Genomic DNA, 144179 nt, shown 5'->3' on the forward strand with positions numbered 1-144179 from the left:
ATACCCATGTTAAATGAGGAGAATATGTTTATTTAGGCAACTGGTTATTTTTCATAATCTCTGGAAATGATGCGTTCACAGTGGGAGGCACCATAATGCAGTACCAGACAGACTTGGGTGGAATCCTCTCTTGCCCCAGAACCACCCACGTGAGTTTAAGGAGTGACTTAACTTCTTAATGTCTCAGTTTCCTGTTTGTAGAGAAGAGAGTATTTACCCCATGAGGTTGCTGTGAGAATTAAGTCAGAATGGTGCCTGACATACAGCAACCACTCAATGAATGCCAGCCAAAAAAATTCACTGGCTATACTCCTTAAATATAGAAAAGTAAACCCAAGTAGGCAAACTTTCCAGGTCATGGCTTGCAAAACCAGAGGGAAGAACTCAGAAGGATATGTAAAAAATGTTAACTTTCTCCTTTGGTTTCACACATGCATGATCTATACTACCTTTTGAAAATGTCTAGTTAACTTGCTTTCATAATGTGCACTATAGAGAATAGTACACCTTGTAAAAACATGTTTATTCTCTGCTTTTGGAGCTCAGAAAAATGGATAAAACCTCTATTCGCCATTCAGTGAACTTCAGGAATAGCTTGGTTTTTGTTGTTATAAATTTATTTATTTATTTGTTTTTATTTTTGGCTGTATTGGGTCTTCATTGTTGCCTGCAGGCTTTCTCTAGTTGCTGTGAGCGGGAGCTACTCTTCGTTGTGGTGCATGGGCTTCTCATTGTCGTGGCTTCCCTTGTTGCACAGCACGGGCTCTAGGTGTGCAGGCTTCAGTAGTTGTGGCACGCGGGCTCAGTAGTTGTGGTGCACGAACTTAAGCAACTGTGGTTGCTCTATGGCATGTGGGATCTTCCCAGGTCAGGGATGGAACCCGTATCCCCTGCATTGGCAGGCAGATTCTTAATCACCGCACCACCATGGAAGCCCAGGAATAGCTTGTTTTTAAACTTGATATCTGGAATGAATTCGACACATTGCTTATCTGTTTGCTTTTGTTTAGAGAGTCTTTAAAAGCTTAATGATGGAAATATCCATCTAAATCTTAAAAATCAAAAAAGCTGTTTTTTAATAATGAAACCTTCTCCAAACCCTCCTTGCCCTCTACCACAAGTATCAGTTTGTGAGCCTGAGAACAGTTCCTTGATCTAAATCAAGGGTGTCTTTTAGAAAATTATTATACTCCATGTCAGTTCATTCAATAAATGTTTGTAGTAGGTGCAGTGCTAAAGATGGTGGTACCCAATAGCCAATGAGGATCGTCTCCTTAAGGAGAGGGGAAGCTGACATGTGCGTAAGCAGAGATGAAGCAAAATAAGGAGATCGTATCAGAGAGGTGGAGCAAAGTACTCTGCAATTGCAGAGAGGGTCTCACTCACTTCAGCAAGCGATGGCAAGTGAGGGGGGCACAGATGGGAGCATAGAATTTCGTCAGGGGGAAGGTCAAGGTGGTAGGACCTATAATAAAGACGCATAAAGGCACATGATGAGTTTTATAGGATTATAGTTAATAAAGATTGAAATCATTATAAAATCATAAATACATGTGTAAAATTTATTTTGAGGCATTTGACCAACACTAAAATGCTTTGTTCCTTCCCCAAATACTTTATCTTATCTTGCTTGGGTATGTAAAATGATCGTACATCCAAAACCTTTATGTTGTAAAAAATAATATTAATCAGATAGTGTTCCTCAGTCTTTATAACTTTCCTTGTTTCCTATTATCCATAAAAATTTCACAGATAAATAATATATTGGTCATAATAAAAACCATCAGGTATATATCTTCTTCATATATTAACATGCAGATATTCATGAGAAAGAAACAGAGAAAGCAATTATTTTCTTAGACAAAGTGAAGCTACTTTGTTATATGCAGGGAAACAATATAGGTTAAATTTACTAAACTTTTAAAGGAGATTTGTTTATTTGAAACTTTTTTTTTTATTTAATGAAGTCAATTATCTCCTACAAATTCATTAGAAATTTGGAATTTTACAATTACTTTACGTCTTAAATATAAAAAAATTTGTATGATATTTTAACATCTCTAAGAAAGAAATAATCTATTGTAATAAAATTACCTAATATATAAAATTAAGCATGCTGTCATCTTTAGAGTCTATTTCAAAAACCAAATTTTATGGATGTAATATAACATTCATGAGTGATGAATACACTGCTTTAGAAACTATTGTTTTTAGGAATATTCCAGGAAAACTATTTCAGGAAAAATGTCTCTTTCAGATACGAAAGCTGTTTAACATGCTTCATTGTATACGTAAGCCTTCAAGCAGTAAGTGTTTTTACAGAAAATGCTTAGAATTGACCACTAATCAAGGCACACTACATTAACTGCTGGTCACTCCAAGTTGAGCAGTGCTTTTTCTTTCCTGTACGATGCTGACTCAGGTAGACAATTTCTTCCTCTCTTATTTCTATAAGGTGCTTTGAAATATAAATTTAGGAAGTCTTTGCTGGTCATAATTTATAAAGGCAAATATTTCCCCATTTAATTTAACTTTTAGATACTGTGAAAAGCAAGACTGTCACTGACTTAACGTTTCGGGGAATCATCAGTGGTTGTAAGACCATATGTGAATCAAGCAGCCATTTTGTTGCTTTCACCTGAAACTGGAACAAAATGGTGGGAGGGGATATAAATGTTTTAGGTACAAATACATAACATAGATAATTGTAACACTTTTGGGGTGCCTGTCTTAAATTTAATTTTTCTTTTAAATTATTTTCATTTAATATAACAATAGGAAACATTTATCAAGTAATGACAAATAGAGGAGACTTGTTTATCTGAAACATTGCAAACTGACTGTAGTCAGAATGGTGCTTCCCAGGCTCTGATGTTGGTCAGCGTTGTCCAAACCAGGCTCTATTCTCACTTGCTGTGTGAGAAGCGGCAAGCCACTTACTTGCTCCCAGTTTTCTCTTGTAAAATGGGTAACAATAGATCTCACTTCATAGGGATTGTGTAATAATTAAAATAAGATAACACATGTAAAGAACTTACCACAGTGGTGTTTGGTAAACATCCAGAAATGTTTTAATTAATATTGATATGAATAATAAAATAAAGAAATAAAAATAGATGATAGAAAGTAATATGAATAAACTAGTATGAAAAATAAAGCCAGTTTTAGAGTAGTGTAAAGGTTAAATAGACTGGGTCACATTCCTGTTGTAGATATAATAATCTCTGAATACATTATTATTCAATAAACACACAATTTAAATATAATTTATCATAATATAGGAAAAAAAATTTCAAGCTGAAAAAAATTCCACAACTAGGCTCTGAAATCAAAAGCCTTTTTAGAGGATGTTTGACACTAATTCTATATATGTTATGTTTTTAGTTATATATGGTTATATATATGCATATGTGTATATATACACATATGCTTATACATATTTTTACTTGTGAGTAAACAATTCATCCTTAAAAATAGACCAACTGTTGAAAAGAAAAACATTTATAGCACAATAAAAATGAAAGTTTTATTAATACTGGGTTGTATATCTGGAATAAGATTGCCTTATCTGTAAGAATTCTTTGCTTCCAGTAGGGCGTTCTTGTGAGATTAGAATTGGCCTATTAATAATCAGTATGGTGGGCTCTTCATTACCGTAGAGGTAGAATTTCAGTCTTTACATGTGTAAGTAGTAGTACTGGCTACTGTGTGTACAGAAATTTAAAAAGCGGGCACATGCCATTTTTAAAGAATAACCTAGCTCTATTTCTTTGTATCTATAGCTCTAGATCTTAAAGAATATCTGGATCATTATATATGGAATATGTAGATCTTAATATATATCATATATCTGTATATCTATATCTATTCTTTAAAATCCAGATCTATAGATATCTAGATCTCTATATATGATCCAGAAATATACCTACATCTATATCTATTTACATAGATAGATATCCAGATATATAGCCATATCTATCTATCTATTATTTATCAATATAGAGATATGTAGATCTGGATCATATCACCATAGACATCTATATCTATATATTCTTTAAAATCCATGTAGATATATAGCCATACACTTTTACAGAATCAAGTAGTATATGTGTGTGTACAGACACACAGTTAAAAAAAAAAAATTATTTATTTATTTGGTTGTACCAGGCCTTAGTTACAGCAGGCAGCCTCCTTCATTGTGGCACATGGGCTCCTTAGTTGCGGCTCACGGGCTCCTTAGTTGCGGCTCGCGGGCTCCTTAGTTGTGGCATGCAAATTCTTAGTTGTGGCATGCCTGTGGGATCTAATTCCCTGACCAGGGATCGAACACCGGGCCCCCTGCATTGGGAGTGCGGAGTCTTAACCACCGCGCCACCAGGGAAGTCCCACGCACACAGTTTTATTTCAGCCTTCCTTCACCCTCTCTCCACCGTGTTGCTGACAGTAATTCTTCTGCCTCGTGACCAACATGTGGCCTCTGTGACCTGTGCCTTCACTCAGCTGGGGAGAGTGGCCAGACAGCATGAACTCAAGGGATGCTTCCTGCTTCCTCCTCTTTGTGCTTTTTCCTCCTTTTCCCTTTCCATGACCTCTCCATTGCTTTCCTCCTATCCTTTCACTTTGGCCACCCCATTTTTTGGCAAGGGAGTGTTCAATTCTGCATGTTTCCTGCTTCCAATCATTTTCAACTGTGTTATTAGTAAGTCAATTGTTAGGAGGGTAGCACATAACATAACAAACAAGGGCGTGACTCCTCCAGATCTACCTCTGTTCACTCCCTTCCCAGGCTGTACGGGATGAGGATTTGGTTAGTAACAGCCCTGCCTACACTCTGTGTAGTGTGACTGTTGTGTGGGAAGAGTAGAGCCTCATCAACTGTGTGGCTTTCTGTGCTGTGTAACATGCTGAACACTTTATACCTTTAGCTCTATTTATGCACCTAACTCCACACGTAAATATTATTCTCTTCTTTTTAGAGATGAGAAATCTGACGTTTACAGAAATTGATAACTTAGTGGTGGTGTTGGGAGGGGTACTCGGATTTGACCCCATGTCTGTCTAATTCCAAAGTCCGTGGCTGTAACCACTAAGCTTATTGCTGCAATTTTGTTTTATTTAAAAGTCTGTATTTTTCCTACATAATAACTTAATGGCATCAGGATAGGTGAAATATGCAACTTTAGCTTATGAGAAACAGATGTTTGAGGTACATGACCAAATGTCAACTGGAAGACTTATTTCCCTCCACATTTTTCTTCAGTGAGATATCATTTGGGAAAAAAACCCCCCAACTTTCTCACTTTGTTTCAGTTGAGAATATTTTAAAGATTTAAACGACAGAACATGCTTGTGACAAAGGATTTACAATAGAGAAAGAAGCTAGTTTTCAGAAAATTTAGGTTACAAATTAATAATAATAATAATAATATTCCAGTGCCTTTCCTCTGAGCAGACCCAGATGATTTATAAAATGTGAGGGTAAACATCATTTCGCTCCCACCCCAACCAGAGCAAACAGTCAAAGCAACAGTGTACAGCTTGCTGGAGCCGTGCTCTCTACAGAGCCCCGGAATATTTGAGAGCTTTGTGTTGCAGATGTCAAAACTGATTTAGTAATTAATCATTTAGGGAATAAAAATCTAGGTTCTTGTTCTGCATTTAGAAAAATACTAAATCAATAAATAACCATTTTTATTTTTATTTTCACTTACTTGGTCTCTACAGAAATTAAAATCTAGTGTTCTATTTGTTAAAAGTTGTAGAAGTGCATGTACACACCAGTTTAATTTGAATTAATATGGGTGTAATATTATGTGCATGATTTGAGGGTAGGAATTTTTATTACAGGAATAAATCTGTTAGTTTTTAGACAAAAAGAGTTTTGTTTCAGGAACTGTTTAAATTTGGTTTCTTTCCCAGTGCTTTCTGACTGGTGCTTCTGAATAAGAATAATGACTAATTAGGGTGAAATCCTGTTTGAATGATAAGATTTCTGGGAAAAGAATTACCAGATTATTTTACATATCCTAGTCATTTGTAAATTGTTGTGTATGATTCCCTCAGGGGGATTCATTTGCTCAGCAATTCATTATAAAAATTTGGACAAGGTTTTACTCTTAATCTTTGAGATGACCTCTAGGCCTATCGTGGCTTTTGCCATAAGTCAGGATGTGCATATGAGAACTTCTTAAAGGACCATGGGAAGACAGGATCCCACCCTGGGGTGGAGAGACCTTTGAAGCCACATCTGCATACAGGTGACTCCAGGCTACACAGGAAATTCCTAGGGAGCTGACAGTGTTACAGAAGCAGCCCAAACTATAGCAGGGCCGTCTCTTTACTGCCACCCTATATTTATATTCTTTCCTATTCATTCTCAGCTCTTGAAATCTTTTCTGTAAATAGGATTTATGGAAACACTTGTGTACTGTTCAAACCCTAATCCAACACCCAGATTTTTCTACTCCTTAAGGAGGCTGAGTTAGCTTTCCTTGTAGCTGCAAGAAAAATACTGCCAGTTTCACCATACTGGAATCATATCACTTCATGTGTAAAATAAGAGGCAGTAGGTGAGTTGGAAAAAGCAAAAGCCTGGACTTCAGAAGAACTAAGTTTTAGTATTGGCTATGCTCTTAGCTAGTCCTAGCCTGGTGACCTCGAACAAGTCATTGAACTTGGTTCAGTGATGCCTCCATTCTCTCTTTGTGAAATAGAATTTCAGAGCTGGAAGAAATCTTGGATTAGAGCAAGGATCACAGACTCAAGTGTCTAGACTGGGGAGCCATAGGTAACATATGTATTGGTCTGGATGTAAGATAATAAAAGCGATGAGGAGTGTGGTCCACTAGCGATCCAATGCCCAGTTTAGGAGAGGCAGCAGCTCATGGCTGATTGTTGCCATGGGAGAGCCTGCCCAAACTTGACCTTTATATGTTTTAGGAGAAGACCATAAATCCAGATTTGCTGTGAAATCCTTTGATTTCTAAGTGTTCGTAAATATTTGAAAAACAAAACCAAAAACAAACCCACACATCTACCAGGGGGCTTTGATGTGCAGGTGGTCAGTTAGTGACCCCTACTAAGGGAGGTAGGGGGTCCCCACAACCACCTTCAGCTGCCAGATGAGTCCCCTTGAGATTGGCGCTCAGTGAAGACCACTCTGTGGCTGTGGAGGGGGCTGCTGAGGCTATATGTTGCTTTTCTTCACCTAGTTTGTAGGAGATTTGAAATTTGAGTCATGGTTCCACTAGACCTAGAGTAGTTGTGCCAGCAGAGGAGAATTTCCAGGACCATATTTTTCTACTGAAATTCCATACAACTCTTTCTGGTTTAGTAACATATCCAACAAGTGAACCTACAGCACAGGCAGCGTGCCAGATGACTGGTGTTCAAATCGTACCGTTGCCCGGAGCAGCTGTATTGATAAGAACACTGTCTTGGTAGCAGGCACCTGGAGATTGATTCCCCTGCACATTAGCTGGTAAAAATCTCTTCAAAAAATCAATCTAAAGAGATTTCAAGGTAGTCCTTTGGAAAATCTCTGTTTTACACGCAGAGAGGCAGTATAGCAGTGTCTTGAAGAGTTCTGCTTTGGGATGTTAACTTCTCTTAGCCTCAGTTTCTTTAGTTGTAAAATGGACATTATAATGGCACTTTTAAAAATTGAAGTGTAGTTAATTTGCAGTGTTGTGTTAGTTTCAAGTGTACATCAAAGTGATTCAGTTATACATATATATATATACATTCTTTTCAGATTCTTTTATAAGTTATTACAAGATAATTGAATATAGGTCCCTGTGCTATACAGTAGGTCTCATTTGTTTACCTATTTTATATATAGTAGTGTGTATATATTAATCCCGGACTCCTAATTTATCCCTCCCCCCACCTGCAACCGCTATCCCCTTTGGTAACCAGAGTTTGTTTTCTATGTCTATTTCTGTTTTGTAAATAAGTTTATTTGTATCATTTTTTTAGATTCCACATATAAGTGATATTCTATGATATTTGTCTGGCTTACTTCACTTAGTATGATCATCTCTAGGTCCATCCATGTTGCATCCATGTTGCTGCAAATGGCATTATTTCACTCTTTTTTATGGCTGAGTAATAGTCCATTGTATATATGTAGCACATCTTCTTTATCCATTCATCTGTTAGTGCACATCTGGGTTGCTTTCATGTCTTGGCTATTGTAAATAGTGCTGCAATGAACAGTGTGGTGCATGTATCCTTTTGAATTATAGTTTTCTCTAGATATATGCCCAGGAGTGGGATCGCAGGATCATACGGTAGCTGTATTTTTAGTTTTCTAAGGAACCTCCATAATGTTCTCCATAGTGGCTATGCAAATTTCCATTCCCACCAACTGTGTATATATAATACATACATGGCAATATTAACACCTACATTACTAGAGTTGTCATGAGGATATGATAAATGAGATAGCGCATGAAAAGTGCTTAGAAAAGTGCCTGCTTCCTGAGCACTGAATAAATCTGAGCTACTATTTTACCTGCTCCCTACACCATCTCAGACTTAGCTCTACTTGTCCAGCCTGAGGTAGTATTAAGTATTGCTCTGTGTAGATTGTTCAAAAATATAATGAAACCATAGACATGTATATGCATTATGACTAATATAAACTGATTAATATCTATAAACGATTAGCAAATTAGTGAGTTGGGCTTGTGTTAACATTGTTGTTTCCTACCTGGTGCTTTGTGGGTTTAAACTGAGGATTGTATTATTGAATGTCTGCATATCAAAATAGTGCTGATTATAATATATTAATATTTTCCCTAACTAGATAATATACTGACATTTTAAAAATATTTAATGTTACAAGTGCCCATAATTAGTAGAGCAAAGTTCAGTTAAATAGTGAAATCATTAGGTTCAAATCTTAAATGTCAGCAGAGGCACAATCTCCTAATTTGGGGCAATTATCTGGTTCACTGCTTTTGCTCTGACATACATGTCATGATATATATACAAGGTAGGGCTTAGAGAAGACAATTTAATTAGTTTTTTTTTTTAATTTACTCTTTATTGTAACTCCCAGTAGTGAAAAATTAGGCTGATGAACCAATTGCTCTGCATCTGAATTACCAAAACGTAAAAACATGATGAAATGTTTGCGCAAAACATGGTATTTGTTTTAGAAAAGCAAATGAAGACTATTCTTTTCCTAGAAGACATACCAACATTGTTCATTTTAACATTCAGAAATGTAGTAATCACATTGAAGTGTTTAACCTGGTACATTAAAGTCAGATGTCCTAAATTCTATTGACTCCTATTTTGAATTTTTAATAGTATGAATATCCTTCTATGAATGGAAATACTATAGAGTAGTTTGTAAATAAGTTTAGTGGTTTCTGCAAATGCGGATTCAATTACTCCTAAATTAGCCTTACATCAAGAATTTAGAATACAGTTCAGTTTGTAATCAACTTTTCAGTTATAGAAACTATTTCATTATCCTTTGAAAGCACAAAAACTAAACAGTAACCCATTTTTTCCTCTTAATTAATTTATGTTTTTGTTTAAAAATAAGCAGTTCTTAAACCAAGTTAGGAACATAACTGAGTACTAAGAAGCAGATATAATTACACACATGCCATTCTTTATTTATTTATTTATTTTTATTTTTGGTTGTGTTGGGTCTTCGTTTCTGTGCGAGGGCTTTGTCCAGTTGCGGCAAGCGGGGGCCACTCTTCATCGCGGTGCGCGGGCCTCTCACTGTCGCGGCCTCTCTTGTTGCGGAGCACAGGCTCCAGACGCGCAGGCTCAGTAGTTGTGGCTCACGGGCCTAGTTGCTCTGCGGCATGTGGGATCTTCCCAGACCAGGGCTCGAACCCGTGTCCCCTGCATTGGCAGGCGGATTCCCAACCACTGCGCCACCAGGGAAGCCCCACACATGCCATTCTAACTCTTCTTATTTTAGTTTAATACCGAGAGGGAGGATTTTCCACAACTGATTGCTTCTCTTCATCAGCATCTTTCTGTAAATTTGGTGGGTACTCATTTCACTCAATTATCCAAGTACATATGAATAACTCTATTTTTGAAATAACATTATTAGGCAATTATTAGTTGAGCATAATTTAATTTGTATTTCACATTTTATCATTTTTCCATCAATTATGTTTTTTCACTAAGATAATTTATAGTTCAGGAGAAGAGTAAATTAGAAGGGAAAGGGACTCTATATGAACTGGAAATGAGACCACATCTATTTTACATATAGGGATAAACATATGTGTGTTTGGCAAACAAGATTGGCTTGGAAATCAAGTCCTTTGGAAATGTTGTCAATGTTTCAGATTGCTGATCTGTGCCAAAAAGAGACTTAGACTATGTTTGTAATGGAATATTTTGAGAAATTGATCTCTGCTATAAACTAGTTTATCCACTGCCACCTATAAAATATGTGGTTGTCAAGAATTCAGCGCTTTTGCTGGACTGCAATCTCCGTGAAGGCAGGGATCACCTGGCTCCTTACCTTGGCCCACCAGCCCTGCAGGCCCCGGGGTCTTGCCTCCCTCACCAGCCTCACCTTCTGCCCTTCCGCTTGCTAACTGCACATGAGCCGCGATGACCTTCTTCAGCTCCTGGAACTCGCTCTGTTCCTTTCTGTGTCAGAGCCTTAGCTAACACTTGTGTGTCCTAATCTGACCCCAGCTTAAGATTCATTTCCCTTGCATGTGGATCTCATCATAATTGTCTACTTCCCTTGTAGGAATGTGAGCATGGTGAAGACGGGATGCACATTTTCCTTATTCATGGCTATATCCCACTGCAGGGCATAGTATCCTGCACGCAGCAGGAGAACGGTGCACACTTGCTGAATGAATGAAACCACTGGCAATGAATTCTTGGAAAATCATACACCAAAGTTGTTATTAAGCCAATATATTGTTTCCAACAATTTTTCCAGCTCTGAAATTCAAACTATTTTATATAATGTGTACTCAGCTACAAATGTAATTATATTTATTTATATTGACATGCTTACTCTGAGCTCTTAGAGGGCACAGTTAAATGTTCAGGTGCAAATGCTAGCTTTGTTATATTTGCTGGCTGCATAGATTTGAGCAAATTACTTGAACTTTTGTTTTTATTTATTTCTTTATTTATTGGCCGTGACCCTGCAGCCTGCGGGGATCTTAGTTCCCTGACCAGAGATCAAACCTGTGCCCCTTGCAGTAAGAAGCATGGAGTCTTAATCACCGGACCACGGGGGAAGTCCCAAATTACTTGAACTTTTAAAGTCATCTTCTGTAAAATGGAGATCATAATGCTCCCCTTCTAGTGTTGTGCAGCCTAAATGGGATAGTGTATATAAGGTAGTTCTGGCGTGTGATAAGTACGGAATATATGTTAGCCTTTTTTGTTTTTTTTATAAAGAATACTACTAACAGTAGAATCCCTAGCACCTATGTAAGCAGCTGCAGTCATCGTGGCCAGATTTGCTTCTTCTGTAGTATTAGACTTTCTTCAGAAATGGTATTTGTATCTTGTTGTAAATCCTAAGAAGGAAGACCTCATGTTGTTGGAAGTGCAGCATGAGACTGGGCTTGTGTGACCTGAGTTACTAGGCAGTTGTGTGACTTTGGCAGAGTTATATAACACTTCTGGGGTTCTAGTTGGCTGTAAAAAATGCTTGGACAAAATAATCTCAGAGTGGAAATTCTCTGATCGAAGCTCAAAGACCTACATCATTGTCTGGAGGTTCAGCCCCTCTTTCAGACTTTAAGACCTGTGGGTGTAGTGACTGGCTTGCTTTCAACAGTTGGGGGAAGGAAGGAGATACAGAGGGATTGGCTATAACACTACCAATATTTTACCCAGTGAAGTGTGGGATAAATAGAGCTTGTGGCAATCTGAAGTCTAAAACACCTCACATCTATGGGGGAGTTCCCTGGTGGGCTAGTGGTTAGGTTTCTGGGCTTTCACCCCACAAGCCCTGTAGTGCAGTCAACAAAAAGAAAACCAAAAAAAAAAAAAATTTAAACACCCCATTTGAGATATATATATTTATTCATTTTGTATATATATCGCCAAAGCTCATTGTTATGGATAGAAATTCGGAATACAATCCTGTAGTGAACTGATCACACCACCTATGTTTTTCTTTCTCTCTCTTAGTCTATAAATAACCTGAACTTTAGAAAACAATTTTAAATGCTAAAGACATCTTTGATATAACATAAAGTTAGTTCCCAGTGAGGGTTGCTTGTTCCCCCCATAACAAGAAACAGCCCCCCTCAGCCACTTCATTTCCTATTCATTGTATGAATGTGTATATGTATACATGAAGAACAATGGCACATTTAGTCTAGAAGCAAAAGGAGATGTTCACAACCAGAAAGTAGCATTTGATACAGAAAGGGAGGGTGTACCCACACACATAAGCAAAGGAAGGCAACTAATGAATAAAACATCTTTTCAGAAGTGCAGAAAAGTCAGTTGCACCATGTTAAAGCCGTTGCCAGGCAACATATCTTTTCACAATAAACACTTGTGAGTCAGATAACTCAAGGAGACATTGAATTGGCAAATGTAACTGTTCTCAGGCAACTTCTGCAGGGTAGAGAATGTTCACAATCCTTTGCACAACATCAGGAATGCATCTCTCCTTGTAACAACTTCTCCTTTGAACCACATCATTTGTTTTCGTCTCTTCATGGGAATTCCCAGTCTTTACGCCCAATCCCTCTTTATCTTGCAGGCATCAGGATGCACATGCAGATCAGGAACACATTCTTCACGGTCGAGGGCTGGGAGAATGCAGGCATCCCACCTCAGGTGTGGAATGTGCAACTTTTGCAGAGGAGTTTAGAAATAGGGAAAGCCAGGGCTATGAAGAATCTCTATTGGCTCAAGAGAAAATGAAAACAAAACAGAACAAACACCACGCATGTTTCTTTATTAAATCCATTCAGTGAGAGAAAGAAAATACCCCCAAACTTGGTCACTGGGCAAGATGCAGGACACATCCGGAATAGTGATTGTCTTTCAGAGGATGGAATGAGCTGACCTCAGGACCACCCACCCTTGTATTAGCAGAGCAGACGGAGAAAGCAGATTTTCAAACAGTAACTTGCTATCTGATATTCCTGGCAGAAATACAAAAACATACTTCCATCTCAAATTTATGGCACCGTAATGTATTCCCTCTCAGCTTTCCAGATCGTTCCCATTGCCAAATGTCACCAAAACATAATCACAGCGACTAAACAAATTAAATGTTCGGTTAAAGACAAGCCCGAAAAAAAAAAATGAGTAAGGGAAAGAAAAGCCCCCAGATTGGTAATAAATTAATGCCATGTCAGGCTTTTTAGTCAGTGAGTTTAGAGCCAGGATTTTACAGTGCTGCTATGGTGCCGTGTGATCAACGTAGGGAGAGTTCCTTTCCTGCCGGATGGGTTACACTGCACAAACCAGGGCTCCTTAGGTTCTGCTTTGTTTAAGTATTGCAGCAACAATGGCCATCTTTTAAAAAATAATTTTAGATTATTCTCACATCATGCTTCAAAGTATATCTCATTTTTTTTGTGATAGCAAGATAAGTAACAAATACCTTTTGTTACTTTAAGAGAAATATGAGTTCAATATTTCCCATGTTTATTGAATGAGAGATTAAACATTTTATTGCGGAAATTCCCTCCCCCACGTGCTAAAGGTTAACATTTGTACACATCCTTCCAAATACTTTACTATCCTCCCATTATCCATTTTTTGGTGTGTACAAAATTTCAACATTTGATTGTGTTGAATAATATGACAGTTTCCTTTTGGGGGAAAAATGAATTAAGCTAACAAAGATCGAAATGCAGCAATTCTGGGAAAAAAAAATGTAAGGCTCTTTTGTATATTTGTAGAAATTTTGGAGCTGGGTATGGTCTTCAGAATTTACATATTCCAATTATTTTGTGATATAGTTGTAGAAATCAAGAACCTGGAGTCTGAAATGACTTGCTTAAGTTCATCAGTCTAGTTTGTTAGCTGACTCTAAAACTCAGAAAGTGGGCTCTTAGAGTTAGCAATACTTTCTTACACATTATTTCTGCCTCGTCCTTATAATGAAATATGATATGACTTCAAAACACAAGTGAAGGAGTATTGTCTCCAAAATTTAGAAAGGAAACGAGTAAAACCACAATGCCATTTTGAAATAGTTATCTATATTTCATAATATGTTTCTTCACTTTCTTTTAAGATCAAAATTTATTGAGGAGAGAACTCTGTCTAAACATGTGTCTTGAATATATTGGTCAACCAATGTCAAGCACTTGTGTTGTGTAGCAATTTATGTGGCTATTAATCACTTTAATAAGAATGCCCATGCCTACTCGTTAATTTTTTTCTTTTAGAAATATAAAAACAAGCAAATCATAGGTCATTTAAGAAAGACTTGAAATACTGTTAGTGTATTAAAATTGATTGTCCAGTTCTATAGTTGGTATTGTAGACTTAATTGATTGTCCAATTCTACAAGTCCATATGTGTTTTTCCTAGAACTAAATATTGTCACTTTATTACATACGTCAAAAATTATACTGTGCACCTGCCATATATGTTAGTCATCTTAATGCATTAGTCTTGGACAAGATACTAAGCTTATTCACCCATGAGACAGAGATAGTAATACTTGCTGTAAACATTCACACAGGGACAAAATGAAATCACAAATAGGAACTTATTATCAATTGTAAAGCACCATACAAACATAACAAAGTACATATTTTATTCCTTATATACGAATATCAGGAACGAAAGTACAATATTGAAATTTCCTTGTATTGTCTCAAAGGGCAAATAATTAGCAGGAAATTAGTGTAGCAAAGAGATACTCTAAGTAGGTTAACATGCAAGTGTCTTTGGCCTTTATGACCACCTGGGCGCTTGAAGGTATGCGAAAAATATGTTTGGCCAATGGGTTCTTCTTATTATATGTCCATGAAGGTTTTCCATACATTTGTCAAAGTTTTAAAAATAATAAGACTTAAAATGTTTATTCTGAATAGACAAATTTTTACTACAAATTATGTTACAATTGAAATAATAATTAATTTTGTTAGAGAAATTCATATCAAGTTATAATAATTTCAGCCTATCTTTTGTAACTGCATGTTTCTCCTATCGCTTTAAAGCTAATTTAGGCCACATTATATACAAAATTAAATCTTACTTTCATAGCTACACCCTTGGGGTTCAATGAAAAGGCTTTATGAGCTAGAAATTAAAAGTACTGGTTGAAATACTATTACATTATACCAGCTATTATTAAGGCAATTTACAAAGTTGGTGCTAAAACTATGCACATTTTTCATTGTCAGCCCTCATATATTTAATAAGCCCATGGGACTGTTTGGTATATAATTTGGCAAATAAAATCAATTGAGAAGTAAATAGCAAATCAATGGCATTTATCACAAAAGAAAATTACACTATACCAACAGCAGCATTTATTTAACCCAATATTGTTATGAATTAACACATTTATACTAAGTGATTCCAGGAAGATATTTGGGTGCTGCATTCCTTGGCTATGAATGAATATGGTTTCATCCCGGCAATTTCCTCTTTGAACATGGGAAAAATAATGAAATTTATGAGAGTATACTTTCAATAAAATATACTTCTGACTTTTTAAGACTCTCATATTTTCTCTACAACAGTATGCTGTGACGTGTACATATGATTATGTTGTATGAAATTTCAATGGTCCTCAGAAAATTTAAAATATATTTCATAATTTGAAAGAATTATTGTATATATAAGTTTAAGCTAGATAATAGACAGCTATAAATTATTCCTTTCAAAGACTTGAAAAGATTAGTAATATTTAAATCACTATAACATAAGCAATCATATGCAAAGGTGTGATTTTTATCATCTTTAATCTTGTATGTTAAAGTGGTTTACAGTTATTCCATATGACTATAAGTTCTTATGAAAAATATAAAAACCAAAAGACACTTCGAGACATTTCTGAACTTATTTTTTAAGTACATCATGAAATTTTTGGTATGTGTTATGGTATTTCATAATGAAAGATCTTCTCTATCAAGAGAACAGTATTTGACGGCTTCCAGTACAAACACAAAATGGCTATTAGTGTTTTCCGTTGAAGGAAAAACAATTTAATGTTCCATTTGATAAACAACTGACATATAACACATCTTTTAATGTTAATGTTTCATTTTAATGTTTAATTTTTGTATTCTTTTGCAGTAATAAGTGATATTTCCACTTGGCGGTGTATCTTTTTGTTTCTTCTATTCAGTATGGCTGATACTTTTGAACAGGTTGCGGTAACTACATTGTAGATTAATAAAAGTAATGTTGTCTTCATACTGTGTCAACCATCAGGGTTAGGAAGAAGCAGGGGATAATTTTAGGATCTAAAAGAAGTGACTAGAAAGGTTAGAGTGAAAACAATGGAACGTTTTCTATTCAGGAGAATCCAATCTTATTTTGAGAACATGATACTTGTCAGGCCAAAGCAGGGGTAACAAATCCAAATATCTACATGCACCTGTCACTGTGTGAATTGTGCCAATATATGACCACAGAGAATGGTGGTCTTGGGATGAACTAACCCACAAGGGCATGCCTGCTTAGATGCAAGCAAACTGAGAAATTTAAAAACCACTATGAGGCCAAAGTAAAGACTTCTGAAGGCTGAATTTGCCCAATAGTGTTATCATTTAGTAATCCCTGAAAATTTAACATTACTATGTGTGTGTGTGTGTGTGTGTGTGTATGTGTGTTTTCTCAGTTTTTAGTCATGAAGTCCCTAAGGAGGTGGAGAGTGGGAAGGGGTACAGTAAATGGTTGAAACCGTTCCACAAGGAAAATTCCACTAGATTTCAGAGAGACTAATATGTTGCAAATAGTCTAGAAATATGCCACATATATTGCAGACACTTGAGTAGATTTTGGCTGACTAATAGGTAACTCCTGGTGAGGGCAAAATAAAGCATATGAATGATATATGTTAAATTAGTAAATTATCTAAAATTTATACTACTTATTAGGACAATTTCCATTTTGTCCAAAACACGAGGAAAATGGATTCATAATTGTTTACTTGGAAAAGCTGAAAAATGTTTCTTTTCTGAATTTCCATATTCATAACTCCAGCAAATAATTAACGTAACTAATTTGATTGCATGGAAAGTAATTTGATTTTATGATGTCTACAACAATTAAATTTATCAAGACCCATAAATTATGAAAATAGAAAAAGGCATAATTGTAAAATTTCAACTATTGAAAATGTTTCTATAAGAGGAGTTTTTTACATATTAATGCTTAGATTATTTTATAATTTTATAATAAAACACTATTGATTTTTAGTTTAAGAATTGAAATTTGGATTTAACCTTTGGATAGTTCTACATTGATGTTAATAATATATATTATTTATTTAAAATATTCTGACTGTTCCTATTTTTGGAACCATTCATTTGGGGCCATTAATCCAGAAATTTATTTTCTCTCAATAAGTAAGATTAAAGGTCAAAGCTCTACATTTATGATGAAAAAGAAGATAGCCATAGAATTAACATTTAATTCCCTAAACAATTAGTTCACATGCTTTTCTGGTATCTCTAAATGAATGATTTTAAATATGACTAATAAGTAAATGGGGGGAAAAGACTACATTACTTAGGAATTTTATTAGGCTGTCAATTTAAATACTCATTCCTCAGGCAAAGTGCAACTTCACATTTAAATAAATGTATATTAAACACTTTAAATTGATAGCACCAACTCTTCCCTTGGGTATGAATCATTTAGACTTTTCTAGTACACTCTTGTAAAGCACAACATTATACTACATTAATCTAGTATATTAATATCTTTGATTATAAATTCACCATTAAGAGGTAAAAGTATGTCTGATGATTTTAATGAAGTTCAAAACTACTACACAAAGTAGCAAAATTATTATTGTTTATGTTACATCCAGAAAAAAATATCATTATGTTCCAACTGTATCAATTATTTTAAAGCCAATTATTAAAACAACAAAACCTCCAAATTTGCTCCATTGAATGGTCTTTAATTCATTAGCCAATTAAATTTGATTATTTATTCACACAAGAATTCACAATCAAAATGCATGTGATTTTTGTTCCCTATCTTTAGTGTTGTTATGATATAAATTATGTTATTGTTACAGCAGATCATTTTTAGATACATCAGAGAATCAAATTATGAGAGAAAGTTGAAATGACATATTCAATTTGACATACTGTTCTTTTCTCTTGAAAGCCCAGATTTTAAAATTTCAGATTATACTGAACTGATTTGTTGGTTTCAAAGCTTGTCTGACACTAACATGTTTTAAGCTGATAGGAATAGTACAGCACCAAACCATTCCTGGTGTGCAGGAATACATTTTATAAATCTAACAACAGTGAACTCTTTACTGTACAGATAGATAATGTATATATTGTTAACTGATAAGAACAAATATGAAAAAATCATTTAAAGATGAACTAATGCTCTAACTGAAAGCAAATTATTTAATTTTAACTTACTGCATTTGAAGATTGAGGAAAATTGTATTGTTTGTTTAAAATGTTAATGTATCATTTTCTGCTTGACCTTTTAAAAATCTGGGTAGAGTGAATACTTAAAATGATTTTGGAGATTGTTTATCTACTAATTTACCTAGATTATTTGTAATCAATAACATATTAATATGTTAAGTAAAAGGATTGCAAGTAAAGAAATTACAGATGAAATGTTCACAAATATTTTTAGTGAGTTGAGTTCCACCAACTTTATTTTTGTAAACCCTTTCATGTTCATAAATATGTAATGGCTCACCACATCTACTAAGTGTTTACTTCGATTCTGACAGTTAGCCAATCCTTCATTAATTAAATATATCTATCCAAGTTGGTTTTTTAAAGACATACCAATGAATTCAAATTAGTTTGTGAAATGTTAGGCAAATCAAATTTCGATTCCCCCTACTTTGAATATCCACTTGTCTAGATTCTTCCCACCTGCTGTCATGTGTTAATTTTTTTTTTAAAGCTTCATCTATTTGCAAGAAAAGAAAGAAATTGGTATTGTCTTGTGTTGTTTCATCCTTAAAGCGAAGCCATTTGCAAGAAAATTATAGGTCCCTCGTGTTGAGCTTCTTTGCATATTAATTTTGTTAGCCTTACCTCCTGTGGTCTTTAGTTCTGGAAGGTCTATTAGATAATACACAAGATAAATTTTTCCCTTGTATCTTTGAGCTAGTAGAAAATACATCCATTTTCTCTTAAAACTGAAATTTGCAGTACTAGTCACGCATATTTTCCCCTATTTTACAAATAGAGATTTATTTAATTAAGCATGTTAAGCACTGTAATAGTCAATATTAGTTATATTCCTGTAACCCAAGTTCCTAACAATACATATTAATGTTAAGTAAATATAAGTATTGCACAGTGTTCCAAACTAGTCAATGTAATATCATGAAATGTGAACTTTGAATAAAAGCCTGAAATCATAAGGATTACGTTTTTACTATAAATAAGTATAGTTCAAACAAGTGTCGAAAGCAAATCATTCATGCACATTGGAAATATAATGATACAAAAATAATCTATTTTAGATGGAAATCATCCATTGCTAGTGACACAAGTATATGAGGATTTTATGAAAGAAGGACATGTACTTATCACTTTTTAAAATTCCAGATATTATTTCTTCATTTCTCTCTTTGTAACATTTCACTAGGATCTAAAATAAGCTTGCACTGTTTAGGTTGATCCTATTCGAAAGCTAGTATTTTGAACATTCCTAAATTTGACGTAGAAGTATTGAAACCAATTTAAGAGATTAAATATGACAATGCAAAGAGAATATAAGAGAGTGAAATAGTTATCTAGAAGTTAGACTAATTAAGAATAAATAATGAAGAGTGAGTTTGAGAAAGCTTTCCCTTTAAAAATAATTGGCACTACGTTTTTAGTCAGAGCATCGAAACTGTGCTGGCTGATAAAGGCAAGTGGTGGAATGAACTGGGAGATTGGGATTGACATTATATACAGTAATATGTATAAAATGGATAACTAATAAGAACCTGCTGTATAAAAAAATAAATAAAATTAAATTAAAAAGAAAAAGGCAAGATGAACATTGTTTGCTGTTGAGAAGAGGCTCAGGGACTTACAGTCTGAGAATTTTATAAAATTTCTGAACAGTTTTACTTTTTGGAATTGTCTTCCTATCATAGAAAGGAAGCAATAAACATGTTACCAAAATCAAAAAAGTAATTCTTCTGTATGTTATTTAAAACAAATCAATGATAATTTGTACAAATGGAAAAAAGTCTTAACAAGAGATTCACTAGATTTTTACATTTGTATATTTTTTAACGTAATGAATTTATAGATATATATGAGGGGCTACCACTAGGGAGGAATCAAAGTGCTTCAATATTTAAAGTGATATATCCAATATTGACAATTTAAAAAATGGGGTTTATTATTAATAAAACTTTCTTCAAACTCTTAGAACTGTTGAAGAGTTGACACTCTTTGTAGTCTAAACAGATAAAAGTGAAGAGAAAATAGAAATGATTGGTGACCTAACCTCTTCATCTGAATCTAGCATCATGTTACTATTACCCTTTGAATATATTTAAAAATATTATATGATACTGAAGTAGAAATTAAAATGGATTTTACAATATATGAAATCACCTTTCAAAAATCCAACAAAATATTTTGATGGGAACCAGGAAACCCTTACTTTTATATCTAAAACATATATTTTTTAAAATCTGTCTTGAGTAGAAAAATCACAGAATATATATATTTCAGAGGTAAACAAAAATGTAGAATACAGTAATATGTTTAAATGAAGTTCTTATTTTAATTAGGTATTAGAATTAAGTTTTAAGGCAAATATGAGCCAAACACTTGAGGAATGAAAATTATACCATTTGTGTGTAAACTTTTAATGTTTTGTTTTCTTACTATCAGAATGTTTTGTTTTCTATTACGAAGCTCAAGGATATTAAAATTATAATAACAGTTTAATAATATGTTCTTCTATGCTTCCTAATTTTATTGCTTTGTTTATATAACTACTGAGGAAAACATTATCCAGAAAAATGATTTTAACCTTTAGGTATCTGATCAAAGTATAGAAGTCTGAAAGTAAGGCCATCTTATTAGAAATAGTCTTAAGAATGTTGGATAGGCTTACTTAGCTTCCTGGCTGGTGTCTTATAACGACAAAAATGTTGGAGCAGTAAGATAGAGAGTGACGTATGGTGATGTATTCTCCTAGAGAAAAATGGTGACCCCAGTCCTCACTACTTTGACTTCTTTCACTGCAGTTATGCTTCAAAGCAGCGAACACTTTTGCAATTCTAAATTAGTTTAGGTTCCTTAATTCATTTGCTTTCTCAATGATTCTAACACTGGGGAAAATGCACAAAATGTGTGATATGGTCCCTTGTTTTTTGTTAATAAGGAATATGTATATTTTTGAAACACAGAAAGATAACCTTGTCAAATAAATCTTTTTTTATTTTTAATTTAAATATTTGTTTTATTTAAATTTTAAAACTGCACATTTTAATTCAGTTATTTGCTGCACTAAAGCATATGCTTCTTAATTCTTTATCCTAAGAAACCTAAAATTCTGCATCTATCAAGTTTCCTCAGATTTTACAATGACTGTGATATTCTGATTCTCTTCTGAGCTACTCCTTATAAGTCATGCTCATTCCTAACTCTTTTCATTAGGCTCAGTGTGTTTGAAAATTTCTCTCATTTTCTCTAAGACTAAGTCGTTGCTTTCCTCAATGCCCAGCTCAAGCCAGTCAGTGTTCACTAACTACTAACCATAGTATCATAACATCTGTATGCACCAAAGATACATACAGATGTTATGACTATATGTATGCTGCTTCATGGGGCTGGGTAGCTGTTTTATCTAGTCATACCTTACCTCCTCAATTTAAATATATGTTTCTTGACAATAGGGACCTAGTCATAAAATCTTTAGTTAACAGGACTTAAAATCAAAATGAAACCTCATATTTCCTATTTTTATTGTCCAGTGTTTTTTTTCACTTTATCATGATCTATAATATTACGGTGGCAACAAAAAGGGTTTTTTTTTTTTGAGCACCCATTGCTAATTCACTCAATGTTTAATTGTTATTGCGTGAATTGCTAATTCACTCAATGTTTAATTGTTAAACATCCAACCAAAATTATAATGTGACAGCATGCGTATATGTCAAGGAAGATGAGTTCCTTTACGTATGTATGTGGCAGCTACTAGAAGTCTACAAAGTGTCTTGAATGAAGAGTTCAAGAAACTTGAATAAATCTTCTATTTATTATTGCCACAATGCTTGACAGAAGTCTGGACCTAAAAAATAAATGTTAAAAAATTATTAACAACAATGTAGTTATTAATTCACTTATGGATTCTTATTACCTTATATTTCACTTGTTTTAAAAAAGTAAAAAATACTAGATTACTTATCTCAACAATTATGTATCTATACTTGATTTACTTTTATAGAAGCATATTTATGTCCTTCAGGTATATTTAAAAATCATTAGGTATGTATTGACTTGAAATATTAGCACTGTATTAAAAATAAATTATCAGCTAAGTTTATAATTCAGATTATAGAAAAATATAAGATAATGTTAACATTTCTACCCTTGAAATTAATATAATTAAAATCCTGTTTTACTGAATATATTTACATTATACATTTTTTCTCTTAAAATGTAAATGAATACATTTAAACAGTTTTTTTAACAATAATGCATTAGAAAGCTATTTTTTATTCTATACTGTGTAGATACTATAATTTTAAGTGAGAAAAGTCTTCAAGAAAAAGCTATATTAGCTTTCTCTTCCTTAGTGAGGTTCAGTTTTGATGACTCTTGGATTTTAAAAGGTATATTTCAAGAAATTTTCTTTCCTTCTCTTATAACCATCTCAAAATATAATTACTTTCCATAGAGTATAGAAAAGCTGTCAGGGCTCTTTATATTTTATAAACAAAGAGATCCCATTCTCTTTCTAACATAGGAAAGCAAGGAAAATAGATGCTGAAATCAGGAAATAGAAAAATGCAGGAAATGAGGTAGATGCCATGCAGAAAAAGAAAAAAGGAACCCAGATGTAGTTCAATAAAACAGCCGCTCAGGAGTATCCACAGGAATCTCCTCTCTCCCCCAAACAATCTACTTCCACTAGAAACACATTTGGCTGATACACGTTGCTCTCAATCCTCACTTGATCAATTTGTTCTTGGGTTTTTAAGTGACTTGAATGTGTTTTTTAAGTTGCTTTCAGTGTTTGACTCAAACACATTCATATATTGAACAATTAAAATTTCCAGTGATAAAATATTTTCTGTTGATATGTGATGTTTTATTTTAAATTTACTAGATGTATATATTTAAAATAAGTACTGAAAAACGATGTCAAATGTTAATTTTGTGAGCTTTAAAATGGTAAAAAGGGTTTTATCATCACATATATTCTTGGCCACATTTACAAACAAAAATTGTTTTAAATATGCGACAGAAAAAAAATTCATTTGTTGGCCTGAACAAGTAAAGGGTCTTTCACATGTAATTTGTAACATTATGTTTTATGCAGGGGCTGGTGCACAAATTCCATTGCGGGTAGTCAGGATTAGGGAGAAAGAACTGTTTCCTCTCTAGATTTAATAGCTGGAAGCATAAGAAAGTGTAACAGAATCTTTCCCCTCTAATTTTTCACTTCCTTCCCCAGGGAATTTGTTTTATGGGTAATGTAGAATGGCATATACCTTTTCCCCACCATCCTAAAATATCTCAAATATTAGAAAAGCATGCTTTCCCAAATTCCATGCTTTAATAAGCCATTTATGGAACAGAAGGCTCTTTGTAATCCACATTACACACATGAACAAATGTTTGATATGAAGACTTCATACTATGCCTGGGAAACCCCAGCTGACCTTTGTTTGCCAAAAAACTTTCACTTCATCATGTGCAAAAGCCAAAAGTGTCCAGTTTTTAAACAAGTCATTTGACAACATGGGACTCTGATGTAACAATCCAAAAATAAACTCTGAAACTCAGCAGCTTGGGGTAATAAAAAGGTGAAGGGCTAGGAAAGCTATTACACAGAGCTAGGTGTGTGTAGAAGGGAGACATCCAGAGAAAAGATGTTTCTGGAACCCATTTCAGAGCACACAAGACCTACTGCTCGCTTCTCAGCAGGACTGGTCCTGAATATGACATCCAGGAGATGCCAGCTCTTGGTTTCCCATGGAAGTCTATCACATCACACCAGTGCTTGCAATTTGGAGAAGAAGGTAGAATTCCTGGATTGCATGAATACAGGAATTTATTACTTAGGTTTTAATAACTAGGGAATGAGAAAGGTGCAGGGCTGTAAACATTCATATGCAGAAATAACTAAAGCATGAAATTAGCTACATGTTAGTCTGAGTTTGACATCTGTCCTTGAAGGTATACGGACCCTGTAACCTGAAAAAGCTCTGGAAACTACAGGAACTGTCAGGCCCTTAGAGGTCTGAGGGTAATACTAAAGGCCCAAGAGGCGCCTCTCTGTTTCTGTTGCTTGGATGACCTGAGGGAGCTAGATGAGTTGAACTTTGAAGAGTGCAATAGGTTTGGAGTACTCCCGAGGTTGGAAAAAAGCGAATTGTGGCCCAAGCACTAAAAGGTCACATATTCCAGAATGAAACTGATATAACCCCTATCTGTATCCTTTGAAGCATTCTCAGGAACATGAATGAAAGAAACCTATTATTTGAGGTCAACTGACCATAATATTTGCGGCAATTTCATTTTCTTTTGCTTATTATTTCATCAAATATGGGTTATTTGATACTTCAGCACTGTTTTTGAAAACCTACTATGTGCCAAGGTCTGAGGTATTTGCAGAGAGAGATAAAGATATACATGCCATAAACTTCGCTCCATTTAATATCTAGTTGGGAAGATAAAGCCAAAATATAAGAAAAGTTTTACAACAATACAAACAATTCACAGTAAAAAAAAAAAAAAAAAAAAAACCAACAAAAAAACACAGAAAGTGAAAGACAACACATGATAAGTTTGGAAATCAATGAACACTCTTTATGGTTTGCATGGCACCCTGACCACTAACAGAAAAAAATGTGTGTTTATTCTATGTGTTAACAAAAGAAAATACTAGATTTTAGACTGGTATTCAGAGACTGGACCCAGGATCACTTCTAGGTTTTGATTGCCTGTTGTTCCTGGTTAGTCATTTGTAACAATACAACGAACTTTCTCAGCTGTATAGTTTGTCTTCACAATCGTTTATTTACTCACTCAACAAATATTCTTTGAGTGTTTACAATGCAAATGGAAATGGAACTAAATAAGACATATATGGTTCCTCCTTCCTGGAACTTGAAGTCTAGTAGAGAAGACAGATGTGGAAGAGTTAATTTCAAATGTAATCAGTGTTACAAAAAGAGATGTACACAGTACTATGTAAATATATGCCAAGATCTAATCTAGTTTGAAGGCATTAGAGAAGAGAAATGCCTTTTAAATCAAGATCAAATAGTAGGAAACTTTTAGTTAAGAACATGGAGGCAGAAAGAAGTAAATGGATTTTAGGGATACTGAAGAGACATAAATGGCAAAGCTTAACTAGTCTCATGCTTGAAGTGTGACACCCACTTCTCTGCTTAAATGATTAAAGGGATGATAGTTTTGCATTTACAAATAAGGAGCCTAGAGTTTGGAGTAATGTGGGGGTCAAGAAAGAAGGAAAAATGCATTCCCTACCTGCGATGTGAAACTTCCAAGTAGTAATACCAAGTAGGTGGTTAACTATTTGGATTTTGAGGTCACAAAGTGGTTTGCTCTGGCTATATGTGCTTGGGGGTCACTGTTATATATTATGGAGCCCCAAGGAATGACAATATTAATAAAGAAGGGAAAGGCAGCAAGAGAGCAAGAAAAGGACAGAGGAAAAGAAAGGGAAAGAAGTTTTGAAGGAGGAAATGCTCAGCCGGAATAAATACCCAGAAAGGTCCAATACATGAGGATTGAAAAGATTCTGTGTTACTTAATGTACCGTACTCTTCTAGTTATCTGTTGTAACAAATCACACCAAAACTTAGTGGCTTAAAGCAGTCATTTATTATCATTTTTCATGGTTTGGGGGTGAATTGGGCTCAGCTGCTCTATCAGATAGCTGCTGCTGTGGATATGTCTGAAGACTCGATCAGATAGGACAGTGAACATAGCTTTCTCCCTCACCTGCCCAGTACCTCTCTCCAGCAGAGGAGTTTACACTTTGCAGAAACTGCCAGGAGATATAAGAACTACACCTAGATATGATACAGTGTCCCTTTTTTTCTAATTCAATTTTTAGTTCATGTTGGAGTATAGTTGATTTACAATGTTGTGTTAGTTTTGCGTGTACAGCAAAGTGATTCAGTTATACGCATGCATACGTCCGTTCTTTTTCAGATTCTTTTCCCATATAAGTTATTACAGAATATTGAGTAGAGTTCCCTGTGCTATACAGTAGGTCCTTGTTGATTATCTATTTTATATATAGTAGTGTGTATATGTTAATCCCAAACTCCTAATTTATCCCTCTCCCCTACGTTTCCCCTTTGGTAACCGTAAGTTTGTTTTCAAAGTCCGTGAGTCTGTTTCCATACGGTGTTACTTTTGATGTTTTAGGGCTGCTTAGATTCATGAGTTGTGGGGGTGTGAAAAAATATAATTCTCCTGATGGAGGAGTAACAGGGACTTATGGCAGAAGAATGTGTGTGATTGGAGATACTGTTATGGTGATCTTTTGAAAGTACATTCTGCTCTAAGTAAATGATTACAGTTATCATTTATTGTGTATTCTGTACAATGCGATGTAGTAGAAACTTTATATACACGATCTCCACAGTTTACAGCAAAACTTTTAAGGTGGATTTTGTTATCCTCGTATTACTACGTGAGAAAATTAGCTCAATGTGGTTAAAACACTTGTTCAAGGTGTCATAGCTAAGAAAATAGCAAATACCCACTTATGGTCATGACGTCTTACATTTAGTAAACGACTGAACTTATAGTGCTTTTCTATAATTTTTTTGAGGTACAGATGATTTACAGTGTTGTGTTAGTTTCAGGTATATGGCAAAGTGATTCAGTTATACATACATGTATGTCTGTATCGCTTCTTTTTCAGATTCTTTTCTATTATAGGTTATTACAAGATATTGACTATAGTTCCCTGCACTATAGGGTAGGCCCTTGTTGTTTATAACTATTTTTAAGTTGTAATTACTAAGCAATAATTGTCTTGTTGGCAGTGGACAATATTTATTTAAGAGGGAGGAGAAGGAAAAGAAGGAGGAGGAAGTGGTGGCGAAGGAGGAAGATGTGGGGAAGGAGGAGAGAGTGCTAAAAGAAAGAAATGAAAGCTCTATGGAGATGGCCAGATGCAGGCTGTGTTTCCTCCTATACCTCTAGTGCCTTGACTAGTGCTTAATACATACATGCTAAATGATTTAAAAAGTATTTAGCTATTCCCATTTTTTGAAAATTATAATTAACACTCCAAATAATCCCTCTACATATGGCACTTTCCCTTGAAATAATGCATATTGACAATTTTTGTGAGCATATTGCTAAGTAATGTCGACTTCATACTTGCCATCACCAGCATCATCATCATCACAGGGCATTAAGTCACTAGTTTCTGGTATTAATGAGATGCAGATTTTGTCCTCAGAGCACTCCTTGTGTCAAAGAAAGGAGAAAAATATAAAGACATTAAAAAAAATCCCCCTAAATGTACATGCCGATCTATAATACAGAGATTACAAATCAAAGTTAAATGTATATATGAAAAGATAAGGAGTGTATCATGAGTCTTATGTTTCCAAAGAAGTTTGGGAAAATCTTTTGGTTAGTATGAGAACATTTCATAGGATTTCACTGGTTCTTTGAATAAGGAAGACTTATTTGAATAAGGAAGAATCAGTGGTCATCCACAGGACTATGCCCTGTGCTCCATTATTTCTGAGATTCCAGGAAGGCAAGCATCAAGAGAGAAGACCGCAGGGGCAAGGAATTGGTAGGAGAATGCTGAGCATTTGTGAGCTAAACTTCTCTTTCTAGCTTCAGTGCCAGCAGGTAGGACCTTTTGAATGCTGCCCTTTTCCTTTTTCAGTTTTGTCTCTTTTGCTCTTCTGTTTGATCTCTTACCTCCTGAACTTGACAATCACTGTGCAGGCACCCTGCCCTGCACCTGAAGTGCTAGCTAAGCTCAGTGAAAAGTATTTAGGGACTGGTTGTAGAATCTTTGGTGTTTTAGGGACTGCCAAACCTTCCACTGTCTCTAAGAGGACAAATGGCTTTGAACAAGCATAATTCAGCTATACGGAATGGCCTTAGATGAACTCATGTCTGGCACTTCTCCACAATGATGGTTAATATCTTGACCACTGATAATATGTAAAATACTTTAATAGTTAGAAATGATAAGGCTGAGTTTTAAAAATCATAGAGGTCAATGTAAAACCTATAATTTGGATCCTAATAAAGTCATCAGTGTATTTTTATATTGATCAGATCTGGTCAAAGGAATTTAGTTGACTTCAGTTTCAATATAAACTAACACATAATCCTTTCACCACCACCAATAAGACTGGCATAACTTGAAGATTTCTTTTATTAAATGTTAAAAGTACAATGTCTGGCATAAGGAAAGAAATAGAATCACTATACCCGTTCTAATTAAACCACAGCTGTGTTACTGAATTTAGTTCTGAGCATTGTATTTTATAAGAAGAAGGCACTTGGTATAATAAGTGTCCGAAAGTTATTTCAAAGGATACATATTAGAAGTTACTAGAGGAAAGACAGGAAAGGAAAATGTTAAATGGAAAATACATAATATCCAAACTTGCGTAGAGTCAGCTGGTGGGGAAATCAAGGTTCAGCAAAGTAGATTAATTTCCTTATCTGAAAAAAAAAAAAAAAAAAAAAATTTCCTTATCTGCACGTAAGGAACCTATATTCATTCATTCTTTGAATAGTTATTGAGCTCCGCTATGTGCCAAGCATTGTACTGGGTGCTGCTGATATGGAAGGGAACAAAACATACAAAAATTTCTGTCTTCATGGAGCTCCCATTGCTTTTCTTCATCTTGAAATGTAAAAGTTCAGAGTAGATTGCTATCTTTAATTCTAACTTTAGAGCTAAAAATCTTAGCAATATGTTGGTTAATACCATTACTGGCAACAAAAATGCTGCAGAAACTCTTTATGTGGGGCTTTAGATCCCTGCTATGTGGACACTTCAGCTGCCTTTAAAATTAAAGACAACATAGAACACATGATTCCATCATGTGTTCATGGATAAGTAACTAAAGAAAAAAAACCCACAGTGTGAACTTACTCAACAAGGGCTAACATAAATATTGAGTCTGTAGAGGTTCATCTGAAATCAGACAACTCACCTTTCTCAAACTTTGATTTCAACTTTCACATGTGCATTCACGCCATGTATTGTACGGGTCAGTGGGCTGAAACCACATGGTTTTTAAGGCAGTTAACATTATCAAAGGAGCATCTGGAGGATGTTCAAGGTTAATGAGAATTCCATCCATGAACATTTCATTGAACTTTGGGAGTTCCTTCTAAGATGTCTAGATTCAGTGTTATCATTTTTATCAATATGAGCTAAAATTTTGCTTATATTAACATTCTCTTTTCACAAATAAAATGTCAGAAATGAATAAACAGCACTCTCAAAATTTCCCCATTTAATATATGAAAGGATGTAGACTTATAAGCAACCAGCCATATATATATATTATATATATATACACACATATATATACACACACACATAACACAAAAGCAAGTAATGCAAATATGGTCTCAAAGTAGCTTTCTATAAAACACAGATATTTGATTGTATTGCAGCACATTTAAAATATTCTATTTTTATTTTGAGGTACGTTTCTTATGCCCAGAGTTGTTTTTTCCTTTTGTTTTCTAAAATAGTTCACTCGGTAGCCTGTTGCCGGTGAGGGCACTGGGGCTGAGAAGGGTGAAGTGACTTCTCTAAAATTACACAGCTAGTAAAGGGATGAGTCAAGATTGGTTGAAATGGGTGATCCTCTGACTAGACGGCCCACGTGTCTCACTTACTCTTTGATTCTGGCTTTCCTGGTTGTCCTGACCTAATTTGATTTTTTTAAGTGTTTTTTTCTGTTTTCTGTGCATTAACGTTAAGTTAGATAATAGAACAAAGAGAAAATTTTCAGGAGTGGAACTCTGATTCTAATGTGTGCGCACACACACACACGCACACACACACACACACACAGGTACTGACTGTTCTCCAGAGGAAAAGTAATTTCAAAGAGTTAGGTCTTAAAAAAAAAATCAAAAGCCTGCCTGCAAAACTTATTTGATCAATTTTTTGATTTGATCTTACTCTTTTCACTATTTTCCAAAGGAGGTGTGATGATATTTAATATGGTTCAGACATTTTTATTTATTTTTATTTAACTATAGTTGATTTATAATATTGTGTTAGTTTCAGGTATACAGCTTCAGATTCTTTTCCATTATAGGTTATTACAAGATATTGAATATAGTTCCCTGTGCTATACAGTAGGTCCTTGTTGGTTATCTATTTTATATATATTGCTGTGTATCTCTTAATCCCATATTCCTAATTTATCCATCCACTCCCCCTTTTCCCTTTGGTAACTGTAAGTTTGTTTTCTATGTCTGTGAATCTGTTTCTGTTTTGTAAATAAGTCGATTTGTATTATTTTTTTAGATTCCACATATAAGTGATATATATAATATTTGCCTTTCTCTGTCTCCCTTGCTTTGCTTAGTATGATAATCTCTAGGTCCATCCATGTTGCTGTAAATGGTAGTATTTCATTATTTTTTATGGCTGAGTAATATTCCATTATATATATGTACCACATCTTCTTTATCCATTCACCTGTTGATGGGCACTTAGGTTGCTTCCATGTCTTGGCTATTGTAAATAGTGCTGCTATAAACATTGGGGTGCATGTATCTTTTTGAATTAGAGTTTTCATCTTTTCTGGATATATGCCTAGGAGTGGGATTGCTGGACATATGGTAACTCTAATTTTAGTTTTTTAAGAAATCTCCAGATTGTTTTCCATAGTGGCTGCACCGTGATCCAGACATTTTTGAAGGGGAAATCACAATCCATATATAAATGCAGTAGTGATACTTCCTCACTCAAAATGACAGTAGTTCTTAGTTGAGTTGTTGAGACCTTTATTGAAACATAACATACATACAGGAAAAAATACACAAATTACAACTGTGAAACTTGACTTTTTATGAACTGAACACACCCATGTGAGCAGGACCCAAATCAAAAAAGAGTATATCATCAACATCCAAGAAGACCCTGCTGTGTCTTCCATTCTCATGTCTCTCCAGTGATAATCACTATCTTGACACCATAGATTAGTTTTGCCAGGTTTCTAATTTCATATTAAATGAAATCTGCAGTATATATATGTACAGTGTTTTCACTCAACGTTTTGTTTCTAAGATTTTTCCATCTGTGTTACGTGATTGCAGTTTGTTCATTTTCATTGCTCTATAATATTCAGTGAGTAGATCACAACTTATTTATGTATTCTACTCTTGATGGACATTTTGGTAGTTTCCAGTTTGGGGTTATTACGTATGTTATTGCTATTAACATTCTTTTGCATATATTTTGATGTATGTATATATATATATATATACATACATACATACATATACACATGTATATATACATTTCTGTTGGGCAAATACCTAAATGTGGCATTGTCCAATACATTTGGAAAGGTCACTCTAATTTTGGTATGTACAAAATAAAGGTCTATGTAAAGAGACATTTCTCTATCTCTACATGTATTTAAATTATTGCTCCATGTGCATATAAAAATGACCTTTATTTAGTTGTGTTCACAAATCTTGAAATATAAGGAAAAAAATATGATTGCTCATATTATTCATCTCCTAGAGGTAATAATCACATTTAATGTTTTTTAGAGTCTTTAATGATGTGATATGCATCTATATTTATATAGCTAAAATTATAAATACTCAGCTTACTTCCATTTAGCAATATATTATTAGAATGTTCTCATGCCGTAAAAAGAAGGATTGTTTGGAATGGTGGGGTAAAGGTAGCCAGTGGTGTTATAGAGGCAAAGGTTGAATGTTTTAAGATAAAGTAGTCAAACACTGGAGTGAGGCCAAGAAACATTTAAAAAGAGTCTAGTAGATTTAGCAACTTGGAGATTATTGGTGACCTTGGTGTAATGACTTAAGTGGAATAATGGAGTAGAAGTCAGATTGCAGTGGCCTGACTGGTGAATGAGAGGCGAGGAAGGGGAGACTGAGTGCTCACTAAATTTGGGGGAAATTTACTTTTCCTTGGAAGGAGTTACATGGGGACACATTTTACAAAGGTCTTTTCTTCATTTGCTTTGCTTTTAAAATTTTTTTTTCTTTCCCTTCCATTTTCTTCCCTTCCCTTCTCCCTTTCCTTTCTTTTCCTTTCCTTTTCATCTGTTTGTTGCTTTTATGGGCAATAATATTACAGTAGTCCCTCCTTATTCACAGGGGATACATTTCAAGACCCCTACTGGATGCCTGAAGCCACAATAGTACCAAACCCTATGTATAATATGTTTTTTCCTAGACATACACACTTATGATAAAGTTTAATTTATAAATTAGGCATGGTAAGATTAATACCAATAACAATTATAAACTAGAGTAATCATAATAATACACTATAATAAAAATTACCATAGATCTTAGCAACCTTAGCATATAATTGTTTTTCTTTCCTTATTAAGTTGAGAACTTTCACCTTTTCACTTAAAGGAGACACTTTACCACGTCTCTTTGGCATATCTGAACTGCCAGCATCACTATTCTCATGCCTTGGAGACTTTATTAAGTAAAATAGAGTGACTTAAACACAAGAACTGTGATACCATGACAATTGATCTGATAACAGAGATGGCTACTAAGTGCCTAAGAGGTGTGATTTGCTGGACAAAGGATGACTGCTGTTCCAGGTGGGATGAAGCTGGAGGATGAGAGATTTCATCACAATACTCAGAACAGAGTGCATTTAAAACTTATGAATTGTTTATTTCTGAAATTTTCCATTTAATATTTTCAGACCGTAGTTGATCTTGGGTAACTGAAACCGAGGAAATCGAAACCTCGGATAATGGGGGGACTACTGTAATTCTTATCGCCCCTCATGACCTTTTTGACACTTCAGCCAGAGCAAGGTGAACAGAGAAAAGAATTATGTAAGGTTAAGAGATATGTGAAATTTGCTGGACTCGGGGATGTCAGTGGAGTTTGGTTGTAAAATGATTCTAATATAGATGTGGCAGGTTCAGACCACGTTAGCTGGCTGATCCTCCAGAGCTGTAAACTCCTTTGGTCGTATTAGCTTCTTACCCACTCTACAAACAGGATGTTGGTGAAAAGTTGTCATGGCACCTCTGCAGAAATCTCTCCCCAGGGTTTGGAGGGAATGATGTTGGTCCAGAGCAGCTTTGAGGAAACGGTCTCTTAAATTCAGCATGTGTATTTTATTTACGATTTTTATTCTTTAAAAAAAGTAGTACATATGCATAATAGAAAAATTTTTTTTTATTAGTAAGTATACCATTTCATTGGATGGTCTGATCAATAAAATAATTTTCATAATTTGGATCCTTGAGGGAATTTGGGGAGTTTAATTATTATTTAGAGATGCCAAGGAGGTCAGGGGGTGTCTAATAGGGGTGGGTGATGAGTTGCAAATAGAACGCACATATTTCAGAGATTTGTCCTGCCGCAAACTGACAAGTATATCTCTGATCCTCATCTCTCAGCAGTAAGTGAATAAGGTTAAAAGGCAGAATTTACTGTGTTTTCCTAGTTCATATTTATCTGGAATTCTATGATCTCTCTTCTTGAAGTTGCTGGGTTTTGTTAGATGTAAGGACAATGATAAATTTGCTTAATAATAAACACTATAATTTTCAGAGGAATTTGACGTATTCAAGTCACTTCTCAGGGAGGATTTAATGATGAGTATACTGAGGGCCTTTCATGCTTTTAAAGCTAACATCCTTTCGAAAACTAGGAACCAGCTTATTCTGAAGCATTATAACGAATGACAAATTACCCTTGTCAAAACAGTTGAAAGTGTAAACATGTATTGATTTGCTAGTCCTTGGCTATGTATATATTTGTGTGTGTGTTTTCCGTTCTGACCCTCAAGGGTTAATGCATATTTATAAAGGGATATTTTTGCTACTAGAAATTAAAAGGTTTTATTAAAGAAAGAGAAAAATTAAAGGATGGTGTATAAGTTTCTTGTTGCTTGCCTAACAAATTACCACAACCTCAGTGGTTAAAACAACAAAAACTTATTCCCTCACAGTTCTGGAGGCCAGAAGTCTGATTTCCAGGTGTCGTCAGGGCCACGCTCCCTCCAGAAGCTCTAGGGAATATTCTTTTCCTTGCCTCTTCCAGGTTCTTTTAGCTCCAGGCGTTCCTTGGTATTTCTTGGCTTGTAGCCAGCATTCCAATCTCTGCCCCAGTCTTCGCGTTGCCTTCTCCCATTCTCCAGTCTCTCCTTTGTCTTTTATAAGGACACGTTACTGGATTGAGGAGCCATCCAGATAATCCATGATGATTTTAACTCAAGATCCTTAACTTAATTATATCTGCAAAAACCCTTTTTCCAAGTAAGTTCAAATTTACATGTTCTGGGGGTTAAGGCATGGACATATTTTTGGGGGCCCACAATTCAACCTACTATAGGTGGCTATTCCACTATTTCACTGGGGCTTGACTAGATATGTTTAAGGTTAATTTTGCTTCATAAAACATATGTTTTGGCGTATGTATCATTTAGGATTGGTCATATATTTAAATAACTTGCTGAAATAAATGTAAAAACCTGTTATTCCAAAATCAAAGTTGGCATGAATTATAAACTGGGTTTATGCTATTTCCTTATAAAGTGTCACTTTAACTGCTAAATGGAAATGCCCACCATCTTTTTCAGTATCATGTGAAACATGCTGTAGTTTATATATATCAGAAATTCTGTAAATGTTTTTGGCAACTATTGGGCTATGTTTTTTTCTGTATTCAATTTTTATAATTTAAAATATTTATAGTTTCTTATAACACTGTCTTTCAAGTGTTCCTCAAATGGTGGGTTGTTCTGGTGCTGAAAAATAGGCCTGAAAATCAATAATACTGGAATAGAATTCCATTTGGATAAAACACTGTGATGAAGGCCAAACAATCATGATTTTACTCAGTGCTGACATTTTGGAGAGAACACTGAGAAATGTAAGAGATAAGCCTGAAAATGTGAAAGAAGCATATGGTAAAAATATGTTAACATGACTGTAGATGTACATATTCTGTAAATTCATCACTCCATTGACATTTATTCCTATCTGAAGGGTTGTCTTGAATTTTGTGTGGTGTTCAGGAAATTATCCCTAACGTAAAGTACAATTGCCTTATGTATATAATTCTGTATTCTGTTTTTTTCTGTGATATTACATCATTAGCTTTTTCATGTTATTTTAAAAAATTTTTATTTATTTTTAATTGAAGTATACTTGATGTACAATATTATATAATTTACAGGTGTACAATATAGTGACTCACAATGTTTAAAGGTTACACTCCATTTATAGTTACTATAAAACATTGACTATATCCCCTGACTATATTGTACAATATATCCTTATATCTTCTTTTATACATAATTTCATGTTATTTTGAATAAATACATAGTATTCTTCCATTTTGATATGTATAATTTGCCTCACCAATTTCCCACATTTCATTTATGTTCCTTCTACTATTTTTATCATTATATGTAACACAATAATGAACATATTTGTGATATGATTTTTCCATATTTCTCATAATGTAGTCATATTAGACTCGAAGCAGAATATCATCAAAGAACATGAATATGTTTGAGTCTTGTTAATATGTTACCAAATAATTTTCTAAAAAATGTTAAAGTATTTTCATTTCCACAAGCAATATATAAATTTTTCCCAGTTTTATTAAGATATAATTTACATACATCACTGTATATGTTTAAAGTGAACAGCATAATGATTTGACTGACATATATTGTGAAATGACTACCACAGTAAATTTAGTTAACATCCATCATCTCATATAGATACAAAGTAAAAGAAAAAATTTTTTTCTTGTGGTGAGAATATTAGGATTTACTCTCTTAACTTTCAAATATACCATACAGCGATGTTAATTATAGTCATCATGTTGTACATTATATCCCTGTACTTATTTAAAACTGGAAATTTGTGCCTTTTGACTACCTTCATCCAATTCCCTTCCCACCACCTACCCACCCCCCACCTCTGACAACCACAAATCTGATCTTTTTTCTGTGAGTTAGGTTGTTTTATTTTATAAAGATTCCACATATAAGTGAGATCATACAGTATTTGTCTTTATCTGTCTTATTTAACTTAGCATAATGACCTTAAGTTCAATCTATGTTGTTGTACAATCAATGGCAGGATTTTCTTCTTTTATGTGGCTGAAAAATATTCCACTGTGTGAAATATTATACCACAACTTCATTATCCATGCATTCATCAATGTACACTTAGGTTGTTTCCGTGTTCCATATTTTGGCTGCTATAAACAGTGCTGTTATAAACATGAGGGTGTGGATATCTTTTCGAGTTAGTGTTTTCATTGCCTTTGGATATATTCCCAGAAGTGGAATTGCTGGACCATGTGGTAGTTCTATTTTAATTTTTAAAAGGAACCTCCACACTCTTTTCCATAGTGGCTGTACCAACTTACAGTCCCACCAATAATGCACAAGGGTTCCCTTTTCTCCACCTCCCTGCTAATATGTATCTCTTGTCTTTTTAGTGATAGCCATTCTAACAGGTATGAGGTGAAATCTCACTGGTTTTGATTTTCATTTCCCTAATGAATAGTGATGTTGAGCACCTTTTCATGTATCCATTGGCCATTCATATGTCTTCTTTGGAAAAATGTCTAGTTGGGTCCTTTGCCAATTTTTTAATTGAATTGTTTGGTTTTCTGCTATTGAGTTATATGAGTTCTTTATATATTTTAGATATTAATCACTTATCAGATAAATGGTTTGCAAAATCTTTTTCTCATTCTGTAGGTTTTTTCATTTTATTGATAGTTTCTTTTGCTATGCTACAGGTTAAAAAGCTTGATGTCATCCCGCTTATTTATTTTTGATTTGTTGCTTGTGCTTTTGGTGTCATATCCAAAAAAATTATTGCCAAGACCCATGTCATTGAGCTTTTTCCTATGTTTTCTTCTGGGAGTTTTATGGTTTCTGGTCTTATATTTAAGTTTTAAGCAATTTTGATTTAATTCTTATGAGTGGTTTAAGATATTGGTCTAATTTCACTCTTTTATGTGTCAATATCCAATTTTCCCGGCACCATTTATTGAAGAAACTGTCTTTCCCCCCCTGAATATTCTTGTCTTCCTTGTCAAATATTAGTTGACTATATATACATGGATTTATTTTGGGGGCTCTCAATTCTGTTCCATTGATCTATGTGTCTGTTTTTATGCTAGTACCATACTTTTTTGATCACTATAGCTTTCTAACATAGCTTGAAATCAGGAAGTGAAGTGCCTCCCACTTTGTTCTTCTTTCTCAGGGTTGTTTTGGCTATTGATGGTCTTTTGTGGTTCCACATAAATTTTAGGATTGTTTTTCTATTTCTCTAAAAAATGCCATTGGAATCTTGATAAGGATTGCATCAACTCTATACATGGATTTGAGTAGTATGGATATTTTAATAATATTAAAACTTCCAATCCATGAACACATATAGCTTTCCATTTATTTGTGTCTTTTTAAATTTCTTTCATCAATGTCTTGTGGTTTTCAGTGTAAAGATCTTACACCTCCTTGGTTAAATTTATTCCCAACTATGTTACCATTTTTGATGCTATTGTAAATAAGATTGCCTAATTTTTTTTCATATATGTTGTTGTTAGTGTATCAAAGCATTACTGATTTTTGTGTATTGATTTTGTATCCTGCAACTTATTGAATTAATTTTATTAGTTCTAACAGTTATTTTGTTATATACATAAAACAGAATTTTCTATATATAAAATCATGTCATCTGTGAATAGAACCAATTTTACTCCTTCCTTTTCAATTCTGATGCCTTTTGTTTCTTTTTCTTGCCTGATTGCTTTTGTTTCTTTTTCTTGCCTGATTGCTTTGGCTAGGACTTTCAGTACTTTGTTAAATAGAAGTGGTGAGAGTAAGGACTCTTGTCTTGTTCCTGATCTTAGGGAAAAATCTTTTCAACCTTTCACCATTAAGTATGAAGTTAGCTGGGGGCTTGTCATATGTGGCCTTTATTAAGTTGAGGCATGTTCCTTCTATACCTAATTTGTTGCATTTTTATCATGAATGCATGTTGAATTTTGTCAAATGCTTTTTCTATATCTGTTGAGATGATCGTATTTTTTTCTTTCATTCTATTAATGTGTTACATCACATTGATTGATTTGAGTATATTGAAACATCCCTGCATCCAAGAGATAAATCCCAATTGATCATAGTTAATGATCATTTTAATATGCTGCTAAATTTGGTTTGCTAGTATTTTATTGAGAATTTTTTGCATCTATATTAATCTGGGATATTGGCTTGTAGTTTTCTTTTGTTGTAGTGTCCTTTTCTGGCTTTGGTATCCAGGTAATGCTGACCTTGTGAAATCAGTTTGGGAGTGTTGCCTTCTCTTTGATTTTTTGAAAGTGTTTGAGAAGAATTGACATTAATACTTTAATAGTTCGGTAAAATTCACCAGTGAAGCCATCTGATCTTGAGTTTTTCTTAACTGGGAAATGTTTGATGACTGATTAAAATACCTTACTAGTAATTGGTCTGGTCAGATTTTCTATTTCTTCCTGATTTAGTCTTGGTAGGTTATATGTTACAAACATTTTTTTCTATTTCTTCTAGGTTTTCCAGTTTTGTTGGTGTATAGTTGATCATAGTAGCTTCTTATAATCCTTTGTTATCTCATTTATAATTTTGTTGATCTGGGTGTTCTCTCTTTTTTCCTTGGTTAGTCTAGCTAAAGATTTGTCAACATTTTTTATCTTTTCAAAGAATCAACGCAAGTTGATTTATTTTTCTATTTCTTTTCTGTTCTCTATTCCATTTATTTCTGCTCTTATCTTTATTATTTCCTTCCTTCTGATAACTTTGGGTTCAATTTGTTCTTCTTTTTCTATTTCCTTGAGGCATGGAGTTAGGCTTTTTATTTGAGATCTTTCTTGTTTCTTAATATAGACATTTATTGCCATGAACGTCCCTCTTAAAACTGCTTTTGCTGCATCCCATAAGTTTTGGTATATTGCATTTCCGTTTTTGTTTGTCTCAAGATACTTTTTTATTTTCTCTTTACTTTCTTCTTTGATCCATTGATTGTTCAAGAGAGTGTTGTTTAATTTCCAAGTAGTTGTGAGTTTTCCAGTTTTCCTCTTGTTATTGATTTCTAGTTTTATACAATTGTTATCAGAGAAAAGATTTGATATTATTTCAGTCTTCTTGAGTTTGCTAAGACTTGTTTTGTGGCCTAAAGTATGGTTTATTCTAGAAAATACTTCATGTGCTCTTGAGACTGATGTGTATTCTGCTGTTGGCTGATAGAATGTTCTATATATGTCTGTTAGGTTCATTTGCTCTATAGTGTCATTCGAATATGCTGTTTCTTTATTAATTATCCGTCTGGATAATCTATCCATCGTTGAGAGTGGGGTATTACATTCTCTGACTATTACTGAATTGCTGCTTATTTCTCCTTTTAATTCTGTTAGTTTTTGCTTTCTATATTTAGGTGCTCTAGTGTTAGGTGCATAAATATTTATAATTGTTATGTCTTCCTTGATGGATTGACCCCGTTATCATTCATAATGACCTTCTTTGTCTCTTTTTTTATCATTTTTATTTTAAACTCTATTTTATCTGATATAAGTATAGCTACCCTTGTTTTTTTGGTTACCATTTAGTTGAAATATCTTTTTCCATCCCTTCACTTTCAGTCTATGTTTGTCTTTAATGCTAAAGTGAGTCTCTTGTGGGCAGAATATCATTAGATCTTGTTTCTTTGTCCATTCTATGTCTGTGTCTTTTGATTGGAGAATTTAATCCATTTATAGTAGTTATTGATAGGTAAGGACTTACTATTGGTGTTTCTTTAATCGTTTTTGCCTTTTTTTGAGATCCATTGTTCTTATCCTGCTACATTTTTTTGTGTTTGACGTCTTTTGGTGGCTTTGGTTTTTTTTCTTCTGGTGCTTCTCTGTATATTCACAGTTTAATGCAGCTAGTGAGTATTACTTTTATGACTAGAGAACGCTGTTATTTAAAATATTAAAAAGTACGCTAAAAAAGAAACAACATATTTTAGTTCTCTGCATTAAGTCAATAAATTGCATAATATCTAGATCTTTGGATGAATTTTACTATCCTTCTCCCCCACATGGCACCCCCCAAAAAAAACAAAGCTAATTTGAATGTGTGAGTGTGTGTTAGAGTTTATGTGTGTAGTACATATTGTGTATAGACCTAAACTTCATGAAACACATGACTTAGAAGTTTTCTATAGAGAATCTTCATTTAGTCAATTTGTATAAATTGCCTGATTTATAAGTGTTTGCATGTGTGTGTGTATTTATAAGTGTTTGCATGTGTGTGTGTATGTCTTTGGAGGGTTTGCATGTGTGTGTGTATGTCTGTGTATGTGTGAATTTGTTAACCTGAAAATAAGATTTTGAAATTTAGGAGCATTTCTAAAACCTTAGTTTGTTCATATGGAAAAATTTAGTATGTGTTACTTGGTTTTTTTCTTTTATTACCTTAGATTTCATTCTGAATATATTGTCTGGATGTTCTTATGCTGTAGTCATTGCAAGATGTTGTGATCACCAGTGCACATATTACAAAGCATAATAGTTTGTTTTACATAATTATGTGATAAAAATTTCAAGACAGACGCTTTAAACACACACACACACACACACACACACACACACACACACATATGAAAAACACCAAACCTCATGAATCCCTCTTGTGCAATAAACTAATAAGGTCTATGGCCTGCTTTCCTTGGCTACATGCTTTTATTTTGCATTTTTCTGAATCATAGAATATCCTTTATATCTCAGGGTAGTCAAGAGAGAACAAACACTCTTTTAGTGATTTTTAAGTCTCTCTTTTTCTGACCATAGGTTTTTTTGTTTTTTTTTTTAAATAAATTTATTTATTTACTTTTGGCTGCATTGGGTCTTTGTTACTGTGTGCAGGTTTTCTCTAGTTGCAGTGAGCAGGGGCTACTCTTTGTTGCTGTGCGTGGGCTTCTCATTGTGGTGGCTTCTCTTGTTGTGGAGCATGGGCTCTAGGCGCGCGGGCTTCAGTAGTTGTGGCACGTGGGCTCAGTAGTTGTGGTTCGCAGGCTCTAGAGCACAGGCTCAGTAGTTGTGGCACACGGGTTTAGTTGCTCCACAGCATGTGGGATCTTCCCGGACCAGGGCTTGAACCCGTGACCCCTGCATTGGCAGGCGGATTCTCAACCACTGCGCCAACAGGGAAGCCCTGACCATAGGTTCTTACTCAAGTTGTCTATTGTGCATTCTGGATTTAAGCTCTCAAAAGGAGGCAATCTTAATTTTATAATCAAATGCTTGGTTAATATAAATAATCTATGAAGGATAAAGCTAATGTATGCCCAATATTTGGTTTGCTACGTGCCAAGAATATTATGGTGGCCCATACTTAAAATTTCTAAATGTAAAAAAAATTCTTTGTCTTAGTAGAGTAAAATACTACCATGAAAAATATTTATCCTCAAAAATTATAGAATTATATTTAGAGACCAGCTAGGAGTAGGAGGTATAGGAATTAGGTTCTCATAGGTTCACCCAGATCGCAGGGCCCCATATTGATTGGATTATTTCTGTGTCAGAAATTATTGCTTAAGTTCGCCCATGACCTCAGGGGATGATTTACCTCCTGAGGCATTGTTTTGAATAGCAGAAAGACACTCACGATCAGTAATAGCCTGGAAAGGACTTTGGGTTGCCAAAGATCTTTTCCAATTCACCTTCTTGCTCTTTGTTAACTGAAAAACAGGTATATACTAGTTACAGTTTCCACTTAGATTCTTTTCTACCCTTCTGCCTTTCTTTCCTTCCTTTTCACTCTATTCAGACAACAGAATAAATCAATCGTTTGGTCTGCAGGTTCCCCAACGTCATAGAAAAAAATTAATGGTGAGGAGGAAAGAATTTCCACTCTGAGTTAGTAAAGTCTGGCTGTTCCACTAGATTCCAGAGTGACCCGAATGAGCAGGTGATTGCTCACAAAATGCTCTTTTTGGATGAGAAACTGACTTCTTAAAAATGCATTTATTTATTTATGACAAACAAACATTCCAACTTTAATTAAAATTCACGTATATATATTTGACATTTTACACAGACTAGAGTTTTAGTAAAACTGTAAAATACTTCTAGGGGCAAGGTTTGTTTAGGATATAGCTCTGTCTGCAATGCCAGCCATGTTCTCATCTTGCAGTATCCAAAATAGAGAACACAGATTTTGGGAAAAAAATGGTTAATTTGGGAAGTGTGATTTCTTAGGCAGATAGTCATACTTTTGTCATTTTATTACACATAGTAATATCTTTATTACACCAAATGTCCTTTTCCAGAAAGTACAGGGTAGTTTGCATTTTAGAGAACCTGATTAGAACATTCAAATCACATTCTCCACTGGTGGTCACTAACATAATAGTATTCTCTGAGGATTTTGGTAATACTGCCTCTCCATGGCTCTCTTCTCTCTCTCTACACAAATGTTTTGCATGTTGTTACTACAAAAATCCTTTCAGGTACCAGAGTCTTAAAGAAAGATCCTTTTGTGTTACCAATGATGGAAAAATGTGTAGAAACCCTTCTAAGGGAGTGTTCTTTCAGAGATAAAAGCACCTTAAAAAAGGTCTACCTCAGCAATTAGAAGTCTAAAAGATTTCATACTGGGGACCTGTCCTAGTGTTTGAAGTCTTGATGATAAAAAATGCAAATAGAGAAATTTTTTTCAAGAAAAATACCTGCACTTATTACTTTTTAAAGAATTAATCACTTTTTACGTTTTAAAGAATTTTATGAAATGGAGGAGCCATACATTTGCTTAACCTCTCTACTAGTATTTTGCCAACTCATGCTCTTCTTGCAGGAGATATTATTGAAAATTTCACGTGCTGATGTTTCTAAGAATTAATGTAAAAATAAATGTAGCAATATATGAGATGATATTCAGAATATAGAACATCATAAAAATAAAAAGATAATAATGAAAATAAGAAACTAAATAAAAATTGATTCAGAATCTCATATTCAGTTGAAAAAAGGGGGCCAATTAGAGAAGTAGTGGTAATTGAAACCATCAGAGAAGCTGCTGCTTGGTTACAGAATCAGTCTCTGGTGTTATAAATGTATTTATCTGTTTTTGGCTGCATTGGGTCTTTGTGGCTGCGCTCAGGCTTTCTCTAGTTGCGGCGAGCAGGGGCTACTCTTCATTGCGGTGCGCAGGCTTCTCATTGCAGCGGCTTGTCTTGTTGTGGAGCACGGGCTCCAGGCGCATGGGCTTCAGTAGTTGGTGGCACACGGGCTTAGCTGCTCCGCGGCACGTGGGATCTTCCCGGACCAGGGCTCGAACCCATGTCCCCTGCATTGGCAGGTGGATTCCCAACCACTGTGCCACCAAGGAGGTCCAATCTCTGGTGTTATGCTGCCTGAAACATCATTTCCATACATAGACTGTGGATCTTCCTCTATCCTTTCTGCAGACCAACTGGAGTCCTTTGGTGATTACCCACCAATCGATCATGAGGTAGGGTCATCAAGAAGAGCCTGGAAGATGTTATTGCTGATGAGAATTTAATCTGGGTTAGTGCTGGAATGGACAAAGACTATAGCTAAAAAGGGGGCCTCCACCTTCAGGCCTGGCTTCCCACTGCACTTAGCATGATATTCACACTCCTTACAATGGTATCCATAACTCTCCTTAATCTGCCATCTATTGACTTCTGTATCATTTCATTCCATCCCTTGTTCCCCAGCACTGCTCTTCAGACAACCTGGGCTTCTTTGCATCTTCAGATATTGTGTGTTCCTTAAGGCCTTTGCCTTTGTTATTCCCTTTGCTTGGAATTCTCTTCAACAAGATTTTTCCAGAGTGGATTTCTTATTGTCACATCAGACACAGCTTAAATATCATATCACCTTCTCAGAGATGGCTTTGCCAAACACCTTAGTTCCCTCACTGCCCTGTAATTCTATCACAATAGTTTATTTTATTTTGTATGGCTTCTATCATGATCTATACTTTTATATTTTTGTGTTTACTTTTGCATTTCTCTCTCTCCCACTATAATATAAATTCCATGAAAACAGGATGCATACCTGTCTAATTTACTGTTATTGCTGCAGCATTGCCCAATAAATATTGTTGAATGAGTGGTTTTACATAGTAAGAGCAATAAACATAGTCTATTTTAACAATAAACTTGATTTGAGAATATGGGGTTCATCATGACCCAAAAAGAAGTGAATTTGAGGTATGTTAAAGGGTAGTTTTTAATGCACACAAGATTTTAAAATTATGAGTATCCTACATTAAAGTTTTAGTCAATATCCAAGGTACCAAACATAACTGTGCTTTGACCTATTGATTCTCAGAACTGTTCAAACATTAAGTATTTTCTATTAAAATGACCACTGGCATCATTTTTATATTGGGAGGAGATAGAAGGCGGAAACTTTCAAGACATAGATTAAAGGGAAAATTTCCTAAAGGATATTATTGGAATTAGTGTGCTGTGAAGTGAGTCACATTGAATATATTTAAATCATATATTCAGTATATTTTAGCTCAGAATATATTATTTCAAAATATAAATTAATAATTTGTACTGGTTTCACACAAATACTTTAATAATATTAGTTAAAATTTGTTAAGCCAGTTATAATTAGGCCTCTGTTTCTTTTAGTAGAATGTAAGGAGAAGCAAGCATCTAAGAGATAAATTCTGCTTGTGATGAGAGGTGAGAGCTCACTGGAGGTGAGATCTTTTGGTTCCCATGTGCTTCCTCCTTGAATAGAAACTGAAATCCTGTCTGCCTCTTATGCCTTTCTCTCAAATGAAGCCTTGACAGGGATGCAGCTGGGCCAACTTATGGTTCTTGAGGGACCAGTAACATTGACTCCATTGCCCATCTCATCCTTCCTAAGACAGAGGATGTCTGGATGGGGGCATGTTCTGTCTTAGGACCAGAAGTGGGTACACAAGGAGAACAGACCTTGTGTCAGGATTAAGATACTATTTTCTGACTTATTCATTGTATGCAAATAAAACCTAGGAAAAAAATCAGAAGAAATTATATTAGTTAACGTATCAATTAATTGCTTAGCAATTTATTTATCATTTTGAATACTTATTATATGTCAAGGACTTTCCTAGACATTTTCACATACTTCATAATTTCTACTGCCATGAAATATATATTTATGATAAACATGAAGCAGTTAAGATCCATCTACCTGTCTCACTTCATGACTAGGAACACAAATTCACAAAATATCTGGCAGATCTAGGGGTATGCTTATGTTCACAAATGAATCAAACTTCTGAATATAGTTTCCTTAGCAACGTTCTCTAATCTACCATTGATAAGGACAACCAGCGACACACATTGAGAAAGATGGAGGGGAAAAATAAAAGCAACCAATCACGTTAGATCTGGACCTACTCTGCACCCAGGGAAATAGGAGACTATCTACCATCACATTGGAAGGATGTGGGAAAGTCCTCTAACCACAGTGTATCTGCCGCATTGAAATGTCACAATGTCAGGCAGCCTCAGCGTTAAGTACTTCTCTGGTTAAATTCTGAGGGTCCTGTTTGAAATGAGTTGATCTGGGACTGACTCACATTAAACAATCATTTCTCTTTAATACTTTTTCATAATTTAGTCAATCATTTATCTAACAAAGAGGGACATGGGATAAGGAGGAGGGTAGAGTGTGAGGGAACAAACAAAAATTCATATGCCTTAGCTTATTATGAATATTAGAAAAAATAAAAATACTTTGTAAACAATAATATGATAGGTAAAGTAAGTTATCATAATTGTTTTCTACTATAAAGTGTTGCCTATGTTGGATCCAGAGCATAATTATTAAGTCTGATTCATTCTGTTAACAAAAGTGTCCTTATAGTGAGAAGCCAGACACTTTAATATTATAGAAGACATTAGTCCTATGATTTTTATACTACTAATAATTTTTACTTCAATGAATACTTTACAATTTACAAATACCATTTGAAGTAACTATAATAACTAAGTTGGATATAATTTTAAAACCAGCTCTGTTGAAGGCCAAATGTAACAGACAGAAATACAGAACAAAACACAGAATTGTTTTCTTGTGATAAATTTAGAAAACCAACGAAATAATTGGTAATGAATAATTTTAAACATATGGCTTATTTTTTATCTTAATATTCTTAAAAAGTTTTGAATTTCAGAGGGCATGTAGTTGAAATTATTCAAAATAAAACTTCTTAGGTCTATGGATCTAGTAAAGTTGGTTTTTAAATTATTTAATCAGGTCCATAGAAAGCAAAGGTTATGGATTTCCTCCTAATTATTTTTGGAACTTACTGTATATAAACTGTCAGATATGCATAGTACCTCACACATCTTACCACTTATCTACAGAATTAAGGGTTCATGATCACCTTAAAATACTACATTAAATTTTGAGGGGATAGAAGTAATTTCAAAGATCAAGTTTTAGCACTTCTATTTTATGAATCACTCTATTTTTTCCTTAAGTTATATTTTTGATCATTAGTCAAATATGTCAAAAAATCAAATGATTTGTCAGGATTATTTTCATAAGTAATTCAGAACATTTTAAGAATAAACTGGGTGGAATTACATACATAATATAAAACTAAAGTGTGGTTAAAAAATTTAAGCATACTCTTTTAACTAAATTTTCATAGAACATATCTATATGATTAAAAAAGATCAAGAAGAAAAGTAAAAAGATTATTCAAATACAATGACTTAACACTGTTTACTCAACTCTCAACATTTTTATATTTGGATATCTTTTCTCCACTTTTTCAGAGCTTTTGGTGATATGTTAGAAAACATATTAACTTTTGGCTATTGTGAATTGTATTTCTGTTCTTAAAACCATACCCAAGGGGTATTTTGTTACAACATATTACATTTCAATTAAGCAGATTTCCATGTAATTGTCTTGTGTATTTTGTCAACTGTCTAATAAATATCTTAATCTTTTCTCTGAAAGTAATTAAACAAACTATTACATTACTTTTATATTAGAACATCCTTATTTCAACTAATTGGATTTATTGGATTGATCTTCACTTACAAAGTTTCTCTCCTACATTTTCAGGTATTAACATAACGTAGGAAATGCTAGTTGTCATTAAATAATTTCAGTGATAATGTTTCAATTTATTTTTTAGGTAGCATAATTGTTTTCTCTGTAAAAATCTTGATAAAGTTTTACTTTTAAAAAATTTCAAATGCTTGCTATTTTAGTTATTCCTAATGGTCATTTATGTATAATATTTTATTAAAATAATTTTGCTCTATGTCTTTATTTTATTTTTGTTTACATTAAAACACATTTTAAACAAATTGATAACCTGTCTTGTTAAGAGCAGTTACCAGTATAAACAGACCATGTTTGGTTCAGTGTTAATTTTGAGAACTTTAAAGTCTATTATGAAATGAAAAATTTATGCAGCTAAACAAACAAATATTACATATGTGGATGGAAAATATCAGTAAAATGACATCAAATACACTTCATAAGATAGATGTACAAATGCATTTCAGTTCTTTTCTCATCAGTCTCCTTTATATTTTTAGACAGTCTTTATGTGAATACAATGACTTCAATATCAAACATTTTAAATGATGCTTGAAATATCAGTCACTTGACTTTGATGTCACACACAATTAAATCCAACCCATCTTCTCTCAGTTAATAACAGCAATCTCACCAAGTCTAGTGCCTAATTAATACCAGCTATTTGTCACAAAGAGGTGACACATGTATATCAGAAAGCTTGAAATATTGTTTTGTGCTGAAGTGTAGCCAGCTAGCCCTGCAATATAAAATCTGTCTTATGTGTGATTGGCTTTAAAGATTTCAAAGGCCCCCGAGTTTAGTGTGTTCAAGCTGGGATGCAACAGCGCATAGAAGGTGTTACTGATGTGACGGGTCCCTTTAGGCTGCTTAGTAGGAAGGTATTTAGAAAAAAACACAGCTCTTTCTGAAAGGTTCAGACTTGATCATTCACTTAGGTAATGGCCAGAATTAAGAATAAAGTCCCTGTGGTCATTTGCTTCACCTGCAGTTTGTAAGCTATGTGTCAGAATACACAATCATAAATTGTATTGTTGCAAAAACTTTTCTGCTTCTGCTTCCATGAAAAACTCTCTTTACCTATGTTGGTCTATATACAAATAAATTGGTATCTATCAAAGAAGTAATGCTTCTCCTTCTTAAATTCATTTACAGACTGTAATAAGAGGTTGACTGACATTTAAATAGTAATTACTAGTCATCAAATTAGGTGAAAATGTTTGAGGTACATACAGGTAGAATATAAACTATACAATTCTATGAAAAAATAGATGGAAAAGCAGGGGTCATTTGTTGATTGGGTACTTATAAATTTATTCATACACATTAATATTTAAAGTTCAGATCAAAATGTATAAGTTATTAAAGATTTCTTTTAAAATGTGCCTAACCATAACCAAAGAGCTACTACCTTTCTGTAGCTTAGATTTTTCTGCTAATATATAAAACTCTCTATTGTGATATAGAGGAAAATTAAGTGCAGCTGAAACATTGTACTGATATTAAACAAGCATTCTCTCTTCTTTCTTAGAAAAGGAAGGAAAGAAAAACCTAGAGGAGTTGCCTGCTGCAGATTAACTGTAGTTCTGGAATTTTCCTCACTACTGCAATTTTTCCAGCTTACCGTCCTTAGAGTCCCCCCTCTACCCGCCACCCCCAGAAGGATGTTTAACTTCAGGTTTACTAGTCAAGTAGTAATGTTTACTCCTGCTCACTTCTTATTGAAATCAATGGGGAGAAAGTGCTGACTGTAGTTGAAAAAAAAGACAAGCGTTACCACAGTGCTACAAAACAGTGACTACTAGAAAATGGAAATGCTTTTGAAGAATGGAGAGATTCTACCTCCCTCAATGGTTAGACGGCTCTAAACAACTACTTATCCGAGGCAGTGTGGTTTAAAGTAAACAATGCTTGTGGACACCAGGGAAGTGACCAGTAGCATAGTTTCATTCTTTTCAGGCTAGCTCAGTTTTCAAAGGGTACCAAGTCCAGGTCTTTTTTTTTTTCTAGGTGGAGGTTTAAAGGAGTGTTTCTTCAGATATAAAAACAACTGCAAAGAAGAAAAAAAAATCAATAGAAAACCTGAGGTTTCTTAGATATGTGATGCTAAATGAATGATTGGACCATTGTGATTTTTCACTAGCTTCATATATAGACATAGCACCCCTCTCCCCAGTTTGGAGCATTTCTTTTTCATCTGCCTTTAACTAAATTTAAGATACTTGTTCCATTAAATAGTCTTTAATTCCTAGACAGGTTTTCAGCCTGGAAAAAATAGCCATGGGATTGTGTGTGTTTGGTGTCTGAGGCCAAGTCTTCTATGTTGACTCTGACAGGTCCTGGGTGCTCTTAGAAACTAGAGAGCCGTCCCACAAAAGACAGTGGCACATTCTCAAGTTTATAACGTGGTTGCTCATACAGATGTTGCAGCAGCTTCTGTCTGTGACCTCCAGATCCTCCAGCAGCCTTTCAAATGCCACATCAGCCAGACCATTTCCAGGTGCAGAATGCAGCCCCAGCCCTGTATCATTCCAAGATTGAACATCTTAAGCCAGGTTGGGGCTAAGAGTCTATTAGCTTGGTTGCATTGGAGAGAGGGTTAGGGCGCCCCCCTGAGTATTCCACACGCAGTTCTAGGCGGCTTAGGCCAAGCAGGCGGGAGATCCAGCTGGGCAGATAAAAGACACCAAATGATTTCCCTCGTGAGGGAATTATCTTCTTCTTTGTAACTGCATTTTTGGGTCCTTCTCTTTTGTTTTGTTTCTTCGTACACAAATGCTACAATTCTATTTGAGATTAAGTCAAAATATTAAAGGAAATATAAATTAAGCTTCTACTCTGGTTAAGATACTGCGGTAAGTGTTTGCCAGGTTGAAGGGAGAGAATCCACTAGTCCTCTTCTTCTTTGCTGACAATGGCTCCTATTTCCTGGGGGAGGCATTTCACTACATCTTCTCTTCAGCTGCTGGTAGTGTGGTGATTGGCTCCCTTTAAAGAAGACACTTTAAATAATTGGCATTTCAAGATTTGTAGGAGCTTATGCTTTCAGAAGGAATTCATGGGATGAAAGAGGTGAAGATATAATTTGATTTTCACAGAGTTAGAGGCTGGTATGAGGGTCACTGAAATCCACTCTTGTTTCTTGATGGGTGCTTCAAAACATCACCGTTTTATCAGAATGAAGGTTGACATTATTTTCTCACAGAATTTCTGTGCTTATCTAGCCTGCAAATAAGTATTCAGAATATACTTCAGAGTGGTTCTGAAATCACCCTTAGTTTTTCCATCTTTTTATACCTTGTTTATCTGTCTGTGGTTGGGCTCCCAGTTGTGTGCATGTAGACCAGCAGGACATCAGGCCACAGAGTTTGGGGCCCTGAATTTTCTGAACCAAGATCTGTCAAAAAGATGTACAATAACTCATGTGATTTAAACATGATTGTTTCTGGACTTCCTATTTTGTTGCCTCCTTTAAACTGCAGTTATTTATAGAATACTGCTCAGAAAGTGCTGGCATGTGTGATGTCTAATTGGTTTTATGAAGCTACATGGGATTTATGAATATATATAATTTTTATTGTTTGGAGTGCTGAATATGCAAAATTCACCTGGAGCTTGCTGACTGATTTCTTTTTTTTTTTTTTTTTTTTAGTTTTTTTTAAAATTAATTTATTCTTTTTTAATGCTATTCTTGTCTGCTTACATTCTTTTTATTTATGTATGTATGTATGTATGGCTTTGTTGGGTCTTCGTTTCTGTGCGAGGGCTTTCTCTAGTTGTGGCAAGCGGGGGCCACTCTTCATCGCGGTGCGCAGGCCTCTCACTATCGCGGCCTCTCGTTGCCGAGCATAGGCTCCAGACGCGCAGGCTCAGTAATTGTGGCTCACGGGCCCAGTTGTTCCGCGGCATGTGGGATCTTCCCAGACCAGGGCTCGAACCTGCGTCCCCTGCATTGGCATGCAGATTCTCAGCCACTGCGCCACCAGGGAAGCCCGCTGACTGATTTCTTGTAGGTCTTAGTTGATTTACTCTGTGAACTAGCTTCATGTGATGATTACTTGTGGTTAAGTTCAGTTACTTAACCACAAGTGGCATTTTTTCATTATGTGTATTAAAAATACAGGAACATTTAGTTTGCAATTACACTATATAACAAACTTTGACTGATATGCAAAGTCAGGTTAGTTATAATTCTTGGCCAACCACTGGAATTTTATCTATGCTTTAATTAAAATTTCACAATGTGACACCTTCATCTCACATTATATTTCCCAAAAGGATGCCACATGAAATGCAGTTTTATTATGTCTATTTGTTTATTAGGAAGGAAATTTCTACTTTGACTTTTCATACACATCTTGTAGTTTGATAGCTTAAGATAAATAAAAGGAAGCTAATTTATATGCTTTGGAAATACACAGTTGATTCTGTCAGGCTTAGTAGATTTTGAAAATAAAACAATCTTCAAAATTTAACTCTTCTTGATATCTTCAATTTACTGATGACATATATATATAGTATATAAAGGTATATGGTTTACATATAGTTTAAAGATCTAGAAACCTTGATATACCAATGGAATCTAAAATTTGTGAAGGGATAAGCTGGCATCATTCCTTCTTTTGTGGAATAGGTTGGCTAAGGTATAGGCCAAGTCACAAAAATGCCAAAGCATCAAACACGAGTGGTCAAGGATAGAGATTTGGTTGTGGAAATAGAGAGATTAAGACCTGGGATACTGTAGACAGAGAAAACAGGAAGCAGATCAGAAACAGAGCAGAACATTAGAATCAGACTGCCAGGTCAAAGTCAGGCTTACCACAGAGCAAAACCAGGTTGGCAAACTAAGGTCAGGAAACCCGGAGGTCAGAGTCAGGAGGGCAATGGGAAGCACCATGATTCAAACACCCAGACTGGGACAAGGTGGGGCCAGAGAGGCGGATCACCAACTGGGAGGTGATGCCTGGGGTTCTCTAACATCTGGTTACCCCTGCTGATTTCCATTCCTCTTGACCCTGGCTCGTAGGTTAACCCCTGCATGCCTAGTGTGCTTACTTCCTGCAGAGTTCTAAAATTTAATTTTAATATAAAGTTGACTGACATCAAAGGCAACCTCATGGCCTGTGTTTCAGTAGCCTCTTGTTTGTTTTTATTGATGAGGCATTAAGGATCATACCCATATATAACGTGTTCTGGGAAAATTATTTCCAGAAACAAAATGTAAACATCTAAATAGCTGCCAGTTCTCTTCAAATGCTTAGTGTGTGAGAAATAAATACATGCATACATACTTAAATGGAAGACTGTTAATGCCTTTGAAAGGGCTGACCATTATAAATAATTGTTAATTCTTGTCAAAATGAATATAGCCTTTACTTGAGGTATGCTCCAGAGGTGGTGCCAATAAGTTTTTAAAAAGGAAACGAAAGACCAAGTCTTCTCTGATTTATATTGTGACCTATGAACTTAATTTTCCCATAATCCAATTTCTTTGACCAAGAGTTACTTACCCTTCTTTAATGGAGACTGAAATATGTATTGACATTTGTTTCTGTGCTGATTTAAGTGTTCATGATATATTATTTCATTACGTTTGTTATATTTACTCTATATAAATGCTTAAATTTAATTTACATATGACATACCCTTTACATATGAGCCCAGTTTGTCACCTTTCATTGTATCGTGGACCCAAATAGGAAGGTAGGAAATATATCTATAGAAGAACTTCCTTTCAGAAACTTCTAAAATATTTTTATTATATAATTTTTCCAGCTCTTTATAGAGCTATCTTCATCAACTCTCCTTATAGTCAAATGTTCCAGCACGTAACTCAATAAGCAATCCAAACTACTTCCTAAGGAGTTAATGGAGGAGTCTTTCTGGGTTTGCAGACTTAGTCATGTGATGAGCTAAAGCAATGAGCTAATAAAAGTGATAATGCCATTTTGCAAACTGAGAACCTATAAAACAAGTAAATAATCTGCGCTGTCTACTGTTTGTCTTGATTTCTCTAATAAAAAAGGCTCTTATTTGAAATAAAAGTGAAGGGTTGCTTTGTTAAATATGAAATTCTAGAAGATTAAAAATATAATTTCCTTTTCTTCTCTTGGTATTTCCTTTATCCTATTGCATGGCATTCTTGGAAATCACCATTGTACTGTTTATTTTTTAAATTAAAATGCTGTAACAACTGCAGCGTTTTTGCATTGTATGAATATTTTATTGCATGATGAAAAAGAATGATTGTGAAAGCCTTAAAATGCTCAATTTTTCACTTAAATATTTTACAAGGAAAACCCTACTGAGATACATCTTCTTTTCATGGGTGCCCTGGTGGTTCTCACAGAAGGAAGATGCGATATTTATAGTTCTACAACCCACTGCATTTAAATTTCATAAAACAGAGGGACAAGATGGCTTTCTGTTTTAAGTGAAGTACTAACATCTTATCTGGGTGTCACATCTCAAACCCAAGGTTCTGCTGCTTCCGCTCAGGTAAAAAATGACTGATCTGTTTTCTTTTCAAGGTGCCCAAAGCCCTCTGCTTTGCAGGTATTAAACTGGGCAGAATGATAATGGACAGTGCCTTTTGTTTATGCACATGAGAGGGCTTGATTTATAATATCTTTTATTTCCAAGTATTTCTTTTTTTTTTTTTTAATGTTTTATTTATTTATTTTTGTATCTGTTGGGTCTTCGTTGCTGCGCGTGGGCTTTCTAGTTGCGTCGAGCAGGGGCTACTCTTTGTTGAAGTGCGCGGGCTTCTCATTGCAGTGGCTTTTCTTGTTGAGGAGCATGGGCTCTAGGTGCGCGGGCTTCAGTAGTTGTGGCATGCGGGCTCAGTAGTTGTGGCACGTGGGCTTAGTTGCTCCACGGCATGTGGGATCTTCCCGGCGCAGGGATCAAACCCGTGTCCCCGGCATTGGCAGGCTGATTCTTAACCACTGCACCACCAGGGAAGCCCTCCAAGTATTTCTTTATAAAGAAAAAATACATTTACATCTCAGATGTAATGAGATGCTCATGTTCATGCCACTTTCATAATCACTGAGTAAGTTTGTAATATCATTTTCCTATAAATTCCAAATACATTAAAAACGTGACATGGAAAATTTAAAAATTCAATTGAATTATTCCCCTCCCTCAAATTACAAATATTTGGGGGATTTTTCATGTATTTTGAGGTTTAATAACAGTGTTTACAGCCATGACACTGTACTGGCAATTTATATGTATAAAGTAAATATAGGTTTAAAATGCTTTGGTTGTAGTACTAATTTTTGATGAATAAAAAATTATTTAAAAGATATTTTCCCATGGAAAAATTAATTTAACTTAAAAGTGAAAGAATATGGTATTTGGGACTCTGGGGGTGAAATAGCCAGAATTTTACAGTATTAAAAAAAATGGATACAAGGGGAAAATGGTTAAAAAAGAAAATCTTAACCTGTTATATGGATAGAATTTAAAAGTGCTTAATGCCTTTCAGATTTACTAATTATTTCACAAAATCCTTATATCATGAAATATTAGTAAAAATTATTTAATGTGTTTGAATTTTAGTAGTGTGGGAACAGAAGCAAATGGAAAAAATTGTTAGCTCTTGCAATCATTGCCTTCATGTTGGATAAAAGGTTTAACTTCTAGTATTTGTCCTAGTATAGAACTCCAGAGATTCAGTTGATTTGGTTATTTCAGTCAAAACGTTAAGTCAAAATATTTAGCAGCCTCACTTTCACATAAGCCACCATAGTCCCAGAAACTGCCCCCTCACAAAGATGGTATAGACGCTCAAACTCAAGAATTGATCACTTAAAGAGGGTTTTAAGTTGAAATTGATTTTTTTACTAATATTTCCCAGACTTCTTCAATCATAAAAATCACTTGGAGGCACTGCTTAAATCATATATTTACAGACACCTTTTTAGGACTTAGTAGGTCTGGAGTGGGACTCAAAGCCTATATGGAAAACAAGCAATCCAGGTGATTCAAATGATCAGGCAAGTTTGGGGAACACCATTTAATGCAATGTGATTTACTTTGGCACCTTTAAAAATCTTTAATATAAAATCTCCCCTGCTTACTCAGAGGCTGATTAACTGCTGAGAATGGTAAAGTTAATATAGATTTATTAAACAATTTACAAGTAACATGAGAATTAGCCAAGCATTAATATAAAATTGCAGTCTTATGTGATAGCTGCCTTTGAACATCATGAACTAAATGAACTATTTAGCTGTTTCAAGTGGTTGCTCCTAACTTTAAAGACAGCCAGAGTAGTGGCCTCAGAAATTCAATGGTGTCTCGGCAGTTGTGTTTCCCTGCCCTCATATGGTAGCAACATCTTCTTTTGTAGTATCTCAAAAATCTTTGCCTTTGACAAAATGATCTTTTGTCAAGTATCCTGAGCTAATTGTGGGTAGCCATAAATCCAGAGTCAAATATATAAGGCTGAATTTTATACTGAAGATATAAGTACTATTAAACTCACTCTTCCTCCCTCTGGCACCTGTTTTCTGTTGTAGCTACTTTGTTTTCTATAGTCTTATGCAGAAATAAAACTTGGCTGTTAATTTTCTTGGCTTCTGTCTTCTCAGCAACTTTCTGGAAACAGAAATAATCATTTTATTTTCTATTAAATGATATAAAATAGATTTGAACTTAAGTAATAGAAAATTTAATTTCTTGAAGAAAATAATATCACCAAAGAACTTTATAAAATGTGCTCTCTCTCCCCCTCTCTTTCTCCCTGAGTTTGTCTTAAATATCTATATGATATGTTGGTTGTATATACATATACATCTACACAAGTGAGGGCACATACAGATTCCGGAGATTCTAAAGAAAGTAAAACTGCTGTGAATTTGGAACAGGGACACATTCTTCTTAGAAAACTTTATTATAAATAAGTGATCTATTTTGACATACATTAGAAATAAAGTACTTAGGAATACTATAAATTAATGGAAAGAGAAAGAACCATTTAAATACTTTGCACATTAAAGTGAGAGGCAGCTAAGTGTCGAGGTTAAGAGCACAGGCTCTGAAGCCAGACTTTCTTGGCTCAAATCCTGGTTCTACTGCTTGTTACTTAGTGACCTTGGGCTAATTACCTAACGTGGTCGTGCTGAGACAGGCGGGGACCTGGGACCTGAGACTCTTTGCTGCAGTGCTTGCACCTGGACAAATGTCTCCTTGAATAACGAAACACAAATAAACTATATGGGACTAAAAATAGCTGCATGCACGCACAATGGGGCAAATTATGGACAATAAGATCCAAAAAGATCAAAAACCCAATTGCCACTTCTGAAGAGCCCAGAGCAAAAGCAGGGTACCATGCAAGCCCCCTGCACACAACACCACCAAAGGGGTGGGCAGACCACCTAAGCCAGCCCTCTGGCCCAACCCCTGGACACACCCCCACCTTCACCTTGTATAAGGAACCAGCTCACCTCCTCTTGGGAAACTGTTACTTGTTTATGTTCCCTCATGCTGCAGCAGGAGCCCCAGTATTTGCCTGGATTTCTTGTCTGGCCTCTTATCAATTTCTATTGATTAAGGAAGGCCAAGAACCCTGGTAGGTAACAGTGCCTCTGTTTCTTCATCTAGTAAAAGGGGCTAGTAATAATAATAGTACTTATTTCAGAGAACTGTTGTGAGCATTAAATGAGCTATACATAAAGTTCTTAGAACAGTATCTGGCATTTTTTAGCACTAAGTAAATATGAGTTACTATTTTTATGCTTATATACATACGTATTCGGGGTGTTAATTACATTTTTTTTGCAAGAAATTGACACATTTTAAAGAATGTCATGGAGTTATCACCTAAATAGGTTGGACTTGGCATGAATGCTAGCCTTTTAAAAGTTCAAGTACTGAAAAAAATACCTTCTTAATCCCCTTATTCCTTTTCTATCACATTTCCTTCTTGTGTATTTCATTATAGAAAAAATTTTTATAAATGCTGCAGAGAGGGTGGCGTAAACATCACATCTTTTGTTATGGGCGAATATTGCTATAACAGGCCTCTACTACACAGATGTAGTTATTATGATTCAGAGAATGCAATTATGTCCTTGGTATTATCCAAACTTATGTAGCAATTAATTTCATCAGAATAGGATTTTCCTCTTCTCCCATTTGCTGACAATCTGGAGTTTATAAATTGCTGGTTAAACATGTCACTGTTTACCACTGAAGGACATTCTTGCTATATCTGTAACCAAAACAATTCAACTGTGGAAGATGTATATAGATCCAGGAAAAGATGCATTGGGTATAATTTGCATTAACCTTAAACTATAGATCTAGTTAGATATAACTTCTATGTTTCCCAAGAAATTAATTATGAAAACAATATGGTACAGAATATTTGAAAAATATATTACTAAAGGTCAAAGCAGACATCTAAGTCAGACTTTATGTAGCAAAAATGTCAGACTTTATCATTAGATCTGCCTTTCTAAAGTCTAATGTCAAGGTACTAGCACTTAGTATGATTACAGAAGTTGTATTATCCCATGTTAGTGTAATCTCTGGCCTAGTGAGTTTCATTCAGTTTGCTTAAGAAACTTCGACTAGAGTCAATTCATTTCTGCCAGTCTTCATTCAAATCCACCAATTTAATGATATTTTTCTTATTGTAATGAGGATTTTGTATTGCACCAAAGATGAAAAGTGCATATATCTGCAGACTCCAGCATGTTCTTTGGCCAAAGTGCCATCACCCATACGGTTGTTAAAGAATCATGAGGTGATCCATTCTCCTAGAGTCCCATCTGATTCTAGAACTTATGGAGGACTTGTGTCTCCTCAGTATCAGCTATAATGAGGCATTATCCAGGAATTTTGCAAACAGCTTAGATATCTTCCAACATATCAACCCAGGGAGTAGCCATTGTATAAGATGAAATTTCAGATCTAGCATGCTCATTTTTCTCAGTCATAAGCCAGAATACAATATCACAGTGATTTAATTAGAACAAGCAAGGACAAGTATTATTCCTTACACCGCCCCCCTTTGGACGTTTGTCCTATCTAAGCTTACCCCTCTGACAGCTATCACCTGCACAAGCCACTCCCACAGCAAAAGGACCTTTCTTTCTAATGGTCCTGAGTGAGGAAGCACTGTTTTTCAAACTTTGATGGGCATTCGTATCACCTGCATGATCTGGAAGAATCTGATTCTGATTCAGTAAATTTGGAGGGCTGAGTTGCTGCCGTCCTAACAAGCTCCCAGGTGATGCCAGTGTTACTGGCGTAGGTAGCCAGGGTAGTACCTCTTGGTTTAGGAAGAACTAGGGGGAAACTTGGGTTCTCAGTGACACCTACGTATCCTCTGGCTGTTGATTCATTGTCTGGATGAGCAGAAAAAGAATTGGTGGGTGCTGTGAAGCAATGATGAGCGTATGGTGTCTCCCGTAGACTCTTCCCAGCACGGCAATTTCCTTTGCCTTCAACAATAATCCTCCCAGGATTAACAAGAGCAGAGGAGGTGCTGTGGGCAATCAGTGGCCTCATAGAATTCAGATGGTGACCAGAGGTAGAGAGGGAAGAGTACATAAGTAAAGATGGCGGAAATGCAAGGCTACGGGGTGTATCTGACTTAGGAAGAGAACGGTTCCTGCAGCCATGCCTGACTCCCCACCTCTACCTACTGTTTGAAGCCTGGATTGCCCAAAATGATGGTGTGGTGTACAGCGACATGGCACCGTGCAGACCACAGGAGGGCTTTTGAGTCTGGTATATTTGGATTTAAGTTTTGGATTTCTTGAGCCTCCTACTTACCAGGTGAGTCACTGCCCTCTCAGATACAACGTATTGATTATTGGTTAGCCAGAGACTATAACTGCCTTACAGGACAAATTGATGCAGGGATCAAGCAAAACAAACTGTCAAGAGCCCTGACAGTGGACTTTACGATAACCAGCCAGATCATGGCGCATTTAAGAAATATTTCTTGGACGAGTTTTCTTAATGAGTTTGATTTGCCATTTGCAAGTAGTCTCTTGGCCTAGCTAAGTTTACTGCTGGCAATTGCTACAACCACTTATCACTCTTTTATTTTGGAATGCAGCTATTTCTTAGATTTAAAATGGCTTTTCTCTGGATGAGAATCATGGTCCCTTTCTCCATTCCACTACCTCCTTTTCTTTGTTTTCTCAACATTCTGTTTAGCGTGTGCAAACCTTAGGACCCCTCCATGCTGGGGATCTCCAGTAGGCAGGGGGGGCTGCCCCTGTCATCTTTTTCCTCTTGGCTGGGAAGGAGAGTGGGTGTGTGTTTATATGTGAGCCGAATAACAGATTGAATAGCAGCTTCGCTTTATTCAAGCCCCGCTCCTCACCTGTGAGGAGACACACTGGTTTGTATTTTTCTGTTGTTCCCTGGCAACCTGTCAGTAGGGTAGCAAAATACCGTGGCAGGTTACCTATTTGTAATGCAAATGAGGTTTTTCAGTATGTGTTGCTTAGGTCCTTTTTCTATGTGGATTATTAATCCATAACACACTGCTGCTTGTGAAACAAACCTGGGCCTTCTAGTGAGAGGTTCCAGGGCAGAGGCATAAATTGACTGATTCTTACCGTCCTTTCTCGAAGATTCTTATGGAAGTGGGACCTGTCAACAATTTTGGTTTGGGTAAACCTATTTTATATTCCCAGTCTCTGGGATTCTTAAAAAGTAGGGAGACTTTTCATTTCTGGGGACCCATGCATACTCAGCGATAGTACCGGTGATGACGATTAGTTTGCTAAATGGGCCACCTGTTCTCACATAAAGTTCGTGTTTGGGGCTATATCTTTCGGACTGTGGAGAGTGAACATTGATAGTGACAATGACGATTATTTGGTTCTGGCCTCTTTTCTACATTCCCTTTCTTTTAACATTTTGTGAGCACTTAACTTTATGCCAGATGCTGTGGTAGGTGCCAGTATTACGAAGACAAACAGGTTCCTGCTTTCAAGGAGCATGAAGTCACTGATAAAATGCTACAGTCACACTAGGGCCAGGGACCAGCTGCTGATTTGGGAAACAGTGGCCAGGAAGGTTTCTTGGTGTAAATGACAAAGGAGGTGGTAAAGGTCAGTAGTTAAGAATACAAGCTTTGGAGGCAGACAGTTTTGAGGTATTGAATTCTAGCTGTGTGACTTACAATTTGTGTGGCTGAGACCCTAGAGCAAGATATTTAACTTCTCTCTGCCTTGGTTTCCTCGCGTTTAAGATGTGGGCAAAGATATCTATTTCATAGGATGGTTGTGAAGTTTAAATGCAATGTCAAGTGTAGACCTGGCCACAGTGCTAGCACATGGAAGCACATAATAAGAGGTAACTGCGACACCTGTTATAATGTGTGTTGACATTTATGCTTTTGTTTGAATGAACAAATGTGAAGATGTCTTACAGCCTCAAGTTTCATGGACCTTTCGTGGTAGCTGCTTCATCTCTCATAATTTTAATCATTCATTTTGTTAGTCTATTTCCTAAGAACCCTCCCAGTATATAGATATTGCCTTTATACCTGCTTTATTTCCAAATTTGCTGCTCACAGTTTAGAGACAACTGTAGGGAGAAACAACCGAGGAGACGGTATATTTGAGAAATGATGACATTTTGTGATAACCTTAGTACACAGTGTTAGCAGTCCTTTGTGTACATGTGAAAGACAGGTTCTTAGAGTCTGGAATGATCTGAACTGGGGATTCTTTATGAACAGAAATGCTGATTAAAGTTCATCTAAGGGATGATGAGGGTAATATTTGGACATTGCTAAACATGCCACCTGTTTGCATATTTTATCCTGGGCCATCTTTCTGCTGTGCATTAAAATTGGAGTCCATACAAGGAGCACTTCATGGCAGTGAATGTGGCTGGAGCAACATTTGCCCAGTGTCTGTCTCAAGTTGGGCCAATAAGCTTGAGGTTGCTGGCTGGGAGTGAAACCACCTTGGGCAGTATGGAGGCATGGAACTCATGCTTTAAAACAAAATACGGTACCTTGGTTCATAATGGTTTCAGCAAATGTATCAGGAAATAATAACACACAAATGTTGGTGTCACCTGATTCTACACAGTGCCTTAGTGTGCCCAGATCGTTTGACTGTGTAGAAAGATGCATAAGCAATAGAGTTATAAATGTGCATGATTAAAACATACTTTGGGTAACAGAAATGGGTAATTACCTCAATGGGCCATAATAAGTTTAAATAAGCATGTCTCCTTTAATTATTTTCTAATTTTTCACTAACTGGTGTACTCATTGAGAAGAATGTTGGGTTATTAGGTAGTCACTCTCTATCATAGTATTTTTGGGAGATAAATGTGTTTGCATGTTTATGTTGTCCTGATTTTCTGGTTTTGAAAGAAATTTTTAAAACCCCTATATTATATATATATAGGAAAAGGTAAAATTACAGTACATGCTGTATTTTCAATATGTTGGTTTCTCTTTGTATGGGTAGGAAAGTAGTTTGGGTAATCTTTTTTTTTTTTTTTTTTTATGTAAGCACCTACTTGTTCAAGTTGTTTAGACAGCTAGGCAACATAGCCTTACCATGAACAGGGTAAGGTGAGAAACTCTGCCTGAATAATATACATTTAAAATGAATAAATGGATTTAAGTATTGTTAATTACCACAATATCACAGAACACCAATTCCCCCTAAGAAATGTGATAGTTTAGCTACGTTAGTTAGCTAGTTAGCAAATTTAAAAATCTGTGATTTAATAATATTTTGTGAAACATCATGTCTATACCATCAGAAAGTCTTCAAAACAGGTTAACACTTTATTTTAGAATGTATATTAGATGCTATTGGAAATATCTCTTCTCTCTTGATTTTCTTATTAACTGTAAGTCAAATAAGACGGTCTTTGGAAACATTAGAACCATAACAAAGCATGAAATTTCACCTACAGAATTCATTTGATTCTATGTGAAGAAAGAATGGTCATAATGTAAAAATCAGTTATTCTAATTTTATAATCAAGCGGTCAGTTATAAACTAGTGTAAAAAAATAAGTAAAGCTAAAGCAGTAGAACTCTGAGGAACAAATTTCACTGTAACAGTAGTGCTTTGATATGTTTATTAATGTAATATTGATGGAGGAGAGATGAAAATTAATATGTGTCTGTTAGACTAAGGCTGGAGTTGTTGCCTCAAACCATAATAATTGATTACATGAGTTCATTTGTTTAATGGGAGAGCACAGTTACAAACCAGAGGATATCGTCTTTCTTTGGTGGAAACCCTGTAATGCAGCCCTAAATCTTGCATGGGAGATGCTGTTATTTCTTACAGCAGGTCTGATAACTCATAGAGCAGTTTCATTCATTTTAAAAAATTAATTGTTGAATATTTTTGAATTATATCACTCATTTGCTAGAGGTGGTTTAAAATCAGAATGTATATATGGTATTACAAATTTCAGTAATATATGACATTCTAAAATTGCTATTTTCACTCTAGTCTTTGAAATTGACTTTTGGGTTTACTTTTGGATGAGATAATTATTCTGAAGGTATTTTTTTTTTTTTTATTTTACTGCTGTCACTGATTTTCCTGTTTAGTACATAATTCAACATAATTTAGTTAATCTCTGAGATTTTTAACATACCATGTCATGTTTTGGGGGGCTTGTCAATAAACCTTTCTCAGTGAAAACCGTTTTGCTAAATAATTGTAGAATAAATATCACTTTCCTTTAGCGTGATTGAGTAGTGGAAATTTCTTCCCTTTCTTTGTATTTAAGAGGAGGGAAAATCCACAAGACAAAGCTGACTTTTTCTTGACAGTTGCTTGGGGAAAAAATCTATAATAAACAGCACAAGTTCTGTGTGCAATGGTTGAAAGCCAATTGCTTTGTAGAAAAATAGATTGTAGTTGTGAACATTTGGCCTCGCTTGTAAGATTCCAGCCTCTGAAATGCAACTTTTTTTTCCTCTTTTTTTGCTGGATGAACAGCCTAATGTTCCATGCACTGTACTAGAAGTAGCATTTTATGCAACATTGCAAGAGTCGATTAATTTGCATAATTTTATGAGTATTACCATGAATTTAAGGTAGGCTAGCTTGCTCAGGAGCCTCGTCTGCCCAATTTTTTTTTTTTTTTTTTTTGCTATTTTGACAAATTAATCATTTTTAAAAACAATTAATTATATTTATGACAAACTGAACCCTATACCCAAAGGTCCTAAATTTTTATAGCAGAAATCTAATATTAATGTGAATAAGATCAGTGATTTAGTGAGTACCTTAACAGTCAACAATGCCTAAGGCTGAACAAAATTAATATTTTGTTTCCCATCTGGAGACTTCAGTAAAATTAATGAGGAAGGGAGACTTATTGTAATATATAATACATACAAATTCACTATTTCCAAACTGGGCATTCTGCTTACATCAGAGCTCAGATATTTTGTGTATTTTTCACCATAGTGTGTTGGCAGAATCTGTTCTCTTCCTGAAGGGAAAATGGGCACTAATTACTTCCAATGCTTTGTCCCTATTGGCTCAAGTAAGAAATTAATTTAGATGATATATTTAATGATCAATGTGTTTTTTTTAAGTTTTAAATATGCATAGTCTTAAATACTTTTTAAAAATCAAATGAAACATTACACTACTAAATATTAATTGCATATATGACTAAGTATGCTAACATGAGAAACAATCTGAAATTTGTTCTTAGTTTCTCCAAAGGATTCTATGCCAGTCTTATAACCATATGGGGATATTTTCTGGAAAACCCTAACTCATTTTTTTTTTTTTTTGTGACTTGCATATTTTGGGATAATGTTTGAAGACATTGTTAGGGTGGTCCTGGACTAAGATAAATATTTAGAATTTGGTAAAAACAAATAGAATAAATCTAGTCAAACATTTCTGCTGGATGACTTTTCAAATACCCTAATGTCAATTTTAAAACTTAGGTTAAGTTCCAACCTGGGAAGAAAGGACACCTTACATTTGTTAACATTTCTAAGGAGTTAAAAAATCACCATCTTCAATTCCTAGAATTATTTCTTTGTTCATATCAACACTGAGAAGCATTTGCAAAGTTGCGTTTTTATCTGCATTTTCAGTTTCTACTAAATGTTTCACAAGTTATTTTTCATCTTTGAAAAGAACTGTTGGTAAGTACATAGGCCAGTGTACTGAGTATGCATACAGCCTCAATATAGCATGAGTAACATATATGTAAATGTATGTACATTTTTCTTGTATCATATTAATAGACAAATACTTTTGGCATCCACAGCAATTATCATGTATCCCTTAAGAAGGATTGTACCCAAGCCCCATGTTTCAATTGCTGGTCTATTTTGTCACCACATTCATGGCAAATAACCTTTGTTTTGGTAATCACTACATATTTCAATTTAAATAGTCAATCACTTAGGAAACTTTGAATTTACACAGAATACCAAACTATTTGGCATTTTTTTATAGTTAAAAATGGCAGTCTATGGAGCTTATATTTTGTAAGTACAAAATTCTCTTCTAAACTTTAAAATCAACAAAGCATTTGCATTCTGTGTAAATCTGCATTATTAATTCACTGTAAAATAGATCCAGTTGGAGTACTTGTTTTTGCATTAAATTAAGCCCTTGATGTTCTTTAATGCTTTGATTTAGCCTCTAATTTGTCAGAGCACAAATGCACCGGCAGCTGTTGAAAATATCACTTTTGCAGTGCCGTTCCTGGCCAATGAAACCCCAACAAGTCATCTTCCTATCTGGCTGCACAAAATAGCATTGAAAAAGTAGTCATTGCTTTGAAGTATCACTCCAATTATAGGTTTTAACCCCATAGGTCACAGTTAGATTATTTATACAATGCCAGTGTAATTCTGTCTCAATTCTAGGCTTTCTGTGTGTCCAGAGCGCTCACCAGCTACACTGGAGGAAATTTCAATCAGTTGCTATCATGGCACTGACCTGTGTTTGATAGGGTTAGACAGCATTTGGCTGATTCCTGTATATTTTGTGCATTATTTAACTTTCTAAAACGTATTTAGCAGCAAAAGCAAACTATACTAGGATTACCTTTTTTCTTCCTTCAGAAGTCAAAGAGCTAAGGTGACTTTTCATCACATGGTGATATTGATTCCATCAGCTATATGATACATATGAATGTATGTATGATCATACCATGAGCCCATAAAATATCTTATTTGACAACCATTAATGATTTGGGGATCTTTCATTGTGAGTTTAGTCATGTGTCCCTTTCTGCTCAGGTTAAGTGCCAGTGTTGATGCTTGACAGCAAAAATGGACAAATCTACCGTGCGGTTAAATTGTCTAAATTTATTACATTAGACATTTCCTGGCAAATGCATCTGCCAGCAGGAAATATAAATGCTACTTTTGCACCAAGGCAACTGGCTCTGTCATTTCTGGCTTTTTGATGATATTCTGAACTACATTTACATCAAAAAGATTGTGATAGAAGAACATGTTTTTCATTAGTTGTCATGTTGACAACCAACAATTAGAAGGAAATTCATATGGTGCTGAAGAGAAAAATAGAAATCACCTGCCCATGGAAATAGAATCTGATCATCTTTACCCCTTATGATTTTGAGACACAAAAGTTCCTGCTTGTGGAAAACTTTACTAGGTAACAAACTGTTATAGTAGGTTGTTTTAAAATCTGTTAAATATGTAAATTCTTCTGATTTTACTGATAACCTAGAGAATATAGACTGGTGTTTTTTTTTCATTCCCACCTCCCTCCTTTAAAAAAAAAAATCCATGCATATATCAAAGTGAAGAACTTTTACATATTTGGCTACTTTGCGAAATCACATGACATAAATTAGGATTATAAATTAGGTTTTCACTTGCCTATCTACAAAATTTTGTATATTGAATTTTGAGATATCGAGAAAATAAAGACCTTAGTCATCATTCAAGTTGTTTATTCTCACTTCTAGAACTGTAGATGACATGCTTTTAGAGACCCCAAAGTAGATTTCTATGTGTTTAAAAAAGAAACAAAAGCAAGTCAACTCTTTGGACTTTGCCCCCTCATTTTACTTAGTAGTAACACATAGCATTCACATTACTTGAAAACTGATGTAGTAAAATGGACCTGAATAATACATTGCAGTCCTGACCAGAAGATGTTTGCTTACCCACATAAAGTAATTTGCTTCTTAGCACAGCTGGATTCCCTTTTGCGAATGTTTTATTTTTTATGAAGTAAAGAGAAAACATTATTTTTGTAAGCCAATGTTTTTAATATAATTGATGACAAGTCAATGGCCTAGAATAGCAATGGCTGCCTCAAAATATCTCTCAATTTGCACATTTTAGGGCCTACTAAGCTGGAGAACTGAAGCATGAGGCAAATGAAAAAATATGAAGTTCATAATCTAGGGAGACCTGCATGTGTACAGCCATAAAAGCCTCAACTGCCAGCTCAGGTGGAAAAATGTTGAAGTGAGAAATGTATTCAATAAATAGAAAACACAGCATGGAGCTGAAAAGTGTGCATGAGAAACTGGTTAGGAGATTCGAGTAATGGAAAAGGAAGCAGATGGAGCATGAGTGTACATTAAACAGTAGTGTTCATAGCTTGTGACATAAAGTATTCCTCTGGGAGTCTAATTCTTAACTATCTTCAAATTCATTCAATTTAAAATATCATGGTCTTGTTATCATCTAATTTTGCAGAAATTTTATTGAAAATATTATTGTGATGGACTGCGTTTCATCATTGAAAATGCTTGCTGATGGAATAGACTAGATCCTGAAAGTTGATAACTTGATATGGCTGTAACTTTCCTTAATCAAGTTCTACTTGCCCTGTTGGTAGTGTGTGATTTCAGTGCATGAACTTGCGTCTGTCTCTGACATGTAGGATCTCAAAGGCAGGTGAAATTGTTATTGTGGGTGCCTGCAAATTGAACAGGAAGCCATGTGCTTTTTTAGATGTGTTTAAAGACACTTCCAACTATATATGGAACATGTCAGGACTCCCAGGACAGAGTGGCAGCTCTATAAAATATAAGAGGAGGTTGTATTGATTGGTTTTTACAACTGCAGAATTCTTGCTACTTTCACAAAAAACATCAACATTTCAATTCTGAGTTATTTTGGTTCATCCATTTACTTTCTATAATGGGGATACACTATGAGAAAGATAGTTGACCTCTTTTGACCATTCTCATGCCAAACTTTAGTACTTGGTTTTGTTTAATGATCCATAATGGATTTCTGTGAGTCCATTTTGTAAACTGTTTCTGAATCTCTGTATTTTTCATCTGTTTTTTTCTGAGCAATGAGTTACAAAATACATTTTACTTTCAGTTAAAGTAATACTTTTTGTTTGTCTCAAATGCATTTTTCTATAGAGGGCCAAAGCATACATTCAATAGGAAAGTGTATATTCATACTAAGCTGTTTTTTAAATTTTAATTAATTTTTTATTTTAATACATTTTTATTGGAGTATAGTTTACAACGTTGTGTTAGTTTCTGCTGTAAAGCAAAGCGAATCAGGTATACATATACATATATCCACTCTTTTAAGATTCTTTTCCCATATAGGTCATTAGAGAGTATTGAGTAGAGTTCCCTGTGCTATACAGTAGGGTCTTATTAGTTATCTATTTTATAAATATGTAGTAGTGTGTATACATCAATTTCAATCTCCCAATTTATCCATCCCCTCCTTCCCCCTTAGTAACCATAAGTTTGTTTTCTACATTTGTAACTCTATTTCTGTTCTGTAAATAAGTTCATCTGTACTATTTTTTTTTAGATTCCACATATAAGTGATATCATATGGTATTTGCCTTTGTCTGTCTGACTTACTTCACTTGGTATGACAATCTCTAGGTCCATCCACGTTGCTGAAAATGGCATTAATCTGTTCTTTCTTATGGCTGAGTAATATTCTATTGTATATATGGACCACATCTTCTTTATCCATTCATCTGTCGATGGACATTTAGGTTGTTTCCATGTCCTGGCTATTGTAAATAGTGCTGCGATGAACATTGCGGTGCATGTATCTTTTTGAGTTATGGTTTTCTCCAGATAATGCCCAGTAGTGGGATTGCTGGATCATATGGTGGTTCTATTTTTAGTTTTTTAAGGACCCTCCATACTGTTCTCCATAGTGACTGTACCAATTTACATTCCCACCAACAGTGCAGGAGGGTTCCTTTTCTCCACACCCTCTCCAGCATTTATTGTTTGTAGATTTTTTTTTTAATTTTTTTTTTTTGGAGGTTTATCCACACTACAGCATGTATCAGTAGTTTGTTCCTTTCTTTTTTTAAAATTAATTTATTTAATTAATTTATTTTTGGCTTCATTGGGTCTTCGTTGCCATGCGCAGACTTTCTCTACTTGCGGCTAGTGGGGGCTACTCTTCGTTGCAGTGCGTGGGCTTCTCGTTGCGGTGGCTTCTCTTGTTGCGGAGCACAGGCTCTAGGCGCGCGGGCTTCAGTAGTTGTGGCGCACACGCTTAGTTGCTCCGTGGCATGTGGGATCTTCCCAGACCAGGGCTCGAACCTGTGTCCCCTGCATTGGCAGGCGGATTCTTAACCACTGCGCCACCAGGGAAGCCCTTGTTTGTAGATTTTTTGATGATGGCCGTTCTGACTGGTGTGAGGTGATACCTCATTGTAGTATTGATTTGCATTTCTCTAATAATTAGTGATGTTGATCATCTTTTCATGTGCTTTTTGGCCATTTGTATGTCTTCTTTGGAGAAATATCTATTGAGATCTTTGCCCATTTTTTGATTGGGTAATCTGTTGTTTTATGGTTTAAAACTATATCATATTTCTTATATGCAGATTCCTAATGCTAAAGAATCTTAATCTTTTTCCTTTCCTCATTTATCTTTTTTCTCATTTCCAGATTCACCTCTCCTGTTTGTTTCTTTGTGCACTTCCCATAACACTTTCTAATAATTTAGCAAGCTGAAAAACTAAGTGCCTTGCCATGTGCTTTCTTCCCTATCCAGAAGCAACAGAAAGAATCTGATCCTATTTGGACATAGTGATTGATAAAACCATTAATTTTCACATATTTTAATCAGCAGTTATTGCTCTTCTATTTTACATGTACCCCCATAGTTTGTTTGTTTTTTTAAAAATAACCATCACTTAGAAAAATCTGTTTTCTCTTTTTCCCTTCTGTCTCACTTATTATTCGTTCCCATTTCAACTCCTTTAGAACTTTAGCTGGCAAATGCTATGGTTCCTCCAGTTTCTACTTCTGAATTGCATAATCTCTTCAGATATGTAAAAGTGTCTTGTATAGAAAAATGACTTTTCTCATAGCTCACTGCCAACTTCTATCTAGTCTTCTCTGTCTTTTCCTTCTTTTGAATGTATGTGTGTTTGATTTTCCTAGCGTCCCACTTTACTCAACAAACTTGTGTTCTGTAACCCCTTGAAATTTGGCCTCTACAATCATGAAAATAACAAAATCATAGACTGTTAAATATAATCTGCCAATGTCTTTTCCTAATATCTTATTTTCCCTTGAATTCTCTGTTCTTTTCCTACTGATCACTTTCTCTCTTTTGAAATGCTCCTATTCTTGAGCTATTATATTTTCTTTCTTCTATCCTTCGTTATTCTCCAGCTCTCTCATTGATTCCTCTCCCGTAGCAGAAGCTCACAGGATCTTTGGTTTACACCATCCTTTGGATAGTCACCCCTTTCAAGGATTTATCAATTGCCCCTGTGCTGACTCTTTTCTAGTTTCTGAATACAGTTTTTTTATTGAGAACCTACTGTATGGCAGTCACTGTGTTAAGTTCTAATCTTTTTTTGGGGGGAGGGGGGTGGATATAAGTGTTTTTCTTCAGTGGTTTTCTTCATATTTTTGTCAAGAAATCTTGCTGTTATTCCAAGTTCCAAAGTTCTAAATTTATATCATTTTTGAGAAATTCTCTCCTTTCCCTTAGTTTCTCCTTTCTGTCACTAAATCTTCACTGTCCTAATTATTTTAAGGAGGAATTATATTATTACCTCTGCCTCTACGTAACCCCCTTCCCACCTCATGCTTGTCCCAGCCATTCGCCAAGTTCTGATGACATTTCTCTTTGTTGCTTTGCAGTTATCCCTTTCTTCACAATACCTAGTAGATAATCTTGGTCCAGGCGCTTGATATTTAATGCCAAGCTTATTACAAAATCCTTCTCACTTACCTCTTTCCTTCTTTTTTTTTTAAACCTGGGTAAGTTACCAAGATTTAACTAAACACTATTTCCACCTCATGCAACTTTGCTGAACAAAGATTTAACAGTACTGTCTCATTGCCTTTAGTGTTCCCAGTGTGGAATACTAATTCCAAAAGTTGCTCTGAGGAACAGAATTTCTATAGGAAAAAACCCCAAAACAACAGTTTTAGATATGCTGCCTCAAAGAGAATATCAGTGCCTATTAGCATTTTAGAGTTTCTAGTAAAAACACTTAACTCAGATTTTCTGCCCAAGGAACTTTCTTCTTTGAGCAAAACCCATTTAATATCTAAAAATTAGCATTCTATAAAATACCACTTGGAAAATGCTATTGGATAATAGCTAAATACCATGCAGGCAAAAATAGTAATGAAATACAGGTAACATTTGTCACATCACTGAAAATCACTTTACAAAGTACTTCAAGTACTTTTAATCTTTATGATAACTTTACTATTATCCTCATTTTTCTGAGGCTCAGGGAGGTTGAGATCCTTGCTCCAGCCCACATGGAGCACAAAAAGTTAGAAGCTCTGGTCTCTGGGACTCCAGTCACAGCTGTGTACTTCTATACTATGTGGCTTCTAATCAGTTCAAGGTTCTCTCCACCATGCCTCCAGCCTCCCTCTCTAACCTCACCTCCTTGCGGTCTTCTACTCCAGTTGGGCTGGTTTAATCCTCTTCCCTACCTTTGAAAATCTCCATCACCTTTCCCTCCAAGTAAAGTTTCTTCTCTCTTCATCCTGCCAAAATAATTTCTTATTCAGTCTTTCTCAAGGATGTTAGCAGACCACAGCATCCTGACCTAAATTGGTTTTCTCTAAATTGCCATGAATATTTACCATTATGCCATTCATTTGTTACTAGATTATTTAAAAAAACAAACAAACAACACCACCAAAATCAAGACACCCTTATTTCTTCGTTCCTCGATGAAATTATAATCTTCTTGTGAAATGCGACTATATACTGGAATGTATGAATGAGTAAGTGAACGACTCATGGGCACTGAGCAAAATTTGTAATGATATATAGAAGAGTTAACCGTATAAACCCCAAGTAGGGAGCGAAACAATTTTTTTTAAAAAAGTGCGAAAATTTTATTTTAAAAATGTACATAAGTAATATAGGTATGTGTGTGTGTACACTGTCATTGTAAAACTACTAGGATAGTGTTTAGAGTAAAATAGAAAAATTTCCCTCTCTGTCACCTGTCACCCCCACCTGACTTTAATTCTGTTTTCCAGAGTTAATTACCATTAGGTTTGGTGAATATGTTTTCAATTCTTTATCTAGCCATTTACCTACATTTGTATCTAAACCTAGAGCCCCTAAATCCTATGATCTCATCTATACATGCTATTATAGTCATAAAAATAATGATATGATTCCAGATTACCAAAGAATAGTAGAGCTCTTTATTATTAAAGGGGAAAGGTGAATGCTGTACACAGTTCTTCAAATAGACATACTTCCTAAAAAATCCCTATACATTTATCCCTCCCTCTATAGTTTTCCACTTGACCCCCTGACAAAAATCCTAGCCCTCATCTTGCTCTCTGACATCCCTAACTTATCCTTCCCCCCATTTTCCCTTCCCCCTCGCCCAATCAGGTCATCTCTGCAGGCACTTCTGTTCCCCGAGGTGCCTTTCTGACTTTGCCTGCTGGGTCCTAAGGGAGTGGGTTGATTCCTACTCTTATTGCTTTTTCTCTTCAGAATCAGATCATTACACTTTAAATCTACTTAGATTTGTAAATTTACAGGAATAAAGCCTTTCACTGTCTTCTATTCTAGATTTTAAATTCAGCTCTGTTGTGCTCATTTTCCTTGAACTTATTCATTTATTCATGTCCTTTTTTTTTGTTCATATTGCAAAATTTATTTTGTTGGTGTTGAAAATACTTAGTTTTAATGATCAATTTACTGTTTTTTGGTCAGTTTTCATTTTCATTGATTTTTTTTTTCCTTTACTCTTATCAATAGTTTCTTTTACATTTTTTCACCATAGCTTCTTTATTTTCTTCATCATAATATAAGCATTTTGGCCATAAAATTACTTTGAATACTTCAATGGCTCTTTAACTTCAATATATTGAAGTGTATTATTGTCATTGACATTCATTCATAATTTATGTCTAATTTTAGTTTTTATTTTCAGTGAAAAGAAGGTTATTACATGGCTGGTGTAACTCTCCACTTTTTGAAATGTTTCAAGTCTTTTTGGAAATAATGCAAACATTCAATAGATATTCTAAAATTTCCCTACTAAAATGAATATTAAACTTAGGTAATAAAAGAGAATTATATTAAGATGTCAATTTTTTTATGAATATACTTTTCTGGTAAAACACATTTGCCATGTAACTCAAGTTTATTTAACAGAGATGTATTATGGATGTGAATACATGTGTAATTCCTTATTTAACTAAAATGGAAACTTCAAAAAAATTAGGAAAAAAAAACAAACCTGAATGGCAGTGATCAAGCAAATCAGGAATTTTTAATACAGGGCCTATGAACTCCAGGTGTGGATCTATAAATTTTGAATTTTTTCTACATTATTATATACAAAATTATCACTTTCCTTTTTTATTATCACATATTATTCCTATTTTTTCTGCAAAGGAGTACAAGATTTTCATAAAATTCTCAAACGTATCTGGAACTTCCAATATGTAAAACTTGAGGGATCTAGAAAAATAATATTGTGTTATATATTCCATGTATCTCTATTCTAACATACATAGGAAAAATAGTATACTATATTGAACAGTAGTAAAATTTTTGTCTCATTGTTGCTCATCATATAATTCTGGTACCAAACATAGAAGAGTTTAGTTCTCCGAAAATCCGTCTGGTTCATTCCTCTTTTTCTAAACCAGATTATTCCTAAACTTAACTTAAAGGGGCCATTCTCATTAACCTTTCTAAAACTTTAAAAGGCTCATTGTTGATCTCCTTCTTATATTTAACCTAATCCATTTATGAAGTATTCAAAACTCACTTGTTTAAAATCTCTGCCTTAGCCATTGAATTCAATTGGCTTTGTGTTGGTGGCATCTCAGCATGTAGGCATCTGTTGACTGTCTTTTTCCTTTGAGAGGAAATGTTCCTGGTTCTTCACATGCTGAGTAATTTTTAATTGATATACAGGAATATCATATTAAAATATTTCATATTTTAAATACTATGAAATTCTGGGTCTGCAAACAAAAGTAATGATCTAGATGGGTTAAAAGTAAACAATGGAAAAAAAGTATAACATGCAAACACTGTTTAAAGGAAAGCTGGGGTAGTTTATTAATATCAGGTAAAGTAGACTTTAGAGCAAAGAAAATTAGCAGCAATAAACAGGGATATTACATAATCATAAAAATGTCAGTTCAACAAGAAGATTTAATAATATTAAATGTGAATTTACCTAATAGAGCTTCTAAGTACATGAAGCAAAAATTCACAGGAGTGGAGGAGAAATAGACAAATCTACAACTATAGTCTGAGATTTCAATACTCTTCTCTCAGACAGAAAATCAAGTATGGAGAAATGAACACCACTTCTAACCAACTGCAAACTGTATCTAGTTGATATTTATAGAACAGTCCACCTAACCTTAGTGGAATAGGCATTTTTTTTTTAAACAAAGTGTAACTTTTCTTTTCTCCCCAGCTTTGAGGTATAATAGACAAACAAAAATTATATATATTTAAGGTGTACAACTTGATGTTTTGATATACATTGTAAAATGTTCACCACATTCCAGCTAACATATATCACCTCACATAGTTACTGTTTTGTGTGTGTGTGTGTGAGTGAGGGTGGTGGTGAGAGCACTTAAGATCTACCCTGTTAGCAAACTTCCAATATTACAAAACAGTATTGATAACTATAGTTACCATGTTTAAAAACTGGTCTAATCCTGGTACGTTAGACCTCCAGGACTTGTTAGTCTTACGTAACTGAAATTCTGTGCCTTTTGGACGACCTCTCTCCATTTCCCCTTCCCCTGCTTTATATAGAGTAAACCAGCCCCTGGCAATCACCATTCTACTTTCTGCTTCCATGAGTTTGACTATTTTAGAGAATATGAATTCTTTTGAAGTGTACATGGGCACTCACTAATATAGACCATATCCCAAGTTATAAAACAAACGTTAACAAAATTTAAAAAATTGAATCAGAGTATGTCCTCTGAACATACAGACTTGTACTAGAAATCAGTAACAGAAAGATAACAGGAAAATGTCCAAATACTTGGAAATTCAATACTTTATATTACTGATATATAGATATAAATCACCAATATCAAAACAAAAAGAGAGGTTTTTCTACAGATCCAAGAGACATTGAAAGGACACTAAAGGAATATTATGGATAACTCCACACACATAAATCTGATGAGGTAGATGAAATGGAATTTCTTGAAAATCACAAACTACCAAAACTCACCCAAGATGAAATACATAATTTCATAGACCTATAATAATGAAAGAAATTGTATTTATAGTTAAAAACCTTCCAATAAGGAAATTTTCAGGTTTAGATGGTTTCACTAGCAAATTCTACCAAACATTTAAAGGAGAAATAACAATTCTACACAATCTTTCCCAGAAAACAGAATAGTTAAGAAACACTTTACAACTCATTTTATATAGCCAGTATCACCCTGATAGCAAAATCGGACAATAACAGAAAGGAAAATTACAGACAATATCACTTATGAACATAGACAAACATCCTTAATCCAGCCAAAAATGTATATATAATATCATATATATGTATATATAAATCATATATCTAAGTAGGGTTTATTCCAAGAATGCAAGGCCAGTTCAATATTCAATCCTCCTCTAGATTAGAAAGACATCAAAGATGTCCACTTTCCCTTATCCTATTCAACATTGTACTAAAAGTCTTAACAGTGCAAATAAGGTAGGAGAAAGAAAGAAAAAGAATGTAAATTGGAAAGAAAAAAAGAAAACTGTTCCTACTTGCAGACACTTTGATTGCCTAAGTAGAAAATTCCAAGTGATCCATAGAAAAACACTCCTGGAACTAAGTGCATTTATCTAGGTTTCTGGTTAAAAATCAATCATACTCTTATAGATTTCTAATGGACCACTGGAAACAAAAGAGGTATCATTTACAATAGTCCCTCTCCCCATAAATGAAATACTTAGAAATAAATGTAATAAAAAACATGTACAGGGCCTATATGCTGAAAATTACAAGAAGCTGGTGGGGGGAAAAAAAGACTTAAGTAAATGAACACGCACTGTGTTCAGGACTTGGATAACTCACTTAGTAATGATGTTACTTCTCAGATTGATCTATAGATCAAATGCAAACAAAATCTTGTCAGGATTTTTTGTAGTTATAAACAAGCTGATTCTAAAAATTTATTTGGAAAAGGAAAAGAACTAGATTATCCAAAACAATTTTGAAAAACAAAAATAAAATTGTACAAATCACATTGTCCAACTTTTAAGACTTATTGTAAAGCTACAGTAATTTTGTAAAACTACAGTAATTAAGACAGTATCGTGTCGGCAAAGGAATAGATGTATAGATCCATAGAACAGAAGAGTCCCGAAATGGGCCCATCCAAACATGGCCAATGGATATTTGACAAAGGAAAATAGGCAAATCAAGTATTTTCAACATATGGTGTCTAACAAAGTTGAAATGAACTTTGACCTAAACCTCATACCTTCTGTATTAAAAATTAATTCAAAATGGATCATAGCTCTAAACGTAAAATGTGATACAATAAAACTTCTTTAAGAAACCATAGAAAATCTTCATGAAAAGGGGTTAGGTAAAGAATGCTTGGAAATTACACCAAAAGCATGATTTATAAAAGAAAAAAAACTGATAACTTGAACTTCACCAAAATGAAAAACTTATTCCACAAAAGATGCTACTAAGAGAATTAAAAGACAAACTACAGACTGGGAGAAAGTATTTTCAAATCACATATCTGACAAAGGACTTATATCCAGAATACATAAAGGTCTTTCAAAATTCATCAGTAAGAAATTAACCCCCTGCAAAATGGCAAATTATTTAAACAAACGTTTCACCAAAGAAGAGACATGGCAAGTTAATAAGCACATGAAAAATGTTCAATGTCATTAGAACAGTACAAATTAAAACCATGATAAGATACCACTATATGCATGTTATAATGGTTAAAAATTTTTTAAAACAACTTTGGGGACTGACAAGGATGCAGAGCTATGGGAACTATTATACATTGCTGGTGAGAATGCAAAATGGTGCAGCCCCTCTGGAAAGTAGTTCAGTAGTTTTTTTATACTGTTAAACTCATATTTACCCTATGACCTAGCAGTTGCATCCCTAGATGTTTACCCTAGAGAAATAGAAACTTATGTTTGAATATAACCTGTGCATGAACATTTATAGCAACAACATTCATAGTCACAAAAGCTGGAAACAAATATCCTTCAATGGGTGATGGATAAGCCATTATACATCCATACAATGGAATATTACTTAGCTACAAAAATGAATGAACAATGGATATTTGCAATAACTTGGATGAGTCACACATTTTGTTGAGTAAAGAATCTAGTCAAAAAGGTTACATCCTGTATGGTTCCATTTATATGACATTCTCAAAAAGAAAAAATTATAGTGACAGAGAACAAATCAGTGGTTGTCATGCGTTGAGGTTGAGGCCAGAGTGTGACAACAAAGAGGTAGCACAAGGGAGTTTTGGGGGTTGATGGGACGTTCTGTATACTGATGGTGGTAGTGGTTACACAAATCTAAACATGTGGTAAAATTCATATAACTGCACACAATCATTTTTTACTGTAAATTTAGAAAAACCCCACATAACAGGAGAGGTTTGGGGTATAATTTTTGCTCTTTCAGATAGTGTACCTTTAATGCATATAACACAGGCTTAAAACATATTTTAAGAAAAATCAATATAGTATCAATCCAACTGTTGGAAAACTTAGAGACCAACCTTCATTTGGTACAATATTTATTTTTAATTCACCATAAAGAAATGTCATATGTGCTCTAGAAAAATGTTAACTGAATATCGATGAAGTATAGTTCTATGTTCCAGCTAATATTTCTAACTAGATAGAGCTTCAGCAACTTATTTTACCTCTTTTCATGTCACTTTTGCCACTTTTGCTATTTAAATGAGAACAGTTGAATTATATGATCTGTTGTCCTACCATTTAAAAGCAAACGTTCAAATCCATCCTAACAACTAAAATCTGATTTCAAAGTGGAAATAATATTTGTCATTTTTTTTCTATCATGAAATCCCTACATTTTTTTCACTTTTCAAAATTTCTCAAGTATCTTGACACTTGTTACTTTTGTTAAGAAGGAAGTGATAACATATCTAGAGGACATATGACATCTTTTTTTTAAGTCCCATTGTTTGGTAATCAACACAGTGCTCCACATGCAACAACATTAAGGAATGAAGTTTGTTGATGATAAGAATCATAGGCAAAGACCTTGGAGGAAAAAATCAACAACCAAATAATAGAGACTGTATACACTGAAGGCTCTGCAAGAGCAACTGTGATTTGTGTGGCCAGGAAATTGATCAAACATTAAAGAGATATACATACATACTTGCATATATACTTAAATGTGTATGTATATATAGTTAAGGCTTCCACAATCCCTACTCTATTGTTTTAAGCCAGGTGCAGAATTAATCATTTATGATTCCTGCCTGGCCTCTGTATAGGCATTTGAGTTTGCAAATACTGAAAAGTTCCATCATGTTGTAGATATATTCTATGGGTTCCTAGGAAAATAAGAACATTTTTTATTATAAGACATTTCGTTCTTTAAGAACACTGGGGAGATATGTTCCTTTTTTTCTGAAAACTTCATTATTTTTAATCGAATGGTGCTTTGAACTATATGAAAATTACATTTCCCTTTTCAGTTAGATCAGCAGAAAGCTTTGAGTAAAATTTGTGGCCTATAGTAAGTGGCCTCTATATTTTTGTTTTAGCTGCATTCTAAATTCTTGGTCCTGTCCTGGTCTTTTTCTAACTTTTTCCTCTGACTGAATTTTATACATCTCTGTATTATTTTTGTGAATTTGTTAGTATACTGTATTTGTGAAAATAATTTTGTTTATACAAGGCTGGAAGAATACTTGCCCAACGCTAATAATAATTAAATTCATGAATTTCAGGAGATGAGATTATAGGTGATTTATGTTTCCATCCTTCAAATTCATTTCACTTTTTTGATCTCTTGTAGGTAGGAAAAGAACAAATAATACATTTTTGGAATGAGGGCAAGTACAGATAGATAAATGAATAATTACATTTATTTTATCTGTATTTTTAAAAATATTTTTATTTATTTTTTGGCTACGTTGGGTCTTTGTTGCGGTGCGTGGGCTTCTCATTGCAATGGCTTCTCTTGTCGCGGAGCACAGGCTCTAGGTGAGCGGGCTTCAGTAGTTGTGGCACGCGGGCTCAGTAGTTGCAGCATGCAGGCCCTAGAGTACATGGGCTTCAGTAGTTGCGGTGCATGGGCTCAGTAGTTGCAGTGTGCGGGCTCTAGGGTGCACGAGCTCAGTAGTTTTGGCGCACAGGCTTAGTTGCTCCGAGGCATTTGGGATCTTCCTGGATCAGGGATTGAACCCATGTCCCCTGCATTGGCAGGTGGATTCTTAACCACTGCGCCACCAGAGAAGTCCATGTGTTATTTTATTTTATTTTTTTTACATAGCTCATGTGTTAAAATGTGCTTGGATTACGTAGTATTACTTAACGGACGTATTTACTGTCAAGCCAAGATTATTGTGAAGTGTGGGCTGACTACTGTGACATACTTCCCTCCTCATCTATGAAACAATTCCAATGGCAAGAGCTTTGCTCAGTTGTTTTTTTCCTAACTTTTTTGAGAGTCAGAGCACTAGCAAGACTTATTCCTGGCCGCCTCCTTGGGCTGGCCCAAGTGAAATTTCATAATATGAAAAGTCTCTATTTCTGACCATGGTTCATTCCCAGCTTCCTGTGAGTCCTGCCCTTTCCTTCTGCTCTTGCTACTACACTCAAGTTTATGTCAAGTGCAAACTTCCACTTCCCAAATTACCTTTCTCCTTTCCCCATCTCTCCTCAACCAAAATAGGATTCTGTCAACTCTTCTTTCAACTATTTAATTTTATGAGTGTATTTCTTTCTGCCTATTCAACAAATATCATAGGGACAGTTGGATAATAAGATAAAATGAGATTTTCCCCTCTACCATATTCCAAAATAAATTCCAGAGAGATGCTAGGTAAAATATGAAAACATATTATGAGAGGAAGAATGTATAGGTGAACAATTGATTCCTGGGTGAGGATGGAGTATCTAAGCATAAAATGATGGATGAAACTATCAAAGAAAAGAATAGTTTGACAATATGAAAATTGGAGGCTACTATATATGAAAAAATATATAAGTGCCACTATGGATTAGACATTGAAGATAGAGGCCAATGGTGAAAGCTGTGAGAAAATTTTAAAAGACGCAATTTTTGACTGCAAAGATTTTGGCAAGGACCCTAATATTTTGAATCCCTTTAACAGTCAAGCCAAATTATTGAAGAGCCAGTTTAAAAAAATGAATAGCTTACTTTTTTTGTCCTATAAGCCTTGTAGTCATATATTTTAATTAGGTGTCACAAAAGTATATGGTTACTTTTGAATTTATTTTTCCCTCCATTGTCTTCATAATATTACTGGTAGTAGTGTATCTCATATGAAGCAGTCACATTTTATGAAGCTAAGGCAAAAGAAAGATTTTATTATAATAATTATAGATTATACTGGCAAATGATAGTACAGAGAATCTATTTTCATACCTCCTTGGTGTTTTCAGAATTGTCATCATATTTAAAATTTGCAACATATTTGTGAAAAGGGTAGTATTATTCCCATTTTAGATAAGGAAACTGAGGCTCAGAGAACTTTTATGACTTGCCCATTATGAGTAAAAAATTCTGAAAATGCAAGTCAAACACAGAAATTCTGGTTCTAAATCCTGTTCTTGTTCCTAGATAGATTATGCCTCTAGATACTGATTAGTGGGGGGCAAGGCTCAGTAAAGAACATTTTGTCATATCTGTTTTTCATCTTTGGGCCATGGCACCTGCCATAATCCATTGTCCTATACCATCCCATAGAAATTTTTTTCAATGTTAACATGCTACTACCTGTAGAAATATTGGTATGGAAAGAATATATTTCCTTGTATTCCTACAATGACAGCGTGAAATACTGAATAATAATGAATAGCAGAAAATCCTTACATGGCATTTGCCATGTGCTATTTAATACTCACAATCCTCTTGAGACTATTATTATTCCCATTTTATAGATGAGAAAACTGAGGCACAGAGAACTTGTCATGGCTATCCTGAAGCCATTATTTTATAATCATACAGATGTTCAGTTCCCAATATTTTTATGTGAGGTAAAATGTATAAGATTTAATAAATAAAGTCCATATTTCCAGCATGTATCTTTTACTTCGATGGTGTGCTAAGTGCTAGTTTATATCCAGATGACTATAGCTTCCAGTGGTAGCTCTGGAGCCTCTTTTTTTAATAGAGAAAATAGTTTCAAAATCTTTCCACAGTTTATATATACAGTGAGAAATAGTTTTCACTTTGAGAATGTGAGATCAAACAAAACTAAGTGCTGCCTCTTTTATTTGAGCCAAGAAAAACAGTGTTGTGAATTCTTAGATTGTCGAGTGAAACAGTTTTTCTCCTAAAACCTCCATCTGTATCTTTTCTTGATAGAAAATGTCTGCGTATCAAAATGCAATCTGTGAAATATCTTTCTGGTCACATTTACAACATGATTGAACTTAGATTATTTAGTGACACATTTTAGATGTCCATGACAACACAAACGCTTTCCGTCAACCAGCGATATGGAATAATTAATTGGGAGCCATCACTGGAGGAGGATCCTGGCATTCTGTGCTGGTTTGTAAAACAGGCCTGGGTGAGAGGCATCTCAGCAGGCCTAGTCACGTTACCTGTAATTTTTCACATGCGTATACTTCATCACTGGTGACATTCTGGCTTTCAGATCAGTCATCTCTTAGGACTTAAAATTGATATATCAGTCTCAGCATAAAATGCTATCATTCCCGTAGACCAACTGTTTACCGGAGTATAACTCCTCCTGTGTCTCATTTCATCACACTGTTCCACATAGTAATGTTTCAATGTGAAATGAAGTTTTTTCATGCTGTGCTTCTGAGTAGAAAAAAGACAGAAGTACATGTATGATAAATGGTGAAGATTCCACGCTAACCCTTGCAAAACAATACAATGTGGAAGCATTATACTTGCTTTAATAATTTAATGCACAAATGTGGCTTTTAAACTTTTATAACAAATACTATTTGTGCGGCAGTGAGGGGAAGATCAATTATGTTCACTGTGAATCACTTTATCTTCCAACTTCTTTAGAAATTAGCAAAATACCACTGCTGTCGAATTGTCATGGTGAAATATTTGTGGAAGCTACACTATTAGTAAAAAAATAAAATTACCATCATGGTTTTCAATTGTACATATATTTATTTACAGTTTTGTTAGAAGGGGAATTTATTTAAAATTTTATTAAGTCTAATTCTCTTCCTTCACGTGGAGCTCAGGACTAAATTCTGGCTTTCAGTAGCAACAATAGAATTTGGGAAAAACGTCTTGTTTCATTCCCCTATTGTAGTCTGAAAGACACCGTCGTGTATTCCTTCTTTCTTTGGCCGTAGAATACATTATTTTTGTGCCTCTGAGTGTGGTCTGACTGTGACATCAGTATCCCACTGACTACTAGGGTTGATTCAACTGATGTGGTTGACTGGACTGGGGTCCATATACTTCATTTACAACCCTAAAAGCTGTGCATCGGTGGAAGATGATGACATCCCCAGGGAGACCAGAACCACTTAATTTTTGTCAAGATGGAAATGATTTTTTGCTTTTAGCATGTCTTGATTCAACCTGTGACTAAAGGTCTTGTAGACTGCTTTAAAATGAAAGGTAAAATTGATTAACCAAAAGTGAGTTGAAATTATGTTTTCAATTTTATGTAGCACTGCACATACTCAGTGTGTTCTCTGAGAAAACATTTTAGCTTGAAATTTAATTCTGGATCTTCTGTTTTCAAAAACCTTTAATATCTGCCTTTTTAGATTGTATGGAAGAGACCATAATTTAGTGTAAGATAATATCCAAACACTAAATTGTAGCTGATGGATGTTCAATAAATTATTGGTGAAGAGTGAATAAACTGAGTGATCCCAAAGAACTAGAAAAAGAGTTAGGAGAAATATTTGTACAGTAAGATATGTTTTTATGAAAATAATTTAACCAACAAAGTGATTATTTCTGTCCTTTGGAAGAAGTGGGAAAGTTAGCAATAATTAATTGGTTTCATTATATTTCTCCTGTGTGTGTGCACCACACCTGTGCAAGAAAATAAGCAGTACTAAAATTATTTTCATAACTGACCTTCATATCTTGGGGATTAAAATTATATTTAGTCCAGTTCTTAGCAGATGAGGTATTCTGATAATTTTTAGTTAAAACGTAGCACATTGAAAGAGACCTATCTGCCGAAAAACTAGAGGTAGATAGGGCTAACATGCTTTAAATTAGCTTGAAAATTCTATAAACTAAATCAAAATTGACATTATAAGGGGTTTTTGTTCAGTTTTCAAGATAGAGCTACTCAAATCAATCCCAGGTTAGTTTTGAAAATATAGTACTTTTAATAATGTATATTTCAAGGGGGGCGGATAAATTGGGAGATTGGAATTGACATACACACGCTACTATATATAAAATAGATAACTAATAAGGACCTACTGTATAGCACAGGGAACTCTACTCAATACTCTCTAATGACCTATACGGGAAAAGAATCCAAAAAAGAGTGGGTATATGTATATGGATAACAGATTCACTTTGCTGTACACCTGAAACTAACCCAATTGTAAACCAACTATACTCCAATAAAAATTTTTTAAAAAGGAACTTATATCCATCACCTGGCTCACATTCATTATTTTAGGAAATTTTCAACAGTAGCTGTATATTTTTAAGCTCAGTTCAAATTGACCTGTTTCATAAAATTTTTGAAATAGACTTTTCAAAGCAGTTTCAGGTTCACAGCAAAAATGAGTGGAAAATACAGGTTCCCATATACCTCCTTCCCCACAACCCATAGCCTCCCCTGTTATCAACACCCCACATCAGGTGGTACATTTGTTGTTACAATCAATGAATCTAGTAGCTATATTTTTCATTCTAAAATGGACAAATGTGTTTATTATTTAACTGTCCTTGTGAGCAGCTGTTAAGCCATTAAAGGGAATTTTCAAAATAATCCCAGGGAAATGGAAACAATTGACTAATTTGTTAAGTCCAACTAAAATCACTATAATGCTTATTCCTAGACATTCAAAATACTTATTGATTGCTAGTATACATCACTATGTGATTAATACTACAAAGGAGAAAAAAATAAGTAAAGTTCAGCTCTTGTCCTCAAGTCACACAAAAAGGTATAGAAGAGATATGTTACTTGAGTAGACTTGATTCTAGGGAGAAGATGTGATATTCTGAGCCTCTGGGAGGAAGCACTGAAAGAAAGAAGAAGGCTTTAATCAAGGTTTTAAAGTGGAAAAGCATTTGAGTTACGCCTTGAAAATGTAGATTTGTGTGTGATTGGGTTACCAGATAAAATATAGGATGTTTAGTTAAATTTGAATTTCAGATAAACAACAGATAATTTTTAAAGTTTGTCTCATGAATTATTTGGAACATACTTACATTAAAAAAATTATCCATTATTTACCTGAGATACAGCTTTCCCAGTTATATTTGCATTGTTATTTGCTAAAGATGGCAGTTCCAGGCATGGGGTACATTCTACTGAGATTTAAAAAAAGTGTTCAAAGGTATAGAGGGAAAAAACCCTCAGTATGTATGGGAAAGAAAGAATGAACAGTTAATTACTTTGAATGGAGGGAATGGTTTGGGCTGAGTGAAATGAGGTATGTTAATAATTATATGGGGACAACCAGGCATAAACTGGCATTGTTCTGGGCAAACAGGGAATAATACTGCTGAGACCTCAAAGGGTGGTGGGACCATAGCACAGGGGTACCAAAAGAGAAGAGGTATTTGGATCTAGTTAGGGTAACTACTGAGATGCAGTGTAATAGCTGCCCAGGACAACAAGAGGATATAATAATTTAGGGAATACCGGAGGGTCTAATCGTTCAGCCTTTTGTCTTCTGTGCAAATAATGCTTCAGTGGCTGTGGCTAGACCATGTTCGGGGGATGTGAAAACCCAGAGCATATGTCAGGCAAACTTCTTAAATGCATCTCACTGGTGAGCGATAATTTTGTTATTACTGAGGTTAGGGATTTTATTTCTGAGACTATGGAGGTGCATGCAGGTTTGGCCCTTTTGGAACAGAATATTGTGGAGTTCACAGGAGGTTTTCCTCATATACTTGTTTATTAAAAATGATCGGAGCCTACATTAACAGTAGCCTCCATTGCATCTAGGAAAACTCCGAGTTAGAGATGGAGCGTGATAAGGCCCTTGGCCAATGTGAAAAGAGAGGAATTTAAAGAAAAGTTTTTTCCCACGATATAAAATGGTGATATGTTGATGTATGATGGATCTATTTTAAGATGTTAAAAATACATGATATTGGAATCAGCATTTAAAACATTACGTAAACTATTTTTATTGTGAAAAGCTTCAAACATATATACAAAGGTAGAAAAGAGCAATGAGCTCTCCTATACTGATAACCCAGTTTTAGCAATGATTAAGATTTGCTGTATTTGCTTTATCTAGCTTGTTTCTCTTTCCTTTCCTTTGCTGGAAAAAGAAAAGTAAAGCATGGGATTGACACTTTTTTTTAAATCAGCTAATTGGAAATACAACAACAAATTAACAGGGCTTTATAAGTGAAATTGCAAGATGTAAATGATTTACTTTCTTTCCACAGATATAGCCTGAGACTGAAAAAAGTATATTTATATGTTGAAATAATCATGCATTATCTGATTTAAATCCATGATGTTCGTGGGGACTACTGAATTACTAATCATTGCATTTGAGGGTAATATTTAAGTGTACCCTCAATCTTACCTTTTATTAGCACTACTTATACAAGAGGCGCTAACAACTTTAGACAGATCTATTTTATCCTGTATTAGAGGATGAAAAAATTATAGTCACTTGCCTATATGTATACAGTATTATAGCCTGGAGCAGAACAATGATTTTTTTTTTTTTTTTTTAATTTTATTTATTTATTTATTTATTTATGGCTGTGTTGGGTCTTCGTTTCTGTGCAAGGGCTTTCTCTAGTTGTGGCAAGCGGGGGCCACTCTTCATCGCGGTGCGCGGGCCTCTCACTATCGCGGCCTCTCTTGTTGCGGAGCACAGGCTCCAGACGCGCAGGCTCAGCAGTTGTGGCTCACGGGCCCAGTTGCTCCGTGGCATGTGGGATCTTCCCAGACCAGGGCTCGAACCCGTGTCCCCCGCACTGGCAGGCAGACTCTCAACCACTGCGCCACCAGGGAAGCCCCAGAACAATGATTTTGATTCTGTTAATCAGTCATTTGGCCTCATAAAATGGTCTTAGTTTATAGGAAATACATGTCCAGTTAATAGTTAAATTATGTATTTTATCCAGCAACAGCAGGAGTAAACTAGCAAAATATATTTTATGGCTCAGCCAAGTACAGATGAAAGAGCAATATATATGAATATAGGTATTACTGTTAGAACCATGAAAAATGGATCTACTCATGTTTCCTCAGACCACCACAGTCTGGTCTAAAACGTGAGGTCACTTTTATAGAAATTACCTATAATTTGAAAGCTTTGGGATCTACCTGTTAAAGATCCCAGTTCTTTGTAGAATCTGCCCTAAACTTTTCTGGAAGTATCCAGGGCATTAATCTAATTTGTTCATGATTAAATTTACTATGCTACTGAAGGGCACCTGCCTGATCCCTGCTACTTCTGTTGGTCCGCCTCTCTTGCCATTGTTCTGTCATCCTTTCTGCTGAGAATTTTCATGTTTGCCGGAGATTTCCATTACGTCTGTTGGATGACTCAAAGTCTACCACTTGTGCTGTGGACCACACTGCTGCTGTAGTATCCTGCCTGGCCCTACCCCCCAATTTTTAATTGGCACTTTTGATGCACATCTGGAACTAGGCTCTTCACTTCCTCAATCATTACCTTATTTGATCAACATTTAAAATAAAATTTGATTTTCACCCTAATCACAAATGTATCCCATAAAATTTGGAACTGACTTAGAAATAACTGAAGACAAAAAATATAAAACATCCCAAACCCACATGGGAACTCTTAGCATTTTGGTGGATATTCCTCAGGGAGATTCTCTCTTTCTTTAAAAAAAAATAAAGTTCTGCGTACGATATATGCTAGCATATATTTAACACTAATTAGCATATTGTGCACTTCCCCTCGGTCCATAAATTTCCTTATACAACAAGTTTTTTTTTTAAGAGCTGGAATAGTATTCCACTATACGGATACAGAATTACTTCCTTAATCTTTTTATTACAAGGCATTTCTTTTTATTTCAGTTCTGTACTATTAAAAGTACCAACATTCCAATAACATTTTTGTATATACATCTTTGCTCAAATCTTTAGTTTTTTCTTAAGAATACATTTTTAGAAGAGGAGTTGCTGAATTGAGGATATGAAAATTAACACTTTTTGATACTTGTCAAAATACCTTTCAGAAAGGTTGTGGCAGTGTTTATATACAGTGGTTTATGAGGGCATTGCCATTTCTTTATCTTTGCTAATATGATAGAAAAGATACGTCATATTTAGTTTTTATATATATTCAAGTAATGAATGAAAAAATATTTGTTCATGTATTTCCAGACATTTGGCTATCTTTTCTGAATTATTTGTGCTTTGTCCAATTTTCTATTAATTTTCTTATTGGTTTGTACAAGTTTATAAGAGCACCTTTTATTTTAAGGATAATTTCACTTCATCATCTATATTGCAAATAGATTTCCATTTAATTTGAAATGTTTTGGCATGCAGAAGTTTCAAAAGTCCACATAGTCAATTAGGTCATTCCTCTATTTTCTCATTGTTTGGTGTTTAGAAAGGTCCTTATTCACTCTCAGGATCATCCAAATATTCATCTGATTTATATTTTCGTACTTTACGTTAAACTATTTATTTTACCCTTGAGAATATTTCAGTTGACTGACACAAGCTAATGATTTTCTGGGGCTGCTCTCTGGCAGAGGGTCAACAGAGCTGTGTTACATGTGTCCTGTTGTCCTACAGAAGTTTTAAACAACTAGGTCTTGTGGTTTCTACTTCTGTTCTTCTCTCTCCTTAGGACTCAGACAAAAGTGAGTGGGGCCTGGGCCAATATCACTTTGATTTAGCTATGCTCTTAGGATCACTTCCTCAGTGTACCTTCAATTCCTGTTTTTGGGCCCAGGTTGCCCTTAGAAAGAGTTTTTTTCCCCCCAGATGTCTCTTCTTAGATTCCCATGTAATAAGAGTCCTGGCAAGTTTCTTCCCTGACTATTTCTTAAGGAACCTTAAGGTTCCTAGACATCTAGGTATGTCTAAACCCCAGTTTGGCCTGAAGCTGGAGCTTTTAGAGAAGTGTTCTAGTAAAACTAAAAATTTGGAAGCACTGTTTACGTAGTAATTTTGATTTAGAGCAGGTAATATTTGTTGAGAAAAAGTATAAGATATGAAAAGTTTGAGATATATTTCATACCTTAGATATGAGATGTACTCTGTGTGTGTGTGTGTGTGTGTGTGTGTGTGTGTGTGTGTGTGTGTTAACATAGGCAGGGAAGTCACAAATTCAAGTATTGAAAACGGTCAGGAAGGTAATGTAAATGAATGAAGTAGAATGGGAGAAAGACATCGGGGCGGTGGACACTGTGTTGGACCATGAAACACAAGTCCATGCTAAAAGGGTTTCAGCCAATTGTTCTCAAGCACAAAGCTTAATCCAGTATTGGGATAATTCCCAGTATTTCTCAAGAACCAGGAAATACAGATTTAACACAAAATTCTGACCTTAAAATGCTGGCAATCAACTCAAAGTGTTTTAAAATATTCTGAGGGTCAAGTAGAATATATTTATAGGCTGGATCTGACCTGTGAGCTGTCAATTTTTGACTTTGCTTTAATCACTCTTCTTATTGGCTAGCTAAAAATGGTATAAAATTATTTGCAAGATTACAACACAAAAGGAAAGCCAATACTTGTGAATAGCAAGGTCAGACACATAAAGTAAGATTTACCACGCTGAAAAAAATGGAATTCCAAAATTCATATGAAATTGCATTAATAAGAAATGTGACCACCATTCCTTTGAAACATCAGGCTTTGACATTTCTTTCTGATTTGTAAAATAGAAGGAATGATGAATTGGTGAAAGGAATGAGGAAGGCCAGGAATGAGGAAGGATGAGTGCCAGGAAGATTAGCACATTTATCGTGGTCATGGGGCCCTGGGGTCTTCTCTCTGATTCCAGGACTCTGAAAGAGAATTTTCCTAATAAATAAAAGACTTTGAGACAGACTCTCCTACATGTGATCAGCTCCATAGGATGTCTCTTGAAACAGGATGTGAACAACTGGAATTGAAATGGAGGGACCTTGGAAGGGTAATGAAAAAGGGACCTGAGTGCCCATAAATCTCATATTCAGAATACCTGAGGGGGCTACCTCCATCACTAAAGATCATTCTTTTCAAGCAATTTATTTGTACTGACTCTTTTAAAAACATAGATGAACTAAAGGAAGGCAAAAAAGACAAGCAGAGGGCTTAGAGACTCTGCAGTGCATATTAAAAAAAAAAAAAAATACATGAGTGACCATCACACAGATGTGTGTAATAATCTCTCTTCAGGAGAAGCTTCCCCCTTCCTTTCCATCTGTTTCTGTACTACTAACATGGTCACTCCAGGAACGTTTATCCCTTTTGGAATTGAGCCTGTTTTAGGGATTGAAAAATGGTATAGATATTTTTTCCATTTCCAGCTCCTCCCCATTATATAAGGCACTAACTTAAAAAAAAAAAAAAATTCTGCTCTATGTGTCTCTACTTCCGAGGAGGAATCCTACTAATCTTAATTCACATTTCTTTTCCTCCTGACATGCTTTCATGATGAACAGTGGTGGCTACACAAAAGGGTTCTAAAAGTTGTATTTCAAAGTTTACATTATTGTATGTCCAAAGAATATCAAAGCCTTCTTAGAGATCTAGATGCCATTGAGTATTTCCTAAGTTTTTGCCATTTTTTTTTTTTGAGTCAAGTAGAGGACACCTCTGGGTGTAGGAAAATAAAGAGAAGACACAGAACAAATTATTGCTTCAACAGCCATTTACTGAATGCTTATTAGGTGCTAGAAATTGTGATAAACATTAAGTATGTCATTCCATTTCAATTCTTCCTAGAAGCTTAAAAGTTAGATTTTTTTTTTCCCATTTTACATGTAAGTGAAGTCAGTAAGTGAAAGTATACAGATTAAGAAATCTGCCACAGCTGGTTAGTATAAAGCCCCCTTTATCCTCAGAACTTTTGATTTTAAAACGCGTATGTTTAATCACTATAAAATATTTCAAATTTTCTTTTTACAGAGCCTCAACAGCATGAAATCTATAATGAACTATGAATACTATGTCTCTATTTAAAGCTTTTTTCTTTGTATGAAAGTGAAGAATCTATGGATTTATAATGGAAAATGTATTGCCTTATAGATCTTAGAAAATTTTTTCTTTGAGGTCTTGCTCATCACAATATAATTATATCAAGTATATGTTGTATGGGCTTTTAACAAAAAACTATCAAATCTCTCTTTGTATAGTTTTATATTGGTAAGGTGCTTTAATAAACATATAGTTTATTAGAGTGAAGAGAATGGTAACCTGAAGGAAGAACCCCAGAGATCGCCAAAATTTAATGTTAAGGCAGAGAAAGAGAATGGAAATATTGATGGAAGATCAGGAACCCAGAGTATCATAGATGCTAAAGGACATGTTTACCTCCTTTTCCGAGAACAGAAGAAATGACCTGAGGGTGTGGCTAAAGATGAAATGGAGAACAGGAGATAGGATGGTAGGTGAGGAATGTATGGAAGAGGGCACCACCATATGGAGAATGTGGAGAATGCATTGGAAGGGGTAACTAGTTAGGCGAAATCAAACCGTAACCAATTCAGATGAGTAATCAAAAGGAGAAAGAAGGGGGGAGGGTTCTGAATGATTGAGGTATTGGTGGTGGGGATGAAAAGAAGAAGGCATACTTAAAAGATGGTTAAGAAGATTCTGGGCAACAAAGGTTGAACATGAAGATAAAGGAGCAAAAGGCAAAGACAGTGATCCCCATGTTTATAGCATGTGCATTAGTTAGATGGTGGACTTACTGAAGTAATAATGCATAGGAAAAGAAGTAGGCTTACGGGGAGAAATTTAGTTTCATTGTGTCAGGTTTATAGTACTATGGTGCATGTAAGTGGAACTTTTAATTTAACATTAGAAGAGGACCCTAAACTGATAAGAACTCTATACTACTTTTATAAAGCCTTCTGAAATCTAATTATGCTATGTTAAAATTTTGTCATGTAATAATTGGTATTAAAGATATTGTGTTCTATAAAAGCCACTGTGTTTAGGAATTATATGACATTCACTTAAATTCACTTTACCATTTTAAATTGCATTAATGATCACATACAAACTTTTCACTATTAACTGTTTCCACTGACCTTAATAGGTCAAATAATTTAAAAAAAAGAAAATCTAATACATCCTGTATTTGATTAATATTTCTGACTTACAGAAAGATTTGGCTGGTCTAAATTAGACAGGTTAGACAAATTTATATTTTCAGAGAAGGTCTTCATCACAAAAGACTTCCAACATTCATGGGCTTCATTTTGATAATTCCTTGCTTCTAACTAGAGACTTCAGCTTTTATTCCCCCTTTCTCCTTTTGGGAAATAAAATAATTTGGTAATTAGCTTTTTTTTTTTTTTAATCAATTATTTATTTATTTATGACTGTGTTGGGTCTTCGTTTCTGTGCGAGGGCTTTCTCTAGTTGCGGCAAGCGGGGGCCACTCTTCATCGCGGTGCGCGGGCCTCTCACTATCGCGGCCTCTCTTGTTGCGGAGCACAGGCTCCAGACGCGCAGGCTCAGTAGTTGTGGCTCACGGGCCTAGTTGCTCCACGGCATGTGGGATCTTCCCAGACCAGGGCTCGAACCCGTGTCCCCTGCATTGGCAGGCAGATTCTCAACCACTGCGCCACCAGGGAAGCCCTGGTAATTAGCTTTTGCTATGTAACAAACTATGCCAAAATTTAGTATTTTAATACAGCACCCAATTTATATAACTCATGATTCTATAGGTCTGTTGGAAGGTCTGGGCCAGCTTGATGTATCTCAGCTTATTTACCTGTGGTCCACTGATGGATTGGCTGTTAGCTGGCTGATCTATCTTGGCCACACAGACAGCTGTTTGTCAGGGTATCTTAGTTATCTTTCACATGATCTCTCATTCTTTGACATATTGGCTCAGACTCATTACATAGTAATCTCTGGGTTCTTTGTACAACATAAGGTGGCAATCCTCATTGCAAAAGTGCATTTTAAGTCCTTCCTCACATTATATTTGCTAAAGTTCAGTAGGCCAAAACAAGTTATAACACCAGCCAACGGTCAATATGGAGGACATTGCAAAAGAATGTGAATAAAGGGGAGAATAAATTTGTGTTTATCTTGCTATTTGCCACAGTAAAATATTTCCCAGATAGCCTTTGTAGACTAGTGAGATGGCCATTGAAAACAATAGAGTTTGTGGGCAGATAGTACAAGACTTTGGATTTGTAGGCTTAGTGAGATTGGTAGAGTTGAATCTTCAAAATATTCTTATGAATAAGGTATCAGTCACTGTCAAGCCAGGAGACAGAAAACAGACAGAAATTTTATTAGGGAAAGATTTATATAAAGATTTTTCATTAATAACAGGGTATTGGTATAACAGGGATTGACTACAAGCAGAAAGAGAACTCTATAGCACAGAGGAACAGTGGATATATGGAAAAAATGCTACCCACCCACAGGGCTGGAGCAGTATATTGAAGGGAGGGACAGATTTGGGAGAGTCCCATCCCCCCCAAGGCTGAAATTTAGACCTCATTGGAGGGAGTGTAGATGTGACCCACTGGATAGTGGAGAAGTTCACTGAGGAGCACCAAGCCAAGGCTGGTTGTCAAGAAACCTTCTAGTAGGGTGCTGATTAAATTCAGCAGGAAGTTGACAGTGAGGAGTGTTGCTGAATTAGCTGAGAAGCTGCTCATGGGGATGTCATTGACACTGGCTATGGGTGAGCTTCCCTGGAACTCCCTTACCTAGCTGAGATTTGCAGGAGAGAAAAAGAAGGAAATCACCATAACAGGAATAAAAGCCCCTTCCTACAGCAACAGCCCTTCAGGGCCCTCTACTGGCAAATCTTAACATTTTGCCAGCTGGCAAAATAGAAATGCTTACAAGGTCCAGCTCCAGTATCACAAGCAGGGCAGTGAAGGGTGGATTTAGAGCTGAGACACAGTAAATTGATAACTGGCACAAAGAGGAAGCACATTTACTCCAAAGATAAGTGGTTAAGCTAATAAATTCATCTGATCATTTCCTATGGGACCCAAATATAAGCAGCAGTTGAATAAAGTTGACCATGACATTTGCAACATACATTTAGAAGAATTAATAAGTTATCTTTGACAATTTTTTGAAATATGGCTTTTTTAAAAAAATTTTATTTATTTATTTGTTTATTTATTTTTAGCTGTGTTGGGTCTTCGTTTCTGCGCGAGGGCTTTCTCTAGTTGTGGCTAGCGGGGGCCACCCTTCATCGCAGTGCGCGGGCCTCTCACTATCGCGGCCTCTCTTGTTGCGGAGCACAGGCTTCAGTCGCACAGGCTCAGTAGTTGTGGCTCACGGGCCTAGTTGCTCCGCGGCATGTGGGATCTTCCCAGACCAGGGCTCGAACCCGTGTCCCCTGCATTGGCAGGCAGATTCTCAACCACTGCGCCACCAGGGAAGCCCCGAAATGTAGCTTCTTAATATAATTAACATTGAATATTGGCTCAGCATGTGATTTTTATCCTATAAATTGCTTTATCATTGTCAATGTCAATAAAATTCCACTTCCACCTGGCAAGAAAGTTCATTTCTCATGTGATTATCTAGTATTATATTTTTTTCACCAGCAAAATATGTTATTTTCACATTGAAAAACATTTTTTTTCCCAATCTTGAGGGAATTTTAGGTGTGTCTTCAATACTTTATGCATATTGGTGTTATTTAGAGTGTGCCTGGAGATGACAAAAGTATTAAAAACTTAGGATATTACTATTATAAGGGCCATAAGAGTGCACTGGGATAATTCTTTCCATATACCAAAAAGTCAGTTAACTGTAAGTGGCAGTGCAACTTTAAAATTGTACCCTAATCTCTTAAACTGGAGCTAGAAAAAATATAGAATTTTCGATATGTGGATGACTTGTATCTTATAAGCAATAGAATGAGTGTCATATAATTCAGAATTAAGTACCAAAAAACTTGCAGAGCTCTTTTCTTGAGAGGAAGTGAATTAGTGACCAGCTGAAGACTTGTTTAAAAGGGAAAGAGAGGGCAGTGGAGAAGAGGAGTAGATGAAAGAGCAAGCAGCTTTATTTAGGGTTAGCAGGAAGCTGATCAAGAAAAATGATGTCCAAGAAAAAGTTCTTAAGAGTAGAGGAGTTCAAAGAAAGCACAAATCAGTGCCAGTAATGACAGCAAATTAAGTTCATCCTGTTTCTTGCTAAGCTGGTCATACAATCAGGCCAGCTTCCTTAAAAATGTTAGTGATGTTAGTGGGATGACTACAGAGTTATGGTCCGTGAAACATACAAGAATTATAAAAGAGGATACAATTATAGAGATGATTGATTAAAATCTGAAATATATGGTAGAGGAAATAAATGAAAATATATTTAAGAAAGTGAAGTTACTAAATTGTAACTATCTTTGTGAGCTCATGTCCTCAAGAATAAATCTATTTTTAAGTTCTATCCCAAAAGTTTTCATCTACCCTACCTCTAGAAACTGTTTGTTTTCTAGGTGAAATTCAGTTTATTCCAAATTTTAGTCTCTAATACTCCTCTCCATTTAAAAGTACCCAGGGTTTTATTGAGAGGAGCTTCAAAACTAACTTTTTATACTAATTTCTAAACTTATTGAACTAAGTAAATTTGTTACTTGATATTAAGTTGATACTAAAGGACCCATAATTTCAGGAAAAGGCATCAGGTTATAAAAATATGAAAATTTTGTGAAAGAAAGGACAGAAAACATACTACCTGGGTCTTGCAAATAAACTTAGACTTAAAAAAAAGAAAGGCTTGGAGAATTTTGGCAATATTGGCACGAAGTTGAATCACCTTGGAAGTCTCACTCCAGATCTATGTCCCAATCAGTAATCACTTATTACATAATAAAAAAATCTGTAACCCAGATAGGCTGTAATGGTATCTTTTTTCTTTTGAGTGTCTTTTGATTATTGTGAGATCTGAAGATAAGTGTGCCAATAGGTGGTGTCAAGATTTTGATGCTAGGTTAAATGCAAGTGTAACAATGAGTTTTAGAATAATCATGATAATATATCTATTTTTTCCATTTTAAAACAGCTTAGAGTCTTTGAAAGAAGTTGATATGTTAAGTTATTGATGTGATTTATACATTTTAGTGTTATTAGTTTTTATAAGTGCTATTTATATACTTAGAACATTTTTGTGTATTAGATTTATAATTATGTAAACATACTTTTCCATGTACAAAAGCCCTTTGGACATTAAATATAATATCAAATAATATCTTGAATCAATGGGAAGAAAAGCTGTTTAATAAGACCTTGATGAAAATGTAATATTTGACCAAATGACAGTCAGTCTTTTTGACTGGATTAAGTGATGCCTGGCCATAGAGTAATGCTTTCTCTATTATAGATATAAGATTTTGTTGTGCTGTCAGGAATATTTTTAATTTTCTCCAAAACAAGATAATTATAAGGACAATATTTTTTTCATTTGAAGACATAGTTTCACATAAAAGCCAGTTGAGATATTGTTTTTTTATCTTACAGTTTTCAAGAAAATGTTTCTGCTCTATGTGGATGAATGTTGCAAATGAAAGAAGATTTTTAATATTCATGAATGTGCTGGTTTTGATTAATGAGAATATTGTGGATTAATCTTTTTCTACTTTTACTTCATTTCCTTAAACACATATGATTTACTTTATTTGGAATTTAAGTATTAAAAAACCACTAATTACAATTCAGGTCTGATACCCATGAAGGGGACAAGACAGGGAAGGAGACTTGAATAGGCAAAGCCTCAGACTACATTGTGGTTCTAAGTCTCTATGGGCTGATGGGGAGCTCTTGAGTGAAGAGTGCTCATTAGAGAACTCCTGGGACGAGTAGAAGTGACTAGTTCCACTACCATACTTAGTCACGGAGCAGAAGCAAGCTGCGAAGGATGTGGCCCTGGCAGGAATGCTATAGCAGAGCCTCAAAAAGCAAAAGCCAAAAGCTACTGGTTAACTGTACTCCTCCTGGCAGTTTTCTTCTTTAAGGGGAGATCGTAGCAGTAGTCCTCCATGGCTGCCACACGCCGTGAATTAGAGAAGAAACGTAGCCCTACTTTAAAGGAGTTTCAGATAATTAAAAATGTTCAGGTGTAATAAGTGGCAGATTCCCAGGTTTTGGTTGTCTTGTTAAGTGTTTTTGTTTTTTTGCTTTTTTTTTGAAAAGTATTTTTGAAAACCCAGTTGTGGTAGATAGTCTTCAAAGATGGTCACTGTCTATTACTTCCATTCCTGTAGGTCAGTCTGTTCCTCCCATCCTGAAGTGGAATCTGTGGCCCCTCCTCTTGAATCTGGGCTGGTCTTATCCCTTGCTTTGACCAATAGGATGCAGTTAAAGTGATGTTCTGGGTTTTAAGAGGACAGGCACCTTCCTCTCTTCCATCTTGGAAGCCAGACATCATGTAAATAGTCTGACCGTAACTTCATTCCAATTATGAGAAAACATCAGATAGAACCAAAATAAGAAACATTCTACAAAATAACTGACTAGTACTTCTAAAAAAGTCACGATTATGAGAGGCAAAGCTGATAAACTGTTACAGATTGGAGGAGATTAAGGAGAAATAACAACTAAATACAATGTGGAATCTTGGATAGGATCTTGAGATCATTAGAGGATCAGCTGGTAAAATTTAATAGGATCCATAGTATAGTTAATATTGTGCTTTGTTAATGTGTTAGCTGTAATAAAGTAGCAAGGTTGTGGAAGAAGTTAACAGGAGGGGAACCTGGGTGATGGGTGTATAGGAGCTCTTTGTACTATTTTGTAACTTTTATGTAAGCATAATATTCAAAATAAAAAGTTAAATGTAAAGAAGTAAAAATATATCCAAATGTATCATCTATTATTTCCAGTTTTAGTCTTGAAATGGAGTAAAAACTTCAAGATGCTTAATAAACAAGCTGAATGTAAACAACAACAACCCCAAACCCCCTAATTATTTGTACTTTAGCCCAGATTCTGTCAAGCATATTTATCATATGACAATTATGTATAAGAAATGAAGCATTTAGGAAGAACCCATAATACTAAAGATATGGTTCCTTAACTTCAAAGGCTCTAGTATAAGAAATGAATACTTTTGAAGACAAAAATATATAAAAAGTTCAAATGAGGGGATGATGACTGCTGTCTGGGCTTCGGGAGGAGATGAAATTAAACTGAATCTTCAAGGATGCATAAAAGTTCAATTAGCAAAAGATAATTCTGAGTTGTGCATGTCATGGGCAAACGAATGTGCTCTGGAAAATACAGAAATGGTGAGCAAAGCTTTTATCTCCCAGAGTATTGTGTAATAGGATTAAAAGAAATGTTGGAATGAGATTTACATGATCATGAATACCAGGCCAAGATATAAATTAATACATTAGTATAATTCTTCAATATGAAAATATTTTCAGTAGGAATTATATATGGAATGCTTATTATGTTAAGGCATTGCACTCAGTGCAAGAGATGCAAAGAAATACAAGATGTGGTTTAAGTATAACTGCTGTTCACAAAGTGGGCAACTGTCCATCTCTGCCTCTTGCAATCTTGCTTATCCTTTGAGGTCCAGCTCAAATGCTGTCTCCTTCCGAAGCTACTCTGTTCAGCCGTAATGTGCTAACAGGTATTCCTCCTTGTACCAAACTTGTGTACATGCCTTGGATGATTTCTTTCACAGACTGAGTTCTTAGAGGACAGAGATGTTTTTCTTCTGAGCCATAAAAGCAACATTGGCAAACACAATTTATGAATGTTGCTGAGAAGACTGGAAGAGGAGTGAATATTTTTGAGGTTGTTGTGGTATTTTCTGCTCTTCTATGTTAGACGCTGTTTTTCGTTACCCAGTCTGTGCATGTCAGCTTCTAGTATCTGAGTCAGACAGCCTGCGTATTAGAATGAAAACTAAAATAATTCAAAGGATGTTGTTCTTTTACTATTCTATACCTGAAGCCACTTAAATTTGCACAGCATTTATAAAAGGTGGTAGGAAATAAGATTTTGCACAGATTTCTATTAATTTAGAGCATTGGAACTGCAACCCACTTAGAATTTAGTTGACTTTCAGTCGATCTCTTGTATGAGGTGAGACTAGTCCTATTAGTCTCAACACCAAAGCCATTTCTTAACTACAGTTAGAAATGTAGGCCTTATTTTCTCTCTTATGGAACACCGTATTGCTTACTTATACTAATGGTTGAAAACGTTTTTTTTCATAAATGCTTTCCAATCTCTGATACTATTCTATGTACAAGTTTTAGTTGCTATGGCATTTTCTACTTAGAAGTGAATGATTAGGAAATATAGTTATGTTTTTGCTGCATACCTGAATCATAGGTCAGAAGCAATAAAGATACTTAGACAATAAAGCATGTAGACAATATCTATGAGACCTGGGTGCCAATTGCTGACATATGGCCAGTGCAACCATATTGGGGAAAGTTATGTGAAATGATTGATCCGTGATTCTTAATGGTATTTTTGTTGATTTGCTGCCGATTTTCCTATTGCTCTTTGAGCTTTTTTTCCCCCCTTTTACATATTACACTATTCACAGTCTGGCAAAAATTTGCAGAAAAGGTATCCAAGTGATGGGCTCACAGCAGGTGCTGTATCAAACGAGCCTTGTTCTCTGGCCCTTGGGAAGTCTGCGTGGATTAGAGGAATCCAGGGGCTGCCCTTCAGATGACCTGTAGTAAAACTGCAGAGGACATGCTCAGTTTCTTTCCATGGATAAACAAAGTGTAGATGAAATATTTTTGTTAGCTCGAATAGAGGAATTTATCGTATATACCCACGGCCTGTCTGTGCAGTTGATTGAAAATGGCATGAAGTAAATCTTGTCTAATAGATACTTAAAAAGAATATCGTTTAAATATCTAACTGTGTAAAGGTCACTGTTTTACTCTTTGATCTTTGTAGGGATATACTGGTTTCAACTGAATATGGGACAAAAAAAATCACAAGAAATGTGAGGGTCATAGAGTGAAAAAAAATATACACTCCCGGTAACATACGTTTGAGAAGGTCATCATGAGCTTCAAAAGCCTGACAAAAGTGCCCTGTCAATTTTGGATTTTATCCATAGATTTAAGCAATATCAACTTCTTCTAAGTATGGTACTTGACTGAGACTATACTGATATACATCTTGCCTGTTTATGGAGTGTCAAGTGATTTTTTTGTTTAATGGGATCTTTATGAAGATTACAATTTGGCAAACATTTGTTGAACATCTATTTGTAAATGGCATTGTTTTAGATACTAGGAATGCAAAGAAGAGTTGATGTACCCTGTCTTCACAGAGCTTAATATTCAATTAGTAAAAGTTAATAAGAATGAGATAAAATAAAAATGGACTAAAATTTTATTCTACTGAAAAAATTAAAGTCTGAACAGTTTTACTATTTGGGGTATCTCAGATCCTTTTTATTCCTCACCAAGGTAAAAGGTGATTTTTTTTCTCTCTCAAGTCTGGTCAGAATATTTATTTCTTCATGTGCATAATTGATAAACAGGTGGACCAATATTTAGGTTAATATAGTGAATCATCTATATCTACATAATGATATAATTCTCAAAACTATAGAAATATTCATTAGGCTTATTTTCTTCAAATCAGAAGGGAGCATATGATACTCTTACAGATATGCTTTAATACTTATGATTACAGAATTCAGCTTTATGGAGACAACCTGTTCAAAAACTTCAAATAAATGTCCAGCTCTACTTTTCCCAGAAAAGAACATACAATTAAAATTTCTCCTATTCCAGTTGTAAAAGAAGGCTGCATAAACTTTTCCCCCCAAGTAGTTTGATACTTCCCATAATTTTTGTAATATATTAGGAAAATGTTGACAATATGTTTATTAAACATCACATAGGTTTTATGTTTATAACTATGCAAGATAATATAGTTTACACATTTTAGACATGCAGTCTGTTGTGACATAGGGGGCAATTAAGATTAAAACCAGATAAAAACAGACTGAAGATTGATACCTTGTGAATGGCAGATGCAATTTTTTTTTTTTAATGATTATTCTATGTTTATTTATTTATTTATTTATTTATGGCTGTGTTGGGTCTTTGTTTCTGTGCGAGGGCTTTCTCTAGTTGCGGCAAGTGGGGGCCACTCTTCATCGCGGTGCGCGGGACTCTCACTATCGCGACCTCTCTTGTTGCGGAGCACAGGCTCTGGACGCGCAGGCTCAGTAATCGTGGCTCACGGGCCCAGTTGCTCCGCGGCATTTGGGATCTTCCCAGACCAGGGCTCGAACCCGTGTCCCCTGCATTGGCAGGCAGATTCTCAATCACTGCGCCAACAGGGAAGCCCGAGGCAGATGCAATTTGCCTGTGATTTCATATAGCTGAAATACTTCAGAATACTTGCATATTTATGCATGCCTTCTCATTGAAGTAATGATAAAGTGTGACATCATACAAGCAAGCCATTGGGTTTTCACTTTGTAAGACCAACACTTACTGGGAAGATCACATATTAATTTTGAAGTGACCTGTGCTTATATGAGGATTAAACTAGTTTAGAATATGGTTTTCAAGGTGCTTATTGTTTCAGGTTAGTCATTCTCATAATGATACCATCATATTTTTAACCTCAATACCAGGTATGCATTGCTACTTCCTTCTACCATTCTCAGTCCACTGCTTTCTTGTCATGACAGTTTAGGTAGGTTAAGTCGTATGTTTTATAGGAATTTAGAATTTCAAGTCTTTCTTTAAAATATTATATAACCTTGAAGCTTATTTTTGAGGACACTGGTTAATAAAAATATTAAAATTGCAACAAAAAATTTTGAAAACTTCTATGAAAAAGAAAGGTACATTGAATTGAATTCTATCTACTAACAGGCAAAGAAACATTCATAGTGTCATAAGAAAAGAAACCCTGATAGTATGAGCTAAATGCTAGTATGAGATAGTCAAAACAGTCATCTCTGAGACATTCATGCTAGCAAAGAATATGTCAATATGGACAAGTCAAAATAGGGGAAAATTGAAATAAAAAATGTATATGTGTCTTTATTGCATAGCTTTTATAGTGAAACTTAGCTACTTCAGCCTAACTTGGAAGAAAATAGCCAGAATTATACACTCTTTTAAAATTCATGTAACTGAAAAATTTTAACACATTTATTGTAACTTTAACAAGGCCTAGTAGGAGTCCGTAAAAGACATATCTGTATGAATGGCTAAGAATTATTCGTGATCAGTAAATTGATTATAAAGGATGCATGTGTGATACTATGGGGGGCAATTCAGCAAGTTTATTCCTTTAAGTTGTTTAAAACTGTCTCCTATAATCTTAGTTGTACCATTAATTTGCTAAGAAAATGTTTGCTTCAAAGAAAACACAAAGGTAAACATAATACCAGTTTCACCTGAAAGGACCACAAAATCAGAAACATCATCATTCAATTTAGTGAGAACTTCATGTCTAATAGTTAAGAACTCACAGCACTTGAAATAATATAACTAATTTTTGCTATAAAGATCTACTTAGGTGTTTTCCTCCTATTTTCCTCTTAGGAGTAATTTCCCCTATTGTTTATGGGCCACATGATCACACCAACTAATATATACCAGGCTGAGCAAGATTAGCCTCTCTTTTGGGCCATTGATTGTCTGGCTCATATCTTCCCAGTTGGGTAGCAGGGAAGTGGGGGAAGCTGCATGCTTAAAGATCTTTCAGGATCTGCAGGAGGGGATTAAGTAGGGATATATACACCCGACAAAGCAGTGGGGTGAAGAATTAAAATTCAAATTGTATGTGTACATAAAAATTTCTAACTATTCCTTGAAATGCAAAGTTAACTAATTTAAAAATAGAAATGTTTCCTCTCTCTTACTGTTGAGGACTGCATAGGAGTAAATTTTCCTACTAAGTCCTTCATGTACTTTCTCTCTCTCTTTTTTTTCTGGAGCTACATCAGGTATTAGAAATTAGAGGATTCCTTACAGACTAAAGAGAAGGCTTAAAGATATTAGTTACTCTTGTGAAATATGAAGAAAAAACTTGTTAGGAAATGGAATTTCTGGCAAAATAACCCAGTGTTAGCTCTATCCTCCACTGTTATGAGCCAGTAACTAACATATATATTGGTTTCACAGATTCAGTGAACTTTCTAGAATGGATTTCTAAGATGAGAGTTAATGGAAAGACATTTTTCCCTGTTTTTTTTTTTTTTCCCCCTAGTACTTGACCATTTTATTTGGCTGAATGTCAACAATAGTTACAGCTAGCTAAACTTAGATGGTCCTTTTATCACGTATAACTTTAATCCTCAAAGTGTGATTTTTGGACTACTAACATCAGCACAGAAACCTCAGCATTACCTCAGAACCTGTTAAGAAATGCCAGTTCTTGGGCTTTATCCAAGACCTACTGAATCAGAAGCTCTGGGGGTGTGGCTTAGCAATCTATGAATTCTCCTCCAGGTGATTCTGATACCTGTTAAAGTTTGAGAACCACCACTCCGCATGATGCGTGTGGGCCATGGAATGTCATTTGTCATGAAGTGAACGTATCCACTTTGCTAGTACACTGTAAGCCATGTTCTATTTGGGTGAAACATTGCTTTGGAGAGCACCGTATTTCCTTTAATTTCCCTCTGTAGCAGAAAATAAATGTGTTAATTTCCAATTGATTTCCAGGCAGTAATTATTATGAGATTGACATAAATATTTTCTAAATTATTACACAGATATCTAAAATTCTTATTAAAACATGTGTCTTTATCTATAAACTGCTATTTAAAAAGAAATCCCATAGTACAAATTTTGACCAACATACTATCTTCCAGATGTTTTGAGCACCCTTTGGGATGTAGTTCATTTCAAGGTCTGTATAGTAGAAACAGATCGCACATTTATAGAGCCAATGACTAACTGAATTCTCTCAAAAATGGTGTGAGGCTTTTATGTTTGAGTGTGCTCTGTGTTCCGCTATTTTGGCAATGAGATATCAACAATGACACTCTCATAGCAGTAGAACCATGCTTTCACCATATGGGTTATACAGCTTAGGACTGTTGGCTACATTTAAAAGCTACAGTTTAAGAAGATAATAAATGAGGTCAACTTGAACAGGCCATAGACCACGTCATAGATTAAATATTTTCCTTCAGCTTGACTGGCACCTTATTTAGGAATCATACCAAAAAAAAGCCATTTAGTCACAGTACTTCACTATTAAAAGTGTTCACAGAATTTAAATACTGCCAATGTGCCAACCAAAATTTGATTTATAAACATAAAGTTAAGGTTGTTAGCTTCATAGTCTATAGTCAATAAAAGTCTTTATTACTTCTAAGTATGTTTGATTTGAAACTTTATTTTTTATTAGTTTTATATGTTGACTCTCCTTAAAGAAGTCAAGGAACTATAGAAAGATCACTCAAACGGTATTTGTTGTAATACTAATAACTCTCCAGGAGCAGGAAGTGGGAGGTCTAAGATGGGTAAACAGAAAAAGGTGAAGAGGTGGGAGGTGAAGTGGATCAGGATGATTTTGGCTGGTGATAGACAAATCTAGACACACTCTGTTCCAGGTCTGGTGCAGTGGAAAACTATGTAATCTAATTGGAGCTTGAAGATGCATTCAGCATGGATTGATAACGCTAATGAACATCTGGTCATTCTGAAGACAATTGGCCAGTAACCAGTTATTTGGTTATTAAGTGGAACTTGATTTTTTTTTGGAAGACTAAATCTAACCTAGTTATTAAATAAAAAGTATCATACAATGATCACTTTGTTTAAAACCCCCAAATTAGTCAATTTTGGAAAGGATTTTTCTTGCAAGAAAAGCCACTGATGTTAGCATCATGAGGAGGGAAAACCTAATTCTCATTTCCAGATAGCTCATCTTTTCTATTCTGCCTGACCCTCAGCTGAAGGAGATCCTTTCAGTCACTGGCAAGGAGAATCCCTCAAGCTTATTTGATATACTCTCTCTATGAAAGTTGTAGTTAAAAGCAGGACCAGCACTAAACAGGTCAAGGTAACTTGCATTGAGCAAAATTATTAATTAACTGTTGTTGATTTTCAGTTGAACTGAAGTTTCATTTGGGGGAACCTATTTTCATAGAGATCCTTTAATATCTGGAAGATGATGTCTCTCTGGGTATTTAGAAATCAACTGAGAACTGTTCTGTTCATATAATTGCTTGAGCCAGGCAGCACACTCTTCCATGTGATATTAGAATCAGCCTATGGTCAGCAGGGGAGGTTGGTGATTCCACAAACAGCACTGTGTTGACAGAGTCTGCTGAGAAGTGGATTAGTTACTATAGGTTAATTTTATTATGGAAAGTTTACTGGGATTGATTTCACCTTGAAAGAACTTCCTTCTAGGAATAAATAGATCTCCAGAAAGAGGGAATTCATCAATTATTACATCAAAGTGACCATCTGAAACTTACCATTTTTAGGTACAGAATATCTGGCTCATTTACTTAGGAGATATGCTTATTTGCAGCAATGTATTGCTGGCATCCAAAGAGTTAATTATTTTAAATAGAGACCAACATGAACTAGCTTATATAAATGGAAAGCATTATTATAATGTTAACTGGGAGACTTCCCAGACTCCAAGTGTGGGAATGCAGGTGAACCTCAGAAAGGATTTAGAAACCTCCCAGAGCTTTTTCTCTCAATCTTTGTTTAGCTTCCTTTGTGTATGTTTATTTTACTCTTAACTTTTGGAAAACTAATATTCCCTGTTTCTTAGTTCATATGATTAAATATTATTTTCCCTAGTTCATCAATTTATATATTACAAATCTAGAGTCTAAATTAATGTCTCTTAGTTCCAATTACACATTCTCAGGACACACAGCATGATAGATCCAGGTTAGATAAGGTGTTTACTTCTCATCCATTCAGTTCTGGCAGGGGAGCCACTGTGGCTGTGTGAAGTTTGGGTGGGAGGCATTTCTCAGAGCAGAGACTCCAGGCAGGCTCGTCAAGATGTATGTATTACAAGGAATGAGAACAATATAGCAATCAGGAATTGGCAAAACAAAAGCAAACAACAATAACAACACCTCTTCTATAAAATCTTGCTATACGATGATTACAATAAAAATAACAGTTGGTATGTTCTTTGCGATTATTACAATGTAGTAGATAATGAAGATGTCTGGTCATTTAAATATGAATTCTTTCTCATTGAGCTGTATTAATTTAGCTCTTATTAATATCATGTTGCAGAGTACTAGAATTAAATCTAACAGTGCCATGTATAATGACAAAGTAATGTGAAATGGAATCTAGGTTCAGATAAAATATGAATCATCTCTCTACAGATCACTACTGTGACCTTATTTCTAATTCAGAGTTTGTTTACATGATATAACATGTAAAATACTTCAATTATTAGAAACTATATAAAATCATTTAAGTATACTATATTTTATATTTTAATAGAAATTATAAATATTTTTATAAAAAAGCTCAGCTTTGATAAGCACTGAACAACTGGAAATAAATTAAGGCATATCATAAGGACACATTTAAAAAGTAAACTATACCTCCGTAAAGCTGAGAAAAACAATGAAAAGTAAATTAATAAAAAATATATATAAGAATTTATAGGGCTTCCCTGGTGGCGCAGTTGTTGAGAATCTGCCTGCCAATGCAGGGGACACGGGTTCGAGCCCTGGTCTGGGAAGATCCCACATGCCGTGGAGCAAATGGGCCCGTGAGCCACAGCTACTGAGCTTGTGCGTCTGGAGCCTGTGCTCCGCAACAAGAGGCCGTGACAGTGAGATGCCCGCGCACCGCGATGAAGAGTGGCCCCCGCTTGCCGCAACTAGAGAAAGCCCTCGCGCAGAAACGAAGACCCAACACACCCAAAAATAAATAAATAAATTAATTAAAAAAAAAAAAACTTTATAGTTCTGGAATCAAAATACTGCTGGGAGAATTTAGAAAATGATGGAATTTCAATAATGAAAACTTGAACATTATATTATTTATCATTGCATTACTGGTACTTAGCCTAGAACTAACATGTAGAAGCCACTGAATAAAGTTTGTCAAACAAATAAATGAAGTTAAAAAATACTCCTGATAATGATGATGATAGCAAGATGGCAGAATAGGAAGCCTAGGCCTTGTTTCCCAACAGAGACACTGACTTAACAAAAATATATGGTCCAAAAAGCCTTTATGAGAACTCCAGAAACTAGTTAAGAAATTGTTACACCCCAGGCAAACTCAAAGCCAAGAATAGCCATATTGAAATGAGTAAGAAAAGCTATTTCATTTCACCCGCTGTATCCCTTCCCCCAAGCCAACACAGTTTAGTGTGATCCAGAATAAACAACCAACTCACAGCTTCTCCTTTAGGGAAAGAAAAGAGTGGAATATACCTCCAAAATTCTGACTTTTTGGATAGTGTTCCAAGGGACTGATATCTGTTTCACCTGACTCCCAGCATTGATGAAACTGGAATATATGAATGCCCGGGGGGCTACTGAGAAAAAAAGAAAGCTGAGTTGTTGCAGTGACAGAGAAATTGCATTACTGCAGATAGACACCAGAAGGAGCAAGAGATCACAAACTCCTGAAAGAGAAATCTGTAAACCTCTCTAATTGGAAAATTACATGTATAGCCCTAAGAAGATGCATCCCCGGAAAAGGTCTGAGAGGCCCACAGAATCTTTAGACAGGCTGATTGGTGGAGGTTTTCTCCTGTAGGAAGCCAGTTCATAAATATTGAGAGAGGTGGTTGTTTATCAGGGAAACATGACCCAATCAAAATATCAAAATAAATCTCCAGAAACTGACCCTAAAGAAATGGAGACCTATGAATTACCTGGCAAAGAATTCAAAATCATCTTCTTAAAGAAACTCAGTGTGCTACAAGAGAGCACAAATAAGCAAATATTAGGAAAGTGATTCATGAACCAAATAAAAATATCAACAAAGAGAAACAAAATAGCACCAAACAAATTCTGCAGTTGAAGAATACAATAAGTGAATTGAAAAATTTCCTGAAGGGGTTTTACAGTAGACTTGATCAAGCAGAAGAAAGAATTAGCAAACTCAAAGACAGGTCATTTGAAATTATTGAGTCAAAGGAACAAAAAGGCAAAAGAATAAAGAATGGTGAAGAAAGCCTAAGGGACTTATGGGACACCATCAAGGGGAGCAAAATACACATTATAGAAGTTGCAGAAGAAGAGAGAGAGAAAAGAGCAGACAGCGCGTTTAAAGAAATTATGGCTGCAAACTTCCCAAATCTGGGGAAGGAAATGGACATCCAGATCCATGAAGCTAAAAATATTCCAAACAGGAATTTAAAGAAATCTACACTGACATAATATAATCACATTGTTAAAAGTCAAAAACAGAGAATTTTGAAGCAATGAGAAAAAGTGACTTGTTACATACAAGGGAACTCCCATAAAACAATCAGCAGATTTCTCAGCAGAAACATGCAAGCCAGAAGGGAGTGGAATGATATGTTTGAACTGCTGAAAGAAAAATTGCCAACTAAGAATATTATGTCAAGCAAAACTGTCTTTAAAATTGAAGGAGAAATAAAGACCTTCCCAGATAAACTCCCTCAGTGTTTGTTTATCACCACAAAACTTGCTTTACAAGAAATGCTAAAGGGAGTCCTTCAAGTTGAAACTAAAGGATGCAACACGGGAACACAAAAGCATATGAAAATACATAGCTCCCTGGTGAAGATAGATATATAGACAAATACAGACAAATACAGAATCTGGAAATACTGTAACAGTGGTGCTTATATCACTTTTAATTCTGATCTAGAATTTAAAAGATAAAAGCATAAACAATACTATAACTGTAAAACCATTAATGGACACAAAATATAAAAAGATGTAATTTGTGAAATTGATAATATAACGGGAAGATGTAAAGAAGAGTCTCTGTATGAAATTGAAGTTATGCTGTTATCAGTTTAAAATAGATTCCTATAAGATGTTTTGTATAATCTCCATGGTAACCACAAAAAATATCTATAGAAGATACACAAAAGAAGATGAGAAAGAAATCAAAGCACTTTACTACAACAAAAACAAAAATCAATGAAACACAAAAGAAGTCAGCAAGAGAGGAAAAGAGGGAGAAAATAACTAGAAGACATTCAGAAAATAACAAAATGACAATTAGTAAGTCCTTCCCTATCAGTAATTACTTTAAATATAAATGGATTAAAGTCCTCAGTCAAAAGACTGAGTTTAGTGGCTGAATAGATAAAAATCAAAACCAAACTCTATGTTGTATATAGTTTATTATTTGTCTAACTTTATTTAAAAAAATTTAACAGCTTTATTGAGATATAATTCATGTACATACAATTAACCAATTTAAAGTGTACAATTCAATGGTTTGGAGTATATTACATCACTAAGTTTTTGAAATTAAAAATATTTTTATTGAATAAATTTGATGTGTAACTTGTGTAAGTTTAAGATGTACAGTGTGGTTACTTTGATCTTACTTTGTAATATGCCAGTATAGCAATATTTATCATATTACATTACATAACTATAGTGCAGTATTATTGTCTATACTCATTATACTGTGCATTAGAGCTCTATGGTTTATTTACTACTTGTTACAAGTTTGTACCCTTAAACACCATCACTCTTCTCTCCCCTCTCCCCATCCCCCAGTAACCAGCATTTTACTCGATTTTAGAGGTTTAACATTTTTGGATTCCACATATAAGTGATATCATACAGTACTCATCTTTCTCTGTGTGAATTATCTCACTTAATATAAAGTGTTCAAGTCCACTCATGTTGTTGCAAAGGTAGGATAACTTTCACATGGCTGAATAATATTCCATGGTGTATATGTTTCACATCTTTGTACATTCATCCACTGATGGGCATTTAAGTTGTTTCCACATCTTGGCTATTGTGAATAATGCTGCAATAAACATGGGGGTGCCTATATCAGCTTGAAATCCTGTTTTCACTTCCTTTGCTTATATACCCGGAAGTGGAATTGCTGGATCATATGGTAGGTCTGTTTTTAATTTTTTTGAGGAATCTCCATGTTGTTTTCCACAGTGCTTGGACCAATTTACATTCTCACCAATAACGTATAAGTGTTCCCTTTTCACCACATCCTTGCCAGTACTTCTTGTCTCTTTTCTTGATGATAGACAGTCTAACAGGTATGAGGTCATATCTCATTGTGGTTTTGGTTTGCATTTCCCTGATGATTAGTGATGTTGATTAGTGTTGTTGAGCATCTTTGTATCTTTCTGTTGACCATTTTGATGTCCTCTTTGGAGAAATGTCTATTTAGTTCTTCTCATATTTTAATTATATGTTTTGTTTTTGTTATTGAGTTGATTAAGTTCTTTATATATTTTGGATATTAACACCTTAAAAAATATGTGGTTCTCAAATTTTTTCTCCCATTCTGAAGGTGTTGTTTTTGGTGCTATTGTGAATGGGATGGCTTTATTTCTTTTTCAGATGCTTCATCATTAGTGTAAAGGAATGCAATAAATTTCTGTTTGTTGATTTTTGTATCCTGCCATATCACTAAAATTGTTGATTAATTCCAACAGTTTTTTGACTGATTCTTTGGGATTTTTTACATATAAGATCATATCACCAGCAAATAACAACAATTTTACTTCTTCCTTTCTGATTTGGATGCCTTTTATTTCTTTGTCTTGCTTAATTGCTCTGGCTAGGACTTCCAGTATAATGGAATGCTGGAATGTAGTGCTGAGGGTGGAATCCTTGCCTTGTTCCTGATCTTAGAGGAAATACTTTCTATTTCTTTAAATTGACTATAATATTAGCTGTGGGTTTGTTGTATATGGGCTTTATGATGTTGAGTTATGTTCCTTCTATACCCAGTCTGTTAAGGTTTGTTTGTTTGTTTTTTTTAAATCAGGCAAGGATGTTGTATTTTGTCAAATGGTTTTTATGTATCTATTGAGATAAAATCATGTGATTTTTACCTTTCACTTTATTGATGTTATGTATTACATTTATTGATTTGTGTATTTTGAACCATCCTTGCATCCCAGGCATAAATTCCATTTAGTCACAATGTATAATTCTTTTAATGTGTTTTTTAATTTGACTGCTAATATTTTGCTGAGAATTTTTGCATAGATATTCATCAGGAATATTGGTCTATAATTTTCTTATGGTATCCTTATCTGGTTTTGTTACCAAAATAATTCTGGCCTTATAGAATGAATTAGGAAGTGTTCCCTCCTCCCTGATAACTTGAAAGAGTTTGAGGAGAATTGGTGTTAAGTTTTCTTTAAATTTTTTGTAGAATTCTCCAGAGAAGCCATCTGGCCCTGGAGTTTTCTGTATTGGGGGTTTCTTGATTACTAATTCATTTTCTTGTTATTGGTCTGCTCTGACTTTCTATTTCTTCTTGATTCAGGCTTGGTAGGTTGTGTTTTTCTAGAAATTTGTCCATTTCTTCTAGATTATGTAATTTGTTGATATGTAATTGTTTTGTTGATATGTAATTGTTCATAGTATGAACAATTACATATCAACAAATCTTATGATCCTATGTATTTCTATATTATCAGTTGTAATGTCTCATTTTTCCTTTCTAATTTTATTTATTTGAGCTTTTTTTTTCTTAGTCCAGCTAAAGGTTTGTCAATTTTATTTTTTTTAAGATCCAGCTGTTAGTTTTGTTGATCCTTTCTATGTTTATCTGGTCTCTATTTTATTTATTTTATCTCCAATCCTTATATTTCATTCCTTCTAACTTTGGGTTTAATTTTTTCCCCTAGATCCTGGACTTGTAAAGTTCTGTTATTTGAGTTCTTTAAAAATTTTAACATATGTGTTTATGCTTTAAACTTTTCTCTCAAAACTCCTTTTGCTGCATCCCACAGTATTTGATATGTTATTTTTTTAATGTTCATTTTAAGATAATTTTTTATTTCCTTTTTGATTTCTTCTTGCTCAATGGTTGTTTAGAAGTATCTTGTTTAGTTTTCACATGTTTGTGAATCTCTTTACTTTTCTCTTGTTGATTTCTAGTTTCATACCATTGTGGTCAGAAAAGATAGTTGGTATGATTTCAACCTTACATTTTCCAAAATTTGTTTTGTGGCCTATCATATGGTCTATCTTAAGAATGTTCCATGCACAGTTGGAAAGAATGTGTATTCTGCTGCTGTTAGATGGAATATTCTGTATATGTCTATTAAGTCAATGTGTCCTAAAATGTGGTTCACTTGCAACATTTCCTTGCTGATTTTCTGTCTGGATGATCTAGCCATTGCTGATAGTGATGTATTGAATTCCCCTGCAATTGTTGTATTATTGTCTATTTCTCCCTTAAGATCTGTTATTAATTGCTTAATATAGAGAGACTCACTTTAGATATAAGGACACATAGTCTGAAAGTGAAAAGATAGAAAAAAATATTATGTGCAAATGGTGACAAAAAGAGAGCAAGAAAGGCCATACATATATCAGACTAATAGATTTTAAGTCATGAACTGTTACAAGAGACAAAGAAGGACACTATATAATAATTAAAGTGTCAATTCACCAGCAAAGTATAATATTTATAAATATAGATGCACCTAATAGTAGAGCACACAAATATATGAAGTAGACATTGATAGAACTGAAGAAATAGATAGCAACCCAACAATAGGAGATTTCAATATCTAACTTTTAATTATGGATGGAAGAAACAGAAGATCAATAAGGAAACAGAAGACTTAAACAACAGTAAACCAATTGTCCCTAAGAGACATATACAGAAAACTCCACTTAACAGCAACACTCTTCTCAAGTATGCACAGAACATTCTGCAGGATAGATCACATATTAGGACAGAAAACAAGTCTCACCAAATTTAAGAAGATTTAAGTCACACAAAATATCTTTTCTGACCACAATGGAATGAAACTAGAATCAATAGTGAAAGAAAAATGGAAAGGGCACAAATATGGGAAAACTAAACAAAACATTCTTGATAAACTAATGAGTAAAACAGGAAAACACAAGGGAAATTAGGAAATGTTTTGAAACAAATGAAAATGGAAACACAACATACAAAAAGTTACAGGATGCAGCAAAAGAAGTACTAAGAGGGGAATTTATAGCAGTAAATGCCTACATTTAAAAAAATCACAAAGGAACATCTAACTTTAGACTTCAAGAAACTAAGAAAAGAACAACAAACTAAGCCCAGAGTTAGCAGAAAGAAGGAAATAATAAAGATTGGAGAAGAAATAAATGAAATAGAAAACAAAAAATGCACTAGAAAAAACATCAACAAAAGTAAGAGTTGTTTTTTTAATAAAAGATCAATAAATTGACAAACCTTTAGCTAGATAAGTAAGAAAAAAAGAAGGCTCAAATGACAAAAATCAGAAATCAAAGAGGAGTTACAACAATGCCACAGAGATACAAAAGATCATGAGACCACTATGAACGTGTATATGCTAACAGATGGGATAACCTAAAAGAAATGGATAAACATCTAGATGCATATATCCTACCAAGACTGAATCATGAAGAAATACAAAATCTGAACAGACCTATAACTAGAAAGGAGATTGAATCAGTAATCAAAAAAACCTCCTGATGAGGAAAAGCCCAGGACTCGATGGCTTCACTGATGTATTCTACCAAACATTTAAAGAAGAATTAACATAAGTATTTCTCAAATTACTCCAAAATATTTAAGAGGAGGGAACATTTTCAGTCTCTTTTCTATGAAGCCAGGATTACCCTGATACTGAAATCAGACAGAGATACTATAAGAAAAGAAAATTACAGGCCAATTTCCCTGATGAACATAGATGCAAAAATCCTCATTGAAACACTAGCTAGCCAAATTCAACAGCACATTAAAAGTATTATACATCATGACAAAATGTTTTTTTTTTTTCCTGGAATATAAGAATGATTCGACATATGAAGATAATCACTGTAATGCACCACATTAAACAATGAAGAACAAAACTACATGTTCATCTTAATTAATGAAGGACAAGTATCTGACAAAATTCAACATACTTTTAGAGTAAAAGCAATCAACAAACTAGGAACAGAAGAAATTGAACCAACATAATAATCATATATAAAAAAGCTTATATCTAACATTATACTCAATGGTTAAAAACTGAAATCTGTTCCTCTAAAATCAAGAACAAGCCAAGGATGTCTACTCTCACCATTTATATTCAGTGTAGTACTGGAAGTCCATGCCAGAGCAATTAGGCAAGAAAAATAAATAAAAGTATCTACATTGTAAAGGAAGATGTAAGATTGCCATTATTTGCTGATGATATAGTCCTGTATATAGAAAATCCCAAAGAACTGGTAAAAAAGAAAAACTGTTGGAATTAATTAACAATTTCTGTAAAATGGAAGAATACAAAGTCAACATGCAAAAATCAGTTGTTTTTCATACAATAACAATGAACAGTCTGAAAAGAAAATTAAGAAAGCAACCCATTTACAATAACATCAAAAGCAATAAAATACTTAGTAATAAACTTAACCAAGAGGTGAAAAACGTATGTTTCAAAAATTGCAAAACATTGCTGAAAGAAATTACAGAAAATAATAAAAATAGACATCTAACCTATTTTCATGGAGTGGAAGACTTAATGTTTTTAAAATATCATACTACCCAAAGCCATCTACAGATTCAATGTAATCTCTATCAAAATCCCAATGGCATTTTTTTTTTTTACAGAAATGGAAAAATCCACCCTGAAATTCATATGGAATCTCAAGGGACCATGAGTAGACAAAACAATTTTGACTAGAAAAAGCAAGCTGGAGACCTCACACATCCTGATTTCAATACTTACTACAAAGCTACAGTAATCAAAGCAGTATATTACTGGTATAAAGACAGACATATAGAGCAATGGATCACAAGAGAGAGCCCAGCAATAAACCTTCACATATTTAGTCTAATACTCTTAAAGTTACACAATGGAGAACAGATAGTCTCTTTTAAAAATGGTGTTGGGAAAACTGGATATCCACATGCAAAAGGATGAAGCTGGATCCACCTTATGCCATACGTAAAAATAACTCAAAGTGATTAAAGGCCTAAATGTAAGATCTGAAACTGTAAAATGCCTAGAAGAAAACATAAGGGAAAAGCTTCATGCTATTAGATTTTTCAGTGATTTCTTGGATATAACACCAAATGCACAGGCAACAAAGGCAAAAATTGACAAATAGGACTACATCAAATTTTAAAAATTCTACATAGCAAGTAACAATCAACAGTGAAAATGCAACCTACACAATGGGAGAAAAAACAAAAAATATATATGATAAAGGGTTAATATTCAAAATATTTAAACAACTCCTAAATCTCAAAAGAGCAACCAGATTTAAAAATGGGCAAAGGACCTGAATAGATATTTTCAAAATACATGTATATAAATGGTCAACTAGCATTTGAAAAGAGGCTCAATAAAACTAATAATCAGGGAAATGCAAATCAAATGTTAAATGTTACCATGCTAAAATGTTACCTCATATTTGTTAGGATGACCACTATGAAAAAAACATGTGATGGAGAGGATGTGGAGAAATTTGAACTCTTGTGCACTGTTGGTGGGAATGTAAAATGGTGCAGCCACCGTGTAAAACTGATGGAGTTTCCCAAAAAACTTAAAAATAGAATTACCATATGATCCAGCAAACCCTCTTCTGGGTATATGTCAAAAGAATAGAAGACAAGGTCTTGAAGAGATATTTACACACCTATGTTCATAGCATCATTATTCACAATAGCCAAGAGGTGGAAGCAAGCTAAATGTCCATTACAGGTGAATGGATAAAGAAAATATGATTATATGTGTGTGTATATATATATTTATATATATCTGTATATATATCAGCCTTAAAAAAGGAAATACTGTCATATGCTACAACAAAAATAAATCCTTGAGAACATTATGCTAAGTGAAATAAGCCAGTCACAGAAAGATAAAAACTGAATGATTACACTTATAGGAGGTACCCAAAGTAGTCAAATTCTTAGAAACAGAAAGTAGAATGACGGTTGCCAGGGCTTGAGGGGAGGGAATAAAGGGGGTTGTTCAGTGGATAGAGTGTTTCAGTTTGGCAAGACCAAAAACTTCTAGGGATCTGTTGCACAGTATACGTATAGTTATACTTAAAATTGTGAAGATGGCAAATTTTATGTTATGTATTTTTTACCACAATGAAAAAGTACCCATAAAAAAGGGAAGAAACACTGATGAAATTTTGTGAACAAGAATATTAAGTTGACAGCTTCTTTTTAAGTTGTGAATGTCATTATATCCTTTAAAAAAGTTTTTTGACCTAGGTATTGATTACACTTAATGAAATTTTAAGGAAGTATGTACTTAGATTCTTGTGGGATAAGCTATAGTTTGTAAATCTGTATGCATCAAATCAATATTCTGGTTCTGCTTTGTCTTATTGCCTCACATGAAGCTAGGTAACATATTTGCCTTAAGTTTGGATGTGGGGTTAGAATGCTCTGACTTAAAGTATAGACATAGAGAAACATTTTTCTGAGAGGCGACTGGGGCCCCTCCAAGGTCTTTCTACAGATGTGGACTTGTGATTTGTGAGGACTGACTCTGTGGATAGCAGCAGGATTTATTTAAAGTTGGTTAATAATTTTCTTGAGCAATGCTGGGGAGACTAGTTATTTCCCAGAATTTTTCAAATTTATGATTCAGAAAGGAAAATGTAACTCCTTTCTTTTCAATTTGTTTTTTAAGGTTGGAATTTCCTCTTTGAGAGATGCTGTCATATTTTCTCTCTTTCAACAAATGTAAAGGAAAAAAAAATCTAATAAAAGACATCTCCAAGTTGGCAGAATTCATGTGGCAAGCCCCCTTTGATTTGTGCCGCTGGTAATAATACTGTTCTTAGTTTCTCTTCTTGTCTGTGATTCATTCTTTTCAGTAAAGGCAGAGTGCTGGAGTAATTCTGAAGAGGAGGTAGAAAAGGAAAAAATGAAATGTGTGTATGACTGAAATGGATTTGAGTCAGTATTATTTTGGGCCTTGGCATTGTTCTTAGCCCATTTCATCAAGTAATGCAATCTATCAGAAAATAAAAATTTAGCACTGGTTCTGCCAAGAAGTACTATGACTGGGTATTTTTTCTGAGCTAATCTTTATAATCTCATAGCCTAATGTCAATTCTATTCAGTTTGCATATTCATTAGAATTGTCTACTGTAGTTAACTTAATTCATAGTATCTTATTTAATTGTTTTGCATGTGCTATGGCCTCAGAAGATGTATTTTTATGTCTCCAAGGCTGAGATATATCTCTTATTAAAAATTTTACTTTTTTTGGTAGCCCTGTGAGGACTGAGGCCATAACTGTCTTGTTTGCAGTTATCTCTCCAGAAGTAGCACCATGTCTGGAACACAGCCTATGTTCAGTAACAACTACTTTAAAGAAATAAGTGAATGAATCATAGGTGAATCTGGAGAGTGCTCCTTCTTTCTACTCTGCTTAAGACTTTTAGATAAGGAATATAAATCTAACAAACCCTGTGGGAAGCTGGTAACCAAACAGCAACTTAAATTTCAAAAGTTTGTATCAAAATATTTGTGAATGAGAGTGAGTCTCTTTATGGCCAATTGTTATTTCACTTACCAAACAAAGATGTAGAAAAGCTCACTTGAATGCCAGCCCAAGGTCTGAGGGGGGCAGCTGGAGGCTAAATGCAGAGAGCTGATTTTGGAATGCTTCATAGAGAATGGGTACTACAAACTTATTACAGAGTGCAAGTCATAAAGACAATAGGAGAAACAATATGCACTGCTTGCTGGCAATGGTAAAAGATCTGTTTACTCTTGCTAGTTTCTTCTAAGTTTCATCTGTAGCAGCTCTAGTTTCTTTCTACCAAAGAGCCATGAGGAAGGTGAATACAGATAATGTCAACCGTGATCCCTCAAATGGCAAGCATTAGTGGTCCTAGAACACCAAGTATGGATTCTTTGTTAGTTTAAGCAAATTCAATGTAAATTATTCATTGTGTTCATCACTTTCAAAACAGAAAGCCAGTCTCATCTAATAGGTCTAATAAGTCCAACATTGCCCAAAGAAGAAATAGTGCTCCTTACTTATTGACCATTCAACTAGAAGGGGCCATGTGCAAGACACAAAGAATTCTTAGAAACACATTTTCCGCTTTGAAAAAGCTTAGAATCTAGTAATATGACAAGGTTATATGCATAGAAATATAACAGTAAGGTGAAGGAATCAACACTAAACTGAGATAGTAGATAGGCTTGAGTTGTTCTGAAGTCCAAAGTCGAGGATCCAAGAGATCAGGAAAGGCTTTAGAAAGGAGGAAGAGCTAGTGGTGTTCCATTAAATGTGGATAATTACATCTGTAACTAGAGAAGACTTTGTTGGAAAAAACTCTCCCTTGCTTCAATCATTCTTCCACCAGTAAATAAACCAGTCCATGCCCAAATCATAATACATATAATATCTTGTGAGAACCTTTAAAATGAAAATATATTTATTTGTGAGACTATTTCATATTCATGGTATATAAAACCAAAAAGTTACCAAAATTGCATGCAGTTTGTTTTCTTGGCTAAAGTATATTTTTTTTCTCCCAAAGCCATGTACAGTATTGCATATTCTAGTCAGTTTTCTGGAATATGCAGTGTATGCCTTAATCTGTGATCTTCTGCCTTGGAATTGTTCACTAGAATTTTTATCATAATTATGCTTGTAAAGTTCCGCTTTTTATCACACTCATTAGCAGCATGTAGCTACCTCATTTTATTGAGTTAAAATAATTTTGTTATGCATCATTTTTGATAGATAAATACTATATATCAAATATAGAGAGCAAATGGTTCAAGATCCTACTTTAATTACAATATTTTACTTTTAAGGAATAGGAACATGCTTCAGTTACAAATTAATGTTAATAATTTATTGAGGAACAGTTACAGGAAGTAGGCTAGGGCAATAGGAGTTAATAAATACACATCCAATGCCACTGCCCCAAAGCCTAAATTTGTCAAGAGAAGTAACCAGGACCTTTCTGCTGAGTTATCACAACTGAATTGTGTAGAGTTAAGAGTCCAGTCCAGAGACAGAACAACAAACACAGTCATCTGAGTAGGGGTCACACAGGTATCAGCATTGCGGTGAGCAGATCAGTCAGCAACAAGAGAGGCCATGGTCATGAGGGCAGGAGGAAGCCATAGGTCAAAGCCACAGAGTGGAAGAGGGAATTGGGGCCAGAAGGAAGCCTTTACCACCTGATGGTACTTTCTGGTTTCTTCTTTTCCATCATAGTTGCAACACAGGTGATTCTGAGGTGCTAGGCACCTTTCAAGGGTATGTGTCAAGTTTTAATAATTTAAACATTCATTCCAAGGCACTAACTCAAATAAACCCTCCGTGTTTAACTTATTATTAGTTATGGGGTGAAAAATAAGTGACAATGAAAGAAAAATAGGCCTTTTGCTAGCCCATAGTGTATCTTTTATGAGGGTTAGAAATTAGTGCCCCTTCCACCTAGACTGGTGAACAAAGTGTATTAGTCAAGATTTTCCAAAGAAACAGGACTAGTGGGATATATATACAGAGAGAGATTTACTCTAAGGAACTGGTTCACACAGTTGTAGAGGCCCGGTGGGACCAGAATCTGATGTGTCTGGCTGGTGGGCTGGAGACTCAGGGAAGTATTGCTGTTCAAGTCCAAAGTGACTCTGCTGGCAGAGTTACTTCTCTGGGTGGTCAATCTTTGTTCTGTTAAGGTCCCAACTAATTGGATGAGGCCCAACCACATGATGGAGGGTAATCTGCTTTACTCAAAATCCACGGATTCAAATATTAATCTTATCCAAGCAAACACCTTCACAGAAATATCCAGAATGATGTTTGACCAAATATAGAGGCACCAAGGCTTAGCCAGCTTGAGGCATAAAATGAACCATTACACAGAGCACAGGCTGGATTTCAGCTCACCTTCTTCCCTTTTGTCAGGTGCCCACGTATAGAGAAAACAGCACAAGTCTCCACGGTGGGCTGGGTTTTGGTAGCACTGTTTCAGGCCATATGCCAGTATGGGTGGGGACCACCACAGCTGGCTCATTTTGTAACTAGTAGACTAATTAGTGGCCAGAGGGCTCTACAAGTGGCCATGACCAACTTCTCCTTGCAGAGAGGAGAAACTGGGAGGAACTGGACTTTTATAAATGTGACTTGTTCACACAAGCAGAATAGACAATGGCTGGTTACAGGGTGCTTATAAAGCTGAAATTGAATTCTGGTTCTGCCACTAACTTGCTAAGGGATGTTGGGTAAATCATTTTACTTTTCTGGGTCTGGGTTTTCTTCTTTGAAAAACCACAGGTTTATAATTCAAAAAGTCCCATTTCTGCCATGATGCATCAGACATATTGGCCTTAACATAATCGGTTTTTGTCCTTAACTAACCACTAATGACTAGGAAATGATTCTTTTATTGAAATCAGATATAAGCGAAAGCCTGTTTTCTCAGCTGATTTCTAAACCATTTGATGCTCTTCTTTATTTAAAGGAGGACTTACACAGTAAAACTATCAGCAATTAATGTGAAAAATTTGGAAGAAAAATTCATTTTCAGGTGAAGAAGCAATTTCATAAAGTAATTTTATCAAATGCAAAAAGCTTGAATGAGGTTCATCTTCTGCTTGACAAAAAGTGTAATATTCACTTCGCTTCCTAGTTAGATCAGTATCAATTAACTTTTAAGGTTTGGTTCCACAAATTCAAAGGATCAATGAAATAAACTTTAAATTTTTAACATACAATCTATTTGAAATCACTTCAGAACATAAAGAGTAATCAGGAAGAGAGATGTTATTTACTTTTCCCTCATTTGCACTTCTCTTTGGGAAACCTTCTCATATATTGGGATTCTCCTTGGACCATTGATACTTCTTGATGGATCCTCTTACATTTCCTTCTCAAGTTGCTTAAAATTTTTCACAGAAAATACCTATTCATACTCCTGATAGGTTAGATAAACAAGACAAGTATACCCTTTTATGCAACCTCACCTTACCAGAATATGCTGTAACATGCTATACACAATGTGATTAATTATGTGGAAAATATTTGGAGTTTTAAAGCTTTGTCAAGTGTTTCAAAGAACTTTATAAGAAGTTTATCATGGAATTTCAAAAAGATTAGGTCCAAAAAGACTTTATAAAGTAAGACTCTTAAGGGGATATATATATATTTTTTACAAGCATACAGAAATGTTAACACCCCAAAGTGTGCTGCACATTTTAGCAATGGAATCGGGAATCTGATGAGCTGATTTCATAGGGTTGCTACCGCTCAGAGCATTTTTGGAACTCCATTAATGGGGCTGACTTTAGAGCTAGTTTATGAACCACACAAGGAAATTAGTTTTATTACTTTATTGTCACACCTCATATATTTCCGTTCTCACATTCCTCACAGTTGGGCATCTTCCCCATCTCAGACAGATTTGGCATTTTCCCCATTTCATACTGTCCTTGCAAATACATCTCCCAAAGAATGAATGTTTGCTGTAGATATATTCACAGCTATATGCAAGTAGATAAAATATGGTGCAAACTCAAATAGAAAATATGGTACATTACCTGGCAGAGTAATCTATTATACAAAATAGCTTCTCTAATTGAGGTGGACAGAAAATTCCGTTTTTCTAAATTTAAAACCCACGGAAGAATTTGTGTGTTAACATTGTTGTAACCTGTTGGCTTGGGTGTCTTCTCCTGAGAAAATCTGATTTTCTCTAAAACACTAACAACAAACAAAAGACTAAAAACTTATTGATGATTCAAAATAGCATGGGGAAGTATGGCTTTGAATGTAAGTATCCTTGTTAAAATGTAGAAATAAAATATTTTAATTACACAATTAAGTGAGGAAATGGGGTATGTTTGCAAAAATGTGAGATAATCTATAGGAATAAAAGTTTTCTTATTTTAACTTTGATTTTCCCAGCATCTTCTTCAAAAACCTCTTAGTAGCTTTACAAAGAACAAAAATCATCAGGAGAGGGAAATGCCAACTGTTTTAGTTTACTCATATCCAGGCTGTGTATTTCCCTGTCTTTGGTTCATTGAGGCAATATCACAGCATGGCCTCTAGATAAAACAAGCAAAAGATAACACAGAATACACCAAACTAGAGCAGGTCAATTAAAAAAACTTATTAACACGCAATTAAAGCTCAGTAGTTTTTTCTTTGTGTCAGTTCGTGTACAGTATTCAGTGGAGAGTTTAGCATGTTCGGCCTATTCTTTCCCCAGGTGTCATTTACTGGAAATGCCTGAGGAATATTGGAGAAGAATCAGAAGCAACCAAAGAAATTATTGTAAATTTGCCTTGTGTTATAAATGAATGAATTTTCTCATTAAAATGAGTTCTTATCCTATACTTAGTTAAAAGAAAATAGATCTTGGTATAAATGTACCAAACCAGAAAGCAATGCCTCTGAAAATGGCGTATCCAAGGCAAGAACCATTGTGAAAGTGAGCAAAGGCTGAAGTTTTATTAATAATGGGCCAATCCTATGGTGAGCCTGGGTGGGTAAACTGCTTTCTGGAAGTAGACTGTTCACTCATGTGAAGTGAATTAACACTTCCTGGGCACCAGGGTACAATTAGATGCATTGAAACAGCTGATTTACTATGGGCATCCTGGTACCCTTGCACACCCGGCATCTCTATAGGATCGGACATAATGAAATTGTATGGTGCCAAGAAGCCAGACCTTACAAATTTTAGGCAATAGTCCAGTGACGTGGTAGGGACTCATGACAGTTAAATCAGCTGGGGTGCTCCTCTAGCCATAGCAGAAATTTCTTCTTTAATCTTGGAAAGCAAAGAAATTAGAGCTAGCAAATCATCCCTCATGATAAGTCACCCAAACCTTTCTTTTATTTGTTATCATGGGATTGTTGCAAGCTCTCTTCTTGCTCACTGGGAGAAAAAAGGAAACAAACCGAAGGTTTTCTTTATTCCTTTAAGCAGAGAACCAGAGAGGAAGTTGACACCTATTAAAGGTAATCCTTATGAAGTTTGTTTCTCATCTTAGGCTACCTAAAAAAAAAAAAAGAAGAACAAATCATCGTAGCCAGATTAATAGGTAGGTGAAAAGGAAGCAGCAAATCTTCATAAAAATGGAGGATCCTAGTCTTAAATCATGTCTCCACTGCCCACCTACAAATTAAGCAGAACATGTGCTAATAAAGCTGATTGTATTGAAAAATAAATTATTTAGAATAGAGATATAAGCACTTTTTTTTTCGTAGTAGGAGTCATGTGGAAATAGGTTAAATTAGTTATGAAAGAAATAAGTGCTTCTTTAATTGGTGGTATGAATTAGTTTGATAACATTGGTGCCATTGTGATTTTCATTCTTTTTTAAACTAGTGTGTAAAACTTACTCAGCTATTAATTTCAAAGACTTTGTGAAGTGTTATAACTAACTGGGAGTGAACCAAGATTCATTTGGAATCCTGCTCATAAAGGCTGGATATATTTGAGTTTTAGGATGACTATAGAGAAATACACAAACACATGTAATTTTATCTAGCAATTTGGTGGCCCAGCAAAAGTAGGAATGCTCTGTTAAATCTGGGAAAATTATACTAGCATTATTTTGACTTCCAATCTGAGAGGCCTTTGTCCATCTAATTCCATGGTTTTATACATGAATTTTTATGAATATGGAGATTATACCTCAGAGTTAAAGTAGTATCCAAATTTGTCTCATCATTAAATGATTCCTCTTTGAAAAAGGAAAACATATTCACTTATTCTGCTTATCCTTGAAAGACAGCAGAAGCCAAACTGTTATAAAATTATTTTGGCTGAAATACAAAATGAACAAGTTGCGTTCTTTAAAGCTGGGACATGCTAGGAGCAATCATCCTGATTTTCTGCTAAACACTAGTCATGCTAATTTCTGCCATCAACAAATTTGATTAAATTCAAAGAGGGTAAACATCTTTTTCCCTAACTTGCAACATTCTTAATGTTTAGAAACAGAAAATTTGTCAACCAGAAATGGGCTTTCCTAATATGAAATTGAAGCTATATCTTTTTAAAACACTCAAAATGAAACAAAAGGTCTTTTCTCACATTTCCTTTCACTTCTAGGCAAAGAGAGGGTGTTGCTGATCATGTGTTTACTTCGCTTTTTTTTTTTTTCTTCTTCTGCTGTTCAGTTAAGTCTATTTAGCCCTAGGGATAATTTTATCCCTCCCATCCAAATCATTTTAGAATCGAAGGCCAGTGCCAAAACATCTGGTCTAGAAAGTTTAAAAAAAAAAAAAAATCAGTTTAGATGCCTGTCAAATCTGAATAAATTAACAAAATATTTGATTTTGTATTTGAAAATTAAGTTACTTTTGCAACTTTTCAGTCTGACATTTTTCCTTTTTTGAATCCTCAGACCCCCAAAATAAGTACTATATAATTAGTGTTCATTTAGAAAACAGTATGTTGAAGACACGTATCTGGAATACCCCAACATATAGTGATGTCCAGTAGGAAGCGGCTCTGAGAAGCTCACTGAGGTGCTCTTGGAGACTGAATGTGGAAGACAGGGTTTCTGAAACTAAGTTATTTGGGACTCCTAGAGCCTTGCTATCACCCTGCAGTAGATACAGAGAAGAAATCTACCAGTTAAATGTTTTCAAATGATGCCCTTAAATAATTTAAGTTTTACACGCACCAGTGACATTATAACAAATACAGAGTCCCTTTGTTGACACTGATCAAAATGCAAAAGGCCAGAATTTGGGGTTACAACTGGGGAAAAGATAACAGAAATTATATTTTAAGATCCACCTTGGAAAATTAATATTGAGGTCATTTTCTAGTTATGTTTTAAAAAAGTAGTTTATCATTTCAGAACCAACACAAAAACAGACGCCACCATCTCATAAAATAAACATGCAGTGAAAGGGTAACACACGCATTAGCCACAAACTGAGTCTGTAGCCAATACAGGATGATGAGAAGGAATTCTCAGTATGGTGTGATGCGTGATCGAAGCCATTAGCCATATGGTGCAGTGTGAAGAGGGTGTCTGCGACGGAATAACAGTTGTATGTTATATGGTTTATTAAATAATTATGCAATGGCAAGCAATGCTTTTTTAATTATTGGCTGTTGTAAAATATTTTTGTTAATCTAGCTGCATTTACCAGGTTGAAAGATGCATGTTCCATCACGTCTCCACGCTTCCTATCTGCTTTGTGTGTGGAATGGAAAGCGGCTGCCATATTGAAGATTTAGGGCACATCTCTTGTATCATACTGTGTGTCATCAAGGTATGCCACAGGGCATTTAGAAAAATAGGGACTCGTTCCTTTTAGAGTTGCCTTCCCACCTGCCACCTGTCAGTGCAGACACACTGTATGTGGGTTAGAGAATGTGCTATTTTTATGTAATTTCCATGGAATGAGACAGCGGAGCATTAAGACATCCCAATGAGAAGCAAAAGAGTCACTAAAATATCTGGATATTTTGCTGTGTGATGCTGTGCCAATGCCTATTTGGATACTTGCTTTTTTAGACTGAAGACATTATCCTGACTCATTTCTATTTATAGTAATTTTTCCTCCATGTTAATTTGTATTACCTTCTTTTGTTTACCTCCAACCTATATGGCTTTGTCAGGTGAATCACACTTTATTAACCATTCAGACTGCTCTGGTCTACACTAGATAGTTACTTAGATATAGTATGCTGGTTCTGCAAGGTGGGGTCACCAGAGGACCAGTGGCAATATCATGGTTAAAGCAGTGAAAAGCCTGTGATTGCGCTATGCCCCCGTGGGACTGCAGGGCAGCTGCATATGCCACTGAGAGAGATGTCATAGCTCAGTGAAATGCACTGGAGCTACAGCATACTTTTGCTTGTACCAGCCTACTCTCAGCTAAAGGAATTACAGTATCTTTAAAACATGAGTGTATGCTTTCATGCATGGTTATTTTAAAGACATCTTAGAATTTTGAAAATTTAATTTAGAGTTTGTACATGATAGTTGGGTAAAAACACTGAAAAAGTAAAGCTAATCTAGGTACAATATTGACATTGCAGATAATATCCATGACCTTACTGCAAAGTTACGCCAATATTTCTCTGCCTTGGTACTTCAAGGCTGAAATAGTGAATATATTCTGAATATCATTTTTAATATGTAAGTACTTACGTAGAATCCCTTATGCTAAGACTTCCATCATATTCAAAGAAGAAAAAGAAAAGGAAATTAAGAATAGTCATTAGGACAGTTTGTCAGTATTTCAGTCTTCTCCTGTCAAACACAGGAGGATTGCATTTCCTCTCAGCCTTGATGGTCATTTGGCCGAGAGCCTCTCTGTCCGATGAAACTTGGGGCAGAAGTCTTTACTAACCAACGTGTAATTCACCATGGCGTCTTCCCACTAGCAGGGTGACCAGAGACATTCCAGACGGGAGAATCCCCTTCTGCCTTAGTCTCTAAGTGAGGACAACATGAAACAGAGGTTCTGGGAACATTCTAGCCCTTGATGGACAATGCAGCACAAGGGAGGAATAAATCCGTGTTGTTTTAAACCACTGGGATTCTTAAGGTTTTTCGTTGTTTGTTACTGACTAACAACAACAAAAAATAGATGATAATCCCAGGGATTTCATAGATATTAGTACTTAGGACAAGGTTAACGATAAACATAATATTTAAATTCACTTTAATAAATAATATTAGGCACGTCAGATTATTTGGAGTCTCCTACCCCATTTGTGAGACTGGTGTGCCAAGATGGGTTCCCAGAGACCTCCGCGGCTCACTGGGGGTCTGAGTGCAGTGGGGCAGTGATAATTCTCTCTTACATCACTTCTGCACTTGAGCACCCTGGTGGGTAACTCCAAGTGAGTCAAACAAATATTATTTTCATATGATGGAATAAAGTTTGGGAAGTGCTGGGATATATGTGATATGTGGTGTGGCAAAAGTCATGCCTATGGTGTGGGTGAAGAACAAAAGTTTTCTAAATATTGATAAGATAAAAAACATCTGAGGTGAGGAGAGAGTAAAATAATATTTAGGCCTTCTTATCTTTAAATTGATCAAATTTACCAAATAATTTCTAGTTCTCCGGTTTTACTTGGCTTGTGTACAGATTTGCTAATCCATTTATTCATCCAAGCAGCCAACCAATCAAAAATTTTTGAGTGCCTATTGTATGTTACAGAGACTGAGCAAAATGGTGAGGATAAAGACATGTGAACCTTCTTTTCACCCCTCCAGGAACCAATATTTCCATTGGAAAGGAAGATAATTAATTACAGTAGAATGTAATATGTGATGCTATACGTAAATACTATGTTCCAAGCACTCTCCTACAATTTAATTTTGTTTAATCTTCAAAGGAACTCAGTGGGGTAGATAATATTCCCTTCACTGTATATAGATAAGGATACTGGTTCTCAGAGACCTTAAGTCATTTTTTTTCAAAGTCCTACTACTAACAAATATTGGAAAATGGATTTGAATCCAGTACTGTAGAGAAGATTATGTGCACATTGATAAAGACTACCTTTGCTTATACAATTACCAAAGGGTTCCTGCCAAGATGGTCTGTCCTTTGCTTATCATTAGGCTCAGGCATAATATTGGGCTTTAATTCATCCTCAGGATTCTCTGAGTTTGAGACCATGTTCAGGTCCCCACCCAAAGAGTAAACTTTTTTTACCCAGTGGACACACACACAATCTGGAAGGAAACAAACTATTCTGGTGCAGTATTTTTTCTTTGTTCTAGGATGGGATGGAGTTAGGGAGATTGAAATCTGAGTTGGTAGTTAAAGGGAGTTTAGCCTCGTGTGAAACGTTTTGTTTTTCAATAACATATTTAGACATTAAATACGTTCTTACAATTTATTAGAATTTTCTAGATACTTTTATTTAGGTGTGAGGCTTGATGCTCCACTTTTTCACAGTCATTTTGTTTCCAGAATCCTTGACCTTGCCCTGCTCAGCGGCAATTTTCCTTTCATCTTGAGTCTTGGTCCTTTATTTCTTCATTGTAAAATGAGAGCAGGGGTTGCACCCTGTTACATATATAAGGTTTCGAGGGCTCTAATGTTGTATGATTTCTTTAGCTTTTGGAACTGGTGGGAGTGCTAACTGGCCTGATTCTTGTCATGTTTTAAAAGTATGTACACATAGAAAATGAATTTTTTTTTAGTTAATTTTAAGATCACATAGCCAGTGACAAAATCACAGGCAGAATTCTGTCTTTTCGCTCCTTCAGAGGTTTCTTTTGTAATGCACTGGGCAGTCTCTCATTTGCCAAAGTCCTTGGGAGACATTTGGGTTTATTTATGTGTATGATATATTGTTTCAAGTGATTTGAGTTTCCTGGCATCTGGAATGAGGTAGGGCACTAAATATTTGTTTTTATTACCAGATTATATGCAGTGCTTTATTCCACACTTTTTTCTCAGCCTAGTATTTCTTGTGTGTGTGCACACACGTGCACGCACATGCACTGAACAACAGAGAAATATCAATACTGGCTAACAGGTGTCTGTGATTTCCTCTCTCCCACCTTAAAGAAATAGAAACATCTTAAAACAACACGGCAACACAACTTTGTATTTCTCACTTTGGCGAATAAATAGTAATGGAAGATAAAGGAGAAGGACAGAGTCAGGTGGCAGGTGTTTATGAGAAATCCTGGGGTAATAAATTAAGATTGTATATATTGCATTTATATTCTTACATTCCCCAAGAGTAGTTCTGGATATGAGCACCCGAGAATGGGATTTAATGTGAAACCTAAGAAGGGTGTCTTAATTGCACAAATATTTGCTTAAATATTAAATATAGAAATAAGAAAAAATTAACTGAGGAACAAGGCAGAAGTTCATGACAAGTTCTATCAAGCTTCTCATGATGGCAAATGTTTACATTCTAAGCCTTTCTCCCCCATTATAAACAACCTGATTTTCATCGATGAAAGCAGCTGGCAGAGACTGCTGAACCAGTTATTTTATTTTATCAGGCACTGCTAGCAGAGATACCACTTTCATTTTTGCCAGCATTTGTAGGGTAAATGAGGAGCAACCTATCATAAAATAATGCTAAGAAGATCAAAGGAAGCAATCCCTACTACCAAGCTAAAATCATTCTGGGAAAATGTTTTTGATTATGCTTAATAATGTAATCAAGCCAGAAACCTGCCTAGAAGTTGGAGTTATTAGCAGAATTACTGCTAATATTACAGGGTACCTAATAGGCAGTACTATGGCAAGAAAGTTCCGGACTTATAAATATGTGGGGTTAATAAAATATTTACAAAGAGCTGTATAGTTTTGCTTAGAGTACTATGTATATTTTCTCAGAAAAACAAACCGGTGTTACAACTGAAGATTTAGAATTAAGGCAGGAAGAGGAAAGAATAAAAGGATGAAGACCAAAAGGGTCATTTTTTTTTTTTTTTAATCTTTGATTTCATTCTTTAAAGACCAATTTCTTTCTGTCCCCTGTGGGAGGGGGGGAAAAAAACATTCTTAATAGCAAAATCATTCTAAGACTTTTCTGATTCATTTTATATTTAGCAGATTACAGCTTTAGTCATCAGTAGGAAAGAGCCTCACAAACTGACAGACCTGAAGTCATGTCCTTTGATTGTAATTGACAGAAAAAGCATTTAAGGTAAAGAAAAAAAAATATTTTATTCATCTTTGATTACAGTGATGTGATTTGGTGACATAATACAGCTGGGAACTGATGCAAGAAAGGCAATAATTCCTACTTGAGGGTTTGACATGATGTAGCCCTTTAGTCGTCTTCCTACCAACGCTTCCAGCTACAATAGTCTCCTTGATGGCGGCTAGACAAATAGATATACAGCTTGTTAGAATTTAAAAGGCAAACAGCTCTAAAATAACGTTTCTTAAGGCAGTGTATTTCAGCATTAAATGCTTGACAACTACACATTTGACTGGACCTAAAATTAAATCTATTCAATTTAAACATTTTACTATACAAAGACAAAAATACCCCCATTTAAGCAACACTTTCTTAAAATAATGGAAAATAAATGGTTTATCCACAGTAGCTCTCTAAAGAGATACATTTCTTTTGTTTTTCTTTTTGGATATCAGTGACTGTGTATGTTTCTAAACCCATCCAATATGATTTGGGGTAGTATTTTTAAACTTTTTTTTTTAATTTAAAAAAATTTTATTTTAGGCTGTGTTGGGTCTTCATTTCTGCGCGAGGGCTTTCTCTAGTTGCGGCAAGCGGGGGCCACTCTTCATCGCGGTGCGCGGGCCTCTCACTATCGCGGCCTCTCTCGTTGCCGAGCACAGGCTCCAGACGCGCAGGCTCAGTAGTTGTGGCTCACGGGCCCAGTTGCTCCGCGGCATGTGGGATCCTCCCAGACTAGGGCTCGAACCCGTGTGCCCTGCATTGGCAGGCAGATTCTCAACCACTGCACCACCAGGGAAGCCCCTATTTTTATACTTTGATAGTTCTCTTCACTCCTTTTCTGACTCATTTATTTTTCAGACAGGATGTTGCCATATAATTTTGGACAATTTACAAAAGAGGTACATGCAAATATGATTGGAAATAATGTCAGACAGTTGGTAAAATGACACGTAGAGCATCACACCTATTTCTCTGACAAATAGTTACTACATTAAATAAATTTATATTCTAGGATTTGAATAATAAGCATAAAGCTTGATTGAATATCTTTATTTTTTAGTGCATTATGAAAATAAATTATCTATATTCATTCACAAGTGACTTCCTAACACTCAGATTTTAAAATATCTAACACCTAAACTAATGAAGAGTATGTAGTTTGTGAAGAAATAAAAAGACATTAGAACATGTGTAAATGGCTCTATAAAATTTAATTTAATAAATTTTCTTTACAGTCAGAGATTTGAAGAGTTTATATTTGAAAGTCACATAAGACCTTTAAGTATGCTAGAACAGAAAACTTATTGCTTAGCAATATTTTTTAGTGATTAAGAAAAGATCTGAATGTCACAAATGTGTGTATATGTCTGTGTGTGTGTGTGTGTGTGTGTGTGTGTGTGTGTGTGTGTAGCCATAAGGAGAATTCAATGAATACCCATCAGAGAATAACTTCTGATGGAGTTTCATTTTCCAAAGGAAGATTATGAAGTGTCAGTGCATGATGATATTTATATATGTAAATCAAGTATTTGAATCTGCAAGTTAATTGTGTCTAGAAATGTCAGACTAATTATAAACTCTTAGGCTGTATTTACCTGAATGCCCCCAAAGCTGTTTAAAACTAAAAATTTCAGTTTATAGAAGGTTGTTTTCATTATAAGAAAGGGACTCTTTCAATCATACCTTTCAGGGGAATGTAGATATCACCTACACAGATATAGGTGTGAGTCAGAAAGCTGTACCACCTCCCAAGGAAAACATGTTCTTCTGGGTCAGACAGGTTCTGGATTATCTTGTCAGTGAGATCCAAGAGCATAAGCCTCATCAGAAGAATAATTTGTGTTATTGTCTAAGAGGCTTATATAAAAAAGTTCTAAGACATTGCTACATAAACTACCCCCTTCCTCCCCATGGAGATCAACTCATATTTCATTCTGTACGAATGTTTGCTCTTAGTCCCACATAATTTACCTTTGAATCTTTTTGTTTTTTGATTTGCTTTACTCAGAAGTCTTATTTTGGTCTGTTTTTTTACTTCTGGGACCATATGAAACTTTCAAGGCATAACCAATATGCATGTGATATCAGTTCATGACCAGCATTAGGCTAGATAGTTTTCATCCTTTTACATAGAAGAATGCTGGTCTTTTCAGGAATGCTCATTCACATATACATGCATACCTTGTGTGTATTTATGCTTCCAAACCTAAAAACAAAAGAAGGAGGAATAATGGTTTACTTGTAGAAACTCAACTTTCTGTTTTAGCCTTGACCCACTTCTTTTTCATTAAGAATGGAAGATTCTGCTGAAACTACTTGGAGATTCTTTTTCTTTTAAAAATTCATCTAGATTTTCAATTTTCTATTCCACATGGTTGGTACAATAATTCATTTGACCAAGAGGGCAATTCAGTGGCCGCCCTTTGCAGAGAATTGTGCAAATAGCATTTGGAGAATTTTTATACCATGCACTTACCCCAAGTTTATACTTCAGTTTGTCATCCACAAGGCAGTTACCTATCATGGAAAAACAGTTTTGGACAAGCCAAGGAAGCTTAGGTTACCGAACCATTTTCATTATTTAGAAGCATCTTTCACAAAATTGTTTATCTTCATTTTCCAAATTCACTCATGTATAAAGAGTTTTTATCAAAACATTTAATTCAGTATCACCGTTTACACATAGCAAAAATAGTATAGTCTAGTCATAGGGAAATATTAAAACTTTGAGTTATTTGTATAGTTTTGTACATATTTATTTTTTAGTATAGATAAAACAATGTGAAAAGGAATAAGAAAATAATCCACTGTCGTAGCTGAAATGCCCAGTCACCCACCTTTATTTAATATTTAAGGAACAGAATATAATCCTGATGCTTTTATTATCTTCATTTTTTTTTGTTTACAGATGGGCGGTTTTGTCTGGGAAATTCCTTTCAAGCTAGAACTCACACTTTTAAATAAGAATATTTAAAAATTTTTATACATGATGATCCATTTATATCAGAAAATTAACCCTCATATAGATTAGTTAACTCTTTTCCATAAAACTTTTATGCTTCTGGGAATTTAAAAGATATATTGCCTTATAAACATTGAATACTGAATTCCAGAATTATTAAAATTTTATAATTAAAAAGACCCTTAGAAATAATGACTCCTCCTAATTATAAATTGAAAATATCTTAGGCTCTTATTAGTAAGCGAAAATCAATTGGGTAGAAAAATTTCTCCTGAGATTTTTATTTTAAATAACTGGATTAGAAGTAGGAGAGAAAATAAGCTTAAAAGTATTTATTTAAATCTGATATATTTGATTTCTTCAGGTAAGTCCACGTAGACTTAAACGGCATGATTCCCAGAAATGCCAGGTCCTGGTTAGTATGGAGACATTATCTGCTTCACTAAGTATTTGGTTCTATTTACTTTCATGCAATTACATGTAGACTTTGCCAAAGAATCAATAAAGTAATAATATTTGGAATATTAAATTCTCACATTGAAAGCTAGATTATACATTAAAACAAATTGGGATCTATTATATTACTGTTCTCAATGATTTGCCACCCTAAATAATGATTTAAAAATATATGATATCCTAAATATATTAAATGATGTCTAAATTGTTCTTATAATCAAATTTCAGGAAAGAATGGAGAATAAAAATATGTTGATCTGATGCATAAGCATGATTTAAAACACTTTTTTGCGACAAGTGTGCTACTGCATGTGATATTAAATATAGTTTGGTATTTAAAAAAGTAGAAGAGCATGAGCATAGGAAATAACCAAATTGTTTATCACTTCAGACCTTTTAATATGGAGATGTGTTTCAATCTGTCTGGAGAATGGTATCGCTATTTTTTGTCAGATGTATTCGATTTCATTGTGTTATTTTTTTTCTAAAAATATAATATTGCATAAGCTTGCTAGTAAACCTCGTTCTCAGTGACATTTTGTCACAAAAGGCAATTTGTTCTACTTCTAGATCACTATATCATTTTTTTTTAACATAATACTGATAATTGATAGTTGAGTCCAAAAGTGATATACTAGTGTATGTTTATACTTTTAAATTGTTATGAAATTTACTATGCCAATAGTATATTTTTAGGATACATTAAAAATAAGTTTTTAAAAATTAAAAAAAGTAAGTTATGGCTATAAAAATGAAATCTTTAAAATTAACATTTGAATGATAAGCAATTTGGGGGGTAATTATAGTTCACACTCTACAGTCAATGCATTTTGATATATGGATAATTGCTCCTAGTAATATCCTTTAGTTGGATTTTTGTAACTGCAATAACAATTTATTGCAAAATTAATTCCTTGGCACAATTTAACATTTAGTGATGTGAAGTCAAAGTGAATTGATTTTACCACTTGTGCCCTGGTTTCCTATGTTCAAGTACTAATTGGTTATTATAGGTCACTTTAGAACTTAGTTTAAAAATAAATTAGATTGTTGCAAGGTGCATTTAGTAGAAATAGCTTGATATTTTCAGCTCTTGGGGTTTTATTTAAATAAAAAATGGTAAAGTAATGCAATCATCTTTGGTTATAAAAGTGATGGATAAATTGAAAACATTTTTGAATCAGGTCAATGGTACTGATGATTAGTACATTGTTAATCAAGTTCTTCAGATTGCTATCAAATGCTTTAGCTCTTTTGTTCAGGCTGGTGAGAGGATCATGAATATTAAAAAGATACAAATGGATGTGCTCTCATGTAATATGGAGTACCACAAATGAACAGACTAAATGAAGGCAGACTGTAACTCTATGTACTGACATATCTCTTAAATAAGGAGGAATGCCTAATCAATTTCTTTGCTCACAAACATATAGCAACCAAATAGAATTTTTTTTTTTGTAATCTATATCTTAATCACAGTGACACCAGTGGACATGGTACATGAAAAATATTTTTTGAAAGAAAAGGTTTACATAATAGTATGCTGTGGTTGGTAATAACTAGAATTTAAAAGAAAACGCAGATTAAATATTAGGATACAATGTATTTATTTTAAAATGTAGTGTGTTTTAAAAACGTCATCTTGAAAGAGAGAGATGATAATATAATACTGTATCTGTTTGTTTAGCAACAATCTCTTTCTGCTTTTTAAATCTATGCTATTAGAAACATGATATAATATGTTAGGTGTTGACTTTACTTATTACTAAAAGCAAAATTTTGTTTTTTAAACCAAAATGGAAGAAAAAGGTTTTCCATAGACATCTCTAAACATTTAATTTAGAGTTTATATCACTCACAGAGTTTAATTTTTTCCAGTATGAATAAATGTTTTTAAAGAATTATGAAATACATATAACTAAAACATTGCATATTTGTGTATAAAATAGAAACAAAATAATACATTTATAAATGACTAACTTAAAAAAATCTCGAAGTAATGGTATGACATATTTTTAGAGTTTAACATAGCTTGTTGTTAAAACTGAATATAGACAGATAAATATATTCATCTAATAGAAACACTCTTTGGAAAGAGTAATACATTACCTTTAGAACCTACCAATCCTGCACAGATTAATATGTGTGTTGATTGCTTACTTAGAAAATTCTATTTATGATGGAGTGAGATCTTAGGAGAATAGGATTCTAAACGAAAAGTGTGTTTGGGGTGAGGAAAGTCTGACAATGATGAGCTTCTCAGAAAGATCCAGGCTTCATGAAAGTATCTGAGTGATCCTAAATAGTTTGAGGATGAGCAGAGGGTTTAGGGTGTCTGGGATTTGTGGTTAAAAATGGAGGAGACAGGGCTTCCCTGGTGGTGCAATGGTTGAGAATCCGCCTGCCAATGCAGGGGACAAGGGTTCGAGCCCTAGTCTGGGAAGATCTCACATGCCGTGGAGCAACTGGGCCCATGAGCCACAACTACTGAGCCTGCGCGTCTGGAGCCTGTGCTCCGCAACAAGAGAGGCCGCGATAGTGAGAGGCCCGCGCGCTGCGATGAAGAGTGGCCCCCGCTCGCCGCAACTAGAGAAAGCCCTCGCACAGAAACGAAGACCCAACACAGCCAAAAATAAATAAATAAATAAATTTATTAAAAAAAAAAAATGGAGGAGACAAAATGGGGAAGAATAGGGCAATTTTTGTGAGGCACAGATTTCAACTTTTCCTAGGTTCGGCCTTATGAGTAAAGGCCAGCTGTTAATACATTCATAACCATATCCTCATAGTCATGGAAAGCTACTGAAATACCAGTTTTGAAAATGTCCATATCTCAAGTTTATATTAGTATCCCAAGTGAAGTAAGAAAATGGTCCGTTATCTCTTAAAGTTTCAGAATATTTATAGGATCATAGAGTAGCAGAAGTTTTGAACCACAACAGAATCTGGGAAGCCACGTTGTCCAAATAAGTGATTTTCCCAGGAGAGAACAGTAAGACCCTGAGAAGTTAAGCATCCTGCTCAAGTTAATGAATGGTAGAGTCAGATTAGGGTTAAGTTATTCTGATTTGTAATCCAACCTAAGCTTTTCCCTATTTAACCACCATAATTTTAGAACAAAACTAGAAGTTGAATATATACAAATGTATAATTACAAACTACAATACATGGTCTGAGGAAAATTGGATTACATGAAGAGAGAATATAACAGACTAATTCTATAGGGACAGTGGTTCCATGATTACAAAAAATCTTACTAAGGAAGTGATACTTAAGTCAAAGCTTGAAGATGTAATAGCAGGTCAGCAGATGAAGAATGAGGGAAAAGGATGTTCCAGTGTGTGGAAATGCCATGTTGAAGGATCTGATATGACTTGTATTTCTGAGAAACAGACTTCATAGTATACTGAACAAGTCTTGGAAATTGATGAGAAATGAGATGGAGAAATTGGCAGGGGCAATTGATGGAGATCATGAAAAAGAACTGGAATTTTATTCTAAATACATTGGTTGGAAAGCTATTGAAAGATTTGAACTAGGCTTCTTAAATGTTTTGATATATTTTTCAAAGTTTAATCTCACTGTTACAGAAAAAAATGGATTGGAAGGTCATAAGAATGCAGAAAGGAAAATCATTTAGCAGGGCTTTTCAGTCCTTCAAATAAGAAATGCTTCTGGTTTGGACTAAGTTGTTGTTAGGGAAAATGGAGGGAAGTGAATGGAATTGAAATATATATAGTAAAAATAAAGCCGAATCCGGCCTCTGCACCCCGACACCAAATTAAATCTTGAAGACAGAGTTTTGGGTGAAGTAGAAAAGAATAGCTTTATTGTTATGCCAGGCAAAGGGGGCCACAGTGGGCTAAAGCCCTCGAAACTGTGTGTCCTGTCCTGGAGGGTGGAGTGAGGAATTTTATAGTAATTGTTTAAAGAGGGCGTGATCAGCTCATGGACAATCTTCTGATTGGTTGGTAGTGAGGTAAGTGAGAGCATCATCAACCTTCTGGTTCCAACTGGTCCAGGGTCTAAGTGCCTGTGGGCAACATACAGTTAACTTCTCCCATCTGGTGGGGATTTCAGTATCTGCAAAACAGATCAAAGACATTGTTATGTATATCCCTTGAGGGGGAACTAGAACCCTGCCCCATGGTTGCACTATTGTCATTCTTTTGTTGTTGTTGTTTGTTTTTTGACTCTTCCTCCCCTGTCTCTGCATCCCCTCCCTTCCCTTAATTAGCAACTGTTTGACCTGCTCATTGGAACTCAGAGAAGGTCATGGAGGCTGAATGAAGCCTGTTTCCTGTAATCAGGAAATGGGGGAAAACAGAAAGGCTCTTGTGCCCAGGAGGCCCACAGGGTCCTCCTTGGCTTCAAAAGTTGAAGCAAAATATTATTGGTAATTAGTTGTAATAGATTGGGAAAGGTGCTAAGGAAAAAGGAAAATTTAATTACTCCAAGACTTCTGTCACTAAAAAAAAAAACTTGAGTGAATGAAAGTTTAATTTATTGGGAAATCAAAGATATGCCAGAGGGAAAAATGTGCAGAAAATCAGGGACTAGTATTAGATATACTGTCTTAGAAACAGCACAAATTACTTAATAAAGATGCCATGTAGGCAGTTGGAAAGAGTAGTCTGAAACTCAGAAGAGATATCTGGATAGAGGTAAAAATTTGAGATCTTTTCAAATTATGGGATAGATGTGATTGCCTAGGAGGTAAATAGAGAGGAACAAGAGAAAAGGGCCCAGAGGGGGAGTTAGATTGAGAAAAAAGAGCCCCTAAATGAGACTAAAGAGTAGTATGGAAGGAAGCCAGGTGAGTTTGGTGTTCCAAAGCCAACAAAGAGAAGTATGATTCAAGAACAAGTTCAAAAAAAAATTTTTTTGAATGCTGTTGAGAAGTTGTAGTGAGTTGAATTGTGCTCTCAAAAAGATATGTTCAAGTCCCAATTTTCCTGTACCCGTGAATGTGAACTTACTTAGAAACAGGGTTTGTATAAATGTAATCAGGTAAGATGAAGTTGTACAGGATTTGGGTGGGCCTTAAGTCTAATGACTGGCATCTTTATAAGAAGGAGAAAAGGCACACAAAAACACAGAAGTCGTGTGAAGGCAGAAGCAGAGATTGTAGTGATGCTGAGGATTGATGGTAGCCACCAGAAGCTAGGAGAGAGACATGGGATGGTTTCTCCCTAAGAGCCTCCAGAAGAAAGTCACCGTGTGCCAACACTTTGATTTCAGTCTATATTGACCTCCAGAACTGTGGGAGAATAAATTTGTCTTTTTAGCCACATAGTATGTGGTAATTTGTTACAGCAGCCTTAAAAAACTTATACAAAAATCTAATAAGATGAGGATCCTAGGGGTTACGCAATGGAAAGATATCTTTCAACTCTATCAAAAGCAGAACAGTCTCACGGGGTGTTAGGGGTGGAATCCATATTAGCGGGGCCTAAAAAATGAACAAAAGGGGATGAGAAGAGTGGTAGGAAAATAGCTGGAAAGTGATCAAGAGTTTTAATTTAATGAGATATACTAAGATATGTGTGGATGCCTAATGTCAAGGACACAGATGTAGCAGAGGCATGGAAGTTGAAGAGCTTCAGAGAGGGATGACTGACAAAATGAAGACTCTGCCAAGATAGTAGGGGGAGGGCCTCAGGTTATATACACCGTCTCCACTGTAATTAGAACGAGGGAGAGAAAGTGTGCAAATTCAGCTGGATTTGTATGGTGGAGAGATGAAGGATGTCATATCTAACAGTTTTTAACTTCTTGATTAAAAACGTTGCAAGATCACCTGTTAAGTATAAGGGGATGAAAAAAAGGTGGATATTCCAGAGAAGTGAAGAATGTGTGAAACTGTAGGTATGAAGAGAGAAAAAGCCAACTGTTAAGATTGCTCAGCAGTATGCAGTATTGATTTGAGGGTAGTGGTCATGAGTTGATAGTGAAACCAACATGCCCAGCTGGGGATCATAACCCAAGATTTAAAGAGATTTTTTTTAAAATTAATTAATTAATTTATTTTTGGCTGCCTTGGGTCTTCATTGCTGCAAGCAGGCTTTCTCTAGTTGCGACGAGCAGGATCTACTCTTCGTTGCAGTGCACGGGCTTCTCATTGCGGTGGCTTCTCTTGTTGCGGAGCAGAGGCTCTAGGTGCACAGGCTCAGTAGTTGCAGCTCGTGAGCTCTAGAGCGCAGGCTCAGTAGCTGTTGCGCACGGGCTTAATTGCTTCACGGCATGTGGGATCTTCCTGGATCAGGTCTCGAATCCGTGTCCCCTGCATTGGCAGGTGGATTCTTAACCACTGCACCACCAGGGAAGCCCCTAATCAGATACATAAATGAGTCCCTTTTATTGGTGATTATCTTGAGGCATCCTGGTTCTCTAAAACAACACAAGTGAAAGATTCCACTGTCACCAAGGTAAAATGGAGAAGAATAGTCAGTATTTTTCGTTCTAGCTCTTCTATTCCCATTCATTGAGCTCTCAATGATCCAGTTTGTACCTATTAAAACAGAGTTAATACAGTAATACCCAATAGTCAAAGCTTAAGAGAAAATAACCCCAGGACTAATGAATATTGAATAAAAAGCTATAACCATAATCCAGGTACCAGTATACCAGTAGTGTAGTTCTTAGGCTATTCTTACTTTTATTGGTTTTCTAGGTGGTTCAGTTGATATTTGGGACGTGATGTTGAAAAATCCAGAAGCTCTGAAATTCCTGACAATATTTAGAAACTTAATATCTTAAAAATCTTTCAAAAAGATGCTATTGAAAGTGACTTTAAACACTTGATTGAAAAGTATACTACTTCCACAGTGTAGTGTAGCCCAACAATAATTTATTTTGAAAGCTGTAATTCACTTTTGACATTATCATTTGAAGCCTTGGATGCTTTCAACTGTAATGATTGGCTCTGAGCTACAAAGGGAGATTTCCTGGAAACATTACTTCTTAATAACAGCAGTCAGAAGAGTACAAAGTAAAATGTGTGGAATCACACAGTTTACATCCAAAGCACCCAATGACATAAATCAGAATAGCAATCTATCATTAAAAACATTGTAATCCTTGGGGTACAAATGAATAAGGGAGGAAAAAGAATTTAAAATAAAATAACTGTGAGATTTCACTATTTTAAATGGCTCCAAGTGTCACGTGCCTTAGCTAAACACAATGGAACACACACAAAAAATGACAGATTTAAATGCTCTGTCTTGAGCCATTGGATAGCACATAATAAGGTTTCTAAGCTGTTTTAACTGAGTCTGGTGCGTAAGTTTGGAATTTAGGATGAGGGTTCATTTAACCTGGTGTTTCACAAAAATAGAGCTCTGGAAGATGTTAACGTCTCTTGTTCTTTAACTCACAATATGATCCTCAAGCAATACTAAAGATTATGTGGGAATAAAGAGATTTAGATTTCATTTTCTTATTCTCAACATGATTGTTTCAGTATAGGATTTTTACCATGGAAGGCCTTCAGGATTGCCTACGTATTACTGCAGGTGATAGGAAACAGGCATTGAATACTTAGTAGGAGATAAAGCCCCACTTGCGCCCCCATTTCTAGTGATCGCAGGTTGAATTTGGAATATGTAGAATTAACTTATGCTACTTTGCTGGAAGGACTTCTGTTGAAGAAGTTTTTAGAGCAATTCGGCAGAACAAAGGGCTCATTACTTTTGCATAATTAAAACAGGAAAGCTAAATGTGGAAACTAAAATAGCAGGGTGGTGTCACATGACAATCCCTTATTAGGTCCTTTAATTTTTTTCCAGGTGTCTGGAGAATCACTCTCCACTACTGAGGGCAGGTGCTATGAGTTTCCACTCATCCAAGCTGCACCTGGAATAGAGTAGTGACTCTAGCGTTGGCCGGGCTGCGTGTTGGACCATAGTTTCTTCCAGATTTTAGAGAAAAGAAAAATAAGTAACTGCTGGGGTGAGAACTGAATATTCTATATGAGGATTAAGGAAACTGGAGCTGTTTAAGGGGAGATTTGTGAACTGATAGGAAAATTCGAAATGAATATTGCTAATGACATCTTTTTCCTGCAGGATCAGGAGGTTTAGACTTAGGGAGGGAGAAAATGAATTGACTTTGAGTAGCAGTAGGAGGCAGGGACAGAGAGGAGTATTCCTAGTTCAATGGAAAGTGATGGGGGAAGAAAAGCAGAGTAGAGAAAGACAAGGAAACAGGAGGGAATGCTGTGGAGAAATCTGATCCATGCTCGGGCTGTCAACCTTGTTTAAACGAACTTTAAGTACGAGATCTATAACTACCTCAAAGCAGGAAAGAAGAGTTCGTTAAAATTTAATGTTGTATAATTTAAAAATTCTTCCTTCTGATAAAATAAATGCCTAAGGTGTAATGAAAACACCTTGTTTTCATTATCTAGGAATACGTTTATTTTTTCTTCTTAAAAACAATGCCCATTTGCTTCCAGATATATCTATTTAGTAGATCTATAATGAAAGCCTCATTTGATTCATGAGATTAGCCATCATTTGGGGAGGTAAATCTGCGTGGATAATTTAAAACCTTTACTAGTGAATCTTTGCCCATGTTTAATACTGGAAGGTTGCCTGACCTTCATTAGGCAATGTATGGAGACCACAGAGGAGCCAACAGAGGGACCCCTGCGTGATCATTTCATTGCCAGAGATCAGGACCCAAATTTGATTGCAGCTCATTATTCTCATCTGCTAATGCTTCCATTGTCTTCTTTTAGTATACTCCGTTTAATGATTTAGTAGACTTTATCCTGTAACAGAAATGGCATTTATTGTTTAATTTAGAGAATGCCTTGCTTCTCTCTGACCTGCATATTCTCCTTAGATGAGGTTTCTTTTACTTGGTGTAATCATCTTCAAACATGTTTCATTGTAGAAAAGTCCATAAAGATTCAGTAAAATATCATATTTGGATATATTGTGCTATAGATATTTAAATTATTTAAAAAGTAAGTTAGATCTTATAGGGATCTATTTTCAAATTGGAGCGCGTATTCTTTTTGCTTTACTCCTTGGGGTAACCCTGGGTGCTGGAAACTAGTATAAAAGTGGTATGTTTTTAAGGAACATTTAGGTTACTCTGTGGAAAGTAGTTTAAAACATTAATTGTATTAAAGTAAATTTAAATGTGTTATGGGAACAGAGTAAAAAACTAGCTTGCATTTTAAAAATACTATATTAGACTTCAAAGAAGTTTTAAGGTTAAGTCAGACATTGACTCTCCTCTGTTTTGGGGAATTCTTGTCCAAAAAAGTAAGATAAGCACAATTATAGGGTCTAATAATTGTAATTTATGAGTCCCTTCTAGGTAAATAAATTATGCTCTGTTACTCTGAAAGAGTTGTCCTTATTCAGGGACAAACATTTCCCAAATTGAAAAAGTTTGCATCTGATTACTCAGATGAGTAGACTTAGAAAACCAAAAATATCCTTGCTTTATCTAACATAAATAATCCAGACAAGGTAGGAGATTATCATAACAGAGACATCTTGAGCTAACAGCTCTATTCACATTGATTACTCTGAATCTAATTCCTCAGTATTTGTCATCTTTACTCTTATTACCAGCTGACTCAGACAGACAGTACAGGGAGATAGGAAATATGTGGTTAAGTAGTGTTGACATTTTTAATCCTTAGGGTACATACAATTTTCTAGTATCTTTTTTATTTCACTGTACACAGGTACAGTATAAACAACAAAAAATTTCATTGAAATTTCTAAAAGGAAATGATAACAATGTATGAAACAGACAATAAATTCAGATTTTTACAAAGGCAGTAGGCACTCTGTTGATTTATCTTTTTTTTTGGGTAGCGTCTGCTATTATATTCTAAGTACATTAATAAAGAACAGGGAACAACAATCATTTAAAATTTATCAAATGCTTGCAAATATAAAAAAATCATTTTTTTACCAACCATTCACTTTTCTAAATTCTTAGATAAAGATAAAAGTAGCTCTTTTGTTATTTAAATACATTTAAAGCAAGTCAGTCCCTCAGAAAATTAATATTAATTTCCTTTTTCTAAATATTAGGACTTTCTTACTCCCATCAAAAGGAATGCATTTTAAACCTTCTTAAATTTAATAGGGTTATTATTTTGCATTGTAAGCAATTCATGTAAGTAATCTTCAGCCTGACAGACTGGCACCATTAGAGACTGGTTAAATCAAATATTTCCGTGACCTATAATTTCAAGAGCAGAAGAATTCCAGTTCTGATTTACAAAGCTTTTCTGTATCTTGTCTTCCAGGTAATTTTCAACTCACAAAACCAATGGCGGGTCCTGTCAAGTCTTCTCTTTCTTATACAGTCTCTCAGAATTAATATGTATCCTCTGAACTAGAATCTGCTATTAAAGGGCTTTCTTCTTATTCCAAAGCATGATGTGGATTCTTCTGCTCGTAACCATTGGCGTTTAGGGGGATGTGTAGTCACGTGACATACCAATCCTTTCATATCTCCTCTTTTCCCCTGAAGCTGCAAAGGAACGTGAAATGATACACAGCTTACCGCTGCTCTCCATGCCTTACTACCTCTCAGCTTCCCAGACCACAGACCTTTGTTCTCCCTCCCAATCCATGAGCATTGGAGTTTATAGCATTCTCTCTCACACATTTGTCATTCTCTCTCTTTCATATTGATCTTCCCATTTTCCTTCCATACTTCAAAGTCACTTATACTTTGGATAATGCTAAGCAGAGTAATGTTAAATAAAACCAAATGAGTTTTTCTTCCTGTAAAATATGTCAAAGGTGTAAACTCTGCTTAGAGATGAGACCATTTTATTTCCTTGTGTTTATGGTCTCCATTTTGAGTCTTGGATGAAGTAGATAAATGCCTAGCTTATTAGAAGACATTGCATTGTCCTGTGCCTGCTTTTCAGTTAAAATTTTTTACCACACATCCTGGGGGATCTGTGATCCAAAAGCCAGAAAGCCATCAGGAGTCAAACGTGCTGTTTTAGGCTCTAGTATCACCCTTTATTCAGAAAGCTTATATTTCTCTTTTACAAAAGCGACTTTTCTTCTTTTACTGAAATTGCTCCAGCAGAAGTTACTGGTGCCCTTTACAAAGTCAATGGCTTCTCCCTTGGTCATTAACCTGACCAACATTGACATTGGACCTTGCTGCTCACGTTGGAAGTCTCTCCAACTTTCCTTTTCCTGTTCTTCTCCTGTTCTTAGTCCTTCTCTCTTATCTTTTTGGTTCTCTTCTGTCTTCTACCACTTAGTGCAGGAATTTCTCAAGGTTTTATTCTTGCCTTTATTTCTTTTATCTACATTTTTTCCTTGATTGTCTTATCTACTTTCACCACTTCAACTTGTCTTTAT

The sequence above is a fragment of the Balaenoptera borealis genome, assembly GCF_965194805.1.
Source record: "Balaenoptera borealis genome assembly, chromosome: 5".
NCBI lineage: Eukaryota > Metazoa > Chordata > Mammalia > Artiodactyla > Balaenopteridae > Balaenoptera > Balaenoptera borealis.